Here is a 144,179-nt window from a genome sequence, read left to right on the forward strand (position 1 = left end):
AGTTATTAACTGAGAGCTTTTTTTGCCGATTGACCATTTTTGCATATGTATATCGTGTGGCAGGTACGATGATACTCTATGCCCTGGGAATCGAGAAAATTTCCTTCACGAAAAGATCCTCGACCAGCGGGATTCGAACCCACGACCCTCAGCATGGTCATGCTGAATAGCTGCGCGTTTACCGCTACGGCTATCTGGGCCCCTACGTCATTCCTCTACTCACCCGAGCAACACACATGTTATAATTGTGTATTATCAACTCATATATGACTAGTTTTGGTCATATATCATTTGATAATACACAATTATAACATGTGTGTTGCTGGGCATAAAGCTTTTGTTTTCGAATGGAAATATTTCATGATCTTAAATCGATATAAATGCATTTCAGGTATTGATTGCTTTATATTCGTTATTTTTTTATTTTTTAACTTTTATCATTTTGTACCATATTTTCTTGATAATTACATATCAAAATATCACAATGTTGAATGTTGAAGTTGTGTTTCGTTAACAAAATAAATAAATCATTTTTACAGGGCACATTTTTTATTTCGCCTCATACCATGAAAAATTACCAAATCAATATTTTTTCAAACATTTTAGTCAAAAATTATCCGCTCTTTCAGAAAAATGAACAAATATGCTTATGAGCCTCAAAAAACATTCGAAAATGACCGAAAATTGACAATTATATCATAATTTTGTATTAAAATCGCTGTATCTTTAAAACGGTAAAAGTAAGCTTGATTTTCCCACATACCTTTTTTGTTATAAATTTTGCGTACTTTTATAAAATCGTGTTGAAAAACATTTAAAAAGTTTATTATTACCATTTCCAAAAATTCATCTTAATTTTTAAATCATAACTTTTTTGTCCATGATTTCTCCATCTTGACCCACTGTGCAAAAGACTTCATTTTTTGTCTACTTTAACATATAAAAAAAATCAAAAATACGATTTTTGAGAAAATTGATTTTTAAGCTTTATTTTCGAAATATAAAAAATACAACTTTTTTTTTTACAGTGTTTATTTTTTCCAGATAGTCCCAACAATAACCTAAAACTTTGCGGAAGACACCAAACTGATCGGACAAACCGTTTCTAAGTTATATTTTTTTGAAAATTATTAAGGAATTTTTTCTTAGGCCCTTCTCAAAAGTAAGGCTAGAGTCAAAATGGCGAACCGTGCATCATCGGCAAAAGGCATTTTTGGGCATAAAGAAAGCATGTGCAAAATTTCATCCAAATAAAAATATATAAAAATGAAATTTGGGAAAAAAAAGTCGTCATTTTCTGTAGAACCGCTCTATAGTCTTTGAGTTACTGAACAACTCTGCTGAAGACGCTATCTTTTTAAATAATAGGGCTGCTAAGATATTTGCAAATCAAACGTTTCATGCTCGTTGGCGTCACCTGATGGCAAAATTTAGAATCAACTAGCACGATCAATGATTGCCCTCAGCTTATCAAACAACTTTGCCAAAGACGCCATCTTTCTAAGTGGTCAGGTTCCTGAGATATCCGTAAAACAGTTTCATGCGCACTAGCACCGCCTGGTGGCAAAATTTCGAATTTCTTGGCTCAAATAATGATAGCCTTTGAGCTACTGAATAACTTTAACGCAATGCGGCATCCTTCAGAGTTGTCAGGATCCTAAGATATTCACAAAACAAAACTTCCATGGTCACTAGCGCCGCCTGATGGCAAAATCTCAAATTTCTTAACCCAAATATTGAAAGCCCTCCAGCCACCGAACAACTTTGCCGAAGACGCCATCTTTCTAAGTGGTCAGGCTCCTGAGAGATTTGCCAAACAATATTTCATGCACACTAGCGCTGCCTGGTGGCGGAATTCCGAAACTGAATAATCACCGAATGTTAGCCTTTGATATCTTAACCCGTATGGGCCAGTGTGAAAGAAAAAAAACTAAAAATCTCACCACTCTGCGAATATCTAACGGATTTGGCACACATATCTAGTTTCTAAAAGTGACCAAAGGATCTCGGGAATGTTCGTGTGGCCGGAGATATTCAGGTGGGTTACTGGGTCAGGTCGGCTGAAAGGGTACTGTACTTCTGTGCCTCTAGAGGTAGGCAAATTTTAAGTCACATATAGTTTCCGGAATTAGCTATAATGTGGCCACTATATCAAGGAATTTGAAGAAAAACGCATCAGCGTAAACCTTTTGATAAACGATATAATTGGAGAACCATGTGTCTCGCATTAGTTTCACCCTTTAAATAACCATTTTCGGGTCACCGGGATGCCTCAGATTCACGATAAAGTTTGTATCTAAACATATGTGTCAAGCCTATGGGAACGCATTTTATTAAACTATGGAGTTTGATCTCTACTGTTAGGAAATTTTATCGGTTTAGTATCGCACAAATCTATAGTCGGTTTTTCAGGGAATTATGTCCGAATGGCCCAATCCAGTACATTCTAAACGTGTTCATTTATAATGTTGAATATCAAATCTTGATGATTTGTGCAAATTAAAATGATTGCCATTGCAAAAAAATTAAGATAACTAGGCGTGTCTCAAAAAGTACACCATTTTCACCCGACCTGACCCAGTGACCCCATTATCATTACGGTTCAAAGAGGAACATTAACTGTATTTCGTATGGTTCTATTGCGGTTTCGATTTATAAATGAAAAGAGTCAAACTTTGTTGGTAAATGTATTTTAATTGTTTTCAATTATAATTAATACTAATTATACTATAAAGTGACCAGACGTCCCGGATTATCCGGCACAGAACAATTTTTAACTTGACAGTATAGTGTCAATAGTTTTTATTTCAACTTACTGAGTATATAGTGCAAGTCTTAGATTGAATATGAATGTAAATTGCACATAAAATATTGACAGCGCTTCATTGAGGATGAGATCTGAAAGCGTCCTGGATTTTTTTCCGAGACGCATCTGGTCACATTATTATACTATGATAAGTCGTAGGTGTTTTCAAAAAAAAATAACATACTTTTCAAACTGTTTATTTTATTTTTGTACTTAGGTAGTCCAGATAAATTCTAGTGGAGTGCAATTTTCATTCATAATGCGCCGTTCATAAATGACGTAATGGGAGATGGTAGGGATAAGCTCAAGCGTTACGACTCACACACAAAATTCAATTTTTCATACACAAAGCATTACGGATAGGGTTACCAGACGTACTCTTTTTAGAGTACATGTACTCTGTTTTTGCCTTAAAAATGTGTGTACTATTCTTTTTACTAAATGGGCTCAAATGTACTCTTTTCTAGTTATTACTGACGATTGCCGAACAAAACAAATAATCTTTTGAAGAAACCAGATCTATCTCATGAAAACAGGAGATCCAACGTTTTTCGTCAAATAATAGCTAAATCGAATTGGTACGATCAACTCAATAATAATTAGAAAGTAATCATAAACTAATATATCTCACTTAATTTAGAAATTAGTTTATTATTAATTATTGAATGTGTTTTGAATTATTTGGATCACCTTTTTTTCAAGTACATTTTCTAGAAACGTTGTTTTTCAATGGTTCAGTGATTGAACAGAACTGTGGGAACGGAAGGGTTGAACTTTAAAATATAGTATCTAAAACACGAAAATAAAATTTCAACAATTATTTAGAAAAACTTAAATGAAATACAATGCTTGAGATTCTTTTCAGATCCAAGGTTCAAAAAATCGTTCTTCTTAGTTCTAGTTAGTTCTTAGTTCCTGCACAAACAAATGTTGTTCCACATTTGGCAAAGAACATTCTTGCTAAAGTAGGTACTAAAAAATATTTGATAGACTAGAAATTCGCCAAAATTTGAATGGCTTTCTGCATGATATGCGTCATTATAAAAAAAAATACTGAATAAATCGATTCATTCAGAATCAATGAAGAGACGAACCAGCCAAGGGCTGAAAGTCTCTCTAATAAAGAAAATACATTCATTCAGAATCAACGCATAGTATAGAATGCTTGCTATTTATTGCTTATTAGGATTAGCGAATGAAATGAAAATTAAATTTCGTGAATTCATCAATGAAAAGATAGTACAAAATATACTGCGAATGTAGGAAGATTAATTGTGAATATGAATCTGACAATTGTTTGCATTATTTAGGTCAAAACGGCGTACTTAGTAAATATTTCCACTTTTTTACGAAATTAAACTTTTTTCGTCGATAAAGTGATTGCGAGCAACGACATTGGATTAAAAAAAGAACATAAAAATTATCAAAACAATGAAACAAACACGTTAGTAAAAAGTTCATTTTCAAAATTTTAAACTTTTAGGCTAAGCGTACTCTTTTATAGAGATGAAAAAATGTACTCTTTCCGATAAGAGCAAATATGGTAAACCTAATTACGGAGGAGGGAAGGAGGCACAAAATTGTCAATTTTAGTAAAACGTAATAAATGGACGCTGCCTAAGGCTAATATAGATTACTAAGCAAGCAATTTCCTTAACGGGTTCAGCGTTTTAGCTTTAAATTTGTATAATCATTAGAATATAAGGGCCAAAAGCTAAACTAAACATAGAAGACGTGTTTAATAAATACCATATCTAAAATAATAAAATGTTATCCAATACAGCTTTTTGCATACTACAAAGGACTAGCTTGAGTTTCATTGTTTTATACTGAAGTTCTGATTGAAGTGAATAAATATTAATTATTAGTTCATTGTTCAATGCTGTATTATTCTTTTTTTACTGTCAAAACTGGGATCTATCACTATTTATGATTGAGACCTTCTTTAGCCGAGTGATTAAGTTCGCACTTTTATTTTGTAATAATTTCCAAAAAAAAATCCATTTCACACTATTTTTAAGTAATTTGCACTTGTCATTACAATTGCTTGTCCTCATTTAGTGTCAAGCAGTCTTTAGAATAAACGTAATAATCTTCTAGTCAACACCAGGCAAGGTGTCGCAATCGTAATTTCCTCAAGTTCCAGTCCAATTTCTCCCGTCATAGCCCTTTCGATATCATCGCTCTATCCGCAAGCATTTAGCACGTTCGATTTTTTTTTTTCAATATGTAGGTTGCTGTAAGTACCAAAGCACCACAATATAGACAGTAACGTGATTGTTTCCATTTCCAATGAAGATAAGCCGCAGATACAGAGATAGGGTAACTAGGTGTAATACGCCCCAACGAGGCAATACGCCCCTCTCCATTTTCACGGGATTGAGGCTTCTTTTACACGTAAATATGATCACATACCTTGAATATTCTCGAAAAAATGATGTTGTGCATATATGTTCTTTGAGAAGCATAAACAAACAATAGAAATTCTAAAAATATCGAAAATCAGGTTTTTGGCGTAAAATTTTGCGTCCGATAAGCAAGCCTCACCGTAAATGAAGCCCATCGTTTACTTTTGTACTTATTACAAAAACTTTTACCGGAAGAAGACTGGTAATGAACCCTTTTAAGCTTAGCAAGCAGTGGAATTCTGTTTGGAAACATTTCTACAACGCTGTGGACCTTTTTTATATGGGAGGGGCATATTGCCCGGGTTGTTTTGAAACGTAAACATTAGGGCCGTTTACAAAGAAACATCTTAAACGCTTTTTTGAAGCAATCTGGAAAGAGAAAGTTTCGTGCAGAACATGACCAACTAAATAAGGAACACCTTGACATAAAAAACTTTAGAAGTGATGCATTTGCTACTGCGATAGAGCAGTATTTCCTTAAGGGGGCGTATTACACCTTTTTACCTTACGTACAAGTAGACACTCGCTGCAAGACAACAGACAATACATCTCGTACCCAGCGTGCAAAGAACCCACAGTTGTAGACAAAAAATACTCGCCAAATGTCGATTGTCCGTCCATAGACAACCAACACCAGCGCACTGCACAACCAATCACCACATCAGTGACGAACCACTCGAAACCAACAGAACAGTCAGATTAGTTTCAACCTCCGATCGGGCGGGTCAGAGAGTCGCTTTGCAGCCTCGCGCGTGGTGTCGTCGAAAGCGCGGCCGTTTGTGATTCGCATTCGCGTCGGTTCTAATCTGGCTGACCTGAGCGGGGTTAGTGTTGCGTAAAAGCAATCTATTATTGGTGAGAAGCGTTGTGTCGGCGATGCAACTTGATTGCACGAGGTTGCATTCATCAAGAAATTGCATTCCAGTAAATTGTCCTCTTGGCAATTTGAAGCATTACTGCCGAGCGAAGCTAATGACGGGTTAACAACGTTTAAACGTGCATTGTGGTTATCAATTTATTACGACGAACGCTTCACTGTGTGGACCGAAGAGAACGAAAGAGAAGATATACGAATGTCGCAACTAACAGCACGTGTCTGGAAATCATAAGCCCGCCGGAATCGAAGGGCGTGCATCTGTTTGAGCCTTGGTGCTAAAATCCAGTATTCCATCAAACGAACGATTGAAAAAGTGTGTGAAGTTTTTAACCCTTTGTCTGTGTTATGGGGTCATATTGACCCTCTTTGAAGAGCTGCAACTTTTTTGTTAGTGAACCAAAAAGTGTGAAATTTTTAACACGTTAGAGCAAGGGATTTGTTTTACGGAGGGAAGTTTTTAAAATATCTCAAATAATAGTTTTCTAATGTCATTTTTTTAAATAGCACAATTTTTGTGCATTTGGGTCATATTGATACCAAATTCAAATTGTCAAATATGAGCGACTGTTTTGGAAAAAAAAATAGTTGCCTATAAAAAAATATATACGAAAATTCAAAAGGGAGATGATGAGACTCAGAAGCAAGTTCTTTTTAAAAAAAAGCCCAATAAAAACGAAAATTTGAAACTTTGGAGGTCTCAGGAACAAATAAAAACATACATCCTTCGGGAAGGATTTACAACAGAGAAAATACAGAGGCTGTATTATAAATAAATTAGTTCGAAATTAGTCACGTGATGGCGCTAGCTCAGAAGATGTTACTTTGTGAAGCCCATTTCTTTATTCTGATTCCCTATACCTTCATATACCAAGCCCACATAGTTATGGATTACTTTGGCGTTCAACATCGGATAACTCGCCTCAAACATACACGTTGATGTGAAACATAATTTTGCCAATTCATACTAAGGAAAGTGTACTAGTTATGGCTATAGTGGTTCCCTATTTGGCTGTATGTGAAATATTGATAACTTTCACATTTTAAATCTTTTTGAATGTTTTAATATCAAGACATATTTTAAATCTAACAACTACAACACACACAAATTTTCAAAATTTGAAGACATTGAAGCTATCACGTATGGCGAAATAGGGAACCACTATGTCCACAGCTAGTACACCTACCCTATTTGTCTTCTGTAATTTGTAATGTTAAACATAACACTCAATCTTCAAAATAATGGTGTTTTGACAAATGTTTAGTCGGTATTACAAAGCTATCATTATATAGTCTTGATAGATAATTCTGAAGGGGCCCAGATAGCCGTAGCGGTAAACGCGCAGCTATTCAGCAAGACCAAGCTGTGAGGGTCGTGGGTTCGAATTCCACCGGTCGAGGATCTTTTCGGGTTGGAAATTTTCTCGACTTCCCAGGGCATAAAGTATCATCGTACCTGCCACACGATATACACATGCAAAAATGGTCAATTGGCATAGAAAGCTCTCAGTTAATAACTGTGGAAGTGCTCATAAGAACACTAAGCTGAGAAGCAGGCTTTGTCCCAGTTGGGACGTAACGCCAGAAAGAAGAAGAAGAAGATAATTCTGAGTACTCAATATTACCGGTTCTAACTAGTGATCCAAAATATCAGCCAGGTTTGTTTGCCACAATCATGGATCTTTAATACAAAAAGTGAAGAAGCATTGGATTTAACATTTTCAGGCAACCGCACTAAGGATAAAACACTTACAATATTTCAAAGCAAACACATATAGATGAAAAGCTAGGCATAGAGCAAAGTTTATGTTTCAATATATTAAAATTTCATGTTGCCCATGTTGTTTTATTGAATTAGATAGGTTGGGTTCAACACTAATTGAACCATAACTCTAGGGTAACGATCTTGCGAAAATCGTGTTGATTGTCAACGAGAGATTTTGATTGTGAATTGATATTTTCGCGACCGTCGTAGCATTTACTCTTGGTAAGATTTTTAAGTAGACAAAGGGCTATGCAGTGCACATTTAATACGTTAAAAAATTCTGCTGTTAGAAACATAGTCCAGCATCAAAAAGAAAGCAAATCGAAAACATATAAGGTACAGTAGGGGAAGTGTATCAGTGGGGTAAGTGGATCATTCGTCAATATTAAGCATAAATATTCGAATGAGTTGAATGTTTTCGCACCATTGCTTAGTTTTAAGTTATATTCTTACGTCCACACTGATACTATTGCAAAACTGGCACTACACGTACACTAACACAAGCAAACGTGTTAGCTGCAAAAAATAATTATTTTAAAATTGTTTTCCATCAATCAAATATCCAATGTATCTCTGTCTAAAATCGAATACTATTAGTTTTTTCGACACATGGTGAGCATTCCAGTTCTAAATGAATGAATCACAATGAAAAATATGTGATTTTTATAAACAATTACAGATTTATTGTACATGGTACACTTACCCCTACTTTTTAACGGGGTGGGGTAAGTGGATCTAGTATTATTATCATTTATTAGCAGACTGCATACGAGAATTTTAATAAGTTTAAATATCCGCAAATTTCGTTTTCCTTTATTTTTTGCATTCCTAGCATAAATTTGTCAAATTGACTATAGAGGATTTGAATTAATCCACCAAAGTTTTTTCACCTTTCTGATATAAAAAAAATACAAAAAAAATAATAATCTCAAAACTTACACGAACCTTTTGGTGGTTTATCTAAGCTGAGTTGCAAAAGAGCAAAATATACCAAATCTCCAATTGAAAGCACCTTATTTGACCATATAAATGATTCTAGACAGATGATACAAACATATTCATAAATAGAATAAAAAGGTTTCAGTTTGTTATTCAAGTATAAATGTAACTAATATTTCAAACCACGAATATTTTTCGAAAACTAGTTATAATGTCTTTTTTGTTGTTCGAAGTAGTGTAAACTAATATATACATATTTTTCAATATATTTCGATTAAATAAAGATTCGATTTAATTTTAAAGTATTAAAATGTACCATTACTAGCACTTATAATAAGAACGAGAGTACCGTTAAGTCACCAGTCACCGTGCGGCCTCCATTCACCGTGCACATATACAAATTCCTACAGAATATTCATACAATTTTCACAAATCATTCTTTGGTCAGCAAAATAAGATAAAACTGATGAAACGAAGTAGTTTTTGTCACAAATAATTTTGAAAAACCTAGTTTATGTAGACAAAATCATGTGAATTCTGTTTGATAACGAGATATTGCAACAATCTTAGTAGAAACGCCAAAAAATCACTTGTTTTATTTTAACGATAGAGTATGAAATTTTTCAAAATTTCAACAAGTTTTCACTGTGGATATTATTAGTAAGATGTATTTCATCGTATGAGCAATGAGATTGAATGCAAATTAGAATTTTTATTGTGTTTCAGTCGAAACCCAAATGCACGGTGAATGGATCCTTTTCAATATATATGGATCCTATTACCGTGTATAGTGTAAAAGGCATGAAATTATGCGATAATATTAGATTTATTGGATTGTACGACATTTCCCAGAATGACGTTCCCCAGAACGACATTCCCCAGAACGCCATTCCCCAGAATGGGACATTCCCCAGAAAGCCATTCCCCAGAATGGGACATTCCCCAGAAAAAAAAATAACAAGAGATCTTTGAGGTGTTCAAATCCAGGAAAATGGTAAATAGTAAATAGTTAATGCATCTAACTGGAAAATTTGAGGAAAACCATAATTTTCATAGGTAAAACATTTTCGTATTGTTTTTTTTTTTTTTATTTTCAACGGTAGGACTTTCGGTTTGTTGCAGTCTTTCATTTATTGAATGGAGAATCTTTAAATCAAAAATTCTTTAAAATTAACCACCTATGGTCGGAAATGTAATTCGAACCATTTGGACGATTTTTATATTTTTTGACGATTTTCTCGTCAAAAAAGTTAAAATTTAGCGTGACATAATATGTGTACCATCCCTAATTATTTAGACAATAAACCTAGGAAGAACAGCATATGTTCAAAAGAAGGGAGAATATACCATAAAAGCCGAAAAACAAATTCCATTAATTTACTTTGTGACATATTAAACTACACCAATCTCCCTTTGGAAGTACAATTAGAAAAAAACAGCCAATTTTAAAAGAAGGAAGAATAACTATGAAAACAAAAAAACAATAACTTGGATAAAGTTTGATCATAAAACACAGTATGGCATATGTAGGAACAGCTTATCCCGAGCAGAAGAAAATAACTACTGAATACCAAATTGAGGTATTCCATACCAGATAATTTCCAATACTTACAACCTGAATGAGGTATGGATGAGCCCTGCATAAGAGGTAAAATACCTCAGATAATACCTTCTGCATATTCTACTAATACCAAGCTGATAACTAAATCAGGTATTGTAATACCTAAATAATACTTGATGGATTTTCATATAAAAGTGGAATTTTTCAATACTAGTTCAATACCTCCAGCAGACCTCAATAGCTGCTCAATACCTCAATGAAGTATTTTTAATCGTTTTAAAGATTTTTTTTCAATACCATTATAATACCAAATTGAGGTATTGACAACTGAACAATACCTAATTTTGGTATGATACCAAAATACGGTATGCATAAGTTATTGGGGAGTTATTTGTTCCTCCTCGGGATGTTAAACGGTTGAGCTACTTTTCCTCGAATGTCGGTTTCCCAAATGTCGTTTCCCCGAACGCCAGTTCCCAGAATGCCAGTGCCCCGAACAACTCGTTTCCCCGAATAGCCTTGTTTCCGAAAAGTTTTTAGCTCTTATAATTATCATAACTTTTGTGTTTTGAGGTGGTAACGAACCGGTCATCTAATATGCACCCTTATTCACTTGATTGGCGGTTCTTTCGACTTTCACCATCATTGGCATTTTTGGCAAGATATATTTAGCCGAGGATGACGTTCAAATCTATATTATCTTCTTCTTTTAATTGCAAATCATTCATTCTAGTTCATTCACCTATAGTCCTTAAAGACTATTCTTGCACCTGTTTGAACTGCATCACTATTCGGGGAAACGGGTCATTCGGAGAGGTGGCATTCAGGGAAATGATATTCAGCGAAACGACAGTAGAACAATTATGAAATTAATTAAGACACAATTAAGAAAATTTTTTAACAGCATTTTCCTCCTAAGATTATGGTTGGGTCTGCTGATGAACCACTTAGCCACAACACCACCTCTTTCCCCCTTCGTGATTTTTTGACCGTACAAACTTTTTGAAATTTGTATAAAATACACCCCCCCCCCTTCCATAGAAGACCAAGTGATTTATGAACGGCAGCTTAGATGGTTTGCCTTAGAAAAAGGAAGCAAACACTCGCCGTTCGAAAGATTTTTTAACTCAATTCGATTTTTTTCGCTTGAGATAGTAATGAATTTGACAAAATAATATTTTGGGTGAATTTACGAATCAATTCAGTAGGTACATTTCTTAACGACAAAAAACTAAACTACCAATTTTTTCCACTCTTTACAAACGTATAAAACCCATTCTGGGGAATGTCCTATTCTGGGGAATGTCCCATTCTGGGGAATTGATTTCTGGGAAATGTCCCATTCTGGGGAATGGGTTTCTGGGGAACGTCATTCTGGGGAATGTCGTTCTGGGGTTTGACTTTCTGGGAAATGTCCTACAACCGATTTATTGTTATGTCGTCATTAAACTACTTCATATTTAGAATTTAAGTGAATATGGAATGGTTTGGACAATACAGTCAAACCTCCTATAATGATTTTAATTAAAAAATAATAATTTAGCCAATTTTTAAACTTTGTATAGTTTTTATTGTAAATGAAGATTTGAATACTCTTAAAAATGAATGCGCACACTACTAGCAACATAGTTGCTCCATTAACAACGTTTCTTCAAGATACAAAATCAAATCATGACGAAAACTATACGCACGGTGAATGGTGCACTAGTGTGCACGGTAAATGGTGACATAGAACGGTACGAGGCGACCTTAACATGACATTTTCAAACATAATTTTTGACTAATTTTTTGTTATGCATCACTAGTTTTAGATTTTTCCCTGAATTATTATATAATTGCCCGCTACGTAGTGGTATTCTAGTACGCTTCAAATTATTTGGAATAGTTTTATATTTTTTTGAAGTGCAAATTTTTCTTAAATGCACGGTGAATGGTAGCTTGACGGTAATATCATTCTTACTATACATAATTACATCACATTTGTTTTGAGAACAGTTTTTTTCTATAAATAATCCACTTACCCCACCATGGTGGGCCAAGAAAATCATTTGGCGCAAATTTATAAGTCCTTCATACTCAATGCATAACAATCAGACAAATCGAAATAATCGATGATTTGAAGTATATTAGTCCCTCATTTGTTATCCACAGAAAAAAGTTTGAATTACATTATTCACGTTAGCTGTACATAACATTGAAGTTGACTATTGATTTTTCTGTATCCACTTACCCCACGGTACCTTACTCTTTTCAGCATTAGGTTTTTCTTCACAATTTTATATTATTTTTAATCAATTTTTTATTTTATATCATGCTTATTTTTCGATTTGCTATCATTTTATTTGTTTGTTTATAGATCAAAAAGGGCAAATTATCCATTAACTGTAGGTTGTTTGTATAGTTGCGGTAGCGCCTTTTATACTGATTCCATTGAATTAGGTACAAAACCGACATTTCCAATCTAAGTATTGTCTTGTTGGTACACTAAATAGTTGAAAGCATCGTTCGAATTGCTTCAAAATTGATGAAATATCGCACATTTTGCGTGCAGCCTTATGGCACAAGTATGTTTATAGTATTACAGTATATGAATTTTTAACTATTAATTGAAGTTGAATTGTCCATAGTAGACTGGCCCTTAAACAGAAAAGTTGTAAAACTTAACGGGGCACCCCCTAGATATGAGCCTTAGGATAAGAAAAACGCTCTCTCAAAATTTCAACTCAATTGGTTGCTCCACCAGCTGGCGCAATCGATATGAAGTTTGTATGGGATATTCGTCTCAAATATATTGAAAATTGATCCTATGTCACTGTTTCGTTCCGTATACTAATTGTTCACGTCCAAATAAGCCCAGAATGACAAACACACTAGTTGATATCCTAATGAACATAATTGCAGAAGGTTGTATCTGGATTTAATCTCATTTTCATTACTTTTTCAGTTGTTGAAAGTTAGGCTTAGATCAGCACTCCCGTACAGTCACTTATATGCATGCGACATGTGCCTCAGCTCGCCCAGTGTCATAGATGGCTATGATGCGCTTAGTGGTTACCTTCAAGCTATGTTGAAGAAATACAAGCAGTATTGCATGATATACTTCAGATGGTTAAAACACCAACTTTATTAATTTTGATCATGGTACAATCTTCTACAATATTCTTCGCTATTACATCAAGTAGTGTTTTTGACATTCTGGGTCCAATTGAACGCGATCATCAATTTTCCTGAACCAAACAGTAGATGATGTGCTGTTGCTCATATGTTTGAGCTGAAAATCTCATATTAACTTCAATTCAAATGCGCCAGCTCATGGAACGACCAAATGAGCTGAATTTTTCATAAAGGCTTCCTCTAAACCCAAGAAATAATCCTGGGGGGTGCCCCGTGGAATCATACAACTTTATTTTTCTCCCATACTGACTTGGGCCAGTCTAGTCCATAGCACCTCCACTATTGAAACATTTACCCTTACAATATACTTTTAGCGATACGTATAACTATCTATATAAATAAAAATGGAGTGGTGTTTGTATGTTTGTATGTCGAGCGTGAACGGAACTGTCGTTTAGTATGGGACGATCCAAAGCGTTTTTCAACAGCCTACTTGATGGCAAGACAAAGTTTGCCGGGCCCACTAGCGATAAAATTAGAATAAAGCATCTATATCTTAGGGGAAGCGGTAGAAAATGAATAGGGTGGTAAAATGGGCTTTACAACCTTTGATCGGATGACATTTGGTCGAATGACGTTTAGTTGAAAGCACATTTGGTCGAATGGTTTTAGAACGTTCCGTCGAATAATATTCAGTCGAATGAATCTATGACATTTGGTCGAATGATATTTAGTCGAAATTATATTTGGTCGAATGGACATTTGGTCGGAAAGAATTAAATTGCTTCAAGAATCATATGTTTGGCCATTGAAAACAGAAGGAAAGCATGTATGGTAGGTATTATTAGTGGAGATTGCATATGCTATAACAACATGATAGAGTGCAAAAAATCTGCTATGGTGTTCTGAAATTGTTTTAATAAATTTCAAGCCTTCAATATGTGACGGGTGATATTTTGGGATTGCAGTTGATCACCCAGATTCCCCACAAAATCGATTGACCCCTTGAGGTATTTTCGTTTCTTGATGTAATTTTTCTTATTCCGGCTAAATCTGCGACAAGCTGATCTCAAATTGAAGAAAGTCATCTTTTATCTTGTTCGATTAAATTAATTATCAACTTATTATCAATCGAAGTCATCGACTCCATTATCAAAACCACATGTTTTCCCAAGCAATGCAAATTAGCTGAAATCCAAAATCATTACTATAATTCATCATGAGTAGGAAAATGTAGGATGATGAAACTTTTGATGCACTTCTTCGTTTCCTAAAAGCCATGGCCATCAAAATTGCCTCCTTCAATCTACGTATAAATCATTTGCAGCCAACTTAAGATGACCAAGTACGCTGTAAAACTTGATACGTAATTAAGATTCCGAGCATTCACACTGAAGGTTCTATTTGGATAAAAATCAACAGTTATGTATAGAAAATGATTGATGATCAACAATGTTTAACATTCCAATAGATGAGTGACGACAATACTTAATAGGTTTTTTATTCCAAAGAATGATGCTATTTTGAAAGAATAATAAATTCAATAGATTATTATGTTTCCAACGTTGAGCAAAATTCTAGTATAAAACGTCCTGTCTTCCTTTTTAAAATGGCTATAAAATAAAAACATTAACAACATATATTAACCATGTTGCGTGGGTAATAGATATCATGTAGATAGTTTCAGATCATCCATTGTACAAAAAATCTAGTTCGGTTTTATATCCGTTGACCCAAACGATTTTGCGTTCAACCATTACAAAATATTCTTTGAACGAAATGACGCCAATTTTGATAATCATGACAATTTGGAAACACTTTTGACGAAGTGCACCAGAATTCAACACATTTTCCTTCTCATGGTGAATCAGATTATTGTGACCTCCAGCTAAATAACATTCCTAGGGCAAATACATAACTTTGAAACGAAGTCTATGATGACGATCGAAACCGATTGGTAATAAGTTTATAATTGATTCAATAAAAAGATACAAAATGTCACAGTGTGATAATCTGAAAAAAAAATCCTATTAAACTAATTGTCATATGCGTCGTAAAGCAATTAAATTATTTTCGACAAAATGTCCTTTCGTCCAAACGTACTTTTGACTAAACATCATTCGACCATACGTCATTCGACTAAATGTCATATATTCGCAAAATGATTCTAATAAATTTTTGTCACGCATTGACGATTTAGAGCATAAATTAAAGTCACATACAAACAGACGTAACATTTAGAACACCTTTCTTCAAAATCCATCGCCCATTCCACACCGTCATTATCTGATGAGCATGTTGCATGAAACATTGTTTCGAGCAACAAGACCTGCAGAAGGCGCAAGGGAGAAACTTCAAACATGCCTCCGGTTGTGAGATTTACAACAAAGCGTATTTCAAATGATCTTCGAATGTTTGGTCTATGCTAGAGTGTCCGGGTTGATACAGGGGCCAACTGTAGTGAAAACATCAACGAACACTAAGATTTCAGAAAACCACGCTTGAAAGTTAAAACTGATGTAATTTAAAGCTCAGAGACCTTGATGTTTTTCGGTGAAATAAATATCTTTATGATACGATGCCAAATCTGGCAACCTTAGTTTTTTTTTTGTTTGAATGGGTTACAATTATTTATCCAGCTTTTTACGCTGGCTATAAAACTGCGAGGGGTGAAGAGCCTCTGTACGTGCCATAAATTATTTTGTTCTTTTGACTTTTACTGTGCGCCGTGTGTTGGTGCTGTCTCGCTCGCTCTCACGGGCAACTTGAAAATAGGGCGCACAGTAAAAGTCAAACGGTTTATAGGATGCAAAGGCTCATTCGATTTTGACATATATTTCCAACACATGTAGCATGATCTTAGTAGGCAATAATTTTAAATTGTCGATTGAGCTGTCAATAACTTTCACACTTTCAACCATTTCGGTATCATTTTCTTAACTCCATCGGTAGCTCATACGCAATGTTCATATCAACAGCAATCATTTTACAGACACAATTGAAGACAATTCTTCTCACATGCTTCCACCAAACCTAAAATAATAGAAACATTAATGTATAATAGTAAAATAGGAAGAATTTCGATTTCCTCTCAAACCCAGCAAACAACAAAAAATAAATGTGTGATATATTGCGGCGCTTATATTAAATCCACATCCAGCGGCGGCGGTAACGCGCAGAAGATATGCGCGCAATTCAAACGCAACGTCAAAATTCAAGTCGGCTTGGATTTTTTCGTTCTTCAAGGACGCAAATGTTTCAAATTTGCTAAATCTGAAACATTTGGTGATTTTCATTATCACTGCGACGGTACAAAATCGAGTACTAATTTGAATTTTCACTTCCACTTCTAGTGCCTCATAGTAGCAGAATATCAGAATAGTCTAACATACAGAACGTAATCCTGAACCAAACAAAGAACGTTGCTAAACACATTGGTTTTCTAGCTCTTTTGCATCGTGAGATATAAGATTGAAATATTTGGTATGCAGCTCATATCCCTTGGTCTAACGCATAATTTTACCGAAAACACCAGTCTTGAATCTGATCTGCATAGCCCAATAGAAAAAAAAAAGTTTTCAAAGCTTACTAGCGCTTTCTAGTGGACAAATAACTAACCAAGCATGCAGCACATAGTTAACTTAACATTACGAGAAACTTTGTCGAAAACATAGATCCTCTAGTTGTTCTGCATCTTGAGATATATGAGATTGAAACACTAGCGCCTTTTAGTTGTAGAGTTTTAAACCTTGAACCAATTAGTTACTTTGCTGAAGACATCAATTTTCCCTATTATCAGAATATAGAACAAGCTTAAGATCTAATTATCTAACTAAAAGTACGTCAGTCGTTTAAGGGAATAGGGTAACGACTGTTTATTTCGTTCTTTAACGCTACAGTTGGCGCCAGCAGCAAAAAGAACAGACAACAACCTTTCGAACATTCAGTTTCTCTCACTGACCGCCGAGCGGCGACACTGATGTTTATATTCCACTCACTGATCGCGCGACGCTGGATTCTTAAATTTCTCAAACTTCCAACACAAGCGCTTGGAAGAATGGTAGTCGAGAACTGTACGTTTCGACAATTTTGGAAAATAAAAATCAAGAAATTTTGGAAAATAGAAATCAAGTGTAATGTTAGTACATAACTTTTTGTGTTTACGAGCCTCTGTACGTGCCATAAATTATTTTGTTCTTTTGACTTTTACTGTGCGCCGTGTGTTGGTGTTGTCTCGCTCTCTCTCACGGGCAACTTGGAAACAGGGCGCACAGTAAAAGTCAAACGTTTTATAGCATGAATAGGCTCATAGTTCATTTTCCATGGTGCTTTCTTTGCTTCATGATTTCGTTTTTACTACCACTGAAAAAGAGCCATCTATTGCTCTTTCAGTTTTGAATATCACCCTATTAGAAAATATGTAATGTCTTCTGAGCTAGCGCCATCATTCGGTAGATTTCCTAAATCCACAATGGTCGGGAACAAAAAGAGTTTGGCCAAAACTAATTTTATTGCCCTAATCGAAGAAATATGTAACCTGAAATTTGTATGTGGTGGTTTTATTGTTTTCGAAGGGACTATTCATAGATTACGTAACATGTTTCAAATATGTTTCTTAAAACGCGTTTCAATTACAAAAGCAATCAAATTTGGTTGTACGCACAAATTTTGTTTGTATAAAGAGTATAAAGAGTGGATGAATATTTTTATATGAACATAGTTTGAAAATTATCTTCAAAATATGTGTAAAATATTGAATTATTCAAATAGCTCTAAGTGGAAAATCAGCAAATTTCTGCAAAAAAAAATTAAACGTTTCTAGTAAGACCTAAGAATGATTTCGATGCGGCGCGGCGGTGACATGAAGCGACAAAAGTTGTTTTTCAAGTTAAAATCATCAAAATTACTTAAGTGTAATATTGAATAACACTAAAACTTCAACTAAACATTTTCTTCCATTCTCATGTTCAATAAAAATGTTGAACTAGGTTTTTAGATTGTGCATAACATTAGGGAAGTATTGCATTCCTAAAATATGAATTTTGTAATTTACTGTACTATCCTATTTTTCATTTTTGACTTCAGCCAGAAATTTAAATTTTAAAATGATAAAAACACATAAACGTGCTTATTCTGCGCGGCGCGTGAGGTGAGACGAGTCGAATGAGGTGACAATTGTCGACTCGCTCCCATTTGATTAACATTAGTCGTCTCACGTCACTCGCGGTGAGAGCAAGTCGTCTCGATTCACACGCCGCGCAGAATAAGCACGAAAAATTTCAAAATCATTTTTGGTATTTTTGGCCGCCTCTTAATATGGAGCCCGACCATTGTACAATGTGTAACGAAGCCCCTCCCCATGTAGCAAACCTTTATCGAAAAAAGTATTGTTTTGTATACAAATGTTTCTGGCTGATGAGTTATAAGAGTCCAAAGTTTCTAAATTTTGCGTTTATGGACCTTTTTCGCAATAACCCCTTCCCAAATTGAATCAACTCCCTTTAGATTTCTTCTATATATATTTAAGTACACTTAATTAAATTGGCAAACAGCAGAAAATCGAAAATCTGTTTCGATTTTACGAAGTTATCAAGAATTGAACTTGAGTTCAATTTGACCCCAAGTCACAGACAATTTTTCGGCACAGACAGTAGGTCAATATTCACTTCTGAGAGAGAGAGAGGTATTAGTGCCGATATCGTTTGTTATCAGTATAAAGTCCACGCGGTCGGAGTTTGTCGTTCAATCAAACCTAATGTGAACGAACCTAGCAGAGCAGTGCTGTCAGAGTGCGTGGTGAACGTTTCTGGAATAGAAATATTAGTAATAGAACGCTAGTGGCGCTATTGTCACAAAACTGATGTTAATTATTATTACCTTAAATTATGGTTTTTCATTGTTTGTTCAATGCCTTGTCGTTGTTCATGCTTTTATAATAAATTTGACACTTTGATGCCCGGTACTCACGCTGTCAGTTCGTGGCAAACTAGATGTTGGTAACACGAACAGCAGCGACATTAGCATTCTTAGGTTAATGCTTCTACTGTTTCTGGGCAGTTGTTTGTCGTGGTGTCGAGTGGGTTTCCAAGGTCCAAACGCCATTATAGATAGTCCCCTCGATATTGACCTTCAAGGCTTGTCGCAGCTTCACCACAAGATGATGGAGTATAGCCAGCGGAGAGAACAAAACTATAACCCTCGATTGCTGTTTCTCGACCAACTTGTGGCATTCAGCGGCGATGCTCACTGCGGAGCTCGAGCTAAAGCCTGCATTGGTTTACTCAGTGGATGGTGTTTGGATTTGATGCTTTCAACCAAGCTTATGCTTGTGGGATGGATGTGTACACGGGTTATGGACAAAAGGTCGAAAGACAAAACGTCGAAAGGACAAAAGGTCGAAAGACAAAAGGTCGAAAGAACAAAAGGTCGAAAGTGATTTGCTTGGTGGGAAATTTTTCCTTCTTTGAAAAAAGATTTTCGACCTTTTGTCCCTTCTTTTTTGTTCTTCGACCTTTTGTCCTTTCGACCTTTTGTCTTTCGACCTTTTGTCCTTTCGACCTTTTGTCTTTCGACCTTTTGTCATAGATTCCAGCAAACGATATAACTTTTGAAAAATCGAACGTTACCGATAGCACTGCTGATAAGAAACTCCATCAAAGCCTAACCAGGTGCTATAGATATCAACATTTTTTTTTATCTTAGCCAACCCAGGTGTTCAATTGCTAACAGGTCTAACTGAGGTCTACAATCAGGTGTTACATGTGTAACCAGTAATCCCTACATACGAAAATACCAAACATCATATACATTATCGCCACATCCACACATAATCGTTTTCCAGTCGTTTTCACCTACCACAGAGTGGAAAGACACTCTGTAACCGAAAATTTCCTCTAGCCAAACACTCGCTGCACTACAGCGCAAGATATAGAAGCCCAGACTGTAGTAAAACTGTTTCTCATCGTTACAATACTTTGAAGGTTGTTCGGAGCATCGCAAAAAAGGCAATCTTTAACAGCATAGGAGAGTTTATTGTGATTCTGCTCAAACGAATGACGAAGTGGGAGAAAAACGCCTGACACGCAAAGTCTCGTTAAGCAAACAGAAGCAATCTTACGAAAAGTGCAATAGCATCGAAAGTGAAAGCAAGAAAAAATATTAGTGATAAGCGAAAAATGCGAAAAATGTGCCAACCAAGCTGCCAAAATAGAATCAGAGAAAGTGCTTAAATTAAGGTTTCAGAAGATTTTCTTCGTTTTTCTTGCTGGGAAAAGAAGAGAGAAGATTCATGTATACAAGTGCATAACGAACCTGCTGTGAAAATCATCCCACCCATTCTGACGGTTATCAACGTGCTTCCAAGATGACCCTGCCAGACACACTAAATCCCGGCCCGGAGGTCGTCGATCAGCTGCGGCAGATGTTTAAGCAAAAAATGGAGCAACATGCAGCGAAAATCCCTCGTAAGTATGCAACTGGCTTGCTGTAGCGATATGTGGTCTAGCACCGGGAACGAGTGCATTATCTCACGAGGTTCACGCCTCCTCCTCTCCATACGTTATGATGATGTTCACGGTGAGAGATAAGAAGTTGATTGTTACAACCGAACGAAAGGCAGTGTTATTATGAGGTCAAAGTACATTGTGGAATAATTGCTACTGGAATTCAGCTTAACGTAATCATATGGATACGACAAATGCATTTTTATAATAATATTAGGAGTATAGATTAAAAAGTTTTAAAGAGTATACATCGACAAGTTTTGAACTTATCGCATCCCGCTTAAAATATTTTTTAAGTTAGTTTATAAGTATCACTTCGAACCTGAAATTTATTGCTTATATCTAGGTGTTCAGTGTTAGGCAACGCTATCATCCTAATATTGTAAAACTAAATTGAGTAGCAGTTCAGATCTGGTGACACTAAATTCGCCTGTAGAAAACAATCGTTATTTAATGATTTTATTAATAACTTTATTCAACATTTGTTCCAATGTTTAAACATAGAATATTCCATGTATTTTTTTTAAATTGCTTTATTTGTATAATTCCAAACATTCATTTCTTATATCTAAGTATTCTGTGTTATTATTTATTTTATTTATTTATTGCTCTAATATATGTAACGTAAGACTCATGTCTTTTTTATGCTACACAAAGTAGTTTACTGTAGAAGAAAGCGCCGTTTGCAAGAGTTATTGAGAATAACTAAATAATTTCTACTAATACATTTACAATTAAAATTATTTGAAGTGCTCTTCACATCCTCTCTTAAAAGCTAAGTATGATTTATCATTTGAAAGGTTTATAGGCAATGAATTCCAATGTACTACACCTCGCACAAAAAATGAATTCCCGTACTTATTTGTATGATATCGTGGTAAAATATATTTTTTTATAACGAGTGCTTCTCGCAAGTTGTAGCTTGCTGTATAAATAATCTGGTTGTTTTGAGCTACACAGCTTGTGTAAAAATAGACAACAACGGAGTTTACTGAAATTTTCTAAGCGACAACCTATGAGTAAGTGGTGTAAATGAGAAACGCTGGAATATCTATTTCAACTGAAAATATAGCGAATAAATGTATTCAATGCTACTTTTAATTTATTGAAGGTAAGCAATAAGACAGAATCTAGCAGAAAATCACAAGCTAAAAAATAGGGAAAAATTAGGCTTTTGAACAATTTTAATTTTGTCCTGCTTGGCAAGAATGATGCACATTTCGATAACGTTCTTAAACAGGCATAAATTTTACCACATTGTGACAAAATATAACTATCCCATTCTAAATTTGATTCAATTCGGATGCCTAAACTAGTAGCATGTTCAACGAACTCGATAACTTCATTATTGAGTTTCAAAAATGGCTTCAACGAGTTCAGGAAGGCACAATTTGAAATGAAGAGAGCCTTAGTTTTCCGAGTGTTCAATGTTAGCTTGTTTTTGCGAGACCAATCATCAATCCGTTGCAAATCATCATTGATATCTTGCGAAATTTTTGTCGAACAACACAGCAATGGAGTGTGCATTAATTATCTTAGCTACGCCACTTCCAACGATTACCTATTCCCCCTCAATGAAACGGTTGGTACGGTTGTCCCCGTTTCCTCTCTTGTAAATTTGAAAAGTTTTCGCTCATCATGTTATTCATTCGTGAATAACCTGATGGTCGTGAATTTTTTAATTATCTTCAAACCCAAGTCTGCACAGTAGGCCTGGCCATTTTAACATTTGTATCATATTATCGATATGCTGCAAATATTAATGTCGACAAGAAAATACAAGAATTATTTCTAGTATTTCAATACTGGCTGTGCAAGCGCTTAGTTAGATAGATGGAAATAAGGGTATAGAGACATTTAACATATTTGTTAGCTTTAGCTTGAATGCCCTCAATGTGATTTTTGAAAGTTAAATTCTTATCTAGCATGAGCCCTAGATACTTAACTTCATCTGACCAATTTATTGGAACCCCTTTCATCGTGACAACGTGTCAAATAAAGAGCTTTTGGTTCATGTGGGAATATTATTAGTTGAATTTTGAAAGCATTAGGAGAAATCTTCTATTTTTGCAAGTATGAAGAATTATTATCCAAACTTTTTTTCAATTGACTACAGATGACATGCATACGTTGTCCTTTGGCGGAGAGGCTTGTGTCATCCGCAAACAAGGATTTTTGACATCCCTGAGGTAACTCAGGTAAGTCAGATGAGCAATTCTCGCTGAAACCAGGCCGCCATCGGCACCCATCTTTAGAATTACAATTTAATGTCACTGATCACTAGTTTTTAATAAAACTTAAGGGTGGTCTTTTCTGTTTTCTCAAATTGGTGGACCCCTCGTACGCCAGCTAGCTAAACAGTTTGCGAAAAAGCCCATTTTTTGATAAATATAGGGTATTTCTTCACGTGATATGTCTCATATTTTGCTTGGAACACATAGCAAACATAGTGGCATCGTATAGAGAAAGGATATAGCTTTCATTTAAAGTTAAAAAATTTTGGCAGCCATTTTGAATTTGGCCGCCATCTTGAATTTTGTTAGAAAAATCGTTTTTTCACTATTAGCGCACCGCTCGTTTTGAATTCTGAGATCACCATCAGAAAGCTGAGGAAAAATTGCGTAAGATAGGCTACAGAAACTAGGTGAGCAATGGTATTTACCCTATGAAATGAACGATTTTCTAAATCATGTTCTACGATTTTGACGTATATGGCGAGTGCAATCAATGAAAACATTATTTATTGTACAACAAAGAAAAAAGTTTTCAATCGTTGGTGTTTTATTCGAGTCAAGTGAAGAATAAGAATATTATTTTGAGTGAAATAATCTGGCGGCCATCTTGGATTTTGACGCCATCTTGGTTTTAAGTAGTAGAATGAACTCTTTTTAATGAATGTTCGAACCCTCTGAGCAGAATCTCAAATAGAGAAACTTAAAAGTAGATGGAGTACCGTGTACCTTTTAATTCCGCTCCTAAATGCTTATCTTTGACAGATACGTGAATTTCGACTACCACTTGCAGTCTTATTCAGTGTCACTTACTCGTATCCACTGGATCCAGTGGATACGAGTAACTGACAATGAAGAAGACTGCAAGTGGTAGTCGAAATTCGCGTATCTGTCAAAGATAAGCATTTAGGAGCGGAATTAATAGGTACACGGTACTCCATCTACTTTTAAGTTTCTCTAGTAGAATGAGTTTTCACCTTGATAGCACTCATCATGTTGAATTTCAATGCTACCGTTACACTTACTCTTCTTCTTGTTCTTTTTTTGCTGACATTACGTCCCTACTGGAACAGAGCCAGCCCCTCAGCTTAACTAGCTTCAAAAACAAATTATCATCATTTTTAACGCTTATTTGCTACCTGAATGATTATTCTGCATATCTTCAATTTGAAAAACAGCATTAATTCTTTCATTTATTTGATCTAAAACCTATGATCGAAATGAACAATAAGTTGAACAGCTGAGATTAGATAAGAAATAAAGAATCTGATGGTTTTTTTTAACGGAGGCCTTATAATTAAATTAATTGACATGGTAAAAATCATTCAACTGCTAAAAACTAAGATGGCGTCTGAATCCAAGATGGCCACCATGTTTCCCAACCTCATGATGATACACCTGCGTTTCGGCGTTAAGTCCACATTAGATCAAAGCCTGATTCTCATCTTTCAATTACGCTATTTTTCACATGTATGTTGGGCGGTAGTAAAAACTATACTATATGGTTCAGAAAATCAAGGATTTTTTTTTTGCTTAAAAATTTAAGATTTCTATTCTTAATTAATGCACTTTTGGCAATGTTTTACGTTAAAACTACAGATATTACCACAAAACCTACTAATGTCCAAACGCGCAATTTATAAACTTCATTCAATGACAAAAATGCATATGGTAAAAAAATGTTTGTTTATTTCAATCAATGTTTTGGGACGGTTTTTATTCAATAAATTTATTTATTCATTATTACTGAATTCAAAAAAAAAGATTTGTCGAAGAATTATTCTGACATTATAAATCGCATTATAAAAGAAAATTTCTATTTCATAACCTGTATTTATAACTAATAAAGCTGAGTATCAGACTCGGTTCCGGTTGGGACGTAACGTCAGAAAAATAAAAGTAATAAGAAGAAGAGTATACGTAACCTTGTTTTATTGGTAGCCTCTGAATTCGACATGCAATATGTGCTATCAAGGTGAAAAATTCATTCTACTAACTAAAACGTCAAAATCCAAGATGGCCGATAGATTTTTTCACTCAAAATAATACTCTTATTCTTCACTCGACTCGAATAAAACACCAACGATTGAAAACTTGTTTCTTTGTTGTACAAAAAATAATGTTTTCATGGATTGCACTCGCCATATACGTCAAAATCGTAGAACATGATTTAGAAAATCGTTCATTTCATAGGGTAAATACCATTGCTCACCTAGTTTCTGTAGCCTATCTTACGCAATTTTTCCTCAGCTTTCTGATGGTGATCTCAGAATTCAAAACGAGCGGTGCGCCAATGGTGAAAAAACAATTTATCTAACAAAATTCAAGATAGCGGCCAAATTCAAAATGGCCGCCAATTTTTTTTAACTTTAAATGAAAGCTATATCCTTTCTATATACGATGCCACTATGTTTGCTATGTGTTCCAAGCGAAATATGAGACATATCACGTGAAGAAATACCCTATATTTATCAAAAAATGGGCTTTTTCGCAAACTGTTTAGCTAGCTGGCGTACGAGGGGTCTACCAATTTGAGAAAACAGAAAGGACCACCCTTAAGTTTTATCGAAAACTAGCGATCAGTGACATAAAATTGGAATTCTAAAGATGGGTGCCGATGGCGGCCTGGTTTCAGCGAGAATTGCTCAGATGTGAAAATATTGTATAATATTGGTCCCAAAATGCTGCCTTGAGGGACACCAGCTCTTAGGGATGGTACACAAATTATGTCACGCTAAATTTCAACTTTTTCGAACCACCCCCCCCCCCCCCACCCCCTTTGTCACACTTTTTGTTTGAGTCCTGCGAAAATTTTGTAAGGCTTGTCACGCTTGGCTCGACCCCCCCCCCTTGGAGCGTGACGTAATTTGTGCATGATCCCTTACAGGAAGTCTTTCAGACCTGGAGTTCTGATAATTAACCTGAAGTGTACGATTTGACAGATAACTTTGAATTATTCTAACAATGTATGTTGGAAAATTAAAGTTTTTTTAATTTTAAGATCATACCTTCATGCAAAACACTGTCGAATGCTTTTTCTATGTCTAGAAGAGCAAGACCAGTAGAATAGCCTTCAGATTTGTAGTTGAATGTCTATGGCGGAATCCAAACTGTTCATTGGCAAAAGCTGAATTTTCGTTGATGTGGGCCATCATTCTGTTCAAAATGATATTTTTAAAAAGTTTACTGATGGAGGAAAGCAAACTGATTGGACGATAGCTAGAAGCTTCTGCAAGATTTTTGTCTGGTTTTAAAATTGGTACAACCTTAGCATTTTTCCATTTGTCAGGAAAATATGCTAATTGAAAACATTTGTTAAATATATTTACTAAAAATGATAATGAAAATTCAATCATCGCCAGGAGCTTTCATATTTTTGAATTTTTTAATAACAGTTCTCACTTCTTCTAAATCAGCCTCCCAGAAATTTTCGAAAACGTTCTCTTGAGTGAGAATATTTTCGAAGTCCTGAGTAACTTGATTTTCAATTGGACTGGTAAGTCCTAAATTAAAATTGTGAGCGCTTTCAAACTGCATAGCAAATTTTTGGATTCTGAGGTTTTTTTTTCAAAATTTTAGATAATTTCCAAAAGGGCTTTGAGCCAGGATTCAATTCAGAAACCTTATTTTCAAATTTGTTGTTTCTTAATATGTGCAAAACGTTTCTTGATTTCTTTCTGCAAATCCTGCCATATAATTTTCATAGCAGGATCGCGAGTCCGTTGAAATTGCCTTCTCCTCACGTTTTTAAGACGGATCAAGAGTTTAAGATCATCGTCTATAATCACGGATTCAAATTTTACTTCACATTTTGAAATTGCAATGCTCCTGGCTTCAACAATGGAATTTGTTAAAGTTTCAAGAGCATTGTCAATATCAAGTTTAGTTTGTAATTAAATGTTAACATCGAGATTAGAGTCAATATACGTTTCATATATATTCCAGTCGGCTCGAAAATAATTGAAAGTGGGGCTGATAGGATAGAGAATCGCTTCATGGGGTATTTGAAATGTATCAGGGACATGATCAAAATCAAAATCAGTATGAGTAAATAATTGGCTACAAAGATGACTAGAGTCGGTTAAGACCAAATCAATCGTAGATGGGTTTCTAGAACAGGAAAAACATGTAGGGCTATCAGGGTATTGAATTGAGAAATATCCTGAAGAGCACTCATCAAATAAAATTCTGCCGTTGGAATTACTTTGAGAATTATTCCATGACCGATGTTTGGCATTTATTTATTTCATGTCGTCTATCAGAAATAGACCATTTTATTACAATTTTGAACTTAATATTATATAGTTTAAAAACTTTATTTTCTTAATCTAGTTCGAATTTTGATATGACATAAATTTTCGTTTTAGTTTCGATTTCGTCATAGTGAAGTCAATGGTTTCGCAATGTTTATTGTAAACAGACATTATTTGATTTAAAGGCTCAAATTTGGCATAATTTATGCGGTGATGGTTTGTATAAAAAATACTACGACTTCACAGTTGTCTTGAAGGAGCATAGAAATTTAATTTTGACAAAAGTGTCATCGAGTCAATACGATGCGAAACTATATCGTTTACGAACGAGACCATTGCGAATTCGCGACGTTTCTTCAATGTTTGAATATTAATGAGCATGCATCGTGCTTCATAAGATGGTAGCGGTAACCTTGTCCAACCTAATTTTCGAAGTGCGAACAACAGACATTGTTTTTGAACTGATTCTATACGATTTTCATGGGTTGATGAAAATGGTGACCAAACTATGCTACAGTATTCTAAAATTGAACGCACATAGGTTATGTATAATGTTTTTATAGTGTATGGATCGAAATTATAGCTAAATCGTTTTATAAATGCTAACATCTTGTTTGCCTTGTTGATAATTGTATTATAGTGATCTATAAAAGTAACTTTGGAATCTAAAATCACTCCTAAATCTCTTATTGCTACGCATTTTTCTACTAGTTAATTCCCTAGGTAGACTGTTGTGTTAGGTACACTACGCTTTTCGCTTTTCTATAGAATTACATTTTTTCACGTTCAATTGGAGAAGGCTTTTATTGCGCCATTTGTAAAACATATCAATTTCATTTTGAAAAGTATGTATATCTTCATCGTTTGCTATTTCAAGAAACAGTTTCATGTCATCAGCATATATGAGAGCTTTCACTTTTTTTAGAATGAAGGAAATGTCGTTAACGTATAAAATAAAGAATAATGGCCCTAAATGAGACCCTTGAGGAACTTCTGATGCAACTTTAATTGGAATAGATTTTACTCCTTTGTATCTAACTATTTGTTGACGATTAGTAAGATAAGACTCTACCCATTTAAGAAGGTCCGGTTGAAATCCTATTTTTTCTAACTTAAAAAGCAACATTGGTATGTCAATGCGATCGAAAGCTTTACTGAAATCTGTATAGAGAGCTTCCACATGATTGCCATTATTCATGGCTGTCAAAGAATAATGAATGAACTCCAGCAAGTTTGTGCATGTTGAGCGTCCCTTAAAAAAACCATGCTGAGTATGAGTTATTCTGTTTTTAACCATATCGAACAAAATTTTATTTATTATTGCCTCAAAAATCTTAGGAATACAAGAGATAATGGCTATCCCACGCTAATTACGTATGTCAGATTTTTTGCCACTTTTAAAGATCGGCACTAAAAATGAGCTTTTCCATGTTTCAGGGAAACTATTTGATTGCAGAGACATATTGTAGAGCCAAAATAGCGGAGATGCAAGTTCGATTGATAACATTTTCAAAAATACAGGTGGAATCCCGTCAGGTCCAGCACCTTTGGAGACATCTAGACTTTTTAGTGCATCTACAATATCATGTACTTTGATTTGATTGACGCAAATGTCATTTGGGATTTCCGGAAGAAATGAGAAATATTCACGATCTCGATTATTTTCCGAATAAGTATTGTAAACGTCTTGAAAAAATGTTGCAAAAAGATTGCAACTTTCTTCAGGCTTCACACCAATTTTATCATCAAGGTGCATTTCAGATGGAAAGCTGTTAGATTTTGTTTTTGTTTTAACGTAATTAAAGAAATTTTTAGGACATGATTTCAATTCACGCTCAGTTCGTTCATTATACTCTTCAAATGCGGTATCAATGGCAAGATTTAATTGATCACAAATATTTAAATAGTTAATTAAATTTTCATCATTTTTACATTTTTTGTATATTTTATGTGCCTTTTGCTTACGATTCTTTAAGTTGGGATCTTTTTTTAGTTTGTATCCAGGTTTTAAATATGTTTCAGTAATAACTGCTATATGAACGTTATTAGTTGTAAGAAAATTAAACAGCTCGTCCTCTTTACCATTCAAAGAACCAGCATTCCAATTTAAAATATTTAATTAATTATTTATTGGATTCAATAGAAAATCGTAATCCAATAACAATTTAATAAATAATTTTATACCGACTTGGACTGCTTCAGTCATAGTGGTGGCTTTGAACATTGCATCAATCATTTGATTCAATTGTTCAGTTAGAAAATTAAAATTAAAGGCAAACATATCACTTGAAGTGGGTACATTATCTGATGATTTTCCGTACGAATTTTCAGTAGACGAAGAGGCGGAGTAGAAGTTTCCTGTGGCGGTAGGGTTTTTTTCATTTGATTTCAAACAATTATTACGGGTACTCATAGTATGAAAAGGGGAGGAGTTCAAATTACTTACTTGATACTTGATGGGCTACAATTCGCTACGATGAATCTGCGCCGAATGGATGAGTCTTCTCCACTGGGCTCGGTCCTGGGCCAATCGCTTCCAGTCGCCCTGAACGTTAAGTGCCCTTAAGAAAGAGCGTCACCCTGTTTCAATCCATCTAAGGTTACGAACGATGATGAAATCTCGTCCACCACCCGCACACTTGATTTTGATCCATCAAGCGTTGCACGAATCAGTCTAATCAGCTTCGCCGGAAAGCCATGTTCGGACATAATTTGCCACAACTCGTTTCTCTTCACTGAATCGTACGCAGCTTTGAAATCTACAAACAGATGATGAGTCTGCAAGTTGTACTCCCGGAATTTATCTAGGATTTGACGCAGGGTAAACATTTGATCCGTCGTTGATCGGCCCTCTCGAAAACCAGCTTGGTATTCGCCGACAAAGGACTCCTCATACGGTCTCAATCTGTTGAACAGAACTCCAGACATGATTTTGTACGCCGAATTAAGGAGTGTTATCCCTCGGTAATTGGCGCACTCCAGTCGATGCCCTTTCTTGTACAAAGGGGAAATGAGACCTTCCAACCAACTAGTAGGCATTTGTTCTTCCTCCCATATCCTCGATATGATACGGTGAAGGAGTTCGTGCAGCTGCTCGCTTCCGTGTTTGAGAAGTTCGGCCGGGAGCTCGTCCTTCCCAGCAGCCTTGTTGTTCTTCAGCCCATTGATAGCTTTTTTTTACCTCATCTAGCGTTGGAGGTTCCACAGCCTGTCCATCGTCATCGATTTGAATTCTGCTACCAGATCCACTTCCATTATTTCCATTCAACAATGACTCAAAGTACTCTTTCCACCTGGCGGCCACCATTGTCTTATCCGTCAGCAAGTTTCCTTCGCGGTCGTTGCACATGGCGGGAGACGGCGCTGTTTTTCTCCGCACACCATTTACGGACTCGTAGAACCGTCGCATGTTGTTCTCTTCCATAGCTTCTTGCGCCTGAGCAATTACTGCCTCTTCATGCTCCTTTTTCTTTCTGCGATGGATCCGTTTTTCGGCTGCCCTTGCTTCCTTGTACCGCTCTCTGCTCTGACGGGTACCAGACACCAGCATCCGGCTTCTAGCCATGTTCTTCTCGTTCGTCATTCTCTGGCACTCCTCGTCGAACCAACCGTTCCTTGGTCTTCGTTGAGCAGTACCTACCACTTCTCGCGCTACTGTGCTCACTGCTCCGTGGACTGACTCCCACAGATCGCTGAGGTTGACGCTTTCGTCGATTTCGCTAATCCGCTCGTCGAGCTTTTGATGGTAGTCCGCTGCTACACCATCTGCTGACAGGCGTTGGATATTGAAACGCAACGATTGTCGATTTCTAGAACTCGAGACGGTTGATAATCGCGCTCGAATTTTGCTTACAACGAGATAGTGGTCTGAGTCGATATTAGGACCCCTGAAAGTTCTAACATCGATGACGTCGGAAAAATGTCGGCCGTCTACCAGAACATGGTCGATTTGGTTGCAAAGTTCGCCATTTGGGTGTTGCCAGGTGTGCTTGCGGATATCCTTGCGTGCAAAGTAGGTGCTACTGATGGCCATCCCCCTGGTGGCAGCAAAGTTCACTAAACGTAGGCCGTTGTCGTTGGTAACAGAGTGAAGGCTCTCTTTACCAATGATAGGACGGAAGAAGTCCTCTTTTCCGACCTGCGCATTAGCGTCGCCGATGACAATTTTCACGTCGTGTTTTGGGCATTCTCCATAGGTCTTGTCTAGACATTCGTAAAACGCGGGAGTTCAAATTACCTGCTACGATATTGGCATAGGATTTTTCTTGGGTTGATCCATTCAAAATTGCAAGATTCGAACGGCTACCCGACTTAATAAAATAAGTTTGTGAATGAGCATGATTATAATCGTCCTGATGGGTTTGATTCATAATCAAGCGATCGTTAATTGAAAAATGAGCATTTTTCGAATCTCTCCAAGGAAATTCCAGAACAACCGTTATCGTAACGGACATTACCGTGCATCTGTATGGCACGAGCCTCGACGACTCGCCTACGCGAAGGGCTATCCCAAAAGTTTGATTTGTAAGGGCCCCTGCAATTCGACCATACGAATTTTGTGGTATCATCCTTCACTGGACAGACGTCCTTAACGTGAGAAGAACCTCCATCATGCATTTAGCCGCATGGATGGCAATGTTTTGCACCATGACCCCACTTTTGGCACCGACGGCACTGAGTTGGGTTCACACGGATATCGAACATAATTCTAACTTTTTCTAAAGCTTCAATATTATTCAGATCTTTTTTTGTTAAAGTGAACTAAATAATATTCTTGAGAAAGCGCTTTCCGAAGAATGTCAGATTGGGTTCTCTTTTTCATAATGATTACTTGAACTGGGGAAAATGCAAGTAAATCATTTATTCCATTTTTGATCCCTTCACTGCCGTGAATCGCAAGTCAGTCCCATCTGTAAAAGTAGGCATTGAGAAAATGGGCTGTGAAGTTTTCAAACTCGTTTTCCATACGAATATTCAAAAGTTTCCAGAGGATTGGAGGAGAGTATCCTTATGAAACTTTTACAACTTGCTTTTCACTACGATATCTTTCCGAGAAAAATATAAAGATCATCAAAACAAGTTGCATTTTTGTGTTCCATGGTGCGAAAGTCTGTAGTGGGACTGATATGCGGTTACTTTTCATTATGGGACAATTTGACTTGCTGTTTTTTTCCTATTTTTTCCGAACAAATCATGTTATTTCATTAGTGCAGCTAAAAGAGCATTGGTAGAGATGTTGAATACTGAACTCAACTCAATTTTGATGGAAATGCAGATGGGACTGACTTGCGATTCACGGCAGTTCAGGTGACTTATAGTCACTTGAGAGACCTTTCAAGACGACCTTGAACAAACGTTCAGTTTCGTCGTCATAACTTAAAAACGTGTACATCTTCTCTTCAAGATGTTTGAGAAGAAGTTCCGACAGAACGCGACAGTCTCTTTTCTTTGCTATTTGGAAGGAATGCTTGATTCTCCTAATGGAGTTCAAGATCTCCTGCATAAATCTCCCAAATTCGGAATAACTGACCACGATAGGCGATACTGCTTGTTTCTTCACTTGAATCAAAGAACCTGGGCTAGAGACTGCTTCGATTTAGTGTTCAGAAAATTTGTCTAAAGTATCGAACTGATTGCTCATTTTGATTTAATTATCCATATTACCCATTTCACCTTTGGAAGAAAGCGCGCGTTCCGGAGAAACGTCGTTTCTTCCATTTTGCCAGGTTTAGTGACAGATTTAAAACCCACGTTTTTGGAAGGAAATTGTGAACTCAGAGATTCACTATTTCTTTCGTTTGTTGAGGCAACCATATTCAGTGCACGAGGGCACAATGCCCACTAGGAAATGGGATAATTATAATTTCAAAATCTAAATGAGATCCATATAAGAATTCGCACTTGACCAAATAACCAACCTCATACCATTAGCCATTGATTTGAGTACCAATTACCTGCATCAACAATTAAGTTCAAGATCAAGTTTATATGCCGCTCTTTTTGCGCTGACTGATTTCATTATTTACAACCACTATAGTTAACCAGCTGCGACGCAAACAACATCGATAGGTTAGTGGTAGAAAAAAAAACGGCGACGATTTAATACCGTCGAACCGGTTTGTGATCTTGAAATTCGTCATTACTGCTTCATGTGGAGTTATTCCTAAATCCTACTATTCAATAGGACAACAGATTCCTAGGTAGTGTTTGCTATGAAGTAAGAATTTGGCATTTTTTCAAGAAGCAATTTACTCGATATTAGCTCATGGCTTCCAAACGTCAGTAAATCCTGGAAGTTCTAGCTTCGGATTATTTCTTTTTTTCATTACGTCCGTACTAGGAAACAGACTATTTTTTCTTTGCTAGTTGACCATATTTAGGGTAAGTGTTCCCTTAGTTGTGGGTGTTCCTATAGTTGCGGTAGTGCCGTTTTCACTGATATTATTATATTAGCCACAAAACTGACAATGCCAATCGACGTACTGGCTTGTTGATACACGGAATAGTTGAAAAAAGCGTTCAAATTGCTTGAAAACTGATGAAATATCACTAATATTGCTAAAACTTTTCTTACTTGTACCAATAGTTGCGGTAAAGTGTTCCTATAGTGGAGGATCCCATAAGAAAACAACGGATACCGCAACTATAGGAACACAAATTAAAAATATACCGCAACTAAAGGAACAGTGTACCAATAGTGGAGGTATTATTTTTCACTGATATGCCGTGGATTACTGCGATGAAATCATTTTGCTCATTAAGTCAATGGTCGTTACTTCCCGTTACAACATTAACATGTACATTAATTGCGATTCTTGAATTTAGACGGTTAAAAGAAGTTTAGTCGTGCTTAGTACCTCCACTATTGGTACATCTACCCTAGTACATTTGTTTATCGCATGGGAAGCATGAAGATACTCTATATTCTTGGAAGTCAAATCCAATTCGAATGGATCCTCCAACCGATGGATTCGAAACCACCAGCCTCTGCATGGTCTTGTTGATTAGCTGCGCGTTTACCGCTACGGCTATATATTATCTTGTTTCGTTGTTTTATTTATATGATGCAGTGGAGCAGCCAGAATTTTTATCTGGCAACATATTGAGACCCCTATTGAGAAGAAAACAATTTTTTTGACATGTTGCAAACCCCCCTACGTCCAAAACTGCTAAACCATCAATATTGTATGTTGCAGTACTAGACTATCTCGAATTTATGCATAAAAATGAAAACAAGTGTATCAAAATCAAAAAACATACTCCAAATAATCGAGTCTGAAATTCCAAATAATTGAATCCCGAATAATCGAGTCTTTGTATAATCGAGTTCAACCTGTAGTTATTAAAACATGATTTCATAGTTATCAGATTAACCCAACAGTCTAATCACTATTTCAACAGTAAAATTATTGATTTACAATCAATATACGATTTAAAAATAAACAACTTAAAAAATTAAACAGATTTCGTAAATTTAAGCCTGTTTGCATTTTTTTTTTCAAATACCTATTATAAAACGCTTTGAAATTTTTACTCGTATTTTAGCCGAGGTTCCCGAGCAGGCGAAAAAAGCTTAGTGGTAGCTAATTTTGATATGGAATCGAAGATCTGGTAATAATATCTAAAATTTTCTAATGAAACAACATTTGCATTCATTTTTTATTTATTTAGTTAACATCTAAACATTACTCGGTTCGTGACCGCATCTCTCCATCCTCGGTTCAGCCCCACGCTCGCCAAATCGATACGCACTTGATCCGCCCACCTAGCTTTCTGTGCAACACGCCTTCTTGTACCGACCGGATCCGAAGCGAACACCATCTTTGCAGGGTTGCTGTTGCATTCTTGTAACATGCCCTGCCCATTGTATCCTTCCAGCTTCGGCCACCTTCTGGATAGGGACCATCCATGAAGTACGCAAGGGTTGGGGGGAGGTGGTTTCTGAGATTTCTTGCGCATCATACAATTTATTTTTAATTTTCATACAAAAAATCTTACCTTGGGGGGAGGGGGGATTGAAAAACCCCGAAAATTGTCTTAATAGACCACCGCACACTGGGTTTGCCGTAGAGTTGGGCGAGCCGCCACACACCGTTCGAAGACTCCAAGTGCTTGCAGGTCTTCCTCGAGCATCGTCCACGTTTCATGCCCGTAGAGGACTAACTGGCCTTGTGACCGTTTTGTACATGGTGCATTTGCTGCGGGCGTGAATCTTTTTTGACTGCAGCTTCTTCTGGAGGCCATAGTGGGTGGTGTTTGTCCGTCTTTTTTTCTTTCGTGGCTCGTTATCTTCCAAGAACGATAAATGCCATGCATGTTGTATGAATGCAGGCGGATAAATGGGATAAAATTATGGCTCGTTAGTCAATTATCTATAAATTGTAATTACAATTGATGCGGGTGAACTTGAAATCATTTTAATTATATTTTTAACTATTGTGATTCATTTGAGCCACATCATTTTATTGTGTAATAAACTTTAGAATGGTTTTAATAATGAACATTACACATAATAATCAATCGATTTGGGACACTTTTGAGGTTATGGCCCACCTTCATGTGAAGATGTGCCACTGTAATCGATTCACAAATATTATCGAAAGAATTGGGAAGTTTTGTAAATCCTTAACAATCCAACAACTCCAATACTAAGGGTCGTGACCCCCCCGAAGTCTGATGGCTATTTACGCCCATGCCAATCAGTTGTGAAAATGTTATCCAAAAATTTGAACTTTTTGCCAATCCCATTACGAAAATTTCTGGCACGTACTAAATTTGAATTCATATCTCAGGCGGAAAAAGTGTCACAACAAAGGGACCGAAAACGGCGAATTAAGTGCAATCAAACTTGTTTGTCATTCATATCCAGCAGAACTCAAGTACTTCGTTGCTATGTTGTGTTCAGGCCTTACAATAACAAAAACTTGCATGACTTCTGATGGAGAATTGTGTTCACAGAAAACAAAATTAAATTCGGTTTGACACAAACATGTAAGGTACACCAGGACAAGTTGAAAGTGAAATACAATGTTTTCAAAAGTATATTAATTCATTTTTACAAATTTTCTACGCTACGAATATGGTTTGGCTGTAAAGTAAATTCTTCCAGCTGAACATTTGTTCATCGATGTTAGATAACACCACGAAAAATTGTTGGTTCAAATATAAACAAACCGAATAAAAATGCTGTTTAATCGAATGTGTGCACTTTGTTTATTCGACTGGAAATATGAAACAATTCTAGTCAAATCAATAAATTTCCAGAATTTTCTATTATAGCATAGCATAGCATAGCATAGCATAGACTGACTGTACATGTCAATGGTTGCTACTCCGTGATTGATCGGAACTGGTAAGAATTGCACTGGGATCCAAATGAATAAGGGATGGGAGTTTCCGCTTACTCTCGAAGTGCAATTTTAGCAGATCTAATATTATTGATCAATAACGGCGCCGGCCAAGTCCTTACAGTCAGTTGGGATGGGGAAGGAATGTTAGGGTGTAATGATTGTTGCTTCTAGAGACCGAGAATACCTCTGCATCTCCACAATCACCACGGGAAGGGTGTTTATTAGTGGGGGAGGAAAAGATCTAGGAGTCACCTTTGGTCGGTGATGCGATCCATGGACAAGGGGGAAATATACGACTTACATTTAAAACTAGTTTTGTATTTTTGTCTCGAGAAGTTTTTAGTAGTAGATTCAAAAAAAAAAACGTCAACATCTATAATATCGAACAATTCAAAAGAAGTTTTTATTAATAGCGAAAACTGAGAATTACATTATATATTTTAAATCATATGAAACAGCAATAATGCCGACACTTGTAGTGACGAACCATACATAGTTTGTTTGAAAATTACATATGAGTATTACTGTGCATTTTTGTCTCGAGATGGTAGAATTTTTAAAAAATACGTCAACATTCACAATGTCGAACATTTCAAAAGATATTTTTAATAATGTAAAAAAGAGAAAAATATATGTATATTGAAATTGTGTAAAACAAGCATAATGCCGACACTTATAGTGACGAACCAAACAAAGTTTGTTTTAATATTACACAAAAGTTACACTTTCAAGAAAAAATGTGTTATCATAAGCATGAAACGAACTCACCAGTTGGTAATCCATCCTCGACTGAACACAAATATCTCTTCGCAACACAGTGCGAACAGAAAAACTTCTTGGCGTCCCGAAAACAAACCGTTTTCACGAAGCACTATCCAGCAAGACGCGCGAAAACAGGGAAAAAAGAAGTTCTCCGACGACGAAAACACGCGCGAAACCGAGGACAAAACCTATCCGTCGACGCAACAACGATCCATCCTGCTTGGGCTTCACGAAGCACTACTCAGCAAGACGATTGAAAACAGGGGAAACAATTTTCTCCGACGACGAAAACACGCGCGAAACCGAGAACAAAACCTATCCGACGACGCAACAACGATCCATCCTGCTTGGGCTTCACGAAGCACTACCCAGCAAGACGCTTGAAAACAGGGGAAAAAATTTTCTCCATCGACGATAACACGCGCGAAACCGAGAACAAAACCTATCCGACGACGCAACAACGATCCATCCTGCTTGGGCTTCACGAAGCACTACCCAGCAAGACGCTTGAAAACAGGGGAAAAAATTCTCCATCGACGAAAACACGCGCGAAACCGAGAACAAAACCTATCCGACGACGCAACAACGATCCATCCTGCTTGGGCTTCACGAAGCACTACTCAGCAAGACGATTGAAAACAGGGGAAACAATTTTCTCCGACGACGAAAACACGCGCGAAACCGAGAACAAAACCTATCCGACGACGCAACAACGATCCATCCTGCTTGGGCTTCACGAAGCACTACCCAGCAATACGCTTGAAAACAGGGGAAAAAAAAATTCTCCATCGACGAAAACACGTGCGAAACCGAGAACAAAACCTATCCGACCTTAAATTTCCAGAATTTTCTATTATAATTATAAATTGCTCAGAGTTTCAAAATTCAAATGTTTGAATAAAAATGGGTTAGGAAAACATTCAAATGTTACAGAATTTACGTTTTTGTACTTTATATTTTGATTATATTTACACTTTCCTCATTGATTTAGCAAATAAAATAATTTTCCAATCTCTAGTTTACAATTATATTTGGTGTTTTTTTGGCAAATTATATAATGCTGGAATTGGTAATCTGGATTTTCCCCTTTGTAACATATTTCTTTTACCTTTTTAATATAAATTGTATTACTTCGAAAACTTATCCACTTGCTACATCGTTGCGCATCGGGTTTGTTTTTACGATTCTAGCCAATTTAATTGGGGTGATCAGCCTTTTTTAAATTTGCAATTTTAAGGTTCATCCGAAAACCAGTAAAAAAATTGCTCTAGACCCCCCGACCGATTATTTCCGTTCTAGTTGCAAACCAATGGGGGCAGTCTTGGCTTTCTTGTGTCAAAGTTACAGGCATTCCGATTATTTTGTTTTGAAATTGCTTTACGCAACACACCGTAAGAATACTTTTTAAAATTTAATAATTTGCTTTGAAACAATTTATATTCTTCCTGTTTATCCTTTGTAGTTTATACAATGCGCAGCTATATTATCATTGAAATTAAATTATTTGCCACAATAAATCAATTTTCTCAAACCGGTGCTTATTTTCTTTGAAGATAAGAACATTTTCTTACTAGTGCCTAATGGTAGAAAATCTCTTCTCTTCGAAGGAAAAGACCACCGGAATTCGCTTACTGGTCATATAGCTTTGAAAAGCCTTTTTTTGTGGGCTTCGTGGTCTTGCGGTTAGCGGCATCAGTCGTTTAGGCGTATTGTGCCACGAAGCGTGGGTTCGATTCCCGCTCCAATCGGTGGAAACTTTTCGTCAAACGAAAAATTCATCACTGGGCTACTGGGTGTTCTGTGTTGTCCGTTGCCTAATGTTCGTGATTGTTCAGTCTGTGCAGCCTTTGGCTGAAGACGGTGTAAATTGTCTTTTTTTTTTAATTTATGAATAATTTTTTATAAGTTTCATTTTCTAGATTTCTCAAGTTGGAACATTTATTATGTATTGTCATTGTTATTTATTTGAGAATTTTGAGCATTTTGTCGTAGAGCTGGTAGATCATTTGAACACGAACTTCAGAAAGATTCTGATAACCTTAGTTATCCGATATCATATAGTTGACACGTCTGTTAAGGCTTCGCGATTGTTGGAAATCAAAAAATTGACTCATTATATGCTTTACAATTATTATTGCACTAATGACTATCGATGTTTACATTTCAAGATGCTCAGAAAGCCTTGGAATAAATGGTTGATTATACATTATTTAGTCGGAACTTATCATAAATCACGGGTTTGTTCACTATTTTTATGAAAACATTTATTTTCTAAACTATAAAACATTTCTCAGAGGAAGTTCATGTGATTTTTATCCTAAATAACCCGGAGATGTTCTGGAGCAACTTTGTCCATAATGGATCAAATCTATGATTTCTCATCATTCAGAAAACTACATCAAATAGTGAAGTAAACCTCAAAATTTCATGAAACAAATATTGCGTCGTTGCCGTGCAGCATGTTCACGATTTTCGACAAATATATAGCTCTGCAGAAGGCGTAAAAATACATTCAATACAATATAGTTTCATACCAACTACAAAATGTGTGTAAACCGTGATTAAACGACAGATATTACATCCAAAGTAGTAGGTATAATCCTACCAACGCCAATGGTGGTAGCGGATTGATATTACCATGACCCTGAACACATACGGCATTAGAGTGGGCATGGCGCCAAAATCTACTTCATTATCCCATAAATTATATTTTTCGATCCCTTTGCTCGCGAGAAATCTTGAGTGCAAAGCAGTGCACTTTGAGACTCAAATTGGTTTTCGGAGTACCTTCAACATGATATTCAAAACATGTCAGTATTGAAGCACTCTTATGGAAGCATACATTATTGGTTTGATGATCCAGTGATAAAAACTTCTACTTAAGTAGGTCCTTTATGGGGCCCAGATAGCCGTAGCGGTAAACGCGCAGCTATTCAGCAAGACCAAGCTGAGGGTCGTGGGTTCGAATCCCACCGGTCGAGGATCTTTTCGGGTTGGAAATTTTCTCGACTCCCCAGGGCATAGAGTATCTTCGTACCTGCCACACGATATACGCATGCAAAAATGGTCATAGGCATAGTTAGCTCTCAGTTAATAACTGTGGAAGTGCTCATAAGAATACTAAGCTGAGAAGCAGGCTCTGTCCCAGTGGGGACGTAACGCCAGAAAGAAGAAGAAGGTCCTTCAGATTATGGTAGAAATATTAATAGAATTCTCAATGAAGCTGAAGGGTGTTTCTGTAAGTTCAATCATCAATGACTTAACTTGAATCAACACGTCTTATCTTCATGAGGTCGGAAATATGTTCTTACCTGTTGGAAAAGACAAGGCGTGTTTCCACGATCGGTGTATCATTGTTGCGTTGGTAGGATTACCTACTACTTCGGATGTAATATCTTCAAAATCTTTTATTGTGAATTTATTAAATTAAAAAATGGAATGAAGATGATTCCAAACATGTTTAAGATCAATGCCAATATGCCCAATTCTTATGTTTTCCCAGAATTAAAAACAATGCATTACTATTTTTTTATTATTTTCTTTCCAGCTGGAGGATTTCACGAGCGAGATATGAACAAAATCATGGCGAATGACATATGGTTGACAAAATTTTTGGAGAACAATGATCTCGATATGAAGAAATCCCTCGATCAACTGTGGGATACGTGCATTTGGCGAAAGACTGCCAATATCAACGGTAGGAAGATCATTGAAAGCCCATCCAAATTCTGCTTGATTGATTTTTTTGTGATTTATAGACATCAGCGAAGACAACATTCGGTTAGACTACATCCAAGATGGTATCATGTTTGCCCGGGGGAAGGACCTAGATGGAAAAACGGTGTTCATTTTTCGGTCCAGACTGTATACACGGGGCTCGCGAGATTTAGACGAAATGAAACGGGTGTTCCTGTACTGGTTGGAACGTTGCATACGGGAAGCTAATGACGACTACATTACCTTCATGTTCGAACTTACCGACGCCGGGTTGAGTAATGTTGATATGGACTTTACAAAGTACATAATAACGACGCTGAAGAGCTACTATCCTTACTCGTTGAATTACATCTTAGTTTATGATCTTCCATGGATACTTAATGGTAAGTTTTGCGCTTAAATCGTCCTAATCGCTCAAAATTAATATATAACTATATGATTGCACTTTTAGCTACATTCCAAATCATCAAAAGACTACTTCCCGCCAAGGCCGTTGATAGATTGAAGAATATCAACAACAAAAATATTCGGGATTATATCGACGAAGACAATATGCTGGTGCCATGGGGTGGCAAGGACGATTACGAGTTCCAATTCAAACCTGAGCAACGTCGACCGGAGCCATCGCTACTTAACAACAACAATAACTTCACCAACCTCAATAACAATAACATCAAAAAGGTGAGTGGCTTCCAATGCTTTCTTGATTAGCTGAGGGGAATTTAGGTGAAATTTTGGAATATTATGACACCAAAATACGGTGCATGATTGAAACCAATGGGCATTTAAAACTCAGGAAAAAGAAACCAAAAATGTCAGGTGTCAGGTGATTGTTTAACGAACTACTAACTATTTAAGTATTTGAGAACAATTGTGATAGTTCTGTGAAAACTATTGTTTTAAAATTTACTGGTATGCTGAATTTCGTCAATAAAAATGCACACACATTCTCTTTGCTCTATGAAATTTTTAAAACTACCTGAGCACTTCCACGTTTATTAACTGAGAGCTTTCTTTGCCAAAGTTGCCATTTTTGCATTCGTATATCGAGTGGCAAGTACGATTATACTCTATGCCAGTGGTTTTCAGATCATATCATATCATATCATAGATTGAGATATCTCAATTTATTTATTTTAAAATTCGCTTAAAATTATACTTAACCAAGCCATACTAAGAATTTTCATGAGTACAATTTTGGAGAACAAAATATTCGATCCTGCTGTAAATTTGTTGGTTGCGACCAAATGATCGAATTGTTATTAAAGAGCACTGTTTTGCTCGCTTGATTTATGATCCAGAAATGGTTATGGTGGATGACGAAACACAGATTACACGGTGCCAAAATGACGACATCAACGAACTGGGTACTTTTACGAAAACGTTCAACATTTGGGCTATGATTTTGTATTTGGAAGGTTAAAATATTCAACCGTTGTATATTTTTCATATATATGATATAGGACAATTATAGCTGCAAAATTGTTTTTCTTGAATTATACTTAAATAGCAACAACACTTAAAGATGAAGAAATTCAAATTTCTCCAACAGAATATTTTGGAACTTTCAGGGTGTGAAAATATTGTCGGGATAAAACAGGATAACATTGATCGGAATGACCTTCTTCGCCAAAAGTTCGAATCAACATTTTTCTTTGAAACATTTCCAATATTTGAATGGAGCTTATCTTTTCTTTATTATTTACCTTATAAAAATTATATGTTTTGCAAAAAATAAGTTCTGTTAATGCGTAATTTTTTCAACTTTTCAGATTTCCTTGATTATGGATGAAACTGTTAAAAATTCATACTTAAATTATTTAAAGCAGAAAAATTCCGTTTTACTCATACAGGCATCACTGAAGACGATTTAATTGTCATAATTTCTATAAGCATGTTCAATTCATCAAAATTAACATATTAAAAATTTGCTGCGGAATTCGCTCAGCTGTTCGGAATAAACAAAAGTTGGAAAATTTCTTAACCAAGCAATTCTATCCTGGTCACGAACTTTAACTTTTTAACGAAAATCTAAATACACTTTCATTAGGATGCTTAATTGTTGCAGTTCAAGTCTGTAATAAAAAAGCTTGAGTTAAAAGTTCAACATAAAATTAAAATTGTTGGAAGACTGATCAACATAAATCTAACTTCAATATTTCATAGGTCAATTGAGGCTTTTAAAAAATCAGGGTTTAAAATGGAGTGGTAATGAAATACAGGTGCTCTACGCAACAATTTAATTTCAAAAAGTGCTCCGCGTGCCAATAAGGCTGAAAACCTCTGCTCTATGCCCATGGCAGTCAAGGAAATTTCCATTACGAAAAGATCCTGGTCCGACCGAGAATGGAACCCAGACACCTTCAGCATGGCTTTGCTTTGTAGCCCCGGACTCTAACCACTCGGCTAAGGAAGGCCCCTATTAGGCAGGAGATCTTGAACTCCATTAGGGGAATCAAGGTTTCCTTCGCGTACTGCCGGAAACTCATAAAGATCGTGCACTTCTTCTCAAACAGCTTGAAGAGAAGGATCACATTTTTTTTTTACTTTTGACGACAAAACTGAACATTTGTTCACAGTTGTCTTGAAAGGTCTCTCAAGCGATTGCCGCATGGATGCTAAATGCATGATTGGCGGAGGTTCTTCTCACGCTAAGGACGTCTGTCCAGTGAAGTAAGATACCCATAAGTTCATATGCGCCAATTGCGGGGGCAATGAAAAGTTTAATTTTTGGGATTGCCCTTTGCGTAGGCGAGTCGTCGACGCTCGTGCCAGGCAGATGAACGGTAATGTCCGTTACGATAACGGTCGTTTCCTGAGTTCCCCTGGTAGAGTATCGAATAATGCTCATTTTACAGTTAATGATTGCTTGAATAGGAATCAAGTGTATTATAATCATGCGTTCGAATCTTTTAATTTCGAATGGATCTACCCAAGGAAAATACTATACCGATATCGTAGCAGGTAATTTAAACTCATCCCCCTCATACTACGAGTAACCGTTCGAATTGTTTCAAATTAAATGGAAAAACACCTGCCGCCACAGGAAACTTTTATTCTGCCTCTTCATCTACCGAAAACTCTAACGGAAAATCATCAGATGATGTACCCACTTCAAGTGATATTAATGATTTTATTTTTCTAACTGAATCTAATGATTGTGCAATGTTCAAAGCCACCACTATGACTGAAGCAGTCCAAGTTGGTGCAAAATTAACTAATCAAATTGTTATTGGATTACATTTTTCTAATGAATCCAATAAATAAGAATTTAAATATTTTAAATTGGAATGCTCGTTTTCTGAATGATAAAGAGGACGAGCTGTTTAATTCTCTTACAGCTAATAACGTGCATATAGCAGTTAAAACTGAAACATATTTAAAACCAGGATCCAAACCAAAAAAAGATCCTAACTTTTTTGTTTAGAACTTTAGATGTTTATGTTGAAACACAGCTTGGTAAATATACTTTCATAGCTGCCTATTTGCTCCAATGCTCTGGCCAGCAAGTTAATTTGCTTTAAACTGACTTGCGGAAATTTACTCGCATTAAGTCAAAAAATTTTGTCATTGGTGATTTTAATGCCTAACATCGGTCATGGAATAATTCTCAAAGTAATGCCAACGGCAGAAAATTATTTGATGAGTGCTCTTCAGGATATTTCTCAATTCAAAACCCTGATAGCTCTACATGTTTTTCATCTTCTAGAAATCCATCTACGATTGATTTGGTCTTAACCGACTCTAGTCATCTTTGAAGCTAATTAATTACTCATACTGATTTTGATTCTGATCATGTCCCTGTTACATTTCAAATATTCCATGAAACAATTCTCAATCCTATCAGCTCCACTTTTAATTATTTTTGAGCCGACTGGAATGTATATGAAACATATATTGACTTTAATCTTGATGTTAACATTTCTTTACAAACAAAACTGGATATTGACAATGCTCTTGAAACTTCAACAAATTACATTGTTGAAGCCAGGAGCATTGCAATAGAAAATGTGAAGTAAGATTTGAATCCGTGATTATAGACGATGATCTTAAACTTTTGATCCGTATTGAAAAACGTGAGGTGTAGGTCATTTCGCACTCGTTGGCCTGATATGAAAATTATATGGCGGCATCTGTAAAAAAAAAATACATTTTTTCTTCAATTGAAAAACAAAACAAATAATTTCTCAATTGGATCCTGGCTTTAAATTCTTTTGAGTATATCTAAAATATGAAAAAAAAACTCGCCAGTCCGATTTAAAATCAAATTATTCAGGATATCGAAAGCATTCTCAATCAAGAGAACGTTTTAGAAAATTTCTGGGAGACTGATTTGGAAAAAGTGAGAACTATGAAAGCCCCTGGCGATAATGGAATTCTCTACATCCTCATCAAGAAACTTCCAGAGAGTAGCATATCATTCTTAGTTGATTTAACAAATGTTGTCAGTTTGAATTTTTTCCTGAAAAATAAAAAATGCCAAGGTTCTACAAATTTTAAAACCAGACAAAAATCCTGCAAAAACTTCTAGCTAACGTCTAATTAGCTTGCTTTCCTCCATCAGTAAACTTTTTGAGCAGGTCATTTTGAACAAAACAGTGGTCCACATCAATGAAAATTAAATTTTTGCCTATGAACAGTTGGGATTCCGACATGGAACTGGACATCGGATCCGTTTCAACAAATCTGAAGGCTATTCTACTTGTAGACATAGAAAAAGCATTCGACGGTGTTTGGCATGAGGGCTTGATTGTAAAATTAAAAAACTTCAATTTTCAAACACAGATTGTGAAAATAATCCAAAGTTATCTGTCAAATCGAACACTTCAGGTTAATTTTCAGACCTCATAGTCTGAAAGACTTCCTGTAATAGGTTTTGTCCCTCAAGACAACATTTTGGGGCAATTTTATATAATATGTTCCAGTGGCGTACCCAAAAAATCGCTCAGGGGGGGGGTGAATATTTTTTTGAGATGATTCGTAATGTTTTGTCTCAAATCCCGAACACTCGGTTATTCTATCTCGTAATAATGAAATCTCGATTACTTTTTCAAATCAACGCAAGTAACATGCATACGGTTTGGAGAAAATTGATTAAGAAGAATCACAACCTGTCTACTAAAACTGTATTTTCAACATTGTTTCACCGTGTACGTCGCTTAAATTTTGCATGTAATCAGCTCGCATTAATAAACTAGGTAGTTTTCCCACAGTACAATTATGACAAAATGATAAGCCGTTTCATCAATTACTTACGACGTTTTTGGACCAGTGTAAAATAGACTCAAGTAGTGTTTTGTTTTGATTCGTGGTTAAGTCACTTTGTCTCTATGTCATATGATCAAGTTATTAGGACTTCTCTTAAAATTCATGAGAGATACTCACCATTTTATCAGCGAGAAAAGTTTTCCACTTTTAGGTTTTCTGCAGTTTGTTCTTAAAAATGAATTATTCAGAATTGAAACTAAGTTTAAACATTATTTAAAATACGTGCATTCATAAAAAATACGATCAAATTTGAACTCGGAAGTTTTGTTAAGTGATAACACACTGGTATTGTCGAGATACCCATTAATTCAATATAATCCACAGTAAAGAAGTACATTGGCTTATTTTTATAAAATGTGATTTAGAAAAAGCTTTTAAATTTCATACTATTTTTAGATTTACATATCTATTTCAAATCTAATTCAAACTGATACCTATACTTTTAACCAAAAAAAATTTAATCCTCAAATAATATAATTCAGAAGATCTACAAAAATAAAATAAGCCACTATTTATTGCTTGTGCACCTGCGTTGAACATTGCTCGATACAAGTAAGAGCTTTCGATTCAACAAATTCAAGTTAAATTACAGGGGATAGGCAAAATGATTGAGATAGGCAAAATTTTGCCCAAATTCAAATGCTTATAACTTTATGAAAAATGAATGAAATTGGATGCATCTGGAAGCAGTCGACGGCAAATTTGGTCCAGTTTTAGGAACTTCCTTGGCCATGCATATTGGCCACTGGACATCGGAGATGTTCCGGATTTTCTGAGGTCATGTCCAAATGTCATTTTTTCTGTCGCTTGTATTTTTGTGCGGTGTAAAGTTAGATAGATGTTTGCAATTTTCCTATAAACTAGAACTAATAGGAAGTTGAATGCCACCGGACGCATTAAGATTGGTTGGAAATCTTCAGAAATATGACCATTTCCGTAAAACTGGTTCCTGAAAGCATGGTCAGTCATGTTTGTATTTCCAATCATGTAAATATTATCCGGAGCTATATCCAAGTGGACATCAACCTTAAAAATGATGTTTCCTGCAGCGTATTCAGAACCATTAGATGCACAGACCACTCTATAGCAGGTTCCAGGTGCCCTGGGGGAAGTGGTCAATTAGGAACATATCTGGAACCATATCAATATGGGCATCAAACTTCATGATTTTCAAAGGTTATGCTTTCCGAAGAATTTCCAGCACTTTATAGTAGATTCCAGGTGCCCCGGGGATGTGACCAATTCAAAACATGCCCGAAAACACATCAATATGGGTAAAAACATCAAGATTTTTGAAGGTGATGCTAATAGAAGTATTTACAGCGCAACTTATTTATATGACCACTGTATAGTAGGTTCCATGGGCCCTGGGAGATGAGGTCATGTTTCGAGTTGGCCACATCTCTAGGAGCCCCTGGAATATACTATAGAGTGATTATTATATCTTGTGGTTCTGAAAATGCTCGCCATTTTCCAAGTCACATGGATCTTACTGTTTATGGTAGAATGTGATTCTAAACAGATGAACGGACATGTTCCGAATTGGCCACATCCCCCGGGGCACCTGGAACCTACTATAAAGTGGTCATGGCAGCCGGTGATGCTGAAAATGCTTCAGAAAGCATAACCTTTGAAAATAATGAAGTTTGATGCCCATATTGATATGGTTCCGGATATGTTCTCAATTGACCACTTCCCCCAGGGCACCTGGAACGTTCTATAGAGTGGTCTGTGCATCTAATGGTTCTGAATACGCTGCAGGAAACATCATTTTTAAGGTTGGTGTCCGCTTGGATATAGCTCCGGATAATATTTACATGATTGGAAATACAAACATGACTGACCATGCTTTCCGGAACCAGTTTTACGGAAATGGTCATATTTCTGAAGATTTCCAACCAATCTTAATGCGTCCGGTGGCATTCAACTTCCTATTAGTTCTAGTTTCTAGGAAAATTGCAAACATCTATCTAACTTTACACCACACAAAAATACAAGCGACAGAAAAAATGACATTTGGACATGACCTCAGAAAATCCGGAACATCTCCGGTGTCCAGTGGCCAATAAGCATGGCCAAGGAAGTTCCTAAAACTGGACCAAATTTGCCGTCGACTGCTTCCAGATGCATCCAATTTCATCCATTTTTCATAAAGTTATAAGCATTTGAATTTGGGCAAAATTTTGCCTATCTCAATCATTTTGCCTATCCCCTGTATCTTTACAAAATATAGACCAACTTCAATTTAAAAATATAGAGTTTTTTTTTTTTCAGGAATCCACATTTTTTTTTTCAATGTGTAATATTTATCTTAAATTTTAAATTCACCACTTAATTCGAAATAAAAATTTTACATCGGTTTGAAAAATTGTCCTGAAATATATGTTTAAGAGGAAATTGAATGTTCTTTCCAAAATGTTGTCCAGTTTTGATCATTGAATTTCAATCAATGAGCCCTTAAGCTATAGCAAAATCATTTGAAATCTCACTAATTCTACACACACTTAATTTAGATTGCCGAATATCGGCTAATTTTAACTGAGATTTGCACAGCTGAGTAATCGGCAAGCAAATTTCCTGGGATCTCAAGAAATAAAAGTCGAGTATCGATTAAACGTACATCATTACTAAGCAACCAGACAAACTGTTAGCTGAATCTTAAAACTAAAAAATTTGGAAGCTACTAGCCGCCACTACTTATGTACAGGAGTTCGAAAAAAAAACTCATAGGAAACGATCCATCACTGGTAGTAATCAATCGTCAGAGATGGCGAGACTGAAAACGCGAAACGAAAGTTTTATGGTGAGGGTTTTGTCAATAATGGCGGCGTAGCTGATTTTTTTTAAATTTAATGTCCAGGGTGGCCACCGAACTGGGAAAAGCGGGAAAAAGACAGGAATTTGTTCCATCGGGAAAAAGACGGGAATTTGAGATGGTCATCGGGAAAATCATTTCGAACGAACATTTTCAAGCTCTAAATCTACAAACCATGATGATATTGCCATTAAGCATGTTTACACCAGTAATTGTTTAATTTCTTGTAGAAATAGTCTACTTTTCTACACTATACTTCTTACAAATGTTTTTTTTTTGACTTATCTGACTCGAAGTTTTGAATCTGAGTTTCAAAACATGTTTGCAGAAGGTTAAAGCATTCAGACATATTGGACTCGAAACTTGCTTTAGTTAGGTACAGAATAATAAATCAATAAATCCGAGTATTCTTGACAACAATATTTTATTTATTAAAGCTCCTAATGTGTCATTATTTATCTAATCGTATAAGAATTGAATAAGTAAGGTGAGATACATGCTTAAACGTTTGTGGCTTTGTTTCATCCTTACCTTAAACTTATTATCTTTTGCGAACTAGTCATATTGTTGATAAATATGGGCTTGGTAGTGTTTAAAACAAAAAATTTAATGCTTTCGAAGTGAATCAAAGGTGCCAAGAATAGAAACCGTAGTATTAGCACAATTGAGAAGAATAGAAGCACAGGGGAGTAAGTGACTAAACCATTGTTTTGAAAAAATCGACTTTTAAGTTGTTTATTTTGATTTTTCCAATATTTTTTTCATTCCATTTTATAGAAAACCAAGCAAATCTTCTACGAATTATTTTATTTTTTCGAAAGAAAAATACCTAAAAAATACCGTTGGAAAGCTTGAAAACAGTGTTTTAAAATTTTCAGTGTGCTCAACTCCGACTGAAATTTCACCAATTAAAAACCGGGATAATTTTGGTAATTACACCGGGAAAACCCGGAAAAAAAGCTGGAATTTCAAAATGGATATTTGGTGGCCACCCTGATGTCATTTCACATCGAAAATTTGGTTTCTGAATTTTCGGCTCTGCGGGTGTTTTAATCGTAAACCTCACCACCCCAACCACCAGTTACATAAAATTTCCCATGTTGGAACATTGGGTCAAATTTCTAATAAAATTAATAATAATTGTAGGCAAAAAGCGTTGCAATCTTTTATTGCCACGACAATACGTAAAATCATTTAGTTAAATAAGGTTTAGTTAATTGAAAGCGTATTTTTTCCGTTACACGAACGAAATACCTAGATATATGTATGTAATGAATGTGATGTTCAAAATGGTTCTTATAAAGAAAATTGAAAAAATGTTTCATTCTTCTCAGAAAATAAATTAATTATGACTAACAAGGGGCGTAGCGTACCTTCGTATGATTATTTCTCTGTAAAGAGTCTTATTAGTGGGACCTTTTTATCTTAATTATTTCCTTCAGATATTAGAAAAAAAATAACAATGAAAAAAACCCTTCATATTCGGATACTCCCAATCTGAAAAGGGAGTCAAAACGCGTTAATTGTTGTTTGGTACAATTGCTGAAGGGAATATTGAAAATCCGCAGTTTTGAATAAGTATGTTTATCGGTTTTATGAGCAAAAAACAAAAGTTCAAAGCATTTTTAAAGATTCAAAGTGTTACTTAATACTTCAACCAAAACAACACTTTGAATACTCGCAGCCTGAGACGAGACTCGCAAAGACGGTCTTTTTTTCTGTGATTACTGAGTTTCTTTCTTATTCCACTTTGTGTTTATACCAATTATGCGCAAGCTGTTAAAACCTTCACATGAACCTCTCAGCAAAAAATGATTGAGTTTGCATCACATCGAATCATAAATAGCCGTTTGAGTGAAATTTCATGCCAGCAAACGTAGTAGACATTAGAAATAATTAATCTTCTGCTTAGATTTATCAGCAACTTAGGAAAAAACTGCTCCGCTGACTGAGGTTTTTAATAACAGTTTACTTTGAACACAATACTTTACACTTTTTCAGCCATAAAAACGGTGGGCTGCATTTGACGTTTCGTGAGAGGGGAATCTGGGCTGCATATGACGTTGATATTTTTCCTCTTCGCGAGTCTCTCTCAGCTCGCAGCTAGCAGCTAGGCTTAATATCAATGTATTGTTTAGTACCCACTTTGTCAACAAGGGTGGTTACACCTCTAACAACTTTGCAAATGCAAAAACTAAAGTACTAAAGTTTAGTACCTAATTTTACTTTGCTTACGAGCTAGTCAAATTTGCCCCATGTGATCAATTTATCCACTGAATTACAGCCTACTTGCTATTTCGCCACAACACTCTTAAGAAAAAATCTGTCTACTGCTATTATATTTTGCTGATGCAGTATTAAAGGGTACTATGCATCTGAATTTGTTTTATAATAAAATTAAAAATATCATAATTAAACAAATAACTACGTTTTGCTTCTAGTGTAGAAGAGCGAAAAATAAACACAATTCTCGCGTAATGTTTCAAATGGACCTAGCTAACATTGAGAGTCTCTCTTTGAATTATTCATTCGACAGTTTCTCCAACATATGATTTTCTCTCTAACTAAAGCCTCATTCTCTTTTCTGAGAGACCCGGCTCCGTCTCCAGCAACGACACGTGCTATCATCGGCTCAAAATATCAGGTGGCGATGCATCATCCATCGTTGTCCCCACAATATGTATCTGATAGGGACCATAGTAGAACAATATTATAAAATTGATAGTTTCAATTGATTCCATAAGGCAAGAAAAAGTTTTATTCGTGCCTATTCAAGAAACATTAGATAAGATCGACCAACTTTTTTTTATCTTAGGCATCAAAATACCGCTATTTACTTGATTTAGGGTTACTGAATCCGTTGTCGTTTTCAAAAATACATAACACGTCTCGTTTCTTGAGATATTACGGCGCTCATATTAAATCCACAGTCGGCGGCGATATCGCGCAGAGGAGATTACTACAAAACAAACGCTCCATATTAAAGTTTTAATGATCAATGTCTTGCTTGAACTTGGATATAAAATTATGAAACCCAGACAAATCCAGGAATAGTATCTGGAAATTGGGTCCAAGGCTTCTTTTTTCCACGTCAAAAAGCACGACTTGATAGAATACTTCAAACTATTTGAACCACATCGAAATCATTCATCTCGCAGCCGCATATTGCGGAGTAAGGTCATAAATGTGAGTAGCTGGTAGACCGCACTCGATCTCAGCGGCGAAAGATTGTTCAGTCCAACGCGAAACGCCGCCGTCGTCGTTCATACTAGTTGCAAGCTTTTCGCTTTCGCTGCATCACCCTCGCAACTTCGTCGTCGTTTGCGTTGATTCAAACACATCTACGCGGGGAATTCAGTTCGAGTGTAAAACGCGCGCTCTCCGGTTGCCCCAAACCCCAAGTTCAGTGGCCTTTCCTTTCGGTTGTGCTCGTTGTTCCGGGGTGTTGTGCTATACGCTTCGTCATATTGCCCGCCACTTGAGCCCCCCGGGTTGCTGCCGGTGATGATCTGTTGAAAATTCTGGCCAAACGGAACCTTCAATTATCTACGTTCCGAGTGTACGAGTACGGATTACGTCAATCAAGCAGTTTGCAGTTGACATACACACGAATACGGTGCAGTTTACAGAGTTCAAAGCAGAGCCAGAGGCTTGATTACAGTGTGCGGGTGCGGGACTGTGATAAGGTCGGTGTTCTAGATTTCAAGTTCTGTTAGCGCTCGTCATATAGGTACAAGAGGGCGTGAAAGGTTGGCTTGTGTTCTGCCATACTCGAGTGCAATCAATATATCGGTTCAGATCCAAAAATACATTTATTGATCTGGCATTGACAGAGATGGGGTTTGATAAAGTGAAAGTACAATAAAACAAGCTCAACAATGCCAACCTAACGGATGTCGTCTACCGGTGAAATGTAGGAATTGAAGTGTCATATTTAAGCGAAGTTTTCTTTAGATTATGCTGTAGCTACAGTCGACTCACACAACTCGATTTTTTTTTCATATGAACGAGTATATCCCTTTTCGTATGGAACAGAAAATATAGGCTCAGCAACATAGCATCTAAGCCCGGAAGAGACAAATTGAAAGAAGCAATCTTGAAAGGAAATTTGATACCTTCAGTTCCAATCACCGGTAGACGAACAAAGCGATTGGTGTAAAGATTGTCTTATCAATGAAAAAACACAGTGAAACGCAAACACATTAGCTCGAAACAAAAACGTGAACTAAATAAACGTGTCAAGGACTCAGTTGTTCTTGTTCATCCAGTGTGACGCAGGAAAGTCCAAAAACGAAGAAAAAATTGTTAACGCCGTCTCCGCCACTGATCGAAGACATTTCCCGAATAAGGCCACGCAGTCCGGACACAAGCTGAAGGAATACGTATGCATCGGGGACAGTAAATTTGGTGCTACGGCAAAATGGCAAGGGTATTGTAGTTATTATTATTTTCATTTGTTCAAAATTTCTCTTTTATTTGTGTCTATTTTGAAAACCATGTTAACAAACAATTGTTGGATTCTCCGAAGTAACCAAATACAGTGCAAATATATAGCCGACATGCCCTATATTAGCAGTTAAACAGTCATAGTAGCCCAAAAAGGCGAATTATCGGGCTAGTGGTTACATGGAACTCTCCACTGTTAGAAAATTTCATCTCAGGTCAAATAAGAAAGTCTCAATTTTGCAATTGTTCATACGCATATCTTTCAAACAGAATCGAAGTTGAAGCACGTGAGTGAGAGCTGTACGAACAGCATGGAAATAAAGCCGGTCCTCTCTTAGACACTTGCGTCGTTCGTTGGTGGTGCATAATGAATAGTGCGATAGCCATCAAGTGGCCACTTTGAATAGCAAAAACAAAATTGAGTAACGCTTAAGTACTCGACGCAAAAAAAATGCAATAAAATCTCCTAACGAGCCTGGCAAATGTCTAAACATCATGCAAGACAGATAATGCAAAATATATAATTGTATATCTTGCAAGTGAGATGAGGTCAATGTGCGCTCGATGGAAGACAGAGGCGGAACAACTTCATTGTTTGCGATGGATGTCATTGGATAAGCTCTACCAAACCTATGTAATGATCAAGGCGCGTTGTACATCTATAGTAGACCCGTCTTGGTACTGATGCAGCTTCAGAAGCGAGAATGAGCAAGTATGGAAAATGTGGAAATTCGCGACTACGAAGGTAATTACCACAGTTGACCCTATGCTTGAAGCTCCAAGTTTTTTACATGTTTGCCTTAGGAAGTCATTTTTTAAATGCTTCTAAAAAAAATTCAAAACAAAATTTAATTAAATTCTGTAAAGTGTACAAGGTTTGACTTTTGATAAGCTATAGACAGTGTTTCTCAACCTTGATACGCACAGAAAAACGGCTCGCTGTAATGTGATTGTTTTCAGCGAGCTCTTCTGATGGTCGGGGTTCCGCGGACCCCCTGTTGAGAAACGTGGCTATAGAATCAGCAGCATATTGAGAAAGAATATGAAACTCAAAATAATGTTCCTATAATGTGATCATAAAACGATACATAAAACGTTCGTATTGTAATAATCGTTCCATCTATTATAAGACAAAATGTATGCATTTCGATACTCCAGATAGCTGCGAATGGTTCTCTAGTTTCTTTAATACAAAACATCAGTTAAGAGCAACCTTAGAATAGTTATTTATGCAACAAGGTGCAAAATGATGATTTTTTCAGCACGAGATGTACATTTATCCAACGAGGCTTGCCGAGTTGGATAAATACGACGAGTGCTGAAAAAATCGAGTTTTGCAACGAGTTGCATACAACTTTTTTTGCTATTACGAAAAATTCTGTAACAGATGGATTAAATCTTGGAGCATAAACATATTTCAAGAAAACCCACATGAGCATCAATAGTAGAAGCATTAGCCGTAGAAGGCCAATGTCGCGACTGTTCGTGTGACCAACATCTAGTTTGCCACGCTCTGACAGCTTGAGTACCGGGTCTATAAGTGTCAAATCATTGTTTTAGGCCAAAATAAAACATTCTCTACAACATGGCACTAAACAAGCAGATAAAAACCTCAACAGTAAGTAATAATAAAATAATTCTACGTTGTGATAACAGCGCCACTAGCGTTCTACTACTTATATTTCTATTGCATCAATGCGTAATAATGACTCAGTATTCTTCAATCAGGTAGGCTGTGAAATGATTGTCACAAATTTTCACATTTCCGTTGCTGACTCTATTTTCAGGCTGATCAGGTAAGACGCCGCCTAGGACGCCGCTTATAATTTTCTAATAATACGAAAGCTATTTTTCATGTGCTGGATTGCCTACACGAACCGCCGCATAAAACTCCCGACATTCTTGAGAATGAAACAACAATTTCTACTGCCTCCTCTATGTCCGCAAGACAATCGAGCTCCAACATAGAATACCTCACAGTCAACTGGCTTCCGATTCTTTATCCGTTGCATTATCCAAACCCGGCTCAATTTAGATCGTCAGAGATTCAGAACCTATACACAATTTTCAGCCATATTATAAGTATTTCAGGTGCTGAATTTTCTACGTGAACGCTAATCGTCCATAAAGCTCCCGTCTTTTTTGTAGTGAACTTTTTTAAACTCAGAATCCATCACAGTCAACTAACTTCTGTGGTAAAAATAACTATTTTAGCTGACTATGCCCATTCTTAAAACTACCATGGAAATTCAGACCAATTTACTATGTTTACGGTACACCCCACCGCATTACTGGTACATTTGACAGAAATAATTTACAACAATCTGATTCCAACTACAGACATGGTAAAATCAAGCGCATTTCTGGTCTGCTGAAAATTGCTGGTGCGAGCGCTTAAGTTAACCCCCTAAAATGGTAGTTTTTACCGCACAATTTTTTTGCGTGTAGTTGACTAAGCCATTGAGAAATTCAGAACAATTGAATGAATAACGTATGGATGCAATACGACGTCATTTTGATAACTCCCAAATCAGTACTGAAAAGTGCTACTTTTCGATACTGATATGAGTGCTGAAAAGTAGCACTTTTTAGCACTGTTTCTTTCGGTAGAAAAAGTAGGCCGTTATGTTGTCCATTTCCTCGATAAAAAGTAGGCTGATTTGCATCGGAATTGCAAAAAAAAAATATTTTATTTTAGTTTTGGAAATGCAAGTTCATTTAGTAAAGTATTTTTTTTTATTTGTGGATAATGGTCTCTAATTTTGTTCAAAAATGAACCTTTTTTTCCATTTGACCCTGCCAATTTATTAGTTACATTACACCGTTTTTGAAAATATAAGAAATGTATTTGTGTGTTTCTATGAAAATTCATAGAAAATCACTCACTTTATCGCTTTTGATCGCAATGACACCAGGGATATCCCTGGTAATAAACTCGTGACAAAGACCAAATAAAGACCTCCATGTCCCTAGCAGGGCTTTCGAACATTTCGTCGATTGACATTTGGTCGAATGACGTTTAGTCGACAGTACATTTGGTCGAAAGGACATTTGGTCGAATGGATATTTGGTCGAATTGCTTTAGAAAATTTATTTTGCTCGAATGATGTTTAGTTGAGCGGAAATTTAATTTTAAGCTTATTTTGAAATGGTTTATTGAAAGATGATTTGGTAAAATTGACTAATGTTTTCAAAGTTTTGCAAAGTTGATAAGTGTTCTTTCGAATAATCTGAACCATTAACTGTTGTTCAATAAAAAGTGGGACATTTTTTGAAATTTTATTTTTATTTTTTTTTTATTTTACCTTTTTACTTGTTATTTGATGTTATGCCAAAATCTAGGACTCCAATGATTATTCAAATGAGCTCTAGTGAATTTATTATTCTTTTAAAATATCATCATTCTTTGAAAAACTGCTCAACAAGTTATTTTATTACTCAACGATGTGAACATAATGTTTTCTTTATTTATTATTCTTTTGAAAAATCATAGTTCTTCGAAATGAAGATCAGCTCATCTGATGGAAGTATTCCGAGAGATTGCTCGGGATCTTTATTTGAATTTCGGGTCTCGCAGCTCACGGACGCGGGTAAGATTTTTGAATGCGGAATTCAAAATTAAAACGGCAGGTTAAGGAAAATGGCGAAGTGTTAGCTGTCGGTAACTCCACTTATGGCCAAATGGCTTATTGTGACTTCCAGCTTAATAACATTTCTCAAGCAAATATATGGCTTTTCTGACAGTGTTGGTGACCTCGGGTGAATAACAGAGTTTGAAGTAGATGCTTTGGATTATTAAAAATGAAAATTGTGCTGATCCTATGTACATATCGAGTAAAGGAAGACGAGTTGACTTAGGTGGCAAAAGCTAGTTTCCATTTAAGATAAGCTTATCTCGAATTGCAGAATATGCCTGAACGAAAAAGCAGCATGAAATGTGAAAAACGTAAGATATGTTGGAAGAGCGTCCATCGAAATGAACAACAAAATTATGCTAATCGCATATAAATTGTTGATAAAATGGCTGATACTTTTTCAATTATTCAATCACCCTTGTATTAGCGACAAAATGTTACCCACAACGGTAGTCAGACTAAACGTAAAACTTCGTTGCCATACTTTTTAGATTCGAGCACTATTTTTTCCACGAAATGTCGGTTCGACCAAATATCATATGCTTTCTGTTGCAATTTAACCTTTTCGACTAAAACTAATTCGACGAAATGTCCGTTCGACCAAATGTACTTTTGACTAAACGTCATTCGACCAAATGTCATAGATTCCCCTAGCAGTTGTCCAAAATTTTATGGCTCATTAAGTAATAGAGCAAAATCTAGAATGCCGTAAAAAGTGTAGGGGAACTGGGGGTAAAATGAACACCCTAAGCAATTTTCATGTTTTCTTGCTTATGAAGCTGTCAGATTATTTTTCAGTTGCTCTGAATTGAAGAAGGATGTTTATGCAATGTAACAAGTTGAAATATTGTGATAGAAACAGAATTTTATCAACTTTATTAAAATTTTGAAAATTTCTTTCCACAGAGACAATGTTCGAAACATTAGGCAGGTGGCGAAGATCATTGATACGAGCCACTAACTCTCTTTTTTATACTCCCGCTGTGCTTATCCAGAGCAAATAATGACGTCACAATTTGCTGTGCATAAGAACAGCGGAAGAATAAAAGAGAGAAATAATCGCACGCATGGATTTATCCACGGTCTTCTTTTGTCGTCGACTTTCTTTTTCTTTTCTGCTCTAAATGCGGGCAATGTTTACATAAAATGACATCCGGACCAACATCCGGACGACGAATGTTCACCGGATGAATGCACAACGAAATCATTCATTTTTTGTAAACACGGCCCGCAGTAAAAGGTGTTCTTCCCGATGGAAGAAGCAGCGTGACGTCATTGTAAATTAGTTCATTGAGTAGATTCAGAACATGGATTTTTCCGTTTCGGTCGTGTGTTCGATTTGACATTGACATTTCATCATGTTTACAAACACTCAACGCAGGGGTGAGATTGAAAGTTGTGGAAAAATCTCCACTTCGTATACCCACAGGGTTGAAACAACTGTCGTGCGGCACGACAGTTTCCACATCAAAAAGTGGTGAATAAGCCATTTTACGAAGCCTGGTCAAATGACAGGAGACCTGGGATTTTTCAATCATCGGCGTCAGTTTTTGCGATGATGATGGTTGATGACTGTGCGCATTTCTAGCGTAGCTTTTCATCCAGGCGAAAACTTAAATGGAGAAAAATTATCAAAATATTTCTGATCACAAAAGTGCTTTTTTATGTGCAATATGGGTAACAAAGAGGTAGCTGATACAATAACTAGGTGTAATGTTGCAGTAACGAACATTTTTGGATCTCATTTTTGTCATTTTCTCCATGTCCTCGTTTGGTAAGATGAGGCGTTATTGAAAATCACGCTGGATTTAATCCCAGGTCTCCTGTCAATTGACGCCGTTGCGGCGATCAGCTGTTCCGAAACGTCTCGTAAAATGGCTCATTTCCAAGTTTTCAAAAAATTGTAAGAAAATAAGGAGTTCATCTAAATTAGTTCTTAAAACGCCAATGATCATTAAAAATGGTCGTCTTTCGAAGAAAAATATAAAAATAGGGGGTAAGGTCTGACGGAAATGGTCTATTTCTATTGCTATCCTTGGAAAATTTCTGGTTATATTCTTGAGATATCCAAAACAAAATTTTGAATAAATTCCTTAGGAATTTTTTTGAGGAACTCCACAGGATATATACACTTAATGAACTCCTGGAGTAATCTTCGGGATAATCTCGGATTCTTTGGCAAAATACCTAAATTCTCACGAAATTCCTAGAGAAGGTCAGGAAAAAATACACACATTAATACGAGCAGTAATACTGTCGTAATGTCTCGAGGAATTACAAAACCAAAAGAGAAATGTCTGCCCTGATTCTACGATGAAGAATCGAACTCTTATCTTCTGGTTCTTTTAACCCTCTAATACCCAACCCCGCCTTTAGACGGGGTACACTTTGGAATTTTGTGTATTTTTTCGTAGCTCGGAAATCAAAATGATTTTATTTTTGGCTTAAATTTTGACTCATAACACGCAAATAAGAAAAGTTTTTTATGACTTTTGAAACTTTTTTGTATTTTTTAAAATTGTTTGAAAAATTGTATTCTTATATACCCTAAAAATGCCTGGGGTTCATTTAACGTGTAATATAGAAAATCGTTCCTTTTATATTTTTCTGCGATCAACCTATCACAGAAGAAGAGACTGGTGATATCAAAATAATTTCAAACCTGCTTTTCTGTTAATTACACGGAAAATAAAAAACATCTCGGAAAAAAATTTAAAATTTAATATTTTCAAAAGTATTGTAAAAACTTGAATTTTTATTATTGCAAAAAATCAATAACTAGAAGAGGCTTCAAGAAAAAATACAAATCAAAAACCAAAATTCATAAATTTGCGAATACAAATAAATCTTTGTCCAAAACGTGTTTAGAACGATTTTAGATAACTCAAAATGATGTTTAGATCGAAAATTAAAATTTGGGTATTAGAGGGTTAAGGTAACGTTAGTTTTTTTTTTATATTCGGTCAATTTTGGTTCCTTTCTGATTTTTTTTTTTTCAAGCTAGAGGCCTCCAAAGGTCCTATATTCAAGGCACTTAAACACTACCAGCACTGTAGCGTGATCGATAGAGTATAATATATATTTCAATAATTAAGTGCTATTACTTGATCTGCAGATATATAAAATGCATTCGAACTTAGTCTTAAAATTAGTTTAGAAAGCTTTCGTTACATTTGGAAATGAAACATTAGAAAATCGTCAGGAACTTAAGGTGAGAACGAAGCCACACCTCAAATTTTCAAGAACACAAGACTTGAGAACCAAACAGCGCTCCGCGTTGAAAATTTATCCCATGAGTCACCACCAGCAAGCAAGTAATTTCATTGATTTTCAACGCGAACTGTTGTCAGATTCTCTAGTCTTGTACATTTTAAAATTCAAAGTTTGGCTTCGTTTCATAATCACCTTAAGCAAAAGTATGGTGCTCTGTACATCTAAAATTTTTCTGAATCTTTCTAAATCTTATTGTTTCTTGTGAAGTGTGTTATAACAAAATCCCATTCTGAATATAATATTTTGTCCTAGTAATTTTATTTGAGTTTGTTTGTAAAAATTTCGTCCATTTTCCGAATTTCGTAAAAGTTTAACTATATGTTTGTCAAGATTTGTGGGGGCCCCTAAAATGTGGGGGCCCGGGGCCATGCCCCCCTCGGCCCTCCCGTAAGGCCCTGGAGATACCTATCGTATGAAATGATCGAATTTGACTGAAATACTTTTAAGCTTTAAGATTTTGCGGTGGCGCGTTTTACCTCGACGGCGCATTTTACACCTGTTTCGTAATTTGTTGTTGGAAACAAAATCTCTGCCGTCAATCTTCCTTACAATGAGTTGAGTGCAATTTTTCTCATTGCTTGCAAGTCAGGTTACAAGTCGTAAATTGACGGCGCTGTCGTTTGACATGCCGCTCCGCCATCAGCAGCAGCTAATCCAAAACGAACAGAACAAAATGAAAAAGCCAGTTCGCTCACACCCATTGAATTTGTCGTAGGCAATTGTCGATGGGACTCGGTGAAATTTCTCTTTCTCTGTTACTCCAACAGGAAAAAAAGACAACAACCAGTTCACTTTTGCTTTTGCAATCAAAACGCATCGCAGTGAAAAAACAATCAACCGCCGTCGACTGCAAAAATTTGTGACGAGTGGGTGAAATGTGAAGCAAAGCATCATTAGTAAGCGGTGATTTTTCATTTCGGTTTTCGGTGCGCGAGTGAAAAACTTGAAATTTTGTGGTGCAGCAAATGATACGGGAAATGCAGCCAGCCGTATCCAAGTTTTAAAACACGAAACTGACGATTTTAAAACCGTGATTTGAGTTTATCGAATTTAAGGACAGGACAGGAATCGATTTTTATCCTTCCTCGCCAAGCGAAAATTTATTGCTCATTTTTCTCGTTGTGATTTTTGATACCTTTCCTTACGGACAGAAAGTTTTGTGTGTTGTGTTGGGACGAATCCCAGTTTTAATGCCAGCTTAGAGATATTTTTAGCCGGTGGAACAATATTTTAAACCAACAACCGTAAGTGAAGCCATCTCATCAGGTGAACCGGAATTCAACTTTTGCTGTTTTGCCGCAACACTTGAAGGTGCACAAACAGTAGTTTTTTTTACCATCAATATTAGATTCGTTTTTATGGTAGATACCCCTATTTCGAACATACTAAAGCACAATCTCTTTGAATTTTAATGTAATTAATGATAGCAAAGATTACTTATCAAACAAACGTAGATAGACTTAAATTATCTAAAAATGCTGATATCATTATCTTCTTTTTCTTTCGACAGGTTCACTTTGCCAATCTTAACCCAGCCGAGTCTCCTATGAACGAATCGACGAAAATCAACCACGAAAACACAGACGGTAAGTTTGCGATCCCATCATTTTTAGCGTAGACTTTGCTTGTTTATTCATAGCAGTTGCGTACCCACCGGGATAAGGGGGTTGGGGTTTTGGTTTTAGATTTATTTTTTTCCAGGACACAGGGCTGGTAGCAAGTCACTTTTTAGTGACTTGGTCACTTTTTTCGGCCTGGTCACTTAAAAGTCACTATTTCCAACAAAAAGTCACTAAAGTCACTTTTTTCAGAAAAATGGTCACTAAAGTCACTATCTTCGTGATCTGATAAAATGTAATTTAAGACTGGTTGAGCCTTTAAAACTCCATCAAAAAGAAGTAGATATTTGACATATTTAAAGACAATTAGTGTGATTGGGAAAAGAAAGTGTCAAGAAAAATAGGGAATCCTGGCTAGCATTCTGGAAGATTCAGGTGAATATTTCGTAAACGTTCCCCATAAAGAGAAAATCTGAGAAAATTTATGTAGGAGACCCTGGGCAACTTCACCGGTGGACCAAATCACAGGTATGGTTCAAATTTTTGGACCATAGTAAAAAATGGAGTTTGAGCCGATGATGCAATTGAAGTTCCAATTTTGTTTTATCCCAGTTTTCTGGTCTATTTTCTGTTTTTTTTTTAGCAGATTAGCTGCCTGGTCCATTTTTGGTCATATTTGGATTAAGATTTGAGCTGTTTCAAATCTGGTTTGACATATGTTTGTTACTGTTTGTTCGGATTTTTGTCCCTGAAATAGCTTTGTAGTCTAGAAGATGAGATCGCAAAAGTTGAGTGATTTAAGAAGGAAAGCGAACATCAGGCTATTTCTCCGGGAAATCATTTAGGAATTCCACCAAGAATTTCTATGAGAATACATCTAAAGATTCCTCAACGAAGTCCTTCAACAGAGTCGTCCAGGAGCTCTTCCAGAAATTCTACCAAAGTTGTTCCGATGTGTCTAACAAAATTTCCACCAGGAATTTTTTTTTTTTTTTTAAATCTTTATTTGAGTGTATTTTAACGCACGAGGGCCACCAGGAATTACTCCATGCATTCCCACCAGCAGTTTACCCTTGGTTTTTCTACGGGGACTTCTTTCACGAATTCATCTGTGGATTTGCTACAGCAATACCTCCGGGGATGTCCTACAGGAATTCCTTCGGGTATTTCGATCAGAAATTTCTTCATAGATTTCATCCATAATTTCTTCCAGGAATTGCCTTCAGAAAATCCTTTAAGGCCAGGAATTCTAAGAAATCCTTCGGGAATTTTCACCAGAAGTTTCTCAGAAATATTACAAAAGCAATTCCACCGGAGATTTCGTCCAGGAATTCTTCTACAAATTGCTTTGGGGATTTATTCAGATAATTTATCCGAGGATTTCCTCCAGGAATTTCTTCGGGAATTTTGTCCAGGAATTCCTCTGGAGATTTCCTCCAGAAGAAAGCAAATTTAAACTGAATTTTCCGACCAAAATATTTTACTAAACTTAAGCCAAAATCTTAAATCTGCTTTCTGAAAGATCCTCATCAAACTCCTCTGGAAGATTAGCCAGAGACGGTTTGGAAAACAGCAAAATAATATAAAAGAGTTTGTTAAAAACTCGTCCAGAATTTTAAATGTGAGTAATAATTTTTCTGGAAATCGTTTGAGAAATTACATTAGAAATTCCAATCAATAAAATATAAATTTTTCCATTCATTAACCCTTACTATTGTTTTTTTTTCACTCGACTTTTTGTACAAAAACACGTTCTTATATTGCACATTTAAATTGTCGAGTTCTAGGCTATTCCAGCCTGTTCGTCGTGAACATGGAAACTTCAAAACCTAACAAACGTTTCTATGATAAATGTTTAAACATTGTTAGACAATTATGATTCATTGATAGTGATATCAGTGGCGATTCCCTAACGTCAAATACACCTGTTCATGAATTTTAGCAACACATATGCGGTTTCAATCGTTTACTGTTTGTTCATAATCTAAGTACTGGATACCCCTGTTGATTTGACCGCTTTTAATTTGATCACTTTGATCCCCGAAGCTCATGGAAGGCAATGAAGTCAAATGGAACATTGTGAAACGAAACGTTGAATCAAAACAAAACAGCCAGAAGGCTAACCAGAAACACGGTTTTAAGTTCCAATGGTTTGCATGAGGTACCGTTCAAATTAGCGGGGGTGCACGGTATGCAAAATTAGTCAATTTCAGGGTCGTAGAACAGTTAAATTCCGTAACCTCACGAGTTTTACGATATGATTGTTCTTAGAAATTCATTTATTGGAAAAAAGACTTTAATTTTACGGAAATTCTGCCACAAATTTTACCTTTGTTTCTATTTTCTGCTTATTTTAAATTTTTGATAAAGCGAGGATTTTTTTTTCAGAATTTTCTGAAATTTATCCTTTTTATGAAGAAGTTACATCTTAGATGCACCATCGTTTTGAGCAATCAAGTCTTATCCTGGACAGATAAATTTTAAGAAACATTTCCAATAATTACTGCTGTTCTTTACATTCTAAGTTTACCCAATATGTGCATTCACTTTTTGGCCACTATTTTGATCATTTTGGTCCCTAAAGTCACTATTATTTTGGCCTCTGACTGCTACCAGCCCTGAGGACATCTGCGCAAAATCTCCAGTACCCTTCCATGTTTATTTTTGTATAAGTAACCCTACTTTAAATTTGCCCATTATTTCGGTATTCCCTATTAATGCGGTAAAAGAAATAAATCCTCATTATTCATCGAAAACTCTATTTTCTATGGATATTATTGATAATTATGAAAGTTTATAGTATTCCCAAGCCGAAATAAAAGAATATTTTAAAAATATAACGATTTTGATCTTTGGAAGAACCGTTTTAAAATACGCATCAAAAATAGCCTATAGTTTTAACCGGTCCCTCTATCAACGGAACGAATTTCATAAGCGTGAATTTTTAAGTTTGGAACCAGAACAATTACATGCAGCTGGTATTCCAGTTCATGATGAACTCGATATTCTATAACTCGATTTACTCTATTAGTCGACGGATTTTTCGGTCCCTTCAAATTTGCATACAACGTGCTCTCCATAAGTCGAAATTTCAATAAATTTCTGGATATCTCTACTAATCGTCACGCGGGAGGTAAATTTCTCTCCATAACTCAATATATATTTTAAAATCATTCTAAATTGAAAAAAAACTTGAATAAATACTTGCAAGTTGTAATAAAAGTTGAAAAACAAGAAAATAAAAAATATTGTGTGTGTAAAAATACCGTGTACGCACCTAACTTTGCGCAGCTCCAAACTTTGCGCATTTTTAAGAAGCATGAAAAAATGATAATGGATCATTGATTTTTTTTAAAATTCAGTTTCAGCAACATGTTCGTTTATGTGAAATAAGTATTTGACATACATTTGTTTACTAAAAAACCCTCGTTAATGTTAGTAAATAAACAAAAAACCTTATAAAACGTCAACTTTTACACCGTCTTAGCACAAGCGCTAAGGAGTGGCTCTGCCAAAAATGAACATTTTTCTGAACAAAACTGTGTTGTGAAAAGTATATTTCCGGTGTTTTTGCAAAAAAGGTAATATTCTAGTGATTCTATTAATTTTCCATATAATATGTCGAATTTTTATTTAAAAAAAGCGATGCGCAATGATAGGACCCATTTTTTACAAGAGGGTCTTAATTTTTGCGCACTTCTAGCAATTCGGAATGGCATGTAAATACATGTACGTCCTTGCAAATGACAAAAGCTGTCGATCTTCAGGAATGGTCACTCAATCCTTAAGGCAGTGGCTACATGTAATATTCCTGAAAGTACCTTTTGTATGAAGCTAAAGGCAAGGTGTGCATTGAAAAATCTCGGAAAACTCACTGTATTGACGCAGGAGGAGACTTTTACTGTAAACTTGGATAATTGATAGCGCAATGGTTGGCTTCCCAGTTGATGGACAATGATTCAAGCTCCAGTTGCCTAGCAAAAAGCGTTCAATTATGGAATATCCGTACTGGCGGCAATTCAAAAAAAAAAAATAAACACCAGAGATCGATACATCTCCCGAATTTATCGATGCTTTCCATGGATTCAGTGGAAAGAAAGGGTCCGTCCATTAAGGGACAGCCCCCAAGCAACCTGCAGCTTGAAATACTAATAGACAAACGAGAAAACTCTCGAGCGCAGCTCGCCTGAGCTTCAGTTGAGGCACATCACTGCTAAAGACTCGTCAAGTTCATCTGGAAATCCTCCACTTTCAGCTGACGATATGTACAACAGAGAAGATTTTGTTTAAAATGCTTCCGAATTGTGCGAAATCGAATCGACCATGGCCATCAGCAGTGGATACGAGCATCAAATTTCGTAGTTCTTCACTTATATAATATATAATATAATTTTATAATTATTCAAAGCAATGGAACAAAATAAAAAAAAAACAAGAAAATAAAAAAATAAATTTAATAATTTAAAAAACAAGAGAATAAACTATATAAAGCAACGTACGTAAACAAATAAGCATAAGCTGTAAACTATATTGTTCAGATTGTAATCTTGTGAGTATATAATAAAAAATAAGAACATAGTAACTCACTATTCGCGGTCACTCTATGTTTGGGGTTGAATAAATTAAATTGAAATTTACGGAAAAAACTCCTGATGAAACTCATATTAGTTATACCCTTTTTGTTCAATGCAAAACCAGTAAAAAAGTAAAATTATTATAAGCAAACGAGCATTTTAAAGTATGCGCAAAGTTAGGCACATCATGCGCAAAGTTTGGAACAATTCAGATTTTGTGCGCAATGTTAGGCACAAGGTGGTGAATCACCTTTTGCATTTTTTAATTTTTTTTATGGATTATTTTTATTTTTTTAAATTATGTGTTCTACTAAAGGGTTAAAAGCCTATCGTTGGCAAAGGTTTGAATGAAAAAAATACAGATTTTAGCCTTGTTTGAAGCGTAAATAGGATGATAATTTCTTAACTGCGCAAAGTTTGGTGCGTACACGGTAACGTGATTCTTCGAACATTTCACAAAAAGTTTTAAAATAATAGTTTGTAGAATACTATCAACAAAATAATATTGCTTTCTTACAGAAGTGATCATACATGTACAGTGGAATTCCGTTTTTGGCAACAAGTCGAAATTTTCAGTTGCCAAAAACGGAACACCGTGCCAAAATCGGAACAAATTTTATTTTTCAACTATTGGTTTTGAAAACATTATTAGAATGTTATTATCATCCTTATGGAACCATAATATGGTAGTATGATATATTATAGCATCTAGACTTTGGAATGGTTCACTTCGAAGCAGATTTCCGATTTCCGTAGGGTTGGACTGTGCTGTGAATCTATAGCTTCGTAATGTTTTTTTTTTTTTTTTTTTTTTTTTTTTTTTTTTTTTTTTTTTTTTTTTTTTTTTTTTTTTTTTTAATTTCTTTATTAGTATCATTCCAAACATTACATTCATTATTTCTTATATCTAGGTGTTCTGTGTTATTAGACAACACTATCATCCTAATTTGGTAAAACAAATCTAAGATTTTATTAACATTTTGTTAACAACATATTACATTTCATTTGCCGTAGCAGTTCAGATTTTTTACAGGTGAGTTGATTTCACCTGCTTATAAGAGAAAAAAAAAGTTTCAGGGTGGCCACCGAACCGGGAAAAACGGGAAAAGCGGGAAAAAGACGGGAATTTGAATCCACCGGGAAAAAGACGGGAAAAACCGGGAATTTGGGATAGTCACCGGGAAAATCATTCTGAACAAATATCTTCAAGCTCCTAATCTACAAACCACCAAAAATAAGTTGTAGAAAGTTGATATGGTTGATAGTATTGCCATTAGGCATCTGAAATCTTGAACAAGTAATATATAAACATTATTGATTTAATTTCTTGTACACTAATTTAATTTTTTGCTACACTAAACTTCTTGTAAGATGTAAAAATTGGCCATATCTATATAAATTAAAATGGAATGGTGTTTGTATGTCGCGAGTTAGCTTGAGAGCAGGTCAATTTTTTTTTGCTCAAGGGCTCCAACGTGTATATGTGGAATGGGTAACGAGAATAGAAGCAAAGAAGTGTAAGTGGCAGAAACCTAGTTTTGAGATAATCGACTTTGAAGTTTTTTTTCAATTTTTTTTTCATTTCATACTAATTGTACAAGAACCAAAAAACAAGCCAATCTCCTAAAAAATAATGTTATTTTTCCTTTTTGACAGAAAAAAAATTACCTGGAAATTCCGTCGAAAAGCTTGAACAAGAATTTTTAGTACCGTAATCCGGGGGCAAATTGATCACTGGGGTGAATTAGATCAGGTCGATAACAAATAGCATTTCCTTTCAAGGATGCTTATCACTTCGTTGGCATAACAAACATTCCATATTTTCTAGTTTATAGATGTCTAATGATAATTTTAAACTACAGTCATCTCTCCCTTACTCGATATTGAAGGGACCATCGAGTTAGGGAGGTATCGAGTTACAGAACACAAAAGCAGTGCAACAGCGTTCCAAGGGACCATCGAGTTAGCCATGAAAACCAACTTTTACTATGGTTCTCTAACTCGATATCGAGATATGGAATATCGAGTAAGGGAGAGTTAACTGTATTTCATTTTTATTAAGGTCAGTTTTGCATAGAAACATTCACATTTTTTTAAGGTGTCAGCAATACTTTTGAAAATGTCGGTACTAAACAATCCGCTGGTGCTAAGCCTGCATACGAACTTTGAGTGCTAAAAATGTTGTGTAAGCTTCAGTATGAACTACTAAACTCATTTTTGAAATCGTACAGCATTACAAGAACAGTTGTTTGCTTATAAAAGCGTTTATTGTTCAAGAGCGTGCTTATTTCAAGGGAAATTGCATACATTTAGGCGTAGTATGCAGATTTACAAAGTTTAATTTTGCAATAAAATGATGATATACACAAGTTGTAAGAATTTTGACATCATTTTCAGATTCAGGAGACTGAAATTTAGTAGATAGGGAAATTTTACTTTCTAAAATATGCTTAATTATATAGTGATCAATTTCGCCCCAATGTATCATTTTCAATTATTGATATTACAACTAATTTTATGAAATGGTTAAATTTATTTCATCAAAAAACGACTACATAATCTGATAGAGATCAATGAAGTACTGGTTTTACCGAAATAAATTTGACAATATTTGAATTCCAAAGAAAAACATGACAAAAAGTTGCGAAGTAGTGATCAATTTGCCCCCGGATTACGGTATATTCGATTTAAAACCCGATCAAATTGTCCCCATTTTGCGTTTGGGCCCCTCAATGAAAAACCGGGAAAATTTTGAAAATTATACCGGGAAAACCGGGAAAAAAGCGGGAATTTCAAAATGGATATTTGGTGGCCACCCTGAAGTTTATAATATACTTAACCTAACTTAACCTAAACATATAACGCATTAATCGTGGCTAGTGTGTCCATTTCCCGGCCATTTTGTTCGTCCCGGGATTCGGGACAAAAATTTAAGTTTATCCCGGGAAATCCCGGGATCCCGGGATTTCTCAAATTTTCAATGAAACTAGTATTTTGGTTGAAATAAAAGTACAAATTGAACAATACAATGTTTTTTCAATCAAATAAAAAGATAATGTAGCTGTCCAAGATAATATAATAAATTTTAATAAATCACATATCATGGATGAAATGAGAATAAGAAGATAAACTAACTTAACAAAACTTAGCTGGACTAATAACGGGTTTGCAAGGGATTTTTCGAATTCTTTATAACACTTATGAATGGAAGTATGGTAAAAAATTAAGTCATAAAATCAAAGCAATTTGCTTCGAACATTTGAAAAGTCATCATAACTTTAGAGAACAAAGAAAGTATTGTAGTAGATAGCGTTAGCGTTAGCGTTAGCGTAGTTACGGTATACTTCGTAGATTGGATACTAGCTATACTGCCCATAACTGCATAACAGTCACATTCGACATTTTTGACAATTTCGAGTTAATACCGGGGAGAGTCATCAAATGACAAATACTTTCGATCCACTTACTAAAATCTGTGAGATTGTTCTAGAAAATTCGAAAAAAATACCAAGTTGTTTTGTCACATTGGCAATTGTAACCGCATAACAGTCTCATTGAGATTATACATGAGCCTCATAATGCAGTGGCAACGAAATTTCTATCAGATTTTTTTTCTGACTGTTCACCCAATAAGCGATATGAGTTGTACAAAATTTCAGCCTTAAATAAGCACTTTTGAATTCTTAGTGATTTTTTGAAATATCAGTTCCCTCCCATACTGCAATAAAATGCAAACTTGGTATCACATTTACTCAATGCCTACTTTTGTCGAATGTTACAAATATGCAGTTATGGGCAGTATATCCATGTGTGTTTTTTGATAATCTCATTCAGACTACTTTCAGGAACAAGGCTAGGGAGTGAACCTTGATCCAGTTTTGAACAAGAAAATCAAAACCATGAATATTTCTATTCCCGGTCACGCCCATCTTTACCGTAACTTGGGATTGGGGAAGGAAATGTTGATGTATCACTTACTTAATGAGAGGCCACCGACTCAGCGACACCCTCATAAGTGATACGGAGGTGGAGGTTGGGAAAGGTATTAGGTCTGAGGATTCGCCTGAAAAGCTGGCGATAGACCCATGGCATTTGTTGGTTAGGTGTTTCTGATTTAATCTTTCGAATGCCGGCAGTCAAAAGAGAAGAATATTTTTATTTAACACATGGATTATTATGTTTTACGGTGTCTATCATTTTTCTGCGCGACGTTTCTGGACAGACTATCTGCTAATTGATAATCAAATAGCAGAACCGATCCCACCAGGGTCATCGGATAATAAAAACACAATAAGCAAAAAGAAATAAAAATAAAACAATAAAAAATAAAATAATAATGGACTAAAAAAATAGAGAATAGCGGTCAAATTTAAATATCGAAATAACTTTAGAGAACAAAGAAAGTATTGTAGTAGATCATACAAAAAGTTGATTACCCAAAATTCTTGACTGAAGTTGATTTAGGTGTACTTTCAAATTTGCTTTCTCAGCCTAGGATTATAAAACTGGCTAAGAGAAAAGCATTGAAATTTTGCAACTAGAATAATAAAAATCAATGTTTCTTACTTGGTAAATCGATATTTTCATGGAAATAATTATTCGTTTATTCTTTTCTTCGTGATGCTTTTCTATTTTATCAAATAAGACTTGATAGTGAGGAAAAATGTAATTGTTTTTCATTGAAATTTAGTGGTTTTTATCAAATTTTACGTACATTTCGGGAATCCCGGGATTCCCGGGATGTCAGAACTAAAATCCCGGGAAACGAGAAATCCCGAAATTTGTTAAATCCCGGGATATTTTGTCCCGGGATGTCTCGGGATGGACACTCTAATCGTGGCAATAGAAGATTGTAACGATTTTTGCCTGAAATTATTGATTATTTTATTTGACATTTGTTCCAATGTTTCAACATTGGATATCCTATGTAACTCATTGGTACTATACCAGGGAGGAAGCCTCAGAATCATTTTCAAAATTTTATTTTGAATTCTCTGCAGAGCTTTCTTCCTGGTATTACAACAGCTACCCAAGTAACCACAAGCATTAAGGTATTACCGTATTTTAACTTTAATTCAACGAGTGCAATGCATCATTGCTTTTATTCTGCAATATGCGTGCAGTAATGCTTTAATTCCAATTTATGAATGCAATGTAGCATTGTTTTATTGTAGCAATGAAATGTGCATTAATGGGTGATATACGGTCACCATTCAATGCTTCATTGCATCATCTTACTTAATGCTTCATCGCAACAAAAATGGCAAGATTTCATTGCTCTATTTATCGTCAAACCTTCCCTCACTCAGGCAAATAGGATAAAGAAATACTTAAATATCCCTTATGAAAATTCGCCACAAGATATCTTGTTGAAATTCGTAGATTTTTATTACGAGAAACCAGAATTTGAAAACAAAAAAATAAACAACAACCTGGAATTGAACCAAAAACCTTACGATTGATAGGCCCGTGCGTACACCACATGGCTATCAACGATTCAATATGCCGAGGCGCTAAAACGATACATAAAACGTGAAGATTTAGCCCCACACAATGAAAACAAAACAAAATCTCAACAGCAAAAAAGCGACAGCCGTGGTAAACTTGGAAGTGCAACAGTCGTGTCCACTTACTTATTGCACACTTCACCCCAAATTGGACTATCAAGGGATAAATAAGGGTGCACACGTGCATCGGATCATTAAAACGTATTCGTTACACTTGTTCCTTGAACCACAAGGAAAAAGTGCACTAAAAACACCATCATGATTTGACGTAACCCTGAGCTGCTTCCACACTTTGAAGGAGCTTACACACTTGGGACGGTCCAACTTGGAGTGAAATCGACAGTATTTATCACTGGCAACGAAAGGGCGCTACTTGAAGTTGCACAATTTTCCCGGCCATGACATGCAGCATTCATGGTCCGGAGGATAGGCGCGACGAGTCATCGAAAACATCACACATTTAATTTAGGTTCAAATCCCACCAAAGGAAGTAAACAAAATACACATATGAATCATACCAAAAAAAGCAACACTGACCTGACATCCAACGAACAAAAAAATTGTTTTGTGTTTCTATTTTTGATCCTTTTCTTCATGCATTAAATACACTTTGGCTAAAGCTTTTATACGGTACAGGCCGTAACTATACTTTAGCAATTGCTAACATAGAGCTAGGAAATGTAGCCGTATTTACACTTTAATAGCGCCCTTTTCCACTTTAATACTGCATTAATGAGACATGTAATGCAGTATGACTTTATATGCCATATTTTATAGAAGCATATAAAGTGATATTGATGCAACTATATACAGCTGTACGGTTACTTGGGTAGTCCATATTGGTACAGCATACAACATGGCTGGCCTGAAAATTTGTTTGAATATCAAAAGCTTGTTCTTAAGACAAAGTTTTGATTTTCTATTAATAAGGGGATAGAGACATTTTACATATTTGTTACATTTGGCTTCGTAATGTTAATTATGACAAACGTTCTACATACTGCCATGCGTGGTGACATTCAGCCTAAAGGATGACTTTGATCGCGTCTGATGCATCTCATGGCTAATAGGAACGTAAAGAAACTAATCTATAACCAACTATTGGCTAGTTATAACGTATACGAATATATTCTTGAAGCATGACAAATTATTTTCATTATTGTTGCTAGGTTGCTGTTAAAATATTGGCCCAATGTCACCCCGCACGACTGTCCCTCCCTATGGTTATGCGACCTTGCCGAAAACCAAAGGCGTAACCTGTAGTGGTGGTATCACATTGTGGCATTTTTTGCTTAAAGCCGCGTCATAATTTATATGGCATAGACGCAATAATATCTCGGATGTGATCCAACGGACGTTCTGCATCGTTGACAGCATTGATGCCCATTTCAAATAATTAATCTATTCGAAGTGGACATTAATACTATTCGCGACGTTCAGTTTGCCTATTGCTAACCAGAGTGATCCGTAGCCACTCTTACTATTAGCTAGCTAGATACATCGTTATCATGTACAACGTAGGGAATATTACTCTGAGGAAAATGACTAGTAGATTCACTGAGTAGAAATAAGTGGCGACAATCTTATTTTAATATGGTTTTTACATTGCCATAAAAAGAAATACCTCTTTTGTAACAAGGGTATAAATAATCTAATTCCATAATTGCGCGGTTCAAATTCTTGGTTTCCAAAATGTCGCGTATTGGAAAGAAAGTGAAAAAAAGGTTCTGGACACATGGCTAAGTGAGAAGGGTATTACTATGCGAAAATTAGTGAAGCGCAAGTGTCATCATGCAAGTGTTGAAACCATCATTAACAAGTTTGGGGAGCACTATACTTTGGATGAGCTACCAGGAAGAAGCAGGAAACCCGGTTCTTCCGACCCGAAACTGGACCGGAAAGTGATACCATGACCCCACAGTTACGGATCAAATAACGTGGAGTTTAACCTATAAAATTCAATAAAACGACATGGACAACGTAAAATTGTAATTTAAAAGCACGAATTGAATCGTTTAAAGTTGGAATTTCGGTTAGTAAACTGTTTTGAGTGTAATATTTACATAGGATTGCATAAAAATTAAAAATTTTATCGGTTTCTGAAAACCATATTATGGATCAATTTTCACATTATGGATCAAATTGTGACATATTACGGATCAGTGCGCAAAATCAAGAGATTTTCAACTCAATGCATCTGTATTGCATGATTTGGCGAATGCTAACAATGTGTCACATATTACTGCAAAAAATAGCAGTGTTAGAGCTGGAAACAAGGGTAAAATGCCTTTTTTGTGATACTGCATTGTAGTAACTGAGACATGAACTGTTTTCGCTCCACACCAAGTTTTCCACCCATTTTTGTCTGCTATAAAAACGAAATTGACAAACCTTGATGTTTTATTAGTTTTATCCTTAGTACTATTGTCTGAAAATGTCGAATCCAATGCTTAAAATGGCAGAAAACTACATTCTTTGGAAGTGATCCATAACCGTGGTAAACAATCACTTCCTGGTCCATATTATGGATCACTAGTTAGAAGTGCTAATATTCGGTATTTAGAATCAACAATCAAGAAAAATGTTTTCCAAAGATGAATTCATACTAAATCGAAGCGAACGAGCATGTTTTATGCTATAACATTTGAATTTAACCACCTGTGGGAGCTTATGAATGCTGACGGCACTTCTTACAGAAAACGACCATACAGTCGCCTCTCCACATCTCGATATCGAAGGGACCATCGAGATAAAGAGAGATCGAGACAAAGAAGATTAATTTAATGAACACTAGATTGAAAATTATTCCGTTACTACAAGGCTGGTAGCGAGTCACTTTTTAGTGACTTGGTCACTTTTTTGAGGTCAGTCACTTTAAAGTCTCTTTTTTGGAGCCATTTCAACTAAAGTCACTTTTTTCTTCAAAAAGTCACTTTTTTCAACTATTTTGAGCTAATTATTTTGGAGAAAATAATGAATCGGCCTTTTTTGATTAAGGCTAAGTTTTAAGTTAGGTCAGAACAGCTTCATGTCATTATCAAAATATTGGTTCATGGTTTTCATGTGAAAAAAGCTTGGAAAAAAAGGTTAATCTCTCTCACGCCGAGGACCTGGGATCGAATCCTACCCCCGAGATAGTCACTAAAAATTTCATGGTCCCGAGATGAACTGAATGAATTGATGACTCCGTTAGCTCCCTCAGACCAATTACGGTAGGTGTGCCTCTAGGGAGCAACATCGGCCCATTGTTGTTCCTCTTGTACATCAATGATCTTTGTAGACTCCCATTGAAAGGTGTTGCATGCCTATTTTTACACGACATGCTTCATAGGGTTAATTTTCATCACAATGTTCAATTGCCAGTAGTTCCTCACGCTTACCCAACTAGGCGTCCAAATAATTTGCTTCAAAGTCGAGCTAACACAACATTTGGCCAAAAAAGAATATTGATCATCGGTCCAACCAAGTACAATCAACTACCGGATGAAATTAAGCAGATTTCCAATCGTCGTATTTTCAAAATAAAATTGAAACAACATTATAAACTGCATCTTTTTGATATCCTTCATTAATCTTACATATATATTTATTTTGTTATTTTATTTTGCACCTACTACCAGTAACACGTTATATTTAAATTCATTTGTATAATTTAGTTTTTAGATGGCTCCCTTAAAAGGAATATTTTGTTCCACTGGGATGTCATGCCCTTCACATTCGAATGTTATTATTAATTTTATTCAACATATTTTTTCTAGTTATTTTTTTATTTGTTGCATCTCAGCTCCGTATTAAGTTTGTGTTTTTGTATTGCTGTTCAGATAGAGCTGAGATAGTTGCGTCCACTACCAGGAAGCTCTCTCTCCATGTGGGCTTTTTGGTGTGGGGGATAGTGGCGGGTAAAAAAAAAATAAAAAAATAAAACAAGTAAACATGGGACTGACATGCATTTATGGGCAGTATCTTCCATTGTCGAACATTACGTTTGAGAATATGCATCCTAATTATTCTCTTTGTCTTCGAAATTCGTTTTATTAACCAAACCATCATGGTATAAAGCACATTAGCTACTTAAAATATTACAAAATCTATAATATGTATAGGTTAATTACTGAGGCGTCCGATTGGAAAACGGTCTTCGACAAAGTTGTAGCTAATGAATGTATCTCACAGTATCAACGTAGCTCTAATCCCCAAGAGCACATGTGCAAACACTATGACCGATTGAATGAATTCGTTGCTTTTCCCATAGTAATTCCCATATAAACTTTGAAGGGCTTGTGCAGTCTCAGTTTTCATCCAAATGAGCTCAAATTTTGAGAGGACACTCAGAATTTGATCTAGAATCGAATGAGCGGTGTGGAGCAAAAACGATTTTTTGAACCACTCTAATAGGTATTTAATTGTTTGATGTTCTATCTGAGAATAAAAACTTATCATACTTTTTAGGACAGACTTTATTTGCAAGTCAAACCTTCAAAAATTGCCGGATACCCTAAGGTTTTTTTCACGTCGGTCGTCCGCGTAAAAAAACCGCGTTATTCCAAAAAACGACGTTAAAAAGACCTCGTGTTTTTCGACGATTCATTTACCGCGAATTTATCGGTTTTCATTGAATCATTCATGAAATCATGCATGCGTTCTTCAAAGAAATGTTAGTCTTCTTTTTGGCTTTTTGATTCACTTCGGCAGGAGGTTTTTGAAACCCACATATAACTCGACCAACTATAACCCCCAATGTCAAGTGAAATATGAAAGTGTTCAAGTATTTTTGATTGCAATATTAGAAGCTTAGTGCTATTAACTACTTTGACAGCATAACTCAAAAGAATAGCCTATTAAGCCTATCGTCTGTATGCTAAATGTCCATTCGGCCAAAAGTACCTCCCATTAAACTTACTGATGGAAAATTTCAATGTCACTCAGGCTTATATCAACCATTTGTTCTTCCTTAGGCGGTGTTTGAAGGACGCGTTTTAAGAAGTATTTCAATCATGCTAGATCTTCTCACATCATTTTTCATTTGAAATATTGATTAATGTCCAAGTATAACATTTTCGGTGATTTTGATCTAGTTGCATAAAATATTGACCTTATTAGGTAGAAGTGTTATAGCCATCCAAACAAAAATGACAAAAAAAAAAATACAAATGTTCCAAATATTATTCAAATTTACAAAATAAAATACTTTGGTGATATAAAAGACACAACATTTTGAAAGCTTGAACAATATTTAATAAATGTTAACTTTTCTGCTTGAAAAAATCGTAGGCAATAGGGAGCCGGATCCTATTCTTGGCAATTTTGATTCACTTCGGCAGTATTTTTCAAATTTTACAGATCTCATATTGGGCCAGAATATGCGTCGTACTAAAACGCTTTTTATTCCAAAGTTTCAGATAATTCGGCTGAGATAAACCCCCATGCCAAAACGAATAATGAAAATGCCCAAGTAGCTCTGCACCCTATCTTGAAATTTTGGAGTTACAACAAAATTTTACAAATATGGTGATAGACTTACTATCTGCAGAAGATCATATTGAATAATCCCTATAATATTGGATATTGATCGAAAAACAGTATAAGGACTGTTCATTTTATAAAGTGGACACCTTGTTTATGCTATATCTTTTTTATTTATTGATGAAATCGTAAACGGTTTTCTGTGTATCGTTCAACTATTATTCTACAATGTTATGAAAATACAGAAACTTACAAAATGCTTTCGGTTGAAGAACTAAATAGTTTTTGCAAAAACTCCTAAGAAAAACTGTTCGTCAAGTTTAAGCATTATTTTTCGCATGAAAAAATTCCTAAATTTAATGAACAAATTGTATGTTGGTATCCTTTACTATTCAACTTAAGGTAGAGCTTTTAAAAACATCAATAATATTCCATCAGTTTCTGACGCTGAGTCACTTTAGTGATCTATTCCTTATGGTCAAATTTGCTGATACACCATCTTTCTACTACCAGCAAAAAAGTAAAGTAATAAGCGTGTTCAAAACTGGTTTAGATTACTAAAGAAACTTTATATGTATAAAAAAAGCAAAATCTGGAGTTTTAACCGCATTCTTGGGTACCAAATTTACTCTTTATGGTCGTTTTATTGAAAAATCCCATACTTTCAAAATTATATACGCATGTTTATCGATCTAGAGCAAACTGTAAGCGTTTTTCTCGAAATATTTTGTTAGGTAGTCTCAGAATAACACATTCTGAAAATAATACATGCAAAATACATTTGATTTAATTCAAGCAGTGTTCCCAATCTTGATGATTGTCATTGTGCTTTGAGTGGTCTTCTGAAAATAAATTATTTGTTTTTCTATTGTGCTTAAAATATGACGTGGGGACTAAATCAGCAACTCTATGAAGGCGTAAGTTATTTTTATTATAAATACTATATTAGATACCTGCAAAATTGCTTCTCCAAAAATAACTTGATATTTTTTAGCAAATGATGATGCTTTCTAAGTACAACCATTTTTTGAAAATAAAAAAATATAAATTGTCGAATTTTCCTGCCGATTTTTAATAATCCTTGATTTTGATAACCTCCAAAAATCGACCGTTCTAAACGTTGTGCCTTATTAGTGTGAAATCTTATTATTTTGGTAAATTTTTTATTACCACAGCATTGTACAATATTAGTCGAACGATGTACAGAAAACCGATTTCGATTTCATTGATAAATTAAAAAGATATTGCATGTCCAAAGTGTCCACTTTATAAAATGAACAGTCCTTATTAGAATTTAAATAAAACTGATTACGGTTTGATTGTCAAATCACTTCTAGTAACTTTTTCGAGAACCGAAAGTCACTTTTTAGTCACTTTTTTGAGAACTGAAAGTCACTTTTTAGTCACTTATTTCTCAAATGTGGTCACTAAAATAACTTTTTTCGGTACCACTTTTTGCTACCAGCCTTGCGTTACTAGGAAAAAAATAAACAAACAAACTTCATTTCGAGTTTTCAAATTGTTCTGAACCTCTTAAATCTGGTCTAGTAACCTTTGATTATGTTCATATCGACATATGGAGAGAAAATTGGGAACATGAAATCAACAGAAACACATCGAGATATGGAGATATCGCGATAAGGAGGATATTGAGATATGCAGAGAGAAATCGTATGCAGAATGAAGGGACCGCAGCAATCATCGACATAGGGAGAGATATCGAGATGTAGAGCATCGAGATGTGGAGAGTCGACTGTATACAACTACACATTTGTCAAATACAATGTTATTTAGCGGTTGAATGTTGTGCTTAACATTACAAATGGTAGAAGACAAATAGTATAACATGAGAAAAATATGTTTTGCATCATCGTTTATGTTTTGGGCGAGTTATCCGATGTTGAACGCCAAAGTGATCCGTCACTGTGGGTGATCCGTAACTGTGTGGGCATGGTATCTCTGATCATGAAGAACAAATCGATGTCAATACGTGATTTGGCCAAAAAAGCAGGAACAAGTGTCGGAATGATCCAGCGAATCAAGCAGCGGAACCATCTGAAGACCTACAAGAAGCAGAAAATCTCGAAACAAAGTGCAGAACAGAAGAAGCGAGCAGCAACAAGGGTCCGGAAGTTGTACTCTAGCCTGGGACATGATTATATGAAAAATTTAGATTCTCGCTCCAGTCCACTTTTTGGATTGCATTTACGTCCCATACCAACTGTGCAAAATTTCAGCTCGATCGGAGAAACTATATTTTAGCGCCAGCCGTTCAAAGTTTGTATGGGATTTACTATGGGAAAACTTAATTTTGCAAAGAAAAATCACCAGAGGCCGCCCATTGACCTCTATAAAAATTCTGAACACAGATCTGGGTAGATATATCTACGATGAACAACATTGCCGAAGACCGCAAAGCAATCCGATGCTTGTGAAAAAAGTTATTAAGTATAGACTATTCGGAAATTTTCCCCAATTTTGTTATTATTGTTATTCCTTTACGTGTTAATCAACGTCGCCTTGCCAATAGGTTTTCATTGAATAACATTTTTCACAAGTGTCGGATTGTTTCGGGGTCTTCGGCAATATTCTTCATCGTAAAAATACCTATCGAGGTTTGAGTTCAGAATTTTTATAGAGGTCAATGGGCGACCTCTGGCGATTTTTCTTTGCAAAAGTAAGTTTTCCCATAGTAAATCCCATACAAACTTTGAACGCCTGGCGCTAAAATATAGTTTCTCCGATCGAGCTGAAATTTTGCACAGTTGGTATGGGACGTAAATGCAATCCAAAAAGTGGACTGGAGCGAGAATCTAAATTTTGTCCCACACTATAATGTTCTCGCGTCTTTTGCAGCGTCCGAATGCATGCGTTTTGATGAATGATGCCGTCGTAGGGGAGGATGTAAGCGATGCGGACAGGTCGATTCAAGTGGAGAAATTTAGTCGAAAAGTGCTGGTATGGCAAGCAATATATACCTGTGGATTGAAGTCGACATTTTTTACACTACCGGAACAATAAATGCGGAAATCTATCGATCTGAGTGTCTTCAGAAGAGATTGCTGCCTTTATATAAGAAGCATAGTACCCCTCCACTGTTTTGGTCGGATTTAGCGTCGGCTCACTATGCCAAAACTACTCTCAATTGGCTTGTGGAAAACGGTATAGATTTTGTTGAGAAAAACATGAATCCACCAAATTGCCCTCAGTTTCGAACCATCGAACATTACTGGGCAATCGTGAAGAGGGTTTTCAAGAAGACTGGTAAAGCAGCTGGGAACATGCAGGAATTCAAAAAAAATGTGATGCAACTCTTGTCCGGAACTTGATGAAGAGTGTTCGATCAAAAGTTCGTAAAAGAATAATTTTAATTTCATCCGGTCTTCTTTATGTTCAAATTAAACCTTGTACAATACAGGATCAGTTTTTTGTTTGAATGAAATATCAATTTTTTACATGATTTGAAAGAAAAATATGTGGATAGCTTATTTTCGATACACTTCTTATAAAAGACACAAACTGTGCTTTGTTTTTGAAAACGTCTTTGAAAAGATTGAAAATCGATTTAACAAATTTTTTCACGAAAATATTAACTTTTTTGTCTAAAAAAAATGTTAACTACAAATATCTGTTGTTAATCTACAATATCTCGAAACTTCGGAATAAATTGAAATAATAGTTTCTAAATTTGGTACTCAACTGGACCTATATCCTACAGTAGATGATCTTGTATGTTCCCTTCTCCATCGTAATACAGTGCAATTGAACTGAAATAAAACTGATTGCGTTTTGATTTTCATGTCACTTTTTTCTCAAATCTGGTCACTAAAATAACTATTTTCGGAACCGATTTTCGCTTCATAGACGTTGAATTTTGAAGAAAATATCTTTGTTTTTGAGAAAAAGCATATACCGCAATAATAGGACAATGAAAATAGCTGTTATTGCGATATCTGTATTTCACATTCATAAATTTCAAATGACAATAGTCGCACTAAATGTAATTACTAGAAATGTTTTTAACATTATTAAGACACTGTTTTGTGACATTATCTTGTATCATTCATACACTTATTCATTCAAACAAAAGATTCCTGTTTGTCTTTACTCTGTTTCTACAAACATAATTGAAAAACACAAAGTTTTAACGGAAAATTACGAAAACATGACAAAAATGCGCTGAAACAAAGAAACAATATGATCGCAGTGATGCAAGCTTTCAAAATTGCATCTGATTAGTGCAAATTAGTGGAAAATCTATTTCAGGGTGGCCACCGAACCGGGAAAAACGGGAAAAGCGGGAAAAGACGGGAATTTTAATCCATCGGGAAAAAAACGGGAAAAACCGGGAATTTGAGACGGTCACCGGGAAAATAATTTTAAACAAGCCCTAAATCTACAAACCACCAAAAATAAGTTGTAGAAAGGTTGATGATATTTTCATTAAGCATACGTGACCTTGGACAAATTACATTTAAACATTAATGATTCAACTACTTGTCGAAATAATTTACTTTGTTACACTTAACTTCTTAGAAATGTTTCAAATTAACACTTCAGTCGTCGCGCTGTTGTATTTTGTACAACACTGGTGAAAAAACCTCGCTTTTCGTTCACAACAGCAGCGAGGTGGTTCTGACGGCGTCCAACCACGCGACGATTGGAAGGTTAATTGGTAATGTTTCGGAATATTTTATGATTTTTTTCTCTTACTGTCAGGCCTTGATTTTTTCTCTATCTTATCTAACTCGAAGTTTTGAATCAGAGTTTTGAAATTTCTTGCAAAAGTTTTAAGCACTCAAACATATTGGATTCATAATTTTCTATAGTTTCTGAAAAATACATAAAAAAATCTGAATATTGTTGACAACAATGCTTTATTTATAAGAGATTCTAATGTATCAATCGTTATCTAATCGGCTAAGAATTAAATAAGTAAGGAGACACATACTTCAACATGTGCAGCTTTAAAGCTTTAAAGCTTTTTTCATCCTTACCTTAATCTTATTTACTTAAGTGAACTCTTCATTTTTAGGAAGACAAAAAATCGAAAGATTAAGAATTGAAATACTTTCAAATAGTGTGGTAATAAGATGTCCAAAAGGGTCATATCTATATAAACTAAAATGGAATGGTGTTTGTATGTCACGAGTTGCTTGAGAACGTGACGATCGATGTGAACAATGCTTTCACTTTTTTTATCAAGGGCTCTAACGTGTGTTAGTGGAATAATATTTTTAAAAATCCTCCGAGAAAGTTGAAAAAACGGGAAATGCAAATTGGACATAAACTTCGGGATTTTTGTCAAAGCCTCTACGGCTTACTGATCAATACAACGTTTGCCGCGACAGCTGACATTTGATAAATATGGACTTGGTAACTTTTAAAATAAACCCATGTCAAAATGAATCAAAAGTACCAAGAGTAGAAAACGTCCTATTGGCAGAATTGGAAGGAGTAGAAGCAAAATGGGTGACAGAACTCAGTTTTGAGAAAGTCGACTTAAAAATTTACTAATACTAATTGTACAAGGAGGCCTTCCTTAGCCGAGTGGTTAGAGTCCGCGGCTACAAAGCAAAGCCATGCTGAAGGTGTCTGGGTTCGAATCCCGGTCGGTCCAGGATATTTTCGTAAAGAAATTTTCCTTGGCTTCCCTGGGCATAGTGTATCATCGTACCTGCCAAACGATAAACGAATGCGAAAATGGCAACTTTGGCAAAGAAAGCTCTTAGTTAAGTTAACTGCTGCATTAAACATTTGACAGTTCAACAGCCGACTAAATTGGTTGAAAAATCGGTCGATTGTTGCACCGACGCTTATGGAAGATAAACACAGGGATCAACCGAATATCACCCGATTTAATTGAGTGGGCCGACGCAATCCTGCTAAATACGTGGATAAATCGGTATTTTGAGTAAAATCCAAGCAAGTTCCAACATCAGATTTCCTCGGTCACCCGATTTAATCTAGCGATTAGTCAGTTGATCGCTGTGTTAAACTACCGTAAGCGTCGGTGCAACAATCGGCCTATTTTTCAACCAATTTAGTCGGTTGTTGAACTGTCAAATGTTTAATGGGGTGTGGAAGTGTTCATAAGAGCACTACGCTGAGAAGCCGGCTCTGTCCTAGTGAGGCCGTAAATGCCAAGAAGAAGAAGAAGACTAATTGTACGGGAGCCTAAAAACAAGCCAATCTTCTACGAATAATATAGTTTGTTCCCTATTGGATGAAAAAAATCAGTATATTTTTTTGTATATTCAATTAAAAAACCGACCAAAGGCACCCTTTTGCGTTTGGACCCCTCAATTAAAAACCGGGAAAATTTAGAAAATTATACCGGGAAAACCGGGAAAAAAGCGGGAATGTCAAAATGGATATTTGGTGGCCACCCTGCTATTTACAAGGTACCTAAATTTTAGGGTATACTTAAGTCAACAAATTCACTTCTCATTTAGCGACTGGTGGTCTCAGATGGATAACACTACTATTTACATTAGCATTCTCCAACTACGACGGAAGTGAAGACGAAACTGTCAAAAAATCATTCAATTCTTTCCGATTCGTTTTCGAATCGTGTTATAAAATAATCAATTGGTTATCTTTATAGATATGTAATGTCGCACAAACTGACGGTACCGTGCATTGTCACTAACACGGAGAGAGCATAATTCCAATGCTCGAAAATTGTAACACAATCAATGTATACTGAATGCAATAAAATATATGCTTTTTGGGATACCGCAATAATAGGACAAAAAAAAAAGATTTAGTATTATGTTAAAAAATGTAATTTGGACTTCATAGTTTACTTTTTTACTTCGCTATAATCCAGATAAAGGATAATTTTAACACTTAGCATTGCAACAAGCAACAATATTTAGATTTTGAACAATGAAAAACGATTTAAATTTCAACGCTGTGCGTAAATCCTCTATGATAGGATGGATACTCTAGTTTCCTTTAGTTTCCTTCAAAAATTCGGCCAGGGAGCTCCAGGAATTGCTATATTTAGAACAGCAAGTCAGGTTTGTTAGAGTTCTAGAGGTGATAGTTCGGCCAAATTTCACATACAAGTTTAGAACAAATTTTGTCTGCAAAACGGGACGAATCTTATGTAGCCCCTATTAAATCAAATGCTCATGGGATAAGTAGATGAAAAAACGAATTTAATAAAAATAGACACGGACACCGTCTTCAGCCATTTAGCTGCACAGACTGTAACTTAACACTAGACAATGGACAAACATGCTCCAGTGGCACAGCCGAGAAACATTCCTGACGAAAAGTTTCGACGGCTGAAGCGGGAATCGAACCCACACCTCATGACACGAAGCGATAACTGCCTGGCGACACTAACCACTTGGCCACGAAGCCCACAACGCGTATGCGTATTTCGACCTCAACTGTAAGGCCGTCTTCAGTGTCGTGTACCAGGCTTATTAAAGAAATATTGGGTTGATATCTCAAATAAATCCTGAACAACAATGCTGAAAGAAATTCTAGAAAATACTACTTGATTACTTGATGATGTTGTAAACGGGAATCGTGGTGGATGTTTTGAGAAAACGATGGTAGAATCATTGGATAAATTCCTAGAAAACTTAGGGCTTTTTGGGCTTTTTCGAAAAGTTTTCTAATAGAATCTTTGACAGCTCGTGGTAGAAAGTGCTTGAGATCAATTCAATCCCTTTCAACGGATGCGAATTGGTGTCGAGGTAAGATACAAGACTTGCACTCCGAAGATTGAAAGTTCAAATTTGGGATCTTTGCTGGGAAAATGCGTTTTTGTGTACCCAGCTGCATTCTTAGATCTTTCAACAATTTTTGTCAAATAATCTGTGGTTTTGCTAAACATTAAAATTCAAAAGTTGATTCTGACGTCATCTGATTATTTTATCCGTCATATCAGTGAGTTTGATGAATGATAATATGAAGCATTGACTTAAACACCAGGTCACTGACATAGCAACCTAGTTTATACGCTAAACTATCCGAATAAACACTAGGCAAACCGGGTGTTTGTTTGGATAAATTGGTGTGTGTGATATTTTTTTTTATTGTTTATTTATTAGGCTTTGAAACTTATTTTACAATTTCAAGTTTACTTTAGTTAGGGTTAGTTTTGGGGAACCGTAAAACTCGCGGTTTGGCCGAGGTTAGTGAGAACAATAATATTCAGGAAAGGATAGTATATTGGGGCTATACGTTGACATCGAGCAGAATAGAGTTGTAGTTTTTATGCTGCTGATCGAACGTTGAGTGGACAATGACAACCTGTAACGATACAAAAAGACGGGTTTCGGGGGGACACAAGGTGGACAAGTGGAACGGCAAGACGGAGGGATCAAACAGAAATCTCGGCTTTCTTGATGAAATCGTACATGAGCTTCATATAGTCCAGATCAAGTTCACTCAACACATCTCTGATGTCTTCCTTTTCTGATTTCCTTTGAAAATATCAACGAAAACTAAGATTTTAGAAAACCACGTTTGAAAATACGAGCTGACTTAAGTTTAAAATCAGAAGTCTTGAGGTTTTTTTAGTGAGGTGAGTATCGTTATGATATGATGTCAAATCTAACACCTTTAGAATTATTTTTAAACGGGTTACAATCATTAATGGATATATTTTCGGTAATGATGCTCATTTTACCACCTACAGATGTTCATTTTACCCACATAGAGCAGATAAAATGAACATTTCCATCGTTTCTTGCTAGCGATAAAAATATGTGAAAATCTAGCTATTTTAGTCGCTGCTATAGATAACATCCCTATTTTTTATGTTGCGCGATAGAACTACAAATTCCTCGTTTTTCTATCAGAAACAAGATGATATCCTTAAGGTGTTCATTTTACCACCACTTCCCCTATTGGGTTGTTTAACTGTCAAATGTTCAATGGGGGAAGTTTATTTTAGCGTCAATTTGACGAGGATTAGATTACGGTGACGTATTTCATATTCCTTGCAAGATCTTTGCCGTATTTAATTTTATACAGGACTTTTTTTTCATTAAGATGCTCCTCACGTAACTGTGTGCTTCATAGCCGTGCGGCTAGTGGCGTCAGTCATTTGAACGCAATGTGTTGTGAAGTGTGGGCTCGATTCCCAACTCAGTCGGCGGAAACTTTCCATAAAACGAAAAATTATTTACTGGTTGTTCCGTGTGTTGATGCTTGGATAGCTTCACTTCAGCTACAATTTTATCGAAAACCCTGTTTTTAAATATGACATCTCAGTATTTATTGTACTTAGCTCAGTATTTATAGTAGTGCGCTACTTCTGAAATTGTATCAAAAATATTTAAATTGCTGCAAAAGCAAGTAATCTGGAGATGGAATACAATTCTGTGCTAGAACTTTGTTGGAATTGGATTTTATCCAAACGGAAAATCTACTACGGTGCCTATTTTCTCGTTATCTCGGAAGGCAACATTGCTACAAGATATTCAATCTAGATTGTAATCAATATCTGATTACTAAGGCATTCGATTCCAAAACAGTCTTCGCAAAGTTATAGCTGATTAGTAGGTTGGGTATACGCATTGCAAACATCGATATTTTGTTGCTTCTAGAAGAAAGCGATAAACAAATTGTTTGAAACAATTGTACCTTTCGGCAAATGCAAAGGTGCAAAGTTGGTATCTGATAACGGGTTCAGTTTTCTATATTGTAGATGATTTTTATTTTGGGTCATTTTGTAAATATTACAGTTATCAGAGCGATAACAATAAATACTTAAACGTTTGAGAATTCCACAAGTTGTTTTGTGGACGATGCGAATACTGATGATAATGTAAGTGGTGAAAAAGAAATCTGTCTGGACAATTCATATGTACCGTAATTTCGGGTGAAATTGATCGTTTTTCTCAGTTTTTTCAGGTGTGTTTTCAGAATGTTGTGAATGCCAAACAACTGAATGCAGGAAAACAAGTACGACAGTTAACCTCATTGGCTCATGTACTGAAATTTTCTAAGGAATGTGATTTTAGTGCTGAAAATCATGTTTAAAATAAAAAAATCGTGAGATCCTATTTCGGGATGTATTTGATCACTTTTCAATGCAATTATTGTTAGTTTTGAAAACAACTGTACTAAACTATTTTGGGGTCCCTGAATTCGATTATGCTGTCTAAATTCTTAATAATACTATATTTATGAACATAATCATTAATTAAACTTGAAGAAAATCGCGGAAAACGCGCAATTTCCAATGGAATTTCCTATCATTTATCAGAAATTCAATTATTTCAACAAAATGACCAAATTGGTACGAATTTTGATGATACATTCTGTTTTGGGTATATATTTTAAGCATCCTCACAAACTTTCAGCCTGACACCATGTCCGCATCCTTGTTTCGAACATAAAGTTTATGGATGTCTGCCAATGCCAACCATGATTTTGGAATTTTCCATTTTTTCATAAATTTGAATATTATTTAAGGGGAAATGATCCGTCATTGATTTCAAAATTTTAAAAAGCAGTTTTTTGTCCAATATCAAGAAAATTTACAGGAAAATTTTTTATTCTATTCTCCAACCGAAACACAGTGAACACTTTTTCAACAAATATTGTTCAGTTTGGAACAGAAAAACTTCTTTTGAATTTTTGATGATTACTATGACGGAGCGTTGAACGTTAACGCATAAAACTTCACAACTTATAGTTCGACAAATAACGTTGAATTAATTAACTCATTACGCTTGGTAAAGATGGACAAATTATGGGTGAAATTATGAAAAAAAAATCCACGTGGTTGGCTGGGGTTCGAATCCAGGATTCTTGTATGCTAGATGAGCGCTTTACCAACTAAGCTACCGAGCCACTCGGTGACCCAATAACTTAGAAGGTTACAAGTTTCGAATTCAAATCCTCATAGATCACGCAGACCTTTCCCATAACCCATATCCATCGAACTCATAGGTGGAAAGCATGCAACTTGTTGTGTAAACTACTATTTTGCAACAAGTTGCAGATTGGTGATGTTTACAGCACGAGTCGTACAATTATCCAACGGAGCTTGCCGAGTTGGATAGTTATGCCAAGTGCTGTAAAAATCGAGTTCTGCAACGTGTTTGCGTACATCATTTTTTGAAATTTCGTAGAAGACCACTTGAGGGTAACAGAAATCATATTGGGATGCCACTATTTTGCAATTTCAGAAAACTGTTATGTAATGATTCATTGCACAACTCGAAACAGTTACGTAATGGAAAAGCGTTGCGCAATATTAATTACGCAGTTGCTAAATGAATATTACGGCACTGCATAATTCAGGGTAGGACATCTAAGAGAGTCGAAAGAGGTGTAGGGTTCTTCTTCTTTCTGGCGTTACGTCCCAACTGGGACATAGCCTGCTTCTCAGATTAGTGTTCTTATGACCACTTCCACAGTTATTAATTGAAAGCTTTTGACCATTTTTGCATGTGTTTATCATGTGGCAGGTACGAAGATACGTGTATGCCCTGGGAATCGAGAAAATTTCCTTTACGAAAAAATCCTCGACCAGTGGGATTCGAACCCACGACCCTCAGCATGGTCATGCTGAATAGCTGCGCGTTTACCGCTACGGCTATCTGGGCCCATCATGTAGGGTTGTGAAGGAGAATATGGGGTCGTGATGGACTTTGATTTCAGATTGGCCGATTGCGCTGCAGAATCGTTACACGTTCTGTGGCGTAGTTTCTTAACGCGCCCAGTCTAGCGTATTGGGAGTCGTGTGATCGAAGCCCACCAGAACGATTCTATTATTTTCCACAATTTTACATCTCAATTTGTCTAAATTGACTTTTGTGTTTACGACCTTCAGGTTTTGTATTCATTCACAAATTTCATATCGCCGAAAATGGTCATTTTGACACCCACCCACCCCCTCGTAACGCTTTTTGTATGAACATTCTACGAATTTTGTATGACCTGTAATATTTTGAAGACACCCACCCACTCCCTTCAGCGTTATTAAATATGTGAACAGGCCCTTTTTCAAAACACCGTCGGCTGGTTTAAGCCGTAATAGATATGGCAACCCTAGTTGCGTTAACACCGCGAGCCTAAATTTCATGACAAATCATACCTTAATCCAACCATAACATACCTACCTATTTCGATGTTTGCTTTTGATCACCTAGTCAAACGGGGTGACTTACAGCACTTGCTAATTCATCACTTTATATCAACATGAAAGTAAAAATATCAGAACGAAATTTGTCAAAAATCAGTTATTAATTATTAAAATTATTAAATTATTAAAAAAATCTTGTAAATGTCTTGAATCCTCATACTTGGTGGAGGTTCAGAACCGTTTCCTGGGAACATGAGGTATATGTCATTGACAAACATTTAACCAGAGTTGCTTAATATCAATCATATCAACTGATGGCTGATGCTCTAAGACTATCAATATCACTTGCGAGCTATCAATATCGCTTTGATTTGACAACCAACAGCAGTGATGCGACAGCGCACTGTAGATCATAATCATTGCAGAATGAGTGATCACGTGGTAATTATCCATGCAATTATTGCTTTTCAGTAATCAACATATAGTTTCAATCTACCTGCACCACTCCCAAAAATATCGTACTGATAAATTCCCATTGTATTTGCTTATTTTAAGGCTAAACTTAAGGTGAAACAGTTTGGAATCAACTTCTAATATTGCACTAAAACTTCAAAGGCACAAATCTCGCGAAGGAAGCATCCCACAACAGTGTACTTTTTATTTTGGCTTTGTGCAATAGCAGAAAGCTTAAAATAAGAAGATCAGGAACGTTTGCCCACTATTTCTCCAGTTTTGTGCCTTTGAAAAACGTGAGTAGGGGGAGAAGTCGACCATTGTGCCGGCCATCTTTGGATTCCGAGATGTTTCACCTTAACCCATCAGTGATATCCATAGTCTATCGCCATCAATGCACTGGTGATGGAGTAGACAGCATGATGTTGATGTGATATAGATTGATCCGAATTGTATCGCAGTCGGCCTGTACAAATCAGCAAATTTTAAGCGTTGATAGTGATAGCAAGCAACCCTGCATTTAACGCTACATGGCGTTTCTATAACTAACACCTATGTAATAATGTTTCGCATCTTATATTATGAATTGCAGCAAAAACTTTTTAATGCAAATGAGTTTCTTAAAACTACTCCTTTGGGGACTTGTAACACTCAGATTCCTAGTGATTTTAGGTTCCACAAAAGTAGAATACTACTTTTGTAGCAACTACCGTAGAACTAAACATTACAAATACTTCGCACTTGGACTAAATGAACAAATTGAGATGAAATTTGTGAAAAAAATACACGTCTTTTCGGTAAGAATCGAACTCACGTCTTCCTGTTCGCTAGATAGGGCGCTTTACCTCTACGCCACGAGAGGACTCATAGACGCAGAAGTTAACCTAAATTCGATTTCAACTTAATAATCACTTGGTCCTCTTTCGCAAAGCGCACCTATTTCGGAAGAATTATGCCTATGCGAGAACGCATTATTTGTTAGATATTGAAAGACCACATACTGCTCGCAAACGATGTGCTGGACAAGATTTGTATGATGCGGGCTTCAAATGGGTCGCGACCTAATTTTGTAGCCGAGCTGGCCATTAAAAGATCAACAAGGAACTTATATTTTAACGTTGCATTTATATCATGGGTTTTGTTTTTCGAAACTGAGAAGTCTTACGAGTTACCCCGTTATTGGTACCTACTTCTCATTAGCTTGATTAGCTGTTGATCGAGGGGACAGAGCGCACTCAGATTCGTGTCATTTGATGAAGTTCTCAGCTTAAATAAATAGTATCGTAGCAATCCACTCGCATTTGACGCAACCCTGTTAATACGGCTTTTACCTATCTTTGTTTTCCAGGAGAAATGTTACGAATAATTCCTCAGAATAATATTGTATTCACAAAATCCGGAAACGAACTGGTTGGAAATGTCGAGATCATCAACATTAGTAAAGAACCTATTACATATAAGGTAAGATTATCCGATCACTTGGCTAATGATATTCGCTAACCGGTACTAACTAACTAGTAGTGGGGTTTATTGGTGCTGTCTACACAAAATAATTAAACAAATTATCCACCTGTGGACACCCCATTGTTTTCACACTAACGATTGACAAAGCAAAGAGATTAGAGCTTAACGTTCCACTCGATGACGATTAACTATGTACGAGTTGCATAAGATTGCATTGTCATTACGTACTTACGTTTCTTCTTATATCCAACCAGATCAAAACGACTGCTCCGGAAAAGTTTCGGGTACGGCCAAGTACTGGAGTCTTGTCTCCGGAAGGCTATGTCACTATCAATGTAGTGCTGCAGCATGGTCAACAGGTCATGGCCCTAAATAGAGAAAAGTTCTTGGTAATGTGCATGGCATTCAAACAGGACTTGTCCACAAGTTCGCAAGAGTTGACTGATCTGTGGAAGGTGAGAACATTAAAATCCCATACAAATTCAATTTACCCAATTTATTTGTTTTCATCTATCATAGAACGTATCTGCGAGCAGTGCCTCTGTAGAACAACATCGACTCAAGTGTTCCATGCCTGCTGTCCTTGATGATGGTAGTTTGCGGAACGGACTACCTTTGCATACTGGCACAGGAGCCGGCGATACGTTAGGCCTCGGAACGGCTGATAGAGCTGATATCTTCCATTTCCAGCAGGTCATGGCTCAGTTGAACGAAACGACCCAACGGCTTGAAACGCAAGCTAAGCACAATCAGAGGACGCAAATCATTTCAATCTTTGTGTTCTTGCTGCTCTCCATAGCCATTGTGTACATTCTTAAGGCGGAGATCAAAAACTCTGTCGGGCAGTATCATTAGGAATAGTCAGGCTGGGGTGAATATCGCTCGATGCGAAATGCATTGTTGGGTGCAGTTTTTATATCTTAAACTATAGCATGCCTATTTTTCCTGGATCGTCATTTGGACCGTAGGCGAATCGGCAAACTTTGTTCTATGTAGCAGAATACTGTCTTGTGAAACTTAAGTGCATGCCAGATTAATTGTATCGAATATTTTTTTTTCATTTATTATAACTTACCTCTGTTCATTTATTCTATCATAACAATTGCATGCTATGGTTGGTAATGCCCTGTCAAACATTGGGTTCGTTGTACAAAATATTTTGATGCTTTTTAATTTATTATCATAAGATATTTTAGGTTACTCAATATAAATGTTTAGCGAGTTTTCGGAATGTATCATTTGATATCACAATAAAATGCCTAGCATCCAAAACGAAAAATGTTGTTAACTCGAAAGAAAATTCCTTGTCTAGTAGGCACTGTCATGTCTACCTATATCAATCAAGTGATAGTCATTACACTACCTTATGACTCTGGTACCTTTTACTTGTTCGTACCTACTGGATTTCTGAACTATAAATACTGGCTACTGTATGGGCAGAAGGATAGACTTCCCGAACTGTGGACGGATTAACATATTATTTTATTCTTTATTTGCAGGATATAAAATTGGCGACGAGGATCATGGAAACGTGTGTTGGCAATTCTCGTTTTTCTTTGAGGTGGCGAGTTTGCCAATTTTATTTATTTGAGCATGGTAAAATTGCCAATTTGAGTTGAACTAAATTGTTCTTCAAAGCTGACGTATTTTGATTGAGCTGACAATATTTTGATGCTTTTTAATTTATTATCATAAGATATTTTAGGTTACTCAAAATAAATGTTTAGCGAGTTTTCGGAATGTATCATTTGATATCATGTCATGTCTACCTATATCAAGTGATAATCATTACACTACCTTATAACTCTGATACCTTTTACTTGTTCGTACCTACTGGATTCCTGAACTAACCCCACAAGTGGGGCAAGTGAAACGTTAATAGTTTTGAACGATAAATTTAAAAACTAACAGTTTTACTCACGACTTATATTAACTTTAACATTTGTTGAAACGTCACAATGAACAAAAACATAAGTAAAAGTAAACAAAGAACATTTTATTCTTGTCACTTTAATTTTCTTCTGTTCAGCCAAGTACAGTCTTCTAAGAGCATCCTTCTACTCCCACAAGCATGCTTTGAAATCATCTCAATGCACGGGATCGTTTTGAATCCTGATTTTTCCAATCTCAGCGTGCGGGATTTATGCAAGGATTCAATCCTACGAATGAATCTCTGTCATTACGCTCATAGGCAATCGATTCATGGTGAAATGCTCTTCGTCTAGAATATTTGATGTTTCATAGGGGATTGGGGCAAATAAAACCTGACTACCGAACAAGCGACACAGTAATATGGAAGGCAAAGAAATTCAGCAAATAAAGATAGAGTAGAAATGTTATCAAATCACTGCAATTTGGGACTATTTGTTATTATTTTCACTCAAAAAAATTGAATGCCGGAGTTTCGTTGAATCAAGATATGTTTCAACGGATATTCAATAAATAGCACCTGATTCATATTTTCTGTTTAAGAGCTCGGAGTCCCGTCTACATGAGGAGTCATTACGTCAGGTCAGAATGTTACCAAGAATTGTCGCTAGTACCCAGAAACTATTCACTGGAAGCAGCTGTGCATGATAACATTTTTCAGACACATTTGAAATGTGTCCTGTCAGACAAAAGTTTTCATCCGATATGATAATATCGATAATATCAATGCTTACTCGATTGATTCACACGGCTAACAATCGATCAAAGATTGAATCCTGGGATTCAATCCTCTCATACACGTGGCATGATTCATTGCATGCCTAGATTTGAACAAAAGATGCGCGCGGAATTAATCTTGCTCTGATGTTTTTCGATCTCAGCAGCTCTTGGAATTTTTTGAAGACTAAGTATGTCGAAATGATTCAACAGCATTATAACTACAACATTTTCAATGTTGTAGTTATAATGTTGTATAATCGTGGGGCAGCAATTGCATTTCTGCTCTGTAGAATTACCACCGGTCGTTATTTGTTTTTAAGAAAGCCGGATATGACGTGGGATAACTCTTCGGAAGAAATCAAACGGAATCCTTTAATAAAGTATTTCGAATCTTTTTTTATGTGGAAACTAGCTTTACATAAATATTCCTCGAGATTTCCGTGCGTTCTCTTATATTGGAACTTTTCAATCAACGTCTTCTTTTTAATCCAGGGTGTCTACTACCTAGAAAAACCTGGAAAACCTGGAATTATCAGGGAATTTTATTCAACCTGGAAAAACCTGGAATTCTCAGGAAATTTCGGCTCCACTCAGGGAAATTATTTTGAAACAGTAATAGATGGTATAAAATGACGTTTTTGTGACAAAAAATGTCCGCAATTTAAAAAAAATTCGGTTGCGCCGCTGCAAAAACGCTACTTGACATGTTCAGTCTTTTCAACGATTTTTAATTAATCAGCGTAAACCATATTTAGACAAGGACACTTAAGATTAGCAAATTGGTAAAGGCAAGTACAGCTCCAATTAGGTGTTGTTCATAAGCAGTTGATAAGCTGAAAATTTTTTTACAAAAAAGTTTTTTTGTCTATTAGACCAAAATAATAAACTTTGTAAGGAAAGATCAAAAATTACAATAGACACGAAAAATATTACATTTCTCAAGTAAACAAATTTTCTTTTAGAGTCTAGATTACTGTGCAAGTCTCTATTTTTGGTTATGGTCTCTAAAGTCTATTTTAATAACAATTATCTCTAGAATCCCTTTTTAATCTGCTTGCAGTGAATTCTGATGCAAAATTATATTATAACTATTAGGCTTTTAGGCGACTAATCCACAAGTTCTTGGATCTCGCGAGGAATGCTTCAGTCATTCTAGTAAATTTTCCAGTGATTTCTTCTTGAATACTTTCAGAACTGTCTCCCCATACTACCAGCGATTTCAATGGATGCTTAGAGGCATTTCTTCAGAATTTGGTCCAAAAATTCTAGAGCACTCTAACGCTTCCTCAAAAGTTTATTCCAGAGTTTTTGGAAAAAAAAGGTTCCGACATTTTCCTACAAAATCCTAAAATAATTCCTAAGCCATTTTTTTTTTCATTTATTCCAGGCATTTTCATACGGATTTTTTCAAAAATTCATCCACTATTACTCTCAGGAATTGCTCCAAAAATCCTTCAGGCATTATTCGATGATATCTATTATAAACTTCTCGAAGAATTCCTCGATAAATTTGACATAAGATTAAGTTGCTCCAGAAACTTATCTTGGAATGTCTTCAGCATATCATCAAAATATTGTTGCTGCGGTTCAAACACTTCTCTAATAATTTTTCAAATAAAATATCCATGGATTATTCAAAACTTTAGTCAAAATTCAGAGATTCGGTCCGAATTGCTTCAAAACGTCTTGTAGGACATTATTTGAAGATTCTAATTTATGTTTTAAATATTTTGGGATGAATTTTATCAATAAATTAGGAGGTCTTCCAGACACGCTCGTAGGAATTCTTCAAGGAGTACTAAGAACTCACATAAGCTTCATCTGAGGTTACTCTAGGATTTTCTTTCAAAATTCATCGCAGATTTTTTTAAATTTATTCTCCAAAACATCTAAAAAAATTTCTTTATGTTTCACTGGATGAAAAAAATATTTAAAGACTTCTTTAAGGAATGTTTAAAAAAAAAGGAATTTTGCATTCTTGAAGATGCTCTAAACGGGAATGCTGGAGGAAGTCCTAGGGAATCAATGGAATATTCTTTTGGATGGATGGTTCCTGATGTGATTATCCTTGGAATAAATCCAGATTGAATTATTGAAGATATATTAAACAAGATTCATGGAACAATTACTAAGAAAGTTCATGACAAATCTCAAAACAAACTCATGAAGAGATCTGCGGAGTAATATGTGAAAGAAATCTATACTAAATCGAGCTGTTATACTTGTCGTAAAGTCATAAGAAATTCCAAACAGGGCCTTAGGTCTATAAAGCTGTTAATTTATAACACGGTCATACTACTAACCCTGATTTCCCCAAAGAAAAAAATACCGAAACGCTCTCCAGAAATCCTGAATCCCATTTTAAGGGAAATAATATTTTTTTCCTTTAAATCGAATAGACTATTTTTTATGACTGACGATTTAAGGCACTTTCAGATCATTTTGATTTTCGTGGCAGTTAAGGTGGAAATGAATCAAAGCCAAACTTCAAATTTTCAAGGGCACAAATCTGGAGAACCAAACACCCGTTTGAGCTGAAAACTTAATCGATTGGTCACTACCAGCTAGTGACCAATCGATTATGTTTTCAGCTTTGGTTCTCCAGATTCGTGCTCTCGAAAATTTGAGGTTTGGCTTCGATTCATCTTCACCTTAATAAAAATCGCCTTTTTCCTGTATATACTAAAAACAAAACCGATAATTGTTTTTTTTTTTTGAAAAATACTTTGAAATTTATTGTTCAATAAATTTATTTTCAAGGATACTTTTCATTTAAAAAAAAGTTTTTTGCCAACTAAAATTGACTATTTGGGTATTTTGAGGGATTTGCTCATCCTGAAATTATTTTTTAAAACCTGGAAATCTCAGGGAATTTCATTTCTGTAAATGAGTAGACACCCTGTAATCGGCTGTCCGAAGTTGACATATTAATATCGTAATCTACTACCTGGAAAAACATGGAATTCTCAAGGAATTTTATTCAACCTGGAAAAAAACTGGAACTCTCAGGGAAATAATTTTGAAACAGTAATTCATGGTTGAATATGTTCATGATTAACTATTTCGAAACTGTTTTTGCACACTTTATTTAAAATAAAAAATTTCGGCTGCGCCGCCTAAAAATGCTACTTGAACGATTCAGTTAATTAATAAACTTGGACGTTTTCCGTGAAATGCTTTTAAACAATTCACCATTTATTTACCATAAAATACTAAAATCATCGATTATTCGTAGTTCGGGAAAAAATGTCTGTTGTTGCAGGTTATGAATCTGCATGATTAAAGATTTCAAATGTAGCGGTAATGTTACGCAGCTCAACAAAGATAACATTTTTGCGTGTCTCAAAGATCAAATCATGTGCCTAGTTAATTTGGGGTTGGTGAATTTGAAGCTGATTTCGAAAATGTTCCAGCACATTACAATTTTGAGCTACGGATCCTCAAAGTAGTATAAAATGCTGTTTTTATGTTGAAAGTTAAACTATGATTGGTATATAGTGATCTAACCCAGCAATAATCATCAGAAAAGGATTATGTAGGATTCAATTTGGTTTGAATGCACGAATAAATGTTGAAAGAAATCGATTTTTTCAACATGCCACCATCGTCACACAAAATTATTCGTTCCTATTATATAACAAGACACCATACTTTTCTAATACATCATCAAATAACTTTTGACACATTAACTTTGAATTCTTTAGTGAACTAAGCAAATAAATCTTCATATAAGCTGGTTCTTGTATGTAAGTTGACTGTAGTCATTAAACAAAGCATTTCAACACCCAATATCTCAAAAAGTAGAAAATTTTTTTGAATACGGCCATGGTTTCAGTGACTCTAATTTAAGTAAATTGCAGTATTTTGATGCTCGAAACAAAGAAAATGTTCCGCAGTGTAATTGATTAATGTAAAAGATTTTACTAGTGTAAAATGAATACTTTTTAATGGAACTTCTGCATAGACCTTTTTAGTCAGACAAGACTTGCTGTTTAAAGCCCGCTCTCAGAATATATTTTAAGCATTCCTGTTTCTCGTAGAAATTCTGATGAAATACAAAAAAAAACATTTTATGTCCTTTGTAGAGTTGGTAACAGGTCTCTTTTAAGATATTTGGTGTCTATTCCAATTCAAGTCTTGAAAAAGTTTCTTTTTTTTTTTGAAGGAAGATCTCTAAAGTCTCTGGTTTGAACAAAATGGTCTCTAATATCACTATATATTCATTATATTGCTTGCAGTTAATCCTGATGCAAAATTTTACACAGTAACATTCAGAGACTATAATGCGACTATTCAACAGGCTCATCAAGGTTTTTTTTTCTAAGATCCCTCGAGGAACAGCTTTAAGAAATCAAAGATATTCTCTAGAATTTTTATAGAGTTCTCTCTACCAATTATCCCAGAAATTCATCGAACGAATTTTCGATTGATGCTTAGAGGAATTTCTACAGATTGTGTTCCCGTAATTTCTTAATTTATTTGTTTGATTTTTTTTTCGAAAACTATACAAAGCTATGTACTAGTTCTTCAATCGATTCCTCTAGTTGTTGCTCTAAAGAATTTTCCAAACATTCATATACAGAAATTTCTTCAAGAAAACCCACAAAGATTTGTTCCATAGTTTGAAGAAATTCGCTTAGATATTTTACCAAGGCCCCTTACAAGAATTCATACGCTTTTGCTTGTGAATTTCTTTAGAGTTCATCCATGGTTAAGGAGTTTATCGAAAAGTAGTCGCAAACTTTCAAAACAGTCTCAAAAATAATGGGTTGAACCTACAAACAATGTTTTGATCAGAAATGCTTTACAATGTATTTAAAAATGATGATGCGGTGATATTATTTCAAGAAAGTGGCATTTTGAATGATAACACAGCGTAACAAAAATGACATTTTTGCGTGTCTCAAGGATCAAATTATGTGTCTCGAGTAGATTTGGGGTTGCTGAATCTGATGCCATTTTCAGAAATGTTCCAGCACGTCACAATTTTTAGCTACAGGTCGCCAAAGTTGTATAAAACACTGATTTTATTGATGTTTACATAAAATTTAAAGTATAATTTGTCAAACTTTTTTGTGATCTAATCCACTAAGCATGCTATTTTGCACTTAAACTTTCATTTTGGATTGAATTTGGATGAAATTGCGCAGTTAAATTTAGATTAAACCGATTTTTACGACATGTTTGCTGTCTCCATACAAAATTCTTCGTTTCTCTTATATGGGAAAATACAATACTTTTTTAATCCATCAAAAAACAACTTTTCCGCATCGAAAGTATTATAAATTTTGCCGATAAGTATTGTTATACACATAAAGTTTGAATTATGTGGCAAATTATGCAAATAAATTGCCTTACAAGCTGGCAAACTTGCATGCAAGTTGGCCAAAAAAGGAAATTTTTGCATTTTCAACAGCCAATATCTCAAAAACTAGACGTGCTATGATATTTTTGAAAACGGCAATGGATTCAGCAACCCTTAATTAAGTGAATAGCGGTATTTTGGTGCTTGAGACAAAAACGTGTTCCGCAGTGTAATTTTGCAAATTACTAACAGATGTCGATGAAAATCTTGCACACCTCTGAAAAAATTGATATGTTAATAAATGTGTTAAATTTTAAGAAAAAAATATTTTTGTTTATGCTAATATATTCTGTTCCACAACTCTCATGACATAGTGTAAACAATATTTTGAAAAATTCATTAACAAGCATTTAAGAGTAAATACAAAAATAAAAAAAGTCGATTTTTAAGGACCTTGTTTTTTGATTTTTTTTCTTTCTACACGTTGATGCTAATATCGAATGATTGTAATGAATAAAAAAATGTTTTTTGATTGGAAAAGTTTCTTTGTATATTTATGAAGTAATGTAAGCAAAAAATGTTACTCTATATAATTACAGCTGTATATGACAGAGCTTAAAAAGTTGATTAAACAAAAGTGACTTTCTAAAACCGACCTTGTTCCAATTATTGAGCTTTTTAGAGCAATAATTTATTTTTTTGAATCTTAAAGGGTATTCGCAAACCACCGTGTAGTGCTACAGTGCATTACCGAACAAATGGTAATTTGAGATTTTCAGACCGCCATGTTTATTTTTGCAAGAACTGTGAGAAAGAAAAATGTGCTTTCGGGCATCGTTCGATGTAAATAAATCGAATAAGTGTTACCGCACAATTCAAGACCAACAATGGAAAAGGCCTCAAGTCCAAAATGTAAACAAATCGGTTTTCGGTTGATATCAGTGTATAAGAGCCTATTCTTACTAAAACATACAAGTCATTTAAGAATATGCATAAAAGTTGAAAAAATAACATTTTTCTAAAAGGCCCCATCTCATTTTCCGCTAACCAGGATATTCATCGCAAATGCGGCCTTTTCTCAAAAAGGCCTAATTTCTATATCTGACGGAAACCGAGTTGAGGCCTGTTAAACAAACATCAAAATTGCAATGTAGATTGCGAAAAACGTTCCAAATTCACTAAGTAGATGCAGGTTATACTACGGAGCGACTGCTCCTTGTATTATTTTATACAGTGGTTGTCTAAACGGCGAACATTATCGGGTTCCTGTAGACTGATGTATTTTGTATCATACTACCTAATAATACCTGTGTCAGCCTGTCTGTACTTCACAAATTATCAACTAAAACACGATTTGGTTTCAATTGCATGAAAAATAACGTTCAATAAAGGCATGTCCCAATTTTAGTGCCAAACGCTTAAGTTTAGGCCAAAAACACATGTTTACTCAATTGAACCCGGGTAGCACTGGCTGAGGGAAAGTTGTGCATTTTTAACATGGTATTCAAATGGTGAAAAAAAGTGGAAATGTCATGGTAAAATAGATGAAAAACATATATCCGAACGTAGAAAAGAGCAAAGTCGCGAGTGCAAGTTAAATTTCAATTGGAAAATGTATAAAAAGTTAATAATTTAGAATTTTTAAAAGTGGACTTGATGTGAAAAAAATTATCGATGACAGCATGCGCGGGGAGAAGTGATAAGTGTTTGAGTGAACGCGGTCTCAGTAGTAGTGGTAGTGAAAGGTAGGAAGGGTGGAAGTGATGTGGTGTGAGAGATAAGTGTGTGGAGAATTGCTGCTTGCGAGGCTTACCCACACCAACAGACTAAAGTGATCTCTCGGAAGGGGGAAAGAGAGGCGGGTATGAGCAAGATGATGGTACGATTAGAAAACTGGGCATGTACAATGGTGTTCAATTGGAGTGTTGCATATTGATACAGTGCCCGTTTGATTTTCGCAACTTTACCGTTCGATCTTCATTTCGGGAAACCCAGCAAGCGGGTACAGTTTTCGCATAAGCAAAGTGTTCTGGCCTTTTTTTTCGATTTTCGAGAAGATCAGCAAGTGGATCCGATTTTCGTATCGCCCTATCGCAGGAGTGGGAGTTTGTTTTTTTCCCGGGTTTTGAACAGTTTCGTAGTAACTCGCATAAATAATACTCAATAGTTAACGGTGGAATAGTTCGACGACATCGTTTTGACGACCAGCTACAAGGATAAAGAAAACCGGTGAGATCTTTTCATGATGAATTGTATTATTTGATTATATTTCCAATGTTTCATGCATTTTGGGTTGGGTGGGACCATCAGGGCATCCGATTGAAGCGAGATGGATAGGAAGAGTGAAACTGTCAACTTCCTATTGCCAACATTTCGTGGAAAAAGGGCGGGCTCTTCTTCCCATCTATTGGGTCTTTCTGACAAGCAAGGGCTTGATTGTACGACTGTTTGTGTGAACTTACTTTTGGAAGGAGATTCTTTTTCCCTTGCGGGCTTCGCGTAAGTGTCTCTGCTTACGGGTCCGCCATTCGTTTTTGGTCCTTCAGTCAGGAGTATGATTGAATACAAATAGTCATACAATCTTGAACAAATTGTTTTGTTAGAACAGGCCATTGCTACCGGTGGATACCTTGCTACAATAGATGGCAGCTTATATCATCAATAATTTATTTTTTTGAATTTCTTTTTACGTGCTGTGTGAAGTAAACATATTTTCCGATAGAATAAGCTTTTCATACTATTTGGTTTGATATACATTTTGTTCAGTACAAATCATCGAATCTTCAGGAGACACTTCAAAAATGTAATTTTGTGCAAGATTTTATTTTCCATGCTTTATAATCCTTGTGGTATTTATATTAAGACTGCATATTATACAATATTTTTTTAGCTGCTTCAATTTTTGATGACATGATGAAGATTTGCGTGAAAGAAGCTTTCAAAAAGATGAACTATGCTCTGAGATATACCGTTTTAAATGTTTGCGACTACTTTTCGATACACTCCTTACTTCCATGAATCGCTCGAACAGTTTCGAGGGGTTATTCGAGGAAATCTATTGGGAAGGAAGGATTTCCCAATAATCTCGATCGTCGATTCATCATAATGCTCCTATAGATTTTTTTCCAGGAGTTTCTTCAGCATTTCATCCAAACGTTTTCCAATGAATTTTTCGAATAAAATACCCTTGGAATCTTCTAAAGTTTATTCAAGGTTCCACACCAGTTAACATCACTGCAAATTTTCCAGTAATTACTCCGATCATTCTTATGCAAACTTCTTTGGGAATTCCTTCCGATGTTATTCAAGGAATTGGAATTCTTAAAATCCTACGGGATAAGCTATTCGACTGGTTTTTGTTTTCAATATCTCTTCAACAATTGATCTAGGAAATCTTTTAAATCTTCCTCAAGTGTCCAGGAGTTCTTTCAGGGATTCATCGGAGCTTCATCGGAGTTTACTTTAGGTTTTCTTCTCGTCCATGTAGGGGGAATTCCTTGGGAAATAATCAATAAAGAACTAAAGAAATCTTTGTTTTTTGTAGCAGTTTTTTGAAGCCTACTGTTAGAAATGAATTCAAATTCATTCAAAATTAATTTTTATAAAAACAAAGAATTCAGCACAAATACTAGGTATACGTTGAATGTAATATACTGAAGAATCGTAATATTTCGTGCATATCTTTATACACTGTTTGAAAGCTTACTAAAGAATTTAGCTGCACATTTTTGCACTTTTTTCAGCTAGGGCTGATTAACTTTTTTCAATATTTTTACCTTTTTTTTTTTGTTCGATATCAGCAAAAGATAATTTTAGGGGATAATTGAATATCGTTTAATGATAGGGGAAGACGGGGTAAGAGCGCCCGCCGGGGTAAGACGGACCACCTCCAGTTTGGCATGAAAACGGCGGTTTTCTTAAAAGTTAATCAAGCACTTTGCATAAACACAAGATTTTTGTCATTCCGAGGCATTTAGGGTGATATTTTAATTGAATTTTCCATAACAAATATCGAAAACAAAGTTTCTGCTCGTCGATATTGAATTTGATCTAAATTTGACAGATACTCATTTAAGGATTTCGGAAGGATTTTTTTTGTAAAAACATTACAAATTACCCGTCTATGCTTGAACAGCAATGTGAAATATGCATTAGTGAAGTGAAAAATTAATTGTAAATATTTTAGCTTTGGAATAAGGCCATAGTTCTGAAAATTGCGCTCGTGGGGTAAAACCGACCACTGTTTAAAGTTATAACTAAGTTGTACATTACTATTCAAGTAAAATGAAATCAATTTTGATAAATATACAAGCCAAATTCGCATATTTTTCCACAATAAGGGTGTCTTAAGGGGATGATAAGTATGTATCTAATTTTTTTTTTTAATTAATGAACCCTAAAAATGATTCAATATCTACGTTAATCAATGTAGAATTCATAAAACATTATTCTTTTTAGAATCACAGGGATCTGATATGTTTTATCGTAAAATTGTGTACGAAAATCGTGGTGGTCGCTTTTACCCCGTGGGTGGGCGGTTTTACCCCGTCGCTAAAAATAATCGTTACAAGACATCACTTTTTCAAGCTTCAAGAAATAAATATTTTTTTGCAAATACTGTTAACTCTCCCTTACTCGATATTCCGTATCTCGATATCGAGTTAGAGAACCATAGTAAAAGTTGGTTTTCATGGCTAACTCGATGGTCCCTTGGAACGCAGTTGCACTGCTTTTGTGTTCTGTAAATCGATACCTCCCTAACTCGATGGTCCTTTCAATATCGAGTAAGGGAGAGTTGACTGTACAACACTTGTGATATTTTTTGATCATAACCAAGGCTTTAAAAAACGACATGCTGCGCAGAAAAATGATTTATTGTTTCTTGATTTTGACATATGAATTAAATTGCTTAGGCGGGCGGTCTTACCCCGTCTTCCCCTACTTATCATCATTATTATGTAAGTTTTATAATTTATAATAGTTTGCCCAACGTTAATTGCATCAGTGGCCTTTATGCATAATTAGTAAAAAACGCATTTTTTCGCTATAAGTCATTTTCAAAAGTTGGTCTCGAAAACTTGTTCATTGAAAACAAAATATCAAATTTGTATCAAAAACTCATAAATATGACATGAGATGGCAAAAATATTTTTGGCCGCCATTCTAGTTCCCATAGTGCAGGCTTGGTTTTGTGTTTTGTAACTCGATACCTCACTAATTCTATGGTCTCTTCAATATCGAGTTATGGAGAGATTACTGTATGTTAAGATTCAGAATACAGTAATGTTAAAACTTTTTTTACCAAAACAAACTTCATAAATTCCCATTTCAATGCCTTACTGCATACCCCCAGTAGTTGCATTACAAAAAAATGCCAGCAATATATTTCTTGCATTGCAGCTGGACTCTCTTCAAAAATTCTCAAAGATGTATCGTTAATACGCAAAAAAAAACTTGAATTAATCCACCAGCTATTGCTTAAGGATGAAAGCATTATTTCTCCAAGGAATTTCGCAATGAGCTTTATTAAAAATGTATAGGGAGCCGGATCCTATTATTGGCACTTTTGATTCACTTCGGCGGTGGGGTTTTTTAAAAGCTACAGAGCCCATATTTGGAAGCCATATGCGTCGTATTGAAGTGCTTCTTATCGCAAAGTTTAAGACAATTCGGCCGAGAAAAACTGTCATGTCATAGTTAATCATGGAAGTGCCCAAGTAACTTTGCACCCTATTGACATTATTTTGGGAATCCTGTAAAACATTTTTTCGGGTATTATGCCAGGAATAACTTCGTGCCTTAAATTCCTCTAAGCAAATAAAAAAATCTTCAGACTATGTTGTAAATTTATATCATTCTCACAATTTAGTTCCCCCTTTTGATAATAATTCGTGTGGAAATCACTGTAATAATGGATTTATTTTTGAGTTTCTTGAAGGAATATTCCGGAATATTATCTTATATCAATCCATAAAAAATGTTCAGAAAAAAAATCTTTAAATAATTTTTCAAGTCAAAGAATAGGGTCGATGTACCAATAGCCGCATAACTAAGAACAAATATTCCTATAAAATCTAAAAATAACGCTAGCAATATTATTTTTACATCATCTTCTTCTTCTTTCTGGCGTTACGTCCTCACTGGGACAGAGCCTGCTTCTCAGCTTAGTGTTCTTATGAGCACTTCCACAGTTATTAACTGAGAGCTTACTATGCCAATGACCATTTTTGCATGTGTATATCGTGTGGCAGGTACGAAGATACTCTATGCCCTGGGAAGTCGAGAAAATTTCCAGCCCGAAAAGATCCTCGACCGGTGGGATCCGAACCCACGACCCACGATTTTTACATCATCTGAAAGCTTTTTGTCTTGGCTATATGGGAAAAATATGAAAACTAGGAAAACTAATAAGTTTGTATTTATTATCGCTTGTACCACTATAGGAACACATGTGCCTATAGTAGCACTATTTCTAATTTATGTTCCAATAGTAGCACTAGCATCACGGCGTTGGCAAAATACAAATCAAAACCGTATTTTTACAACTTTTATATTTTTCCTTTAAAATCATGATCATCCCTTAGTAGACAGTGCCCTATAGTCGCACTATTTGCTTTTTACGGCCGTTTTGCTATAAATCATTTCAAAATATTTTTTGACTTGAAGGTTAGGAGCTTTTTATCTAAGTATAATTGATACACTGCTTGATTTTGTTCAAAAAATGAACGAAATAATTAACTTTGCTTAAAATTTGAGCTCCCTTGCGCCTATAGTAAACCTATTGTTCCTATAGTAGCACTACTGAGAAAAACTAATTTTTATTATTCGAAATAATTGATGAATTAAGAATTTTTTTTACATAAAACGAAAGCTTTTGATCCACATTTTAAAGGAAAAATATAAAAGTTGTAAAAATACGGTTTTGATTTGTATTTTGCCAACGCCGTGAAGCTAGTGCTACTATTGGAACATAAATTAGAAATAGTGCTACTATAGGCACATGTGTTCCCCACTATAGGAAGCGATAATAAATACAAACTTATGAGTTTTCCTAGTTTTCATATTTTTCCCATGTAGCCAAGATAAAAAGCTTTCCGATGATGTAAAAATAATGATGCTAGCGTTATTTTTAGATTTTATACGAATATTTGTTCTTAGCTGTGCGGCTATTGGAACATCGACCCTAGCGTTGTCCATATTAAAAATTGAAATCTATCAAGACCGCAAAATAAGCAAAGCGATTTGAAACACTTCTCAATCCTTACATCTACATAAAAATCATGACAAAATACAATGACTAAAAATCCATGAAAAACACGAGATCTGAGATACATATGAAGCAGCATAATCAACCAAGTAGCACAGACAAACAGACGCAACATTTGCAACAACATTGTTTGTCTGTGCTTCATCGAAGATTCGTTGTGATCGTGAGCTTCTCATTTGAAACTGCCTACTTTTGTAACAAAATGTATTCCCTATGATCGTCTAAAATCTAAATCGTCAAGTAGGAATACGGTTTTGGGATATTTTCTTCAAATTTGACTGCTACTCTTGAAGTTGTTTAAGCGCCAGTGATCGCTCAATGTTCATTTATATCGACGATACTTTATCATCGCTCATTCGTAGGTCTTTTTGTGGATGTGTTTCTATGTTTTCTATATTTTTCCATACCTCACCTTCACCCTATACGCCCAAAGCATGATAGCAGATGTGCACATGTACGACATCTATACCCATATAGGTAGCAATACACACATAGCGATGTTGTGAGTTTACGGATTCGACCACCGCACCGAGCTAGCAGTTCGCATTTGGCGACCGCGCGTCGAACAACTAACGCCCTCAAGGAGCAAACAGTGAAAGCGAAGTGTGTTTGTGTGTACAAAAAGTTGCAGTGGTTTTCCCATTAGGGTTGCATTTGGTAAGTGAGATTATATTTTTGTTTAACCTAAGATAATTAATTCAAATGTGAATCATTTCATTAACTTTCGGTAATATGTTTTGGTATCGAGCAAAAGTGATCGAAAAGTTTCAATTTACTGCTTGTTTACTGTGCAAAACAAAGAAAAAAATGGTTCAGAAGCGTACGACGACTGTGACGCCATGTTCATTTTGCAAGATGGCATCACAGCGCTCGTGGTGAGAAAAACTAGAAATCCGACCAGATTGTTCCGGGTGGCTCCCTCTCACAGTGATCTGGAAGAATTTCAATTGTAAACAAAATTGATTCATCAATGTTTTGAATATCTTCGAATAATATCCGATCAGAGGAATACATTTTTGCTAAATCCATATCATAATCGTTCAATATGGCTGAGATGGGAAAAAGTTATACATTTGGATAGGGATCGATCGGTTGCTTGGCTGATAGATACAGACAGACCGCTCAAATGTGCTGTAACAATACAAAGACAAACGAGTAAGCTTCCAATGTAGCAAGTAGCATCTGACTGACGTTTCTGTTTGAATAATGTAAACATTCGAGGGGCTTGTGGCGATATCGTACGCCTTTTTATTTTAGGGTAAACCTGAAAAAACGCAACGATAGTGTTAAGTGTATGCTGAAGCTGGAGAATGGATATTAGAACATATGAAAATTCCCAAATAAATGAGAGTGGGCATATTTTAGTTCAAAATTTAGAAAGTCTGCATCTTGTAGAACAAATTTAGTGAAATTCAACAAATATCTCTGCTAATCAAAGGGTTTTGTGTAGCATCATGAAAAGAAAACAATTAGTGAATACAATAAATCGTTAGGCGGCATCCACAAATTACGTAACGCTCTAGGGGGAGGGGGGGGGGGGGGGTGCTGGAGTAGGCTCAAGCGTTACGGCTCATACAAAAATTCGAAATTTTTCATACAAAAAGCGTTGCGGAAGGGGGGAGGGGGTCAAAAATTTCCAATATTAGCGTTACGTAATAAATGGATGCCGCCTTAGTTGATTCTAAGACAAACTTTAGATCGAAATATGCACAAACAAAATCGTGCTTTAAATCAACATGTTGTACCGGTTAAAATAAACTAAGATTTCAGATGGTTTTACACGATTCTCCAGATAAATTCTACCAAGCCCAGTTCAAAATATTTGTTTTTCAACAAACAAGAACGTAGGTTGATTGTAACTGGGAAAAGTGCTTTGGTTTAACCAAGAAATATCCTCTATAACCCAGTATTTTTCCGATTATTTCTTCACGTTTTCAGGGTTGTGTGTATCATTTTTCAACAATTTTGGGGAAAAATATTGACATTTTTTTTTGAATATTTTATCGAAAGATTCAATGAGCACTTCCTATGAATTACTGAAGGAAATCCCTGGAAGATACACTAGATCAGTGATTCCCAATCTTTTTCAACTTTCGCCCCCTTGAGGCCAACATATATCTGGAATCGCCCCCCTGAAATTTTATTTCAATATTTTATGTAATTATATGCTGTACGTCAAAAAATGTTTTTGACTCACATATCCACAGAAGCTAGAGCTATTACGAACATCTAAAAATATTTTCTAAAATATTGATATCCCAAAATTATTAAGAATGATTTATTAGATTGCAATTTATAATAGCAATTTCAACAATATTTTGCGTGCATTACAGGCTACTGAGTCAGTTTTTGATAGAAGTTCAGCCCAGTTTAAACTATTTGAATGTAATTTATACATAGGCGCCAACTTGTGACGTAGTTGGGATCATCGTTAATGATGATTACATACTGATTTATCTTTTATATCTAAAATTACTGCAATAATATTAAGAAATTGTGAATAATAAATGTTCGACGTTTCTGGGAACGATTTTTTTTTAATCCAAAAACACTGAACAAATATATGAACACCAAGGAAAATTTGTCTTCAAAATGATTTGTACCATGAGAAATGATAAGAGAGAGTGCAACCGAATCTTCTTTTTTTTTCTGTAAAAAGCTGGATGCCAAAGAAAGAAATATTAGCTTCCTAATCTCAAAGTTCCCACATAAAAAATCTTATATAAAATATTGGGCATTTGCAAAAAGTTCTAAAAATTCTCAGATAATGTTTTGTATATCCAAAATATTTTGTGTTTTAAATGTTATCTGTGACTAATTATCCGACCTTGTGAAAATCTCAAATACCGGCCATTCATAAAACTCACATGATATTATAAAACCTGAAAGCATGTTTTTGACAATTATCAAGTGTAGTCTATCAAAATTTTAAAATGACCAAGGTAAAATATTCCTGGAATTAGTTAAGTTTGGAATTGATTAACCTTCAGATGCGTGTCCTAAAATATTATGAGTAATTGTTTTCAAATGCTCCCGTGTTAGCCTTTTCGCCCCCTTTCTGAATTTTTCGCCCCCCAAATTCTATTTTACAAATTTTCGCCCCCTTGAGCCTGAAAATCGCCCCCAGGGGGGCGAATTCGCCCACTTTGGGAATCACTGCACTAGATGAATCGTAAAAAAACAAAAAGAATTGCTGGGAAATATTTCGATAAACATCTGGAAGAATCACTAGAGGTCACCGAACCGAGAAAAAGGCGTGAATTTGAATCAATTGAAAAAAAATACGGAAAAACTTGGAATTTCAGATAGTTATCGAACGAACATTTTCATACTCTAAATCCACAAACCACCAGAAATAAGTTATGATAAGTCGTTGTGCTCGATTATATTGTAATTATTAACCATTTTTGTCAAATGATTTTCATTGGAAGGTATTATTTATCAATGTTTTATTTTAACTTTGTTTTTATGTGCTTCCTATAAATATGTCACTCCTATAAATAGTTAGCAATGTTTTGAATTTTTTTTTTACTGTCTGGGGCTAGGGGCAAGACATTGCATAATACGAGTACTAACACTCTCTAATCAATATTAGGTTGCTAAAGGGGTCTATTTTGTAAATCGAGTTGATTCATGTGACACGTCCGTAGTCATTGTCGATCAAAGTAAGGGGTCTATTTTGTAAATCTAGCAGATTTATGTGACTCGTCTTTGGTCACTGTCGATCAAAGTGCATGCATATTTCAGATGTCACCCATTGATTCCCATAGTAATTCAGTCACATAAAGTGACAACTGTCGAAAAACTCGAGTGACAAGGCCGTGTCGAGTGAAATTTTTGGTCGACAGTGACTCCGGTCGAGTCATTTTGATCGACTCGACTTATAAATTATAAAATAGACCCCTAAGTATGCATATTTCAGATGTCACCCATAGTAATCCAGTCACATAGAGTGACAACTGTCGATAGGCTCGAGTGACAGAGCCGAGTCGAGCAATATTTTTGGTCGACAGTGATTCCAGTCGAGTAGTTTTTGGTCGACTCGACTTATAAAATAGGGCCCTAACACTCGCAAAAAATTGGTATGATTTTGTAGCGGTATGTCATGACTCTACACTCTACAGAACAGCATCTACCGTGAAAAGATTCAACAACGTTTGTTTTGTGTTTTGATGGATGGAAATGTGTGTGAAATCAATTTTTCTTTCATTTTAGCCGGCAAAATGGAATGCGGCCTCAACATCCGTTGTACATTTTACAAATCTTTATGAATCCTGGATTGGGACCATAGGCTAGAAGACGCCTTCAAATGCTGATAACTGCATGATGAAAGCTCCTAAAGTAAAAATCGCAAACTAGACGTGGCGCATTTGACACAAAGAACTAAGGCTCAGATACCCAGCATTTGAACTCATTCAATCCATTTGATTCCACCACTGTTATAAACTTGGAATCTAGGGGTCTATTTTATAAGTCGAGTCGATCAAAATGATTCGACTGGAGTCACTGTCGACCGAAAAAATCGCTCGACTCAGCTCTGTCACTCGAGTTTTTCGACAGTTGTCACTCTATGTGACTGGATTACTATGGGAGTCGACGGGTGACATCTAAAATATGCATGCTTACTTTGATCGATAGTGATTATAGATGAGTCACATGATTCTTTTCGATTTACAAAACAGACCCCTAAAATTCTGTATACTGTATGAATTGAATGAAAAATATGAATATACGCTGCATATTTTAAACCCTCTACTATGACATTTGAACTTTACAAATATGAATAATCGTTACGGGATCACTGTTAGGGTTAATAATAATTGCTATCAGCTAAGCTTTGGACCCCTGACTCTCCTCCTTAAATGTTTATGCTTATTTTTTCATCACTCTGCAAGGGTGCAAACGTCGTCTTTCTCTGGGAATCTATTTAAACACATGGCGTTGTTATTGGTGATCCCGAGCTTCCGTCTACGTAGCGGGAATACCAAAAATGATTAAACGAAAATGCTCTGGCACTCCGTCAAAAAGACCATCATAATTGTTGGCCTCTTGCCGATGTGTTATGATCAGAATTCACTCTATATAGTTGAAGACAAAATATTTTGTATCCGGTAGAAATCAAAACCAACGTTTATTTATAATTATTGTTTTCTCGGGCCCCGTGCGTCGCAGCTAATATGTGAATAGTGCGCTGTGTTCATAAAAATCGTAAGAATGCAGCGCCACACTTAAAAACTGATTTCAAAATCGCGCGAGTTGAGGCACGTCGCGAGTCTCACTGGCGCGATCCGGTTTGGTGGCGGTGCGACAATAATAACCTACTCAGTAAAGACATGATATTAGGGCCCTATTTTATAAGTCAAGTCGAGCAAAATGACTCGACTGGAGTCACTGTCGACCAAAACATTCGCTTCTATGAAAATGACAGGCCCGTGTTAGCACCGGTCCTCCACCGATGTAAACAAATGCATAGACGGATCTGTCACATGAAAAGTCGACTGGTGACATCTGAAATTTCATGCTTACTTTGATCGACAATAACTTCAGACGAGTCACATAAATCTGCTCGATTTACAAAATAGATCCCTTAGTTTTATTGAAAACGGTCCTGGAAATCGCTGAGTATGTGAAAGTTTCCACGTCCAAAGAACAACAACCGTAAATATTCGATGTTTCTTGCATTGTTAAAATCATCATGGCATGCTTGATTTAAAAGTTATTTCTGGCCAATTGGTTTTAGTATTAATGTCTCCTAATATTTATTAGTAATATCGCTAATAATCGTTATAGGTGTTTTGCCCATATGGCAAAATAGGCAAAGAAAGCTCTCAGCTAATAACTTCGGAAGTGCTCATTGAACACTAAGTTGAACAGCATGCCCTGTCCTAGTGTGAACGTAATGCCAAGAAGAATAAAAAACGCTTCATTTTCATGAATTACAAATTGCATTACTCTAAATTATTGATACAATTGAAAACCGGGAAGTATACCGGAAAAAGCGGTAAGGCCACCCTGATAGCGAAATTCACAGAGGATTTTTTGAAGAAATTTTTAATTGAATTTCTGAAAAAAATCCTTGAATTTGTGTAGTAATTTCTGGGGATAACCAGGGGCCCGGATAGCCGTAGCGGTAAACGCGCAGTTATTCAGCAAGATCATGTTGAGGGTCGTGGGTTCGAATCCCACCGGTCGAGGATCTTTTCGAAAAGGAAATTTTCTCGACTTTCCATCAGGTATATCAGAAGGCCGGCTCCAATGGTACGTTCCGCACCAATTGGGAGATTTGTGTCATCGCCATATTTGAGCCTGTTTCATCATCTACCCGATGGGAAAAGAAAGGGAGTGAGGTCCCCACATTGCAAAATGTGATTATAGAACGAAGCCACATCTCAAATTTTCAAGAGCACAAGACTTGAGAACCAAACAGCGCTTCGCGTTGAAAATGTATCCCATTGGTCACCACCAGCAAGCAAGCAATTTGATTGTAATAAATCTTCGAGCTGTTTAGTAGAATACCTATAAGTAGATGAAAAAACCGAATTTAGTACTATACCATTTAATTCCACTAGAGTTTGTATCCTTTGACAGATACGCGTATTTCGACCTCAACTGTAAGCCCGTCTTCAGTGTCGTGTACTAGACTCGACTTCCGAGTCGACTTCCGAGTCGAGTCTAGTACACGACACTGAAGACGGGCTTACAGTTGAGGTCGAAATACGCGTATCTGTCAAAGGATACAAACTCTAGTGGAATTAAATGGTATAGTACTAAATTCGGTTTTTTCATCTACTCAATTTGATTGGTTTTCAACGCGAACTGTTGTCAGATTATCCAGCCTTGTGGACTTGAAAATTCAAAGTTTGGCTTTTTTTATAATCACTCATGAGCGTAAAGAGAGCCTGGTGGACTTTGGGGCAAGTATTCCACCCCTGTTTTTATATAAGCTACAAATTATATTTTCTCTGTGAGCTTAACAATATGTTCGCTTATAGTTCACAATACAATGATCAACACATGATGAAAATTGCTCTATTTTTCATGTGTTCACATAAACTTTTGTAAAAAAAATCAAATTTGAGTGGATTTTTATAAGATTTCGTTGTTTCTAAAAAGCATGGTGAAAGGTGTATTATTAACATAAATAATTCAAGCTACAGAATTTTTATCATATTTGCCATAATTCAGCCTGTCACAGTTTTTTTTTTAAATTAACAAAAATATTGGCTAAAATAATTATAACTAGCTAGTACCTAGTTCTCCCTATTGGTGATCTAACGCCAAGCTAAAATGCGTAAATGACGCTCTTCTAGAATAGGGATTAGTGCATCTTAAACATAATTTCTAGTGATAACTTTGGAAGAAAAATTATTATGGTGTCATTTAACTGACAAGATTTTTGCAATTTAAGGCACAGGAAACAGTAAATATTCATTTCAATTTGAAAAAATTTCGCAACATAACCTCACTTTTGATCGCAAATAGTAACATTTATCTTCTATGCATTTCACAGCACTTGTAATTCTGTAGCACCTACAAAATGGCGGCTCCACCGACGGAAGTGATGATCAAGATGGAGGGCACCGAGATCCAGTCCTATCTGGAATCGTTCAACAAGGAAATCGGCGAAGGCGAGAACGATGCGGAATCTCAAAACAACGAAGAGGAAGAAGAAGATGACGACGACGAAGAGGATGGAGGATGCTATTTTGTAGATCAGAGTGGCAACTACTACTATCAGGCCACCAAAGACTCAGAACCGGTTTTGACCACGGCCCCTCCGGATGTGGAAATTGAGGAAGAAGAAGAAGATGCGGATGAAGTAGACAGAGGAGAAAATATTATAGAAGAACTGCAAATGACGCAGCCCAAAATGGAAGATCCCAAAGATATCAGTTATGTATTGATAATGCAAGGGGGAGAGAACAAGCAACCACAGCAAGAGGCAGCTGATGAGGAAGTAGAGGAAAACGTGTACGAGTTTGAAGATCTCGAGTTGACTGAAATGTCGAAACCAGGCAGTAGTACCGTGGTTAGAATTAAGACTACGCAATCCACTGGCGGGATAAATCACATGTGCAATTACTGTAACTATACTACCAACAAACGGTTCCTCTTAGCGCGTCACATGAAATCGCACTCGGATGATCGGCCCCACAAGTGTTCAGTTTGTGAGCGCGGTTTCAAAACTCTAGCTTCCCTACAAAATCACGTGAACACTCACACAGGAACGAAACCTCACCAGTGCAAACATTGCGAAAGCACGTTTACAACTTCTGGCGAGTTAGTTAGACACGTGCGCTATCGCCATACGCACGAAAAGCCTCACAAATGTCCCGAATGTGATTACGCAAGCGTTGAACTTAGCAAACTGAAGCGTCACATCCGCTGCCATACCGGAGAACGGCCCTATCAGTGTCCCCACTGTACTTACGCATCACCAGACACGTTCAAGCTAAAGCGACATCTAAGGATTCATACGGGAGAGAAACCGTACGAATGCGATGTCTGTCATGCTCGGTTTACACAGTCGAACTCTTTGAAGGCCCACAAACTGATTCATCAAGGTAAGCAAGTCATATAGGTAAACTCCCGCGCAAAAGTTAAGAGTCATCCCCTAAAAAACATACAACAGTGTTTTGGTCATAACTCTGTGATTACACGTTTAATTAAAATTCTATATGGCTCATTAGAGAGACAGTGAGTTAACCTTCGAATATTAGAATAAAATCGTCTATGCTCAAGGCTGGTAGCGAGTCACTTTTTAGTGACTTGGTCACTTTTTTGAGGCCAGTCACTTTAAAGTCTCTTTTTTGAAGCCATTTCAACTAAAGTCACTTTTTTCGTCAAAAAGTCACTTTTTTCAACTATTTTGAGCTAATTTTTCGGGAGAAAATTTTGAATCGGCCTTCTTAATTTAGGCTAAGTTTTAAGTTAGCAGGGTGTATAAGTACTACCTGAAAAATCCTGGAAAACCTGGAATTATCAGGGAATTTTATTCAACCTGGAAAAATCTGGAATTAACAGAGGATTTCGGCTATACGCAAGAAAAAAACCTCGAACCACTAAGGCAGTGTCCATTTATTACGTAACGCTAAAATTGAAAATTTTTAACCTCAAGGCTACGGCACCCCCCTAATATGTCCTTTTTGTAACACAACATTTATAAAATCAAAAAAAAATTTCGGCTGTGCCGCTGTTACAACTAGAGGTATTCAGTCAATTCACTTTAAGTTATTTTTAATATTTATTCCGAATAACTTGTTTAAATAAGGAAGTATGACTTAGGATTGCTAAAATGGTAAAGGCAAATACGATTCCCAGTTCTAGTTGGGTATCTTTCATGAGCATATGAAATAAATAATATCATTAGCGTAACTTGAACTCAAATCTAGAGGGGGCTTGACCCTTCTGATCGAAAAAATCCCTTAAGTAAAGCGTATGCTTAGCATGAGAGTAAAAATTTTCTAGGGGGGGCTTGAACTTTTCTAGGGGGGTCTAAGCCCCCCCTAGCCCCCCCGTATTTACGCCAATGAATAATATATGTAGGAAAAGATTAAAGCAAGTAAAAATAGTATATTTTCAGGTAAGCAGATCTTTTTTAAAGGCTTGGATACTATTTCAATGCATATCTCTAAAAAGTGTTTATTTTTAGTTAAGGTATCTAAAGACATTATAATCAATATGGTATCTAAAGTCAGTTTTTTTGCCATAACCCACTCTTTCCCATGGTAGCTCCAGAGCTCAATTATTTTTGACGAACTTGAGGCAAACCGAACCAGAGGAATACTATGCATTAGTTTCTACAGTCAACTCTCCGTAACACGATATTGAAGGGGCCATCGAGTAAAGGAGGTATCGAATTATGGAACACAAAACCAGTGTAAATGCGATCCGAGGGACCATCGCAGTACCCATGAAACCCAACTTTTACTGTGGTTCTCTAACTCGATATCGAGATACGAATTATCGAGTCAGGGAGAGTTAACAGTAGATTATGATTCTATACTTATCAGATTAATCCAAAAGTCAACTAACTTTTTGAATAGTAAAACTATAGGTGAGGAATCAGTTTACTATTGTAAAATAACCAATAAATTTTACTGATTTTGAAAAAAAAGACCCTTTAAATTATTGTTTTTTGAATTACTTTTTACAAAAACGCTTTTTCATAAAGAAACTGTCGATTAAAGTCGTCGGACATAGATGGTTAATCTGCTTGCAATGAATTCTGGTGCAACATTCTAGAGGCTCCAGAGAAACCTTCAGAGACTATTACGTAACTATTTATCCAGAGATTCCTTCTGGAATACTTTCAAGAACTCCACCAGGAATGCCACCAGCAATTTTTCAATAGAAGCTCAGAGGAATTTCTTCTCAATTTTATACTAAAAAATTAAGAGCATTCCTACGCAATTTTCACAGAGATTACTCTGAAGAAAAAATCTCAGTATTTCTTTCAGATCACTGATTCTTTCACAGATTTCGTCAACTTCAACTTCTAGGATTCTTCCCGCATGCTCTACAGAAGTTTTTCCCCAAAGGTTTATTATAGAGTTTTCGAAAAAAATCGACATTTTTACACGAAACCCTACAATAATTCCTACGCATTTTTCATTGAATCCAGGCATTTTTATAAGGATTCTCTCAAAAATTCATCCATAATTACTCTCCGGAATTTCTCAAAACTTACTTAAGCTATTATTGGATAAAATCTTTTCCAAGAATTGCTCGATGAATTGCATCTTCTTCTTCTTCTTTCTGGTGTTACGTCCCAACTGGGACAAAGCCTGCTTCTCAGCTTAGTGTTCTTATAAGCACTTCCACAGTTATTAACTAAGAGCTTTCTATGCCAATTGACCATTTTTGCATGTGTATATCGTGTGGCAGGTACGAAGATACTCTATGCCCTGGGGAGTCGAGAAAATTTCCAACCCGAAAAGTTCCTCGACCGGTGGGATTCGAACCCACGACCCTCAGCTTGGTCTTGCTGAATAGCTGCGCGTTTACCGCTACGGCTATCTGGGCCCCTATGAATTGCATCTGGGATTCCTCATTAGATTCCTCTAGAAATTTCTCCAGCATTTCTTCAAAATATTATTACTGCGGCTCAAACACTTCACTGATATTTTTTCAAATATAGTTTACAGACCTGCATAGATTCTTTAAAATTTCATTCAAGGTTCCACACTAGTTAATACTAGGTACAGCAATTATTACAGTCATTGCTCCGACCATTGATGGATTAATATGCTTTTAATAATATCAAGAAATTTATGCATCAAGAATTCGAGAGATCTTTCAGTTATCCTTATAGGTATTCATCATTATAACTCACACAAGTTTCATCAGAAATTACACTAGGTTTTTTTTTAGAAATTCCTCGTGGATTTTTCAAAAATTTTCACAAAAAATATGAATTTTTTTAAGTTTGATTTTTTTTCGTTCGTGGTTTTTCTTTAAAAAAAACAGATTGAATACATGAAGGTTTATAATTTACGGCAAAACGAAAAGTTACTTGTCGTAATTTTACGAGGAAGTCTTAGAATACGAATACCTTCCATTAAACCTACTGATGGAAAATTTCTTCCTTAGTCGGCGTTTAAAGGACGCGGTTTAAGCAGTATTCCAATCAAATTCGATCTTCTGTTATCATTTTTATTTGAAATATCGATAAATGCGTAAAAACATCGACCTGATTAGGTAGAAGAGCTGGAGTTTAAATTGAAATGTGAAATGACAAAAATTTTGATTTTACAAATCTCACATAACTTATGATCTCGCCCTAAAAGCCATTGGTGTGCAGTTCGTTGTTCCTGAGTATTTTAATGGATTTACACGTTATTTAACAAGGATCATTCCCTACCTGGCAGTGGTATTTGTTTGTATGCTTATTCATTCAATTGCTCAGAAACAACGAGCTACACACGTTGTTACCAATGGCTTTTAAGGTGTTATCTCAGATTATGCGAGAAATGTTCCAAATTCTTATTAAAATGTACAATATAAAATACTTTGGAAGTATAAAAGGCACAAAATTTTGAAAATATTGAAAATCTACTAAAACAGGATTACTTACATAAATACAAACTACCCTGTTTGAAAAAAATTCTAGGCGATATCTTGTAAATTTGGAAGCACAATAAAAATGTCCAAATATGGTACTCAACTAGACCTACTACCTGCAGAAGATCATATGGAATATTCCCTATCATGATTGATATTGATCGTAAAACAGTATACTAGAATTGAAATAAAATTGATTACGGCTTGCTTTTCAAGTCACTTTTAGTCACTTTTTCGAGAATAGAAAGTCACTTTTTAGTCACTTATTTCTCAAATTTGGTCACTAAAATAACTTTTTTCGGTACCAATTCTTGCTACCAGCCCTGTCTATGCTATTCCATGTATTTTTTTCCTAAGTCTTATACTAGTTAATGCATGAGCACACCCCAGCGCTCGGAAAATAGTTCTACTTCAAGTTGTTACGTCAACGATCGGGTTTTAATCGGCCCTCGAACTGCGATCGAGTGGTCAACGTAAAGCAGAACATGAAAGATAAATTCAATTTATTTCTAGACACCTAACTAGCGACTAGTGATTATTCAGTGCCTACATATTAGAGATGGTCGGGTCTCGGGTTTTCAAACCCGAAACCCGACCCGTAACCAAACCCGACGGGTTCGGTTCGAGTTCGGGTTTGAAAATTTAAAATATTTCGGATTCGGGTACGGGTCGGGTTTGAATGCTACAAAATAATCGGGTACGGGTCGGGTTCGTGCTTTGAAAAAGTCGGGTTAAGTCGGGTTTGTTGAGCATTGTGAACAGATGAGCAACGTGAAAGCTTCCTTATGCATCAGACATGATGAATTTATCATCTTTTCGTACTCGGTTTTTTTTTCGGGTTTTTCTTAAAAAAAAATTTCGGGTTTCGGGTCGGGTTCGGGTATGAACAGCGAAAATTTTTCGGGTTCGGATCTGGTCCGGGTTTGCTTTTCAGTTTTTGTCTCGGGTTCGGGTCGGGTCCGGGTTTGAAGAAATAAAATAAGTCGGGTACGGGTCGGGTTCGGGTTTGAAACATGTGAAACCTGACCATCTCTACTACATATCAACGTGTATCACCTAGGAACTTAAGTCCTACCTTCCTCCTTAAATCTCCTTAAATCACATCTCTCGGACTTCAACTTTTCGACGGGTTCGAATGTTAAAATAACCGATCCAATCGTTATTCACAACTATCGTACAAAAGCTTGAGATCCCCTACGACGCGTGAAAACCATTTATGCATTGTTTCCACTACGTTCAATATTTTGTGGCAAAATAAGACGTACACAATTTTCATGTTTTGCAATTTTAGTCAATCAAACGCGTAGGAAATAGTTATTTATGCAACAAGGTGCAAAATGATGATTTTTTCAGCACGAGTTGTACATTTATCCAACGAGGCTTGCCGAGAATATTTTAAAACCTTCCGATTATGAAATTATAGACCAAATACTGATCTCTAGCGAGAAAAAGTCCGAGGTACATTCGATTTTCATAATCTGTTGGTTCAGCCATAGCGTGTGATGTTGATTTTAAGTGAGAAAGGGCCCCACAAATTTCGAGGTAATGCTATAAATTATTACTTCAATATGACTGTTGTGGGGCTCTTTTTCACCTCAAAGCAACTTTTATTGTAGTTATACAGTAATGCTATAGTTATAACTTTATATACATCGTTAATATACTTACTAAAATTGAAGTTTGCGCACCATGGTTACTTGGGTGCTTCTTAGGGTGGGTTCTCTCGGACGAATTGTCTGAAATTGTGTAAGTTTCAGACAATTCGTCCGAGAGAACCCACTCTACCAAAGTTTGGAAGTGCCCAAATAGTTCTTTACCCTTAAAGTTTAGTAAGCAAAATACGAACAATATTTTTGTCACAATGCCTAAGAAGTAAGATTAACTCTATAACGCAGAGTTATATTCTATTCTTTCGTTACATCTAGCTGGCGATCACCTGATAACCTATTTGTACCCAAGCGTTAGCGTAGTTACGGTCAGTGTTGCATTTGAACGCGTTCAGTTTGCGTTCCAGTTCAAACTTTTGAACGAGAGATCAAGTAGGCTTGCTCATTGAGCAGTTCAAAAATCTGAACCGGAGCGAGCTGAAAATTGAACTTGAAATGAAAACTGTTTTCATGGCAGATACACGACATATTTTAACGCGCAAGTTTTGCTAGATATTGAGAAACATATTAAATTCCATATATGTTGAGTGATATGAATGTATTATAGTCTGGTGCAGTTTTTTCGGGTTCTTTACTTCATTGTGCATTTTGAAGTGAACGGGCCGTTCTTGAGCAGGTGCAGAATCTTGCACAAGAGTTCAATGCTTGCTAGGTTCTCGTGCAAAATTAGAACGCGTTCAGTTCATTTTTGGCTCGCGTTCAGTTTAAAATGCATCACTGGTTACGGTATACTTCGTAGATTGGATACTAGCAATATTCATGTTTTCTCTTTGATAGTCTCATCTAGAATGCTTTCAGGAACAAGGCTTGGCAGTTAACCTTGATCTCTTCTGAAACAAGAATACCAAAACCATGAATATTGCTATTCCCGGCCACGCCCATCTTTACCGTAACTTGGGATAGGGGAAGGAAATGTTGATTTAACACTTACTTATTGAGAGGCCACCGACTCAGCGACGCCCTCATAAGTGCTACGGAGTTTGGGGTTGGGAAAGGTATTGGTCAGGATTCGCCTGAAAAGCTGACGATGGACCCAGAGCATTTGATGTTTAAATGTTTTAGATTTAATCTTTTGAATGCCGGCAATCAAAAGAATGAAACAATGCGTTATTTACAGTATAAACAATAATGTTTCTCGTAAAAAAATAAATAAATAAAATAAAAGATATGAGCGCGCGTACGACGATAGTGACATTCTACTCGGTTAAAAGCAGAATAGGGTCCTAAAGCCCTGTCTAAATTTTAGTACCAAACGCTTAAATTTAGGCCAAAAACACATGTTTACTCAATTTTTTAATGTTCTTCGTTCGTTTAAGCCCAAAAAACATTTTTATTTATATTTAAAGATTTTGTCACACCCCTTGGCTTAAACTCAAATTTTGGGTGTATTTTGCTTTCCGTGTCCCTTCCTAAATGTCAGATAGGAACAACCCCAGGGTTAAAACTAAAACCCCTGTGGTGTTTTTGTCGACTAAGCGAACGTCAAACATGATCAAAAGTGTCAAAGTTCATTTATGGACCCAACTTTTAAATTAAAATTTAAACATGATATAGCTGTTATCTGAGCGGGAAAAATTGCTAAAGTAGTTACAATAACATGCTCTTTTGTGTTATTAAATAAAAACAAGATTTCATTAAAAATTTTAGGACTCAATTGATCCCTCCAGGATCAACACTATCAAAAAAAAAAATGTCCGAATCGCACAAACCAAGCGGCCGAGAAAAAAAAACTGCCCACAACGCATGAACCGAACGGTTAGGAAAATATGCCACTCTGCCTGGCCAACTCCGCGACAAGCGACCAATAAAATAAATACAAAAATCGACTACTACGCACGTCTAATTCCACGTCAAGCGACCGGTTGAAACAACAAACGACATGCAAGCCGACCCTGATAACCTATTTGTACCCAAAAACAAAAATATACGTTTTAACATTTCACGGTTTCTTGACTCTGTACAAGGACACTGCAGATTACGTAATCAATTGACCATAAAATATGCAGTCATCAGTAAATCCTGCAAAAACAGAAAAACAGATGCAACATTTAGAACAAATCGTGACAAACGTCACAGTCATGATTACATCTATCGATTGTGTAGTTCGCACATGGCCCTCTGTAAGTTTTCAACTTGCGATTCGATCTATCATGTTCTTTCATTATTTTTCTTAATCTCTTCCGTTTTAAGTTGTACCGTGGTGAATCAAAATCCGGACACTCTGGTTGTATTAGTCAATTAGAGTTAAATTAAATGGCAATATGTTTGGTTTTTATTCACTCCGTAATTATTAACAGTGCTTATTACTTTACATTTATTTTTAATCTAGTAACCATCGTCAAATAATTAATAAAAATAAGAACAAATAATTTGTTTGTGTTGGACGTCATTTCGCCGCGGTCTGACTCCAACTCAAGTTTTTACGATCGATGACCGCGCGAACATCGTTTGATTGAAAGAAAAGTTTGTAAACTATAATTTATTGCAAGTTTTAACCATAAGTGGTTAATAAAAGATATTTCAAAAGTTTGGTAACTCCTTTGTGTGTGAATAAGTTAGAAATACATATTTATCGGTGCGTCTAGAGACTGTCCGGGATTACGAGCCAGTGTTTTAAGATCCGGACATCTTCTAGAAGACCCTGGTTTAATTAGTGTTAGTGAGTTTTGTGCAAGAAAAATTAAGAGAAAACTTGAAAAATAGCTATTAGAAGCTTTGTGAGTATTCAAAATTTAACTCGATGTGAAATAAATAATGTTAACTTTCATAATAACAGTTCGAGCCGCACCGACTGCAGTTCAAGCCACACGCTCCTCGGCTCAGGTAATCAAACCACTAATATTACAAACGTGCTATTCTTTTTGACATTATAGGGCAAACACAGACATCAAGCTTTTTAAATATTTATATTTTATTGTGTATTGATATGATGTTCATAAAAAATAAACGAATATTATGTGCTATTACACAGATGTCCGGATTTTGATTCATAAGTGTCCGGATTTAAAGACATCGTTTGCATCAGTTGTCCGGGTTTATGGACAAGACATGCTCAAGTATTTGAATGGTTTTCATGTTAAAATCATGATTTTTACCAAAAAGTTCATCAGTAGCGTGAAGATCTTGAATGAATCATGGTTTGAAACAATATTACATTCAAGGTATTCTAAAACAACACCTTGATATTAGCATTTGAACATTTGTGTCGACTTAAGCGTCCGGGTATTGATGCCCCACGGTACCGCTTTCACCGATTTTTATTTTTTATTTGGTTTTTACTAGAAGCAGTATTGTTTATACTGTAAATGAAGCATTGTTTCCTTGGTTGTGACACTGAGTCGGAGGCTTCTCTTAAGAAAGTGCTACATCAAAATTTCCTTGCCCAATCTCAAGTCACTGTAAAGATGAGATTTACTTTTGGGAACTTGTAATCAGGAGACACAGTGTGTTTGTTTGACAAATTGAGTCATGATTTTACGAAAAAAAATATACGTGTTCTAGTGAGACTCGAACTCGTAGTTAGTACGCGGATTCAGTTTGACTTTATATTCCGCAGAATCATAAGGTGTTCTGTAGCTTAGTTGGTTAAAGCGCCGGTCTAGCGTACACGGAGTCGTGAGTTCGAGTCTCACTAGAACGCGTATATTTTCGCAAATTCTTGTCTCAATTTGTCAAACAAACACACTGTGTCTTCTGATTACAAGTTCCCAAAAGTATGTTTCAGACATACCAGCAAATCTGGTATATGCCAGTAAAAGGCAAATATTCATCAATGTAAAGATTAGATTGGCCAGGACCCGCCTCGTATGACGAACGATGATTTGCCATCCCTAGTCGGCCAAGGTACAGCCCTCCATAGAACTTCTCCTAATGCAAAAGGAAGAGCTACTTATGCGCAAATCTCTGCCAACACACCTCTCGCAACTTCTGCAAACCATTGCGATGAAAATCTATTCACGATTTCTGAATTTTTGTGTCTCGCCAGAGATATGTTTGCCCGGCTCAGTGGTTGCCGAACTAAGGAACAGCAATTCTTCGCTCTGTCTGAGCTGATGATTAAGTACTTATACCATGGGTGATTTAACCAAGCTTAATATTGTCAACTGGAACAGTAGGTCAATCCTACCAAAGAGAATTGAATTTTTCGATTTTCTAAATCAGCACCAAATTGATGTTGCTACCGTAACAGAAACTTGGCTATCACCTAAAAATTCGTTTCACCATCCTGAATATCACTGCATTCGTAGTGACAGGAGATCAAATAACAACGAGCGAGGTGGTGGTGTCCTTATTGCTATCAAAAAAGGCATAAAGTTTTCACAATTGGACCTCACTACAGGAGCAATAGAAACCGTCGGGATAGAAATCCAAAATGCAGCGCAACCGATCCACATTATTGCCGCATATTTTCCAGGTGGACACAGAGGTACAAGTTGGAACACGTTTAGAAGGGACATTAACAACTTAGTGAGACGCCCCGAGCCTTTCTTCGTTGCGGGCGACTTTAATGCACGTCATCGGCAATGGAACTGTTTGAGAGCGAACAAAGCTGGAAACATTTTTGGCCTCCCGCGCATCTTCCTCTGATTTCTTCATTCATGCCCCAAGCGCGTTCACATATAATCCTCAAAACGGTCGCAGGCCGTCAACGGTAGATCTGGTTCTTTCCAATAACTTGGTTAATATGTCAACGGTGTCTGTTGTTAACGATTTATCATCGGATCACCTGCCGGGTCGTTTCGACATAGATCTAATCGCACCAGTAATCACTGTTACTTCCACATCACGATGTTACGCACGAGCTAACTGGCAACTGTACAAGCGATTGGTGAATGAGAAAATCGATCTAACGGCCGGTATGATAAACAACCTCAATTGCTCCGCAGCGATAGACAACTCCATCCTACTTCTGACCACAACTCTCAAGGAAGCAGAAGCAATAGCAGTTCCAAATGTGCCAACGAAGATGTATAAGGATGTCAAGGTCTCAAATTCTACTCGGCAGTTAATTCAGCTAAGAAACGTCCGTCGTCGACAATGGATTCGTACTCGTGATCCTCTAATGTTGATGATAGTTGAATCACTCAATAACCGGATTAGGGAGGAGTGCATGTCGGAAAGAAATCGTCAATTCTCTAGGACTATCTCCAATCTGGAAAACGGTGCAAAAGATGTCTGGAAAATCAGCAAAGCTCTTCGTAAAACTGTTAAATATAGTCCACCACTGCATCAAATTGACACCAACACTCTAATATCTCCTTCTGAAATGGCAAACCTCCTCGCAGAATGCTTTGCTAGTACTCATCGTAACCCTTTACCAAGCGACGATCAAACAGCCATTGCTGTTGAGGAATCGTGTACTCTCATCGCTAATACGGCAACCGCGATAAACGATGTTCCAATGATTCGTCCCAGAGAGATCGAAAAGATCATTAAATCTATGAAACAGAAGAAAGCACCCGGAAAGGACAAAATCCGGAACGCACTTCTTAAGAATCTTCCTCGAAAAGGATTGGTTATGCTCACTAAAATCATCAACGCATGCTTCAGGAACTCCTACTTTCCAAAAGTTTGGAAACACGCAGTTGTCACTGCAATTCCTAAGCCAGGTAAGGACATAACTCTTCCTGCGAACTATCGTCCTATCAGTTTGCTGCCCAGCATGAGCAAAATACTTGAGCGAGTCATTTTGTCTCGAATCGAAGGACACCTCGAAGGTCACAACATCATTCCTGCGCAACAGTTTGGGTTCAAACGTGGTCACTCCACAAGTCATCAGCTAGTTCGTCTCACCCAGTTCATTAAAACTGCATTCACCAGTGGAAAGTCAGCTGGCATGGTACTTTTGGATGTGGAAAAAGCTTACGATTCCGTTTGGCAAGATGCAATTCTGCACAAAATGAGGACTGCCAACTTTCCACTGTACATCCTGAAGCTTCTGCAATCTTTCCTTAAAGAGCGTAGCTTCCAAGTCATCGTCAAGGGAGAGCTGTCTCACGTTCAACAGATACCCTATGGTGTTCCACAAGGTGCTGTGCTGAGCCCGATTTTGTACAATATCTTCACGTCAGACATGGTGATGGTGAACGGAGTCGAATATTTCCTATTCGCTGACGACACTGGCTTTGTGGCTGTCGACAAAAAAGCAGAGGTGGTCATCGAAAAGCTACAGACAGCCCAAAAAGCTATCGAGGATTACCAACGGCAATGGAGAATTAGGATAAACCCGTCGAAAACTCAAGCTATCTTCTTCACTCGACGACGTAATCAACGTTTCCTACCACAAACGCAATTAACAGCAATGCACCATACTGTTCCTTGGTCGGATGAGGCCAAATACCTTGGCCTAGTGATGGATAAAAAGCTTAAGTTTGATAAGCATATTGCAAGCATATTGGGGAAATGTGACAAACTCATTAAAATGCTTTATCCTCTAATTTGTCGTCGATCACGACTCAACAGCGTGAATAAAATACTAATATATAAAATGATATTCCGGCCTATCATCACATACGGCTTTCCAGCTTGGCACAGCTGCGCTCAGTCTCGTCGCATGAAACTTCAAGTCAAGCAGAACAAGATCTTGAAAATGATGCTGGATTTACCATTCAACTGTTCATCTGATGAGCTACAAGAAGTATCACACACTGAACACTTGGGTTCATGGACCACAAAGCTGCTCCAAAAATTCTGGACTGGATGCACAATTTCGGAAAACGATTTGATCGTCAATTTGGTGCCATAATTTGTCTGTGATATAGTTTTAAGTAAATAATCCTTCCTCTTTCTGTCCCATCTCTAAAAGTAATGATTGCAGGTTTTTTGCTAGTATTTTCCTGCAGAGCTGCTCAAACGATATTGTATAAATTACGTCAAATGACAAACTGAATTATGAAATAGTTGTAAGAAAAACCAAAACTCTATTGTTAATCTAATGATACACTTTGTAAACTGACAAAACAACAAATATACATGAATTGAATTGAATTGAAAGATTGGCCAGGAATAGCGATATTCATGGTTTTGGTATTCTTGTCTCCATAAAGGTTAACTCCCGAGTCATGTTCCTACAGGCATTCTAGATGAGACTATCAAAGAAAAATCAATCATGATATTTTCGGGCAGTTCTTTATGAATTGAATTGAATTACTTTTTATTGAGCAATTCTTGGTGTAACCAGGCTGTCATCGGCACACATCGTCAGAATTCCAACTTTTTGGTACTGATCGCTAGTATATGCAAAACTAAATGATGGTAGTTTCGGTTTTCTCAAATTGGTGGACCCTTCGTACGCTAGCTAGCTTAACAGTTTGCGAAAAAGACAATTATTTGAAATCTTAGGTATATCTTTACATGATAATTATAACACTTAAGTGTCATATTTCCCTTGGAACACATAGCAAACTTAGTGGCATCGCATAGTTAAAGGGTTTAGCTTTTATTAAACGCCAAACAAAAATTTAGCCGCCATATTCAATTTTGCCAGAAAAACCCGTTTTTTTTTCACCATTAGCGCACCGTTTGTTTTGAATTCTGAGATCACCATCAGAAAGCTGAGAAAAAAGTTGGAGGGGTTGTGTGCAAGACACGACCGCAGTATTGACCTTTGGCTGGTTCAAAAAGGATATGGTTTCGAAAATGGTCTTCATGAAAGGCCGATTATTTTGGGCGGTTTTACACATACTTTAGTTTAACGCAACATATTTCGATTGTTCCGAAATTGGTTAGAGTGAGATAGTGATATTTTTGTAAGAAATATGATTCAAAACAACTCATACTCTTGGAGGCCCTGAAAAACTCTAAGGGTACATTCCTATGGGGTTATACGAACTGGTGACGTAGCACCACGATGATTAATGTAACCGAATTTGATGTCGTTCTTGTTGCTCGTTTTGACTTCATACTGTTTTCAGTGTTCGAAACTTTCGTAAATATTTATGCATATAACGATTTGCAACCAAGTGTACGTTTAATCATGTCCCAAATTTACATTATCTTTATCCGATGAACGTGAGTTCGTTTTGTATAAACATTACAATTTGGTCAATCATTCGTCATATTTATCTATGAAAATGTGAAATTTCACTTCATAAAGAATATTAAACAGCACTATGTCTATAAAAAGTTATTCGAGGATTGTAATGAAAGCTTCAGTCATCGCTTTGTTGATCTTAAGGTTTGAGAGAAATATTATTCATTGCTTGGCAATGTGATAAACAAAGTCGGAAAAATTACTTTCAACTCTTTTACCCACATTCGGTGGCCCTGAAAAGGGCCAAAGGCTTTGTTAACTTGGATGCTGTCATAGATAAATAGCACTACAGGATGTTATCAGTTGATTGCCATGGTTAAACGGGGAATCCTCGACGCAAGTGTGAAAATTTAAATAAAATCTCTGCTTATACGACGAGCCAGCTGAATGTTTCGTGGTGTGGATGGCACACATCAGCAACAGGTATTGGATCACACGGCTGAAGTCGAAATCTGGAAATGTAGCTCAAGTTTGAAACCTTGAGCGATTTCACAAGCCAAACGCTCGATTTGCCTAATAATAGTGGTAATGGTACCTCTAACGGGCTTGATTTTTGACTGCACCAAAGATGGTGAGTTTAACAGAGCCGAAATCTGGAAGCGCATTTCAATCTAGAAATCTTGAGTGATTTCACAAACCGGACGCTGATCAACAGCTCAGTAGGCTTCTGGCTGCAAGGTGCTCCTCGCTAAGCAGGTTCGAATGAGTTCTTACCACCTCGAAAGCGAAAATGGAATGAAACAGAATCAGGTGAAGGAAGCATGTTTTAAACCCTTAGATTAGCAGATAATGCTCCTCCCTTTTGTGCTCTTCTCTTTCTAGTTGACCAATCTGGGAAATGGGTATGTGCCAATACTGAGTTGGGCTTAGAATTACTTGAAAATTGCGGAAAATGATAATGCGTGAGAAATTGGTTGGAAGGGTTGACATTTACTAAATATTCAATGGTAAGCTATTGATAATTAATAGTTTTCATTAGTATGAAGGAAAATTTCTGATCCATGGGTGCCAAAATGATGAATATTGTTCAATGAAAATGTCTTTTCAAAAGCCTTCTGAATATGTCGCAATTTTGTTACATGTGTTCTCATAGAATATGGCAAGTCTAAGAAGCTGTTGGAAATGCCACTCCATTTTACAATCGTTGTGAAATGTTGAGCACTCACCCCGACGGCACTGCAGCAGCGTCCGCGAATACAGTATCAAATTGTCGTGCCATCAATTATTCATGACAAATTAAATTTTGTACAAAGCTATGAGATTGATTGAGGAATATTAGATGTAATAAGGTCGTTTCTTTAAGATATAAATTTGAAAAACAACGAAATAAGACGTACGGTAAATGGTCACATAGAACGGTGTGAGGTGACCTTAACATAACATTTGTGAACATTTTTTAAGTATGTCAATGGTTTTTCATTTTTTCTTGAATCATAGTGTAAATTTAAGTTTAGCAGTTGTATTATTTTTCGCAATAAATTATTTTGGAAAAGTTTTATAGTGCAGATTTTTTTTAAATGCACGGTTAATGGTATTACAAAAACTGGATTTAAAAAATATATTTTTCTTGGACCGTTGATTGTGGGAAATTTCCTCAAATCGGTCAAATTTTTAGCTGCAGAAATTTTTTTGGCAAAGTTGATTAAAATTTGACTTTCTACAACTTTGGCTGTCCTTTATTTTTGCAATTGAGAAAGTTAGGTATATTTTTTATATGCTAGTCTTAGGGTAGTCCACAAACCCTAGTATCAGATAAAACTGATAAACTGAATAAAAGTGTACTAAATGCGACTGATTTGGAGCTGCAGTTCTTATGGGAAGCTGCCGAAGAGAATGAGCAACTGTCACACGGACATGAGATGTTTGAAGCGTTGTAAAAACGATTCCAAAAAGCTTTTAACAAGTCTGTCGGTGTGAATCGATAGAGGATTGAGCAGTGTATAAATGTAAACAGACAAACACGTCCACTAATGTCCGAGAAAGTTACAAAAGAAGCGCGGTATCGGCTTAGACTGCCGAGAATACGTAAATTCTCCCAACATACAATTTTATTTTGTCTTTAGAATGCCGTTAAAAAATATTTTTTATGTTTGCCCCGATCATAGATGTTCACAATGCCAACACGCCCATTGCAAGGCAAACAACAATAACTGCCAAACGAAAAATGATAGCAAGTTCTTTCACTCACCAAATTACGCATTTTTTAAAGCTCTAAAAGTATTTCATAGACAACTTTGATAGGATATTAGAATTAAAAACGCTGGATTCAGAAATCAGTTTACTTTGGACCACCCTATGTCACCATAGGAATACAAGATTGATACATAAGTTTGGAACGTAAATTCGCAAAATATACTAGTTATTTCCTCTTACCCACGGTATTTTAGATAACTGTGATATAATTTTGTTGTAATCCACTGCCAGACCATTGTGATTACAGTGATAGCTATGGACAAAATACTTTTGTATGTTTTTTGGGGGTCATTTCGAACTTGCACGGAAGAATAAGAATAGTTCTACTCAGATTTTTCTATTTTACTCTTAATTTTGAATATGCTCTCTTTTAGTTGGTGACAAACCAGTGTTTCATTGCGAGCTTTGCCCGACAACATGTGGGCGCAAGACAGACCTTCGAATCCACGTTCAAAAGCTTCACACTCCCGTCGAAAAGCCTCTCAAGTGTCGGCGATGCAACAAAATCTATCAGGACCGTTACACCTACAAAATGCATACCAAAACTCACGAAGGTGAAAAATGTTACAAATGTGACCTTTGTCCATATGCTTCGATTTCGGCGCGCCATCTCGAGTCACACATTCTGGTGCATACGGATCAGAAGCCATTCCAGTGTGAAATGTGCGAACAATCCTTCCGACAAAAGCAACTGCTCCGTCGTCATATTAACCTATATCATAATCCGGATTACGTGCAACCGACTCCTAAAGATAAAACGCATAAGTGTCCTAACTGCCCGCGGTCGTTCCGGCACAAGGGAAATCTTATTCGACATATGGCGCTTCACGATCCGGATTCGTCTGCACGCGAAGAACAGCTCGCTCTCAAGGAAGGGCGCCAAAAACGAGTGAATATCACTTTGGAACAGGTGGATGAATACGAAGGCGAAGAAGACGAAGACGAGGAGGATGAGGAAGACGAGGACGATGATCAGGATGAAGTGATGACGGTCGAGGGCGAAGATGGTCAGTATGTTGTTTTGGAAGTTATTCAACTGCAAGACGAGGAGGAACAAAAACCGAAAATAACTACGGACAAACAAGTCGTTTTTGAAGAAGTTAACATTCCGGAGGATCGAGACACTCTAGAAGAGTCCAATGCTGATTTCATTCTAAACGAAGGTAATTTTATAGTTTTTGCGAATTAGTTTTCTGCATTACATATTGCTTTACTTTTTACAGATCTATCCGACGAAATGCTTATGAGTACGCTTCAACCACCGGCAAAAAGGGCCCGTTACGGTTCACTCCACAGTACCTCAGTATCACACGGTAACGATATTGAGAAAGATATGAGCAACTGTTTCGGATTTGATGTAAGTGTATCGCCTACATGGTTGCTGGTTTCATTATTTACTAAATAGTTTTATTTTTAATACGTTTCTTCAATGATTTAGGACGATAGTGATGATGAAGGTAAACCCAACATCACCTTGCTCAACTAGTGACCTAGATGATAGTCATCATCAATAGGGCTTTCAAACCCAAAATTCATCTTCCACACGCATCAGACGCCTGCAACTGTTTACCCTCGAAAAATATTGGTGAATAATCGTGTCAGTTCTATAGCATGAATGGGAAATCAACTGATCTGAAATAATTCCTAACACCAAATATGACAAACAGTCATATAGGTAGCCAGAATAAACAACCAGTCTTTAGTTCAGATTATTTCGCCCGGATTTTGAACATGCCTAGTCAGAATGATTATAATGGGCACTTCGTAAACGCTTTGTATTTTATTTTAGATTCTACTAAATTGTAAGAGGATTGTTTGCCATCTGCGGCTAGCTAGGTTTGTATAATAGAAGCAGATAGTTGCTGCTCACTCTTACCGTAGGCTTTACAACGTTCCAAATGCGAACCGTTAGAATACAGTGTAAATTTGTTAAAATTGAATAAACCTAAGTTTTAATACATTATTTAGTTTTTCTTTTACTGTTTCAGATGGCATGACGACGAAAGAAATTACCAGAGAGTAAGGATCAAACAGAACTAACCGATCGCGGTACTTTTTCACTTTACTCGACCATCGATGGGGCAAGAGTTCGAGGATCTAATGTGGCGCATTGAAATACAAAATATCGATATTTTTGTAATAGGATTACATTTTATTAGTCCCTGGGCTTGGGATTATATTTTCCAGGGAGCAATGAGTTTTGATAATTGATCGCTGTTGTTAGTAGCATTGATTAGATGTTGGGTGAATTCAAAGCAATGGCAACCTTTTTATTACAAAATTTAGATTTTGTCTTCTGACCTAAAGATTCTGGTTAAACTACTGCATAGTACGGCTATCACTCATCAAATTACTTTCACTTCGGGAAAATATAATTTCAAACTGGCGAGAAGATTACAAACTGAGGGTGGGTTAGGAGCACAGTCACCCCCTTGAATGTGCAATGTGGGGTAGTAATTGGGAATGCCATTGACGGTTTGTAATCTTCTACGAGGTTTTCGAAAACCAACAGGGCGCGTGCACCGGGTTGCGGATAGGAGCAAAGGGAGATCAATAGCATCTACTTAAAATAATAGAGCAAAAAGCCGTTCCATAATTAGGTAATGTTTAGCGATCTTCTATGGTGTTCTAGTACTGTAAAATTCTTCACTCACTGGGAATTCTGGCCTTGATAATATCAATAGTGCTAAACATAAAATAATACCTAATACTCAATAAGTACAATGTAGCTTCAATGTAGTAATAAATGAAATAAAATCAATTTTCTATACTTGACAAGGTTTTGAAGACAATCAATGAGCGAAAGAACTACCTATTAGAAAAGCCACATCAGCTAAGGCTATACATATACAAATGTTGGTCATAGGGTCATGGCGAGCATTCGGTATGTATGTCTATGACTAATTCTGATCTAATAGGGGCACTAGAAGACCACGCGGACAATTTCGAAACAAATTATTTTTATACATCGGTCTTATGATCCGAGAGGCTCAGCTATGCTGTAATGTCATTTTTTAAGCTATTCATTAGTGCTGTTTAATTGTTTATTATTCTAACAAAACTACATAATTATTCATTACTAATCACTGTTCCTATATTATCTCTTTCTTACCTTCTTATCTGTTGCATGATTATGATCATTACTAATAAGCATGCACAATAAGAATAATTTCAGAATTGTAAGCAGTCAATGGATAACTGGATAGAATGGCTTCGAAAAGGATGCTCAAAACAGAATAATTCTGGTCAGGGAAGTATTAACATCATGAGTAAGTAACACATTTGATTTTAATAAGATCAAATATTTTTATATAAATCAGCACCGCCAATCAGTGAACTGAATTATAATTTTATATCTGTACATGATAAAAACAGATAAAGTTTGTAAAGTTGTCACCATCGATTGAATTGCGTTCTTTATAGTAATGTTCAATCATTATCAAAAGCTCCTAAAGCGTCGCATCGTGCCATCAGCAGTTCTTAGCATCATTTGTGTTATTACTTTGTTGTTTATTAAATTATTCATTCGTTCTTACTTGTACAATTGTTTGAAATTTTAATATATCAAACCAAACTTCAAAACTTAAATTAAATTGCTCTCAGCACATTTGCATTTTGCAGCATTAATCGCATTACTGTGTCAAGTCTTCTCCAATTTCCTATACCCTACCCCAACCCTTCCTATCATTTCCGATGGTGTTCAAATGGTCCGCATAGACTATTACGGCCATTACCTATCCCTGCCCCCGGCTTTGGACTGACTTGCGCTCTCATTGCCCCACCAAACGCTGCAAAATAAAATGAAAAATGAAAAGGATTACATTTTATTTGTCATAAAGTGATGTTTGCATAAGAATACACACTAAATTATGATAAAAAACTTAACCAAAATAGGATTGATTCGAAGATACCCAAAAATAGCTTTTTTGCAATTTCTCATCGCAATAGGCTGTTTTTCAGCCCGCCAATCTGTCATGAAACGGCCTACTTTCCTGCACTGAAGTATGCAGTGCGGGAATAATCATTACGCAACTGAAACCAGTGCTGTAATGATTCATTACGCAACGCTTTCTCATAACGCAACTGTTTTGAGTTGCGTGATGAATCATAATACAACAATTTTTCAGAAATTGTAAAATAATGGTGAATGCATTCCGATATAATTTCTGATACCCTTAAGTGCTCTTTTACGAAATTGCAAAAAATGTTGTACGTAACTCGTTGCAGAACTCGATTTTTACAGCACTCGTCGTTATTATCCTACTCGGCAAGCCTCGTAGGATAAATTTACAACTCGTGTTGTAAAAATCATCATTCTGCAACTTGTTCCGTAAACTACTATTTTCTTTTCACATTCTTTGGATACATTTTTCGCACGATCAGGCATATTCTGTTAAATTTAAAAGTAATATAGACAATTCACAAGTTTTTTTGTGGAATAATATATGGTTCGAACTTATGCCCCACTCACAGAAAAAAATCCGTTCTCGTATCCGTGAACAGCAGACGTTAATTCGTCAACGTGCAAAATACACCGTGAACTAGATCATGTTTATGTGACCATTGGTGGTAATTCATGGTGTATTTTTGACAGTTCACGTTTTCCAGAATTCTTTTTTGAGCGTGCTATGGGTGAAAAATTTATATAAAAACTAAGATACCTAAAAGCACCATTATTATCAGAATCAGAAGCTAGTTGCCTAAGTCATTGAGAAATTCAGAGCAATTTAATGGAGATACACAGATGTAAATTTGCCAACTCCCAAAACAAATCTAAAAAGTGCACGTAATGGATGATTATTCCCGCACTGCATATTTCAGTGCAGGAAAGTAAACCGTTTCATGACAGATTGGCGGGATGAAAACAGCCTATTACGATGAGAAATTGCAAAAAAAATTCAACATAATCTATTTGGTACCGCAGGTCAAGAATATCCGTTGACAGCATGAAACATAGACAAACAAACATAATTCAACATTTTACGTCGCGGGTGACTATGATCGATATGGTGGAAAATTTTCCAATGGGTTACCCTCGACTTTCCAGGAATCTCAATTTTTCTTGCAACGCATAATATGCAGTTTGAAAGCGCGCACAATTTTAATTTAGGACTTACTAGTCCAATTGAAAATCAAGTTACTCAGGAGTTCGAAAATATTCTCAATCTAGAGGACGTTTTCGAAAATGCCTGGGAGACTGATTTGGAAGAAGTGAGAAAAAACTTTAATTTTCCAACATACATTGTTAGAATAATTCAAAGTTATCTGTCAAATCGTACACTTCAGGTTAATTATCAGAGACTTCCTTTAGGAGCTGGTGTTCCCCAAGGCAGCATTTTGGGACCAATTTTATACAATATTTTCAAATCTGACTTATCTGAGTTTTCTCAGGGATGTCAAAAATCTTTGTTTGCGGATGGCACAGGCCTCTCCGCCAAAGGTCGAAGCCTGCGTGTCATCTGTAGCCGATTGCAAAAAAGTTTGGATATTTTTGCTTCATACTTGCAAAAATGGAAGATTTCTCCTAATGCTTCCAAAATTCAACTAATAATATTCCCACATAAACCAAAAGCTCTTTATTTGGAACCTTCAAGTAGACATGTTGTCACGATGAGAGGGGTTCCAATAAATTCATCAGATGAAGTTAAGTATCTAGGGCTCATGCTAGATAAGAATTTAACTTTCGAAAATCACATTGAGGGCATTCAAGCTAAATGTAATAAATATGTAAAATGTCTCTATCCCCTCATTAATAGAAAATCAAAACTTTGTCTTAAGAACAAGCTTTTGATACCAATATGGACTAGCTGTTGTAATACCAGGAAAAAAGCTCTGCTGAGAATTCAAAATAAAAGTTTGAAAATGATTCTGAAGCTTTCTCCCTGGTATAGTACCAATGAGTTACATAGAATATCCAATGTTAAAACATTGGAACAAATGTCAAATAAAATAATTAATAATTTCAGGCAAAAATCGTTGCAATCTTTTATTGACACGATTAATCCGTTATATGTTTAGGTTAAGTAAATTGAAAATGTGTTTTTTTCTCTCTTATAAGTAGGTGAAATCAACTCACCTGTAAAAAAATCTGAACTGCTACGGCAATTAAAATGTAATATATTGTTAACAAAATGTTAATAAAATCTTAAATTTGTTTTACCAAATCAGGATGATAATGTTGTTGTCTAATAACACAGAAATCCTAGATATAAGAAATGAATGTAATGTTTAGAATGATACTAATAAAGAAATTAAAAAAAAAATGAGTATTATTCCTAACGATGTTTTCGAAAGACACTCGTAGTTTAAAAATATTAATTACATTTACTTTTGTTTAACATACTGAAATCTTTTTTTTTTCTATTTATGAAAATATTTTTATCATCTGTCTAGAACAATCGATATGGTCAAAAAACGTAGGATAACATAATTTCAGTTGGAGAATTTATATATTTTACTCTTTTGCATTTAAGCTTAAACAAACCATGAAAAATGTTGTTTGTAGGGTAACGGTCGTATTTTGGACCCCCTAAGGAAGTGATTTTAGTTTTTTGTCCCAATTAATTAATTGCACAGCGTAACCAAGTCAAAGAACATGCCAAAATGTGGAGAAAAACTTCTCCTACGAGATAGAAATGCCCCTACGATCATGGAGGATCTAAAAAATGTCGTAAATAATTGAATTGTGAAGCACCGTTTTTCATTATTTTGGACACACCAATACATTTTGGACCCTCAAAGTATATATTTTGGACCCCCGGCATTTTTTATCGTTTGGCGACAAAATCTACGACACTGGTTGTATAATATGCTTGCCCATAGTCTAACCAATCGATTGACAATGAAAAACCGAAGTAATTCTACGCTTTTAGTGCATAAATTTGTAAAACGTTTTTGTTGTAACGGTTGCATGGATGAACCGATTAAATTAAATCAATTTTAGATCAAATAAACACATTTTCTATGTACCATCGGTTGATGCAAGTGCGGAATAGTCCTATCTTTCCAAATTGCATGCGAATTGAGTTGGTCTTTCGATTTAAACTGGGAAATTTGCAGGAAAATGGCCTAGGGGGTCCAAAATATATTGGTTACCCTATTTTTCAATTTTCATTTTTTATACTACAGTGAAACCTCCATGAGTCGATATTGAAGGAACCATCGATTCATGGAAATATCGAGTCATGGAACAGCAATCCTTTGGAAAGCTGTTTCTAGGGACCATCATAGTAACCATGAAATTTTGTTTTTAGTATGGTTCCATGAGTCGATATCGAGTCATGGAACATCGACTCATGGAGGTATCACTGTAGAAAGACTGTACAACACTTTTAGGTGGATTAATCAAAATTTCCTCAGGCCAATTTGACAAATTCAAGCTAGGAATAAAAAAATGTAAAAGGAAAACAATACTTGATGACATTGAAACTTATTCAAATCCGCGTAAGTAGTCTGCCAATATTTGATAACAATACTTGACCCACTTACCCCATCCCATTGAAAAGTGCGGGTAAGTGTATCATGACCAATATATCTGTATTTATTTATAAAAATTACTTTGTTTTCATTGTGATTCATACAATTAGAACTGAAATGTTCACCATGTGTTGAAAAAAACTAATAGTAGAGTAAGGTGGGGCAAAAGTTCGACCTTAGTGGAATAATCACAGTTTCCAGGAAACAATAGCAGTTAAAACAAAACAAATACCACACAATGAACCTTCAACATATTGGCTATAATTTTGCTGAACAAACTTGTGTCAAAATATTTACTCATTTTTAGTTATAACAGTTTCAAAATTGATTGGCTTATTCGAACTTTTGCCCCACCGGTGGGGCAAGAGTTCGAATCTAGTGTGGGGCAAAAGCTCGCTGGCTGAAACATCGATCCTTTTATGACAGGCATACTTTACACCAGCCGTAAACTTAAGTTTGACGAAAAATACACACTAAATTTTCATCAAAAAATGCCCAAATCCGGGTTAATTGTAATATACTCAAAAATAGCAGTTTTTTGCAAAACTAAGTGGAATTGTAAAATTTTGGTGACTGTTTTTACACGATCAGACAAATTTAACTAAATTTGAAGATAATATGTGGATTTTAGGCAATTTGCAATTTTTTCCGTGATTTTATACATGGGTCGAACTTTTGCCCCGCTGATTCGTACTTTTGCCCCGCTATGGGCCAAAAATTGTTTACAAGCATTTATGCAAAAACTAATACACCTCAAGGCAACCTTATGATAGGCCTAGAAACGCCCTTATATAAAATATTGAAAAAGATTTTATCTTCAATTGGTTCCATGCTACGAAAGTTCGACCAAAAATTACAATATTCACGTCGAAAAACAACAAATAGCCATAACTTTTCCAAATCTCAATCGATTTTTATGATGTTTGGATTGAAAGTCTCTTACTTGAATAGCATTCGAACCACCATGACATTTATAAGATTTGTTTTGAATTGAGCTAGAAATCTTAAAAAGAAACTCTTACCCCACTCGAACTTTTGCCCCAGTTTACTCTATTTGATTTTAGACAGAGATGCAATGGATTTTTCATCGACAAAAAACAACTTTAAAATTAATTGGTTTTTGCAGTCAACAAGTTTGCCTGTGTTAGCACACGTGTAGTATCAGTGTGTACATTAGAATATAACCTAAAATGAAGTAATGGTGCGAAAACATTCGAAATATTCAAGTATTTATGCTTATTATGGTCAAATGATCCACTTACCCCACTGCTACACTTCCCCCACGGTACCTTAATCATAAGAGGTGGCTCCCAATACCTGGCAGAATCTGGAAATGACTCGATTTCTGTAAATTTGTACATCATCGAATGGTTTTTACTTCAGGAATAGTATTTTATAGCCAATATAATGCAAATTTCCAAGAACAATTTGAGTTAAACTTAGATTGCAAAACGTCCATCAAACACCTCTCATATATGAAGAAAAATAATACATTTTACGATGTTGTTCTGAACGTCCATTCTTCTTATTTTCATTGTATGTTGATACCATGATCGACGGAATCCATGAAAAATGAATGTACAGGTCAGACTCAATTATCCGAAGTAGGTATCGATTTTTTTTTCACTCCGGATAATCAAATCACTAAAATAAAAATTTAAATCTGCGATAAAAGAACTTAAATATTATCTATTTTCGTTGTTTTATTTATATGATGCAGTGGCGTAGCCAGAAATAATTTCTAGCAGAATCGGCATACACAAAAAACCCCTATTTTGAGCCCTCCTTTTCTTACCTATATCCAAAACTGCTAAATCATTCCTATTGTATATTGCAATACTATATTATCTCAAAATTATGCATAAAAACTGAAAAACAAGAATATCTATATATTCCGGATAATCGAGTCTAAAATTCCGAATAATCGAATCCCGTATAATCGAGTCACCGGATAATCGAGTCCGACCTGTATTTCAATGTGTGATCCAAACTATTTTGTCATATTTAAAATAATTACTAATTAGGCTCAAAGTTAAGGCGATACGTTAACTTTGTTGACGCTTTCCAAACATCTTTACTTTTTTAAAAACGCATGAATATTTCAAGCACAGACAAACAGACGTCACACTCTCATTGATGTCCATCGATCACCTTTTTAACGGTCAATTCAAATATATTGTAGGTGGCTAATCCACCACCAACAGCGCTCGCATCGGATTTGTTCGTGTTTGACGTTTACACACTACCGCCATCTGTTGGCCCATCGGCCAAACACAAGGATTTTAGCATTGGGCGTACATGTCTCCGTGACTATGATTTTGATTGAAATTTGTTCTAAGTGTTACGTCTGTTTGTCTGTGTTTCAAGGATGTGTTATTCTACGCAAATATTACTCTAATACACCATCTTGATTGAACCATGATTTCTCAATTTTTCGACATTGTCCGATATTAGGTGCTGTCCGGTATTGGGAGATGTCCCCCTACAAGATTCAAAAGAATAAGCACAAAAATCGGAAATTACCGCAAGAGGCGGAAGATGTGGTACTATAACAAACATACATGCCGGCCTCTATGTGAAACACTAAATGCAATTGCATGCTAGCTTGATCCAGACGATTGTGTCAGACCCTTCATCGGTCAATTTACAACCATTCTCGATTGCTGGGCTAGTGGTGAACTGCAGTTTGCATTTTTTCAAACTGCACGTTTGCCATTTCTCTTTCAGCAAGCGTTCTTTCCTTCAACCGAACACAACGTGGTTTGGAAATCCATTCCGGAGGAACGGTTTCTTTCGTCCGTCATACGATAGTTCAGTGCAAATTATTGCTTGTTGTGCCTTGATGGCCTGACCGAGTAGATACCTACTTGCCAAACGAAAGCCTCCAACCAGTTGTAACAAAATATGTTTAATTGCAACAATTAGAACATGCCAGAGTTAACAACAGTCGTTTCAGTTCAGTGTATAAATGCATATCAGGTGAAACGGATTGGAGTGACGAAAGGGTTTGGGCCATCGGTCTGGCCTACAGCGAAGCACAATCAACTGAAGTGGCATTGCCAAAGCTAATAAATATAGACACAAGCGGACAATGATTGTATAGAAGGTACTATAAGCAATTCAATCAGCGCAGCCATAGGTAGGGAAACGTTTCCTATCTCCGGTACTCTTCATTCACTGCGTTATTGGGGTTTTCTAAAAACTAATTTGTATCCAAAATATCGGATCAACATGGCATTCAACGGACGAGTTTCACACAACGTCAAAAAACGGTATGACAACGTGAATCATGAGGATGTTCAAGTAGTGGTTCACCCTAGTACGATGTAGCGAAGGAAACAATGATATGATTGTCAAGTAAGACGTGGTAAGACGGGTACAGAGCCTGCTTCTTAGCTAAGTATTCTGGGAGCACTTCAAAAGTTTTTTTTTTTTTGCTTTATTATAGAGATTTTCAGCCCTGAGCTGGTTCGTCTCATCCTCAAAAGTTAATTAATGAGAGCTTTCTTTCCAAAGGTTTATGAGGAAAATATTCATTCCCTATGAAATTATCATTTCCTTTTTTATTCCAAATCAGCCATAATAAAACAAGTAATAAAACTGACATTTTTGCGTGTCTCAAGGATCAGATTATGTGTCTCTAGAAGATATGGGGTTGCTGTATCTGATGCTGTTTTCAGAAATCTTCCAGCACGTCACAATTTTTAGCTACAGGTCGCCAAAGTTGTATGAAACACTGTTTTCATTGATGTTCACATGAAATTTAAATCATGATTTATCATTTTTTTCATGATCTAATTCACCAAGCATGCAATATAATACTTTAACTTTTATTTCAGATATAATTTGGTAGAAATTGCACGATTAAATTGAAAAAAAAAATCGATTTTTTCAACATACTTGCAGTATCTTTACAAAAGTCTCCATTTCTCTTATATGGCAAAATACAATACTTCCGACACCATAAAAAAAAATAACATTTTAGCATCGAAAGTATTGAGAACTTTGCTGATAATAATTGTTATACACATGAAGTTTGAATTATGTGGCAAATTGTCATACAAGCTGGTATACTTGCATGCAAGTTGACCAACAGTCAATATCTCAAAAACTAGACGTGCTATGATATTTTTGAAAGCGACAATGGATTCAGCAACCCTTAATTTAATAAACAGCGGAATTTTGGCCCTTGAGACAAAAACGTTTTCCACAGTATATATTCCGCAGATATAAATTAGCGATTAAAATTTCCACACAGTAAATGTAGGTATATTTTTCATCAAAAAAAAAAATTGCAAAAATTAGTAAGAAAATTCATTATAAATAAAAAAAAAAGGAAAATGAACACTGAAATATTATAAATTTTCCAAATAATCGTGAAAAACAAAGTCAGACCTCCTTCTATCAACGTTTCAGGAACATTCACAAGACGCGACAGGAGACTTATTGTTATTACAAATCTTCAAAAAGTTTTAAAAATTACCTTTCCGTCGATCGGTTTCGGGCGCGATATAGCCCATCTTCGGGATAATGTCCGACCATTTGCAACATATTAGAGTTTAAAGGTCATTGTCCCGAAGATGAGCTATATCGCGCCCGAAATCGGTCGACGAAAAGGTAATTTTTAAAACTTGTTGACGATTTGTAATATCGATAAGGGTTATGTCTTGTCTCCCGTCGCGTCTTGTGAATTTAATGTAGTTCTTTCATTAGTGCAAACTATGAGTAGTAAAAAGAGATAGAAATCTGATTTTCTAATTTTTCCTAACTTCTGAACCGGTAATGGAAATTTGCTTGACTTCCCTGGGCATAGAGTATCATCGTACCTGCCAAACGAAAACTTTGGCAATGAAAGCTCTCAGTTAATAACTGTGGAGGTGCTCATAAGCGTTCAAATAGGGCTTCAGTAAATTCTATAGCAGTTTCTTCGAAAAAAAAACTAGAGAACTAGAACAAAAATGTATGGTCTGGCTAAAAAGAATTGATTTTCTTCGAACAAAATATTCAATATTAGAGGTTATGCAATCAAATAAACTTATCGCAGGTAGCAGTTAAAATATCCAAATGAAAAATACGAAAATATCAAAGTATTTTTATAAAGTGAAACCGGATACAGTGGTCACACTATTATGGGTCACCTAGTCATGATTAATAGTCACTCTGTTCCACATACAATTTGATTGAAAATGGCCTATAATAGTGTGGCCACTGTAGTCAAGATAAAAAAAATCATTTCGAATTATTTTGCTTCATCGGACCGTTTTAGAGCATTATCCATAATTGTTGCTGTTAAGATTGGTGAATTTTAAAATTAAGGAATGATGTAAAACGATGTAAATCTATATCATGTGGCTTGTTAAATATAACCTATTTTATTAATTGAACCAAGAGGCTGTGGTTTGATCACGTAAACAATTTCGACGATTTTTTTATATGAAAAATAAAAATAAATTGAAAATCTCAAAGCCCCAAAAAACGCTTCATAATTATTGAACGGCCCCCAAACATAATCAAAAGAACAATTCTGTTTCGACTACCCTACTAGGTTTTTTTCCAGCTTGCAACATTGTAGATCTCTCCCCTATCCGTTTAGCGACGCTTTTTCGCACGACGCCAATGTTATCCCTCATTTGAATCAATCTCATAAAGAGATTACAGTTAATCAACGGAATATTTTAGAAAGCACTGCTCATATGCAGGAATACATGCGTAGTTTTGTTGAAG

At 35.9% G+C, this 144,179-nt stretch overlaps 2 protein-coding genes across 7 annotated transcripts; both read left to right on the forward strand.

Annotated features, from left to right (window-relative positions):
• Positions 1 to 5,900: 5,900 nt before the first annotated feature.
• On the forward strand, positions 5,901 to 93,075 carry LOC5564078 (motile sperm domain-containing protein 2). Of its 6 annotated transcripts, none has more exons than XM_021843143.1 (9): positions 5,901 to 6,069; positions 20,365 to 20,930; positions 41,113 to 41,262; positions 41,324 to 41,665; positions 41,734 to 41,963; positions 62,230 to 62,305; positions 91,688 to 91,800; positions 92,058 to 92,258; positions 92,323 to 93,075. In XM_021843143.1, the coding sequence occupies exons 2-9, from the start codon at positions 20,831 to 20,833 to the stop codon at positions 92,656 to 92,658; spliced, it is 1,548 nt and encodes a 515-aa protein (XP_021698835.1). In that variant the 5' UTR covers positions 5,901 to 6,069; positions 20,365 to 20,830; the 3' UTR covers positions 92,659 to 93,075. The 6 variants fall into 6 exon arrangements, with proteins under 6 accessions (XP_021698835.1, XP_001648403.1, XP_021698837.1 ...); XM_001648353.2 differs by having other exon boundaries at positions 20,448 to 20,930; XM_021843145.1 differs by having other exon boundaries at positions 5,901 to 6,038.
• A 14,469-nt stretch (positions 93,076 to 107,544) lies between these two features.
• Positions 107,545 to 132,942, forward strand: LOC5565820 (transcriptional repressor CTCF). Its single transcript, XM_021843148.1, has 5 exons — positions 107,545 to 107,681; positions 114,535 to 115,588; positions 131,354 to 132,142; positions 132,203 to 132,336; positions 132,418 to 132,942. Exons 2-5 carry the CDS (start codon positions 114,562 to 114,564, stop codon positions 132,463 to 132,465), a joined length of 1,998 nt encoding a protein of 665 aa, XP_021698840.1. The 5' UTR covers positions 107,545 to 107,681; positions 114,535 to 114,561; the 3' UTR covers positions 132,466 to 132,942.
• The last annotated feature ends 11,237 nt before the right edge of the window (positions 132,943 to 144,179 follow it).

This window comes from Aedes aegypti, chromosome 2, assembly GCF_002204515.2.
Source record: "Aedes aegypti strain LVP_AGWG chromosome 2, AaegL5.0 Primary Assembly, whole genome shotgun sequence".
Lineage (NCBI taxonomy): Eukaryota > Metazoa > Arthropoda > Insecta > Diptera > Culicidae > Aedes > Aedes aegypti.

Excerpts from the sequence above, each read along its gene's own strand:
- LOC5564078 (XM_021843143.1), top strand. The coding sequence starts at position 20,831 with ATGACCCTGCCAGACACACTAAATCCCGGCCCGGAGGTCGTCGATCAG. Across the intron at positions 20,931-41,112 it reads ACATGCAGCGAAAATCCCTC|CTGGAGGATTTCACGAGCGA; the intron begins GTAAGTATGCAA and ends TTTTCTTTCCAG. Across the intron at positions 62,306-91,687 it reads CAACCACGAAAACACAGACG|GAGAAATGTTACGAATAATT; the intron begins GTAAGTTTGCGA and ends TTTGTTTTCCAG.
- LOC5565820 (XM_021843148.1), top strand. The coding sequence starts at position 114,562 with ATGGCGGCTCCACCGACGGAAGTGATGATCAAGATGGAGGGCACCGAG. Across the intron at positions 115,589-131,353 it reads CCACAAACTGATTCATCAAG|TTGGTGACAAACCAGTGTTT; the intron begins GTAAGCAAGTCA and ends GCTCTCTTTTAG. Across the intron at positions 132,337-132,417 it reads GCAACTGTTTCGGATTTGAT|GACGATAGTGATGATGAAGG; the intron begins GTAAGTGTATCG and ends TCAATGATTTAG.